This window comes from Heptranchias perlo, chromosome 16, assembly GCF_035084215.1.
Source record: "Heptranchias perlo isolate sHepPer1 chromosome 16, sHepPer1.hap1, whole genome shotgun sequence".
Classification (NCBI taxonomy): domain Eukaryota; kingdom Metazoa; phylum Chordata; class Chondrichthyes; order Hexanchiformes; family Hexanchidae; genus Heptranchias; species Heptranchias perlo.
Window position 1 is genome coordinate 16,044,648 of NC_090340.1, and position 126,044 is coordinate 16,170,691.

Consider the following 126,044-nt stretch of genomic DNA (forward strand, 5'->3'; position numbering starts at 1 on the left):
CACGTTTAATGTAACGTCTCTACTTTTCAATTCTATCCCTCTATAAATGAAACCCAGTGCTTGATTTGCCTTTTTTATGGCCTTATTAACCTTATAGTGATTTGTGTATCTGTACCTCGAGATCCCTCTGCTCCTCTACCTCATTTGGACTCTTGTTATCCAAGCAATGTGTGGCCTCCTTATTCTTCCTACCAACATGCACCGCCTCACACTGAAATTCATTTGCCAATTACACACCCGTTCTGCAAGTTTATTAATGTCTTCTTGCATTTTGCGTTAAATTTTGAAATTGTACTTCCGATTCTCGAGTCCAAGCCGTTAATGTAAATTGTGAACAGTGGTCCCAGCACCGATCCCTATGGAACACTGTTTCCCACCTTTTGCCAATCTGAGTAGCTATCCTTAATCCCTACTCTCTATTTTCTGTTTTGTAGCCAGGTTGCTATCCATGCTGCTCCCTGTCCCCTGACTCCACGTCCTTTAACCTTAGTCAAGAGTCTACAATGTGGTACCTTATTGAAGGCCTTTTGAAAATCCAAATATATTACATCTATTGCATTATCCTTGTCTACTCTTTCTGTTACTTCTTCAAAGAATTCATAAGGTTGGTCAAGCATGACTTTCCCTTCTGAAATCTGTGCTGACTATTATTATATTTTCATTTTCTAGATGTTTTTCTATTACATCTTTGAGTAAAGATTCCATTATCTTTCCTACCACCGATGTTAAGCTAACTGGTCTATAGCTCCATGGACTTTTTCCATCTCCCTTTTTAAATATAGGAATCACATTAGCTGTTCACCAGTCCTCTGGCACTATTCCCTTTTCTAATGAATTTTTATATATATGGAAGAGTGCCTCTGCTATCTCTTCCCTAACTTCTTTTAATATGCGCGGATGCAATTCATCCAGACCAGGGGTCTTATCCTTTCCAATTTTGATTAATTTATCAATTTTCTCCCCTTTCCTATCTTAAATGTCTTTATATCTTTTTTGATCTCTTCTTCTGATGTCATGCCCGCCTTGTCAGTTTCCCTGGTAAATCCTGAGGCAAAGTAATCATTCAATATTTCTGCCATTTCACTATCATTACCTGTGAGTTTATCTTGTGCACCCCTTAGTGGCCCGATCCCTATCCTGATTTTTCTTTTGCTATTTATATGTCTGTAGAATACTTTAATTTTTTTTTATATGCCTTGATAATTTAATTTAGTAGTTCCTCTTTGCTTTCCCCAATGTTTTTTTGACTTCTTTCCTAACCTCTTCGAATTCCCTTTTGTCATCCTCTCCTTTATTGTCTATGTACTTTGTGTATGCCTTTTTCTTTAGTTTCAATTTTACCCTTATCTCTTTATTCATCCATGGTGTTTCATAATCAGCTAATTTGTTCTTGTTTTTCTAGAGGAATATATTTCTCCTAAACTCTATTAATCACTGTTTTAAATATTTTCCACTGCTGTTCTATCTCTTTGCCTGAGAACATTTTTTTCCAGTTTACCTCCCCAAGTTCCATTCTCATCCCCATAAAATTAGCTTTTTTCCGATCTATTACTTTGGTCTTTGTCTTACTTATGTCTTTCTCAATCATTATTTTAAACCTTATTATGTTATGGTCGCTATTGCCTAGATGTTCCCCAACGTTTACTTCTCTTATCTGTTCTGGTTCATTCCCCATTACTAGATCCAGCAGCGATTCCTCTCTTGCTGGGCTTCTCACCCACTGGGCAAGAAAGGAATCCCGTACAAACTGTAAAAACTCCATTCCATTTTCTCCTTTCCCTACCTCCTCTTGCCAGTTTATTTGGGGGTAATTGAAATCTCCCATGATTATTATTTGAAGTTTTTTTTACATATTTCATGGATTTGCCGACATATTTCTTCCTCCACTTCCCTTCCACTATTGGGTGGTCTGTAAAATATACCTATTGATGTGATCAATCCCTTCTTATCATTTGTCTCAATCCATATCGATTCGGTTTCTACCTTAATATTACTTACGTCCCTTTTTTCTATTGCCATTATGTTGTCTCTAATTAGTACAGCTGCCCCACCGCCCATCATCCTTCCTTGTCCTTTCTAAATACGTTATATCCTGTAATATTTAACTGCCAGCCATGTTTCAGTTATCGCTACTACATCGGGCTCCTCACCACGGATTTTTGCCTCCAGTTCCCCCGTTTTGTTTCAGGTGCTGTGCACATTGCTGTACTTCATTCCTGTGCACAACCAGGAACTGTTGATTTAATTTTCCTTAGTACAGCATGTTAAAATGTTTAATTAAAGTCTCTGTTTGGTTTCTAAATTGGGGCACTTTCATTACCCCCATTTTCAATTCATTCTGAGTCCACAAGGGCAGCAGGCACATGGAAACACCACCACCTGCACGTTCCCCTCCAAGTCACACAACGTCCCAACTTGGAAATATATCGCCGTTCCTTCATTGTCTCTAGGTCAAAATCCTGGAACTCCCTTCCTAACAGCACTGTGGGAGAACCTTCACCACACGGACTGCAGCGGTTCAAGAGGGCGGCTCACCACCATCTTCTCAAGGGCAATTAGGGATGGGCAATAAATGCTGGCCTTGCCAGCGATGCCCGCATCCCATAAACAAATAAAAAAAATTTTTAGAAGAAATTATTCAATAATCAACTAGTTTCAGGCTTAACTAAGCAAAGCTGGAGAAGATGAAGGAAATCAGCAAGCCGATCACTTCCCCACTGACAGTGATGCTTCTCTTCCTGCAGAACGGCTGGATGTTAATTGGAAAACCCATGAGTTCTACTCAGGCCATCTTTTGTTCCAGACCTGACTGATTCAGATAATTGCAAAGTGTTATGCAATAAGCTGCCACAGGCCAATCCAAATAAACCAAAGCCTATTAACTGTTGAAGAGCTGACAGGAGCCAAGCATTTGGTGCCGTGCAACAAATCACTGATCATCAATGGAGGGACTGTGGAAATCTATTCAAAATTCTAAGATAGTCCAGTTGGATTTTCAGAGGCCCTTATTGAGGCGACAGGCACTAAACGAAGTCCTTTTTTTGTTACAGAGCCATACAAGGTGTTCAACCCTAGTTTCACTGCAGTGCATAGATTCTAAGAGACTGTAAGAATTCCTCCTTGAAGGGGGCACTTTTGCTGTTGCCTCCAAATAAATAGTCTTTTATAAAAAGATATAATTGGAGACAATATGTACATGCATTAGTCTCTCTGTATCACCCTTTGCTATTATTTATGTTGAACCTTTATAAAACACTGGTTCGGCCACAACTGGAGTAGTGTGTCCAATTCTGGGCACCACACTTTAGGAAGGATGTAAAGGCCTTAGAGAGGGTGCAGAAAAGATTTACTAGAATGGTTCCACGGATGAGGGACTTCAGTTACGTGAGTAAACTGGAGAAGCTGGGGTTGTTCTCCTTAAGAGCAGAGAAGGTTGAGGGGAGATTTGATAGAAGTGTTCAAGATTACGAAGGGTTGAAATAAAGTAAATAAAGTGAAACCATTCCCACTGGTGGAAGGGTCGAGAACCAGAGGACACAGATTTAAAGTAATTGGCAAAAGAATCAAAGGCGACATGAGGAAAAATTTTTAATGCAGCAAGTAGTTATGATCTGGAACGCGCTGCCTGAAAGGGCAGTGGAAGCAGATGCAATCGTGGCTTTCAAAAAGGAATTGGATAAATACTTAAAGGGAAAAAATTTGCAGGGCTACAGGGAAAGAGCAGGGTAATGGGACTAACTGGATTGCTCTTACAAAGAGCCAGCACGGGCTCAATGAGCTGAATGGCCTCTTTCTGTGCTGTAACCATTCTATGATTCTATGAGTTGCCATTTTTTAAAAATGTTGGCATTCAAGTAAGTTTTTTCTTTTTGCATTTTGATCCTCATTCTTGGTCTGCCTAGCCTAACACCTGGAGCCAATAGGGCAGGTGTGCATTCTGCTCCCAATATCCCCTATAACCAGGCACCGGATACAGCTCAGATTGAAAGCAAAGTGAGACTTGAAACTACAGCTGTTCCCACTACGTTTGATGTTGAAAACTTTATGTTTGAAATCTCCAAGATATTTTGGAATTCCCTCTGATATACCCATTGTCACTACTCTAACTAATTGGAATGCTAACCAAAACCATATTCCTTTAGGCAAGAAGTGTCTCCCTCCTAGACAAAAATTGTTCAATACCTCTAAAGAAGATAAGCTGCAACTAAGTGCCTCATCATATTATAACTGAGATCATACAAGGAGGGTGGATATAACATTAACAGGTATCGTCACATCCAGGATGGTGTGCCTGGAATACTTGGTGCACTGCTATATAGCTTTTTTTTCTACTGTACTGCTTGCTCCAGGTGGCCATGCCATCTGGCCTGCTCTATGCAACTATGCTCTTTCATTTTCCACTTATTCTACCTCATCAAGCCTACTTAATACACATGAACTTTAGTTCCTCAGTCCACCCAGTTGTTTGAGTGTTTGCATTCAATGATCAATGTCTCATATTTTCAGTGAGAGAAAGGAAAGGAACGTTAAGTTTTAGAGCTATCCCAGCCTCCATTGCATGAGTGAAACAGCTCTGTAAGTTAGTACATGTCACTCCACTTTTTAAGAATGGAGAGAGAGGGAAACCGGGGAATTATAGACCAGTTAGCCTAACATCTGTTGTGGGGAAAATGCTGGAGTCTATAATTAAGGATAGGGTGACTGAACACCTCGAGAATTTTCAGTTAATCAGAGAGAGCCAGCATGGATTTGTGAAAGGTAGGTCGTGCCTGACAAACCTGATGGAATTTTTTGAAGATGTGACTAAAGTAGTGGACAGGGGAATGTCAATGGATGTTATTTATATGGGCTTCCAGAAGGCATTTGATAAGGTCCCACATAAGAGACTGCTAGCTAAGATAGAAGTCCATGGAATCGAGGGAAAAGTACGGACTTGGTTAGGAAGTTGGCTGAGCGAAAGGTGACAGAGAGTAGGGATAATGGGAAGGTACTCACATTGGCAGGATGTGACTAGTGGAGTCCCGCAGGGATCTGTCTTGGGGCCTCAATTATTCACAATATTTATTAACGACTTAGATGAAGGCATAGAAAGTCTCATATCTAAGTTTGCCAATGACACAAAGATTGGTGGCATTGTAAGCAGTGTAGATGAAAACATAAAATTACAAAGGGATATTGATAGATTAGGTGAATGGGCAAAACTGTGGCAAATGGAATTCAATGTAGACAAATGTGAGGTCATCCACTTTGGATCAAAAAAGGATAGAACAGGGTACTTTCTAAATGGTAAAAAGTTAAAAACAGTGGATGTCCAAAGGGACTTAGGGGTTCAGGTACATAGATCATTGAAGTGTCATGAACAGGTGCAGAAAATAATCAAGAAGGCTAATGGAATGCTGGCCTTTATATCTAGAGGACTGGAGTACAAGGGGGCAGAAGTTATGCTGCAGCAATACAAAACACTGGTTAGACCGCACCTGGAGTACTGTGAGCAGTTCTGGGCACCGCACCTTCGGAAGGACATATTGGCCTTGGAGGGAGTGCAGCGTAGGTTTACTAGAATGATACCCGTTCTTCAAGGGTTAAGTTACGAGGAGAGATTACACAAATTGGGGTTGTATTCTCTAGAGTTTCGAAGGTTAAGGGGTGATCTGATCAAAGTTTATAAGATATTAAGGGGAACAGATAGGGTGGATAGAGAGAAACTATTTCCGCTGGTTGGGGATTTTGGGAGTAGGGGGCACAGTCTAAAAATTAGAGCCAGACCTTTCAGGAGCGAGATTAGAAAACATTTCTACACACAAAGGGTTGTAGAAGTTTGGAACTCTCTTCCGCAAACGGCAATTGATACTAGCTCAATTGCTAAATTTAAATGTGAGATAGATAGCTTTTTGGCAACCAAAGGTATTAAGGGATATGGGCCAAAGGCAGGTATATGGAGTTAGATCACAGATCAGCCGTGATCTTATCAAATGGCGGTGCAGGCACAAGGGGCTGAATGGCCTACTCCTGTTCCTATATGGCTAGAATAGCCCCACAGAAATTTTGGAAAACCACATATGAATGTGAACATGAACAGATTTTAATCGCTCCTCCATCGGTGGCCGTGCCTTCAGCTGCCTACGCCCTTAGCTCTGGAATTCCCTCCCTAAACCTTTCCACCTCTCTCTAAGATGCTCCTTAAAACTCATCTCTTTGACCAAGCTTTTGGTCACCTGTTCTCACATCTCCTTATGTGGCTCGGTGTCAAATTTTGTTTGATGACACTTCTGTGAAGCGCCTTGGGATGTTTTACTACTTTAAGGGCGCCATATAAATGTAAGTTGTTGTACGTTGGATGCCCCCACTGGGGAGTTCTGCAAAAGGAAATTATTTGGACCCTAATGTCCCAACATAAAGTGAAAACCAATTTTATTATTGATGGGTTGTAATTGAGGAATTGAAAATCAGGTTAGTCAGAAAATCAAAAATGTTGAATATTTGAATTGCCCTGGAGACAAAGTGGCCTCTGCTTGGAAAGAAATCATGTGATCAAAGTCAATTTTCTGCATTAAGGACAAAGAACATGTCAAAGCTAATTAATTTGTGGTAGAAGTAAATGTTTCTGCCCCTCACAGTGAGAACAAACTGCTCCATCTAAACTCTAGAATATGTAAATCCCAAATCAGAAGAGAAAATAGTTCATCATCACTAAGGTGAGAGAGAGAGAAAGGTGGGGAGATGGAGACAAAAAGCAACACTGGAAGAGAGAGAAATGGAGAGACAAAGAACAGAAATAAAGAGGGGGGAACAAAAACAGAGAGCAGGGTGAGGGAAATAGAAATACAAGAGACAAATCAAAATAGATTAAGCAGGAGAGAAATCACAAGGGGAAGAGAAGCAGACAGAGATGAAGATACATAGGAACAGATGTTATAAATTGGATAGCCAGGTGGTGAAGGATAGAATATTAGAGCCTGGTCTTCAGTTGTTTCCAAGTCTTTATTCACAGAGCTCCAGATTACACCCACCCCACACCCTAGATCAGCTCTCTCATAAATGGATACAAGAGCATTCCCAATTGATACGCACCACCTGAATACAATTAACACGAATTGATATAAATCACAGATACAATTAACAACAGAGGGATATAAAAAGGAAAATTGAAAAAACAGACAGGATAAGAGATGGGAGAGAAAAAAAAGATAGTGACAGAGGCACAGAAAGGAAATATCCCAGTAAGGTTCAATATAGCCCTTTCACTTGCGTGGTGGATGCTGGAAAAGTTTCCCGACATTCATTCAGCTTCTCTCATTGGGCAGCAAGGAAACCGTGCTGAATCCCAGCTCTAGTTTGGTGGGCTACGAATAGAGGCCCAAAGTCACGGAGCAGCAGCTCTTCAGCGGGGGGACAGATGAAGGGGAGATGGACCACAAAAGGTCCCCATATCGTAATATGAGTACAGCTGTCACAGGTGAAAAGGTAATGCTAGAAAAAAAAAGCAACGTCAAACCAGAAGGTGTAAAGTATCATGTGGCTGGTACCATAGCAACACCAAGTAATTTATGTACTTGCAGCTAATAGATAACAGCATATGTTATATAATTTAAGTGGGGCTCTATATTACTGGTTTTAACAACATTCAGTTATCAAATAACCTTTGATCCTCATTATAACGGCTCTTTAATCAAGCAGGTTCCAGGTCACTGTCCCTGCCGACTTATCGCAGCATGAAAAGTGGCCAAGAATGAAGTTAAAAGGGCATGGTCAAAAGAAAAATAAATGTTTGGGAAGCAGTGCAAAGCAGTGACTTGAAACACAGTGTTGCGCTGTAGCATCACTACATTGCTCGCTAGTGACGAGGTTCAACCTCTAATCAGCCAGTGATGAAGCAGAAACTCTCGGAACAGCTGATGATGGTTACTGTGAATGTTGGGTATTTCAGTTAATTACTGACCATCTTATCAGTTTGCTTGAATTTCAGGCATTGCAACTTTAAAAAAAAAACATGGGAGTCAGTTGCTGGAGACAGGGAGGGAATGTAGTTCCCTCGCCTAACACTAGACAGGCTGACCAAGGAGTAACTTTTCTCGAAGTTTTTTTGCTCATCAAATTGAAGAATGTTAACTTTGGGAAATGGAGTACTTTCTATTTTAAACACCTTGGCCTAGATTTTCTGCTCGAGTTAAACCAGCATAACTCAAATTATGGCATGGGGTGGAAAATGTCTTCGGCAGCAGCTTTGGACGAGAGAAACAGAAATACAAGCTGGACTTTCCTGGCATCCAGCGTTGCTATGGCAGCGCAAGTGGGTATTTAAAAAGGGCCGCACGAACTGTTAATCTAGTGTTTTAAAAACATCAGATAATGACCAGCTCCAAGGCCTCCAGCCTGCACAGCCACACTCTGGTGGTTCCCATAGACTCCCGGGGAGTCCGCCCAAAATACACAAAGTTCCCCGATGTAGGGAAAACTGCCTAGAGCCAGGGAGCACCATTGTGGCAGGTGGAACTCTCGCCATAATTAACATGCATTGGGAGAAGCAGAATATCCTGGTTCATGTGTTAACAAACACTACCAGTTCGGGTATAAGAATTAGGTGAAGAGAAAAGCTCCTTCATTGTGCCTCAACAATAGGCCTTGGTCCAATCTCAGATGTACGCCCTTTAGAACACTATTGTAACTTCTTCCCCGCTCACCCTCCCCATTTGTCACACCCGCCATTCTGTGGCCTCGAGTGAGATTTCAATTTTGTGCTATGGGCCTATAACCACTAGGAACTGGGCTAAGGTCGGCCAAACACCTATGACCCTTACAGTCCAGAGGGGACTTCCATCTCATTGATTTAAACCCAGTTCGCTATGGTCAAGGACTAGTGTCTAACCCATTTCAGCACGCAGTCCCCGAGGAGTGTTTTGAACAGGAATCTATGGAGAGATCTACAATACAATCTGATGCTGCCAAGGACTGTGTGGGTGCAGAGCTGTGTAGCAAAAGAACCATATGGGAGATGAGGAGAATTTTTTTAACACAGCGAATTATGATGATCTGGAATGCACTGCCTGAAAGGACGATAGAGGCACATTCAATAGTAACTTTCAAAAGGGAATTGTATATGTACTTGAAAAGGACAAAATTGGGGAAACAGCAGGGGAGTGGGACTAATTGTTTAGCTCTTTCAAAGAGCGGGCACAGGCATGATGGGCTCCTTTTGTGCTGTATCATTCTATGATTCCATTGCAGAGTAAAGACCAGGAGAGGAAAAATACAAAAATGAAGTAGGTCACGTGTCTCTCTTGGTGCTGATCCAGAACCAGAGATCAATCTGCACTCAACACTGTTGATCTGAACAGCCAATTCAATCTAACACATAAGGCATCTGGAAAACAATTTATTTAATTGACGTCACAGAAAACAGTCCAGCTCCTCAGTGAACCCGTCCTCAGTCACAAACAGAACTGCAAACTATATAACAGAGGAGCTGGAAATGCACAAGTTGTATGTAAAAAAGTGCAGAAACTCTCTGAATGGGTCACAGTGTTCACTTAATAACTTCCTTTCCATTGCCAGAGTTTAAAATACAATTTAAGAAACACACAAAATATATTTACACACTAAGGGGAGGGGGGGGGGGGGTGTCAGTAAATTATGTAATGAAACAATCATCAGATGAGAGAATTAGAACCCAGGCTGGCATCATAGCTGCAGTATATGCTACCTTCCCATCACAGAGTAGCATTCAAAACCACTGGTGTGATCACCAGGCTCACTTAATGCATTGGAACCAATATGCTTCAACGTGCGATGTGCTTCTTCTGTGATAGGCTTAATTCATCACCTTGCATTATACTGCAATTCCCACCAGTGACAGACCTGTATCCACCAATAATTCACATTGCTCTTAAACAATTCAACATACTCTCCCCTGACACAAAACAAGTTTAAATCTATGACTGCACTGATGGGCATTTTCTCCACAGTTCAAGTGAACATAGCATGAAACTTTCACACCCCATTAATAAGAACATAAGAAATAGGAGCAGGAGCAGGCCAATCGGCCCCTCGAGCCTGCTCCGCCATTCAATAAGATCATGGCTGATCTGATCCTAACCTCAAATTTAAATTCATGTCCAATTTCCTGCCCGCTCCCCGTAACCCCTAATTCCCTTTACTTCTAGGAAACTGTCTATTTCTATTTTAAATTTATTTAATGATTAAGTGACATTTTGTACAAAATACTCCAAATATATTTTTAAAAAACACATGCACAGAAATGGCTTCCGATACTAAATCTAATTAGAATTAAAATGAATAGAATTTTAAAAATTCAGTTAAAAAACAAAATCAAAAAATTAACAGATTGCAAGTAAATACATTAAAAGCTTGGTATATTTTAGGCAGCAGAGGGCCACGCAATCAAAATTTTAATACAAGCTTTGACGTCAGACTACATTCAGCTTTGGTTCTTTAGGTCATCAGAAGCCCTTGATCTCATTGCAACATGCTCACATCCTTCAGTGTGAAAGCAGTTAATATTGGTGAGAAGTTAAGGCCTTTAGACCGTGCAGTTTACCTTCCCCTCGCTATTAGCACAGTCTGCACTCACAAACCCAAGGGGCATATTGAACCAGTCTATGGAACAAATCTGTTTAAAAAAGAGCCTGCGGATTAACTGCTCATCTAGAATTTATATTTCCAGTGACCTACATTGTTAACATTACCAGAACGTGACTCGACCATACTATGAGCTGCATCTCTGCTGCCCTCACTAGTAACAGGAGGGATACTACACAGCCTTCAGAAGGAATGTATTTTAGTTTGCCAAGTTCAAGTAGTCTGCACCTCAGATATAAGCCGTGGCACAGGTTACGGAGAGTCAAGGAGCCAGTGATGACAGGAAGGAATATTTTAGGCATCAACTTGAACACTAAAGGGCATCAGCAACCAAAATAAAGGCTTAACATAACAAAACAGAACTACACTGGAGCCATGAGTGACACCATGCCAGCCACCTGTCTCCTCCTCAAATGAAGAATGATCTGTCCAAACAAGGATCAAGAGAGGGGAGCACAGGTCAAGTTCAAACATCGGAGGAACCTGGAATTGAAGCTTTTGACACTCAGAGTCCACAGCTCTACCACCTTGTCTGAGGATGGCACAAAATTTGTCAGATTGTGGTTAGCCAAAGCAGAAAAACAATTAAATCATTCAATATTAGCATGGCTTTCAATAAAGATCTAAACAAGAACAAAAGCACAATACACATGGTTATCACGCATCATTCTACACCGGGAGAACTCTCCTCTCTCTGGCTTTAAATGGAAAGACAGATAATCAGTTTGGGAAGGAAAACAGAGCATTAAAAATAATCTTAAGAGTTTGGTCTTTATCTAGCATCCTTTTCTGGGCAGTTCAAGCAGGCGCAGCTGGCAATTCCACTTTCTTACAAAGCAGATGCTGCAGGGGTCCCATATTGGATATCAGCAGGTCTTAAAATTAAGGCAGATGGACCTGTGACATAAGGCACTGGTTCAAACCCTAAAGAAACTAAACATTTACTCACTGCATCAATATTTGGCTTGCAAAACACCTTCACAAGTAGCTTTGTGTGTGCAGGAGGAGGGTGGTGAGCAGGATGGCCTAGAATCACTCCCAATCCATCTGAGCAATTCTGCCTCACGGTGACTGGGTTGCAGTTGAACACAATGCCGGTTTAATTTTGATCCCAGTGTGAATGTGCTGTTCAAATAACTCAGTCGGAATTTCTGCAGAATTGTTTTCACCTTAGAGGAAATCCAATTATACATTTATGTGAATCTCCAGTATTAGCTATCTGCCTTAGCATCTCTCTGGCCAGCTCTTGTGTTCCATTTCAGGCCTCCATATCTGCAAACTTCCGTTTGCCATAACTCTGAACCAGGTTGGAGGTGGTGATCTGGATGGCCTGCCCCTTCTCCCACTTCTGAAACTCGTTCAATCCTTTTTGACCAGCCCGGAACAGCTCCCGCTCCAGCTCGTCCAGATGAGCCACCAGCAATGATGTGTCCTCGTTGTACGTGTTCTGGGAGGAATCCATGATCCGACGGAAACGATTCACAAACGTCTGCGCCAAGAACAATCTTAGTCAAAAATACTGCACAGAAACAGTAGATTTAAAACGGTTGCATATAGTGACAAAAGTCCCAGCCACAGTGGAGATGATGAGGGAATTCCCCCATCAATCGTGCCTGGAGACGCACTGCTGTAAGTGACTGGGATTGATTTTACGTACATAATTTATATTATTTAAATATCCTCCACTCACTGCATTTTGCTGGAGAAATAATCTTGCTTTTATCGGGAGACTGCCATAGTTTCGGTCGTGAGATCTGTTTGCTGTAGTTTGTTTAAATAGACACTACTTGCTGTAAGTCCTGCCGTAAGTCCCGCTCCTCCAACTTATTAGCTGACACAGTGGTGTCAATACTCCGTTTTTAAAAAAGGGCAGTAGGTCCTGTCTTCCAGCGGTAACACTCCTCACTGATTTTAATAGTTATTTGAGTTTTGCTGTAGGACAACTCAGAGCAGCAATTACAATATCATAAAATAACTACCTGTAGACACAAATCACTCCTGTGCTCAGTCCTGTACTAGAGCTGGAGACTGTAGTGCCTCAACATTTTTATAACAGATTGGTACAAGATTTCACTGCACTTGGGCAGCACAATAACAGCACAGTCCAGGCACCAAAATATAGCACCAAAGGAGCATGGTGGGAAATCACAAATTCAACTGTTACTGTGGAAAAATACCTCACAGATGCCAACTGCTTCCTTACTGTGAAGTGGAAAGAGGCAGGGAAAAGAGCAGAAAGACACATACATAGCGGAAAAGCCCTTGGCTACTCAAATATACCTCCTGCTAACCAGTTTCAGACTACCACAGGCAGAGGGCCTAGGAAGGAATCACTGCCTTTATTAATGGTAAACAATTTTACAACACCAAGTTATAGTCCAGCAATTTTATTTTAAATTCACAAGCTTTCGGAGGCTTCCTCCTTCCTCAGGTGAATGTTGTGGAAATGTTATTAATGGTGCATTCTTGTTTATTTGTTCCTATTCTGTCTTTATTAAATGTGGTCTTTAGGGTATTGGATAGGGTGTATTACCAAGTCAGATTATCAGGAGATATACATACACATTTAAATATCAGCTTGCTCAGTTGGTATTGTTCTCATTTCTGAGTCAGAAGGTCGTGGTTCAAGATCCCTTCAGGACTTCAGCACATAATCTAGGCTGATATTTCAGTGCAGTACTGAGGGAGTGCTGCATTGTCAGAGATGCTGTCTTTCAGATGAAATGTTAAACTTACTTCCCACCTGCCTGTTCTGGTGATTCAAGTGTACTTTAAAAGATCTCATGGCACTATTCAAAGAACAGGGAAGTTTCCCAGTGTCCTGGTCAACAAGTTGCCCCAAGCCACCAAAAACCAGCTGTGTCCAAAATGTTTGCTGAGGTCACCTAGATAGTAATTGACTGCTCTTCAAAGTACATACGAACATACGAATTAAGAGCAGGAGTAGGCCATTCGGCCCCTCGAGCCTGATCTGCCATTTGATAAGATCATGGCTGATCTGATTGCGACCTCAACCATACTTTCCCGTCTACCTTTGACTCCCTTGTTAATCAGGAATCTATCTAACTCAGCCTTAAAAATATTCAATGAGCCTGCCTCCACCGCTGTCTGGGGAAGGGAGCTCCACAGACTCACGACCCTCAGAAAGAATTTCTCCTCATCTCCGTCTTAAATGGGAGACCCCTTATTTTTAAACTGTGTCTCCTTGTTCTAGTCTCTCCCACAAGGGGAAACATCCTCTCAGCATCTACCCCTTCTAGTCCCCTCAGGATCTTATATGTTTCAATAAGATCATCTCTCATTCTTCTAAACTCCAGTGTATACAGGCCCAACTTATCCAACCTTTCCTCATAAAATAACCCCCTCATCCCAGGAATCAGTCAAGTGAACCTTCTCTGAACCGCCTCCAAAGCAATTATGTCCTTTCTTAAATAAGGAGACCAAAACTGCACACGGTATTCTAGATGTGGTCTCACCAATGCCTTGTACAAATGTAGCAAAAGATCTCTACTTTTATATGCCATTCCCCTTGCAATAAATGACAACATTCCATTTGCCTTCCTAATCACTTGCTGTACCTGCATACTAACTTTTTGTGATTCATGTACTAGGACACCCAGATCCCTCTGTACCTCAGAGTTCTGCAATCTCTCTCTATTTAAATAATATACTGCTTTTCTATTCCTCCTGCCAAAGTAGACAAGTTCACATTTTCCCACATTATACTCCATCTGCCAAATATTTACCCACTCATTTAACCTATTTATATCCCTTTGCAGACTCCTTCACAACTTACTTTCCTATCTATCTTTGTGTCATCAGCAAATTTAGCAACCATACATTCAGTCCCTTCATCCAAGTCATTGATATAGATTGTAAATAGTTGAGGCCCCAGCACTGATCCCCGTGGCACTCCACTCGTTACATCTTGCCAACCTGAAAATGACCCATTTATGCCTACCCTCTGTTTCCTGTTAGCTAACCAATCCTTTATCCATGCTAATATGTTACCCCCTACACCATGAGCTCTTATTTTGTGTAGCAGCCTTTGATGTGCCACTTTGTCAAAAGGCTTCTGGAAATCCAAGTACACCACATCCACAGGATCCCCTTTATCCACATTGCTTATTACTTCCTCAGAGAACGCTAATAATTAGTCAAACACAATTTCCCTTTCACAAAGCCATGGTGACTCTGCCTGACTGCAGTGAGATTTTCTAAATGCCCTGCTATAACCTCCTTAATAATAGATTCTAGCATTTTCCCTGTGACAGATGTTAGGCTAACTGACCTGTTGTTTCCTGCTTTCTGTCTCCCTCCTTTCTTGAATAGAGGAGTTACATTCCCTATTTTCCAATCTGATGGGACCCTTCCAGAATCTAGGGAATTTTGGAAAATTAATACCAATACATCTACTATCTCTGCAGCCACTTCTTTTAAGCCCCTAGGATGAAGTCTGTCAGAACCTGGGGACTTGGCAGCTTTTAGTTCTAATATTTTTTTCAAAACCCTTTCCCTGGTGATTGTAAATGTTTTAAGTTGCTCCCTCCCTTTCACCTCTTGATTCACAATTATTTCTGGCATGTTATTTGTATCCTCTACAGTGAAGATGGATGCAAAATATCTGTTCAATTCATCCGCCATTTCCTTTTTCTCCATTATTAATTCCCCAGACTCACTCTCTAGAGGACCAACGCTCACTTTACTTACTCTTTTCCTTTTTAAATACCCGTAGAAACTCTTACTATCTGTTTTTATATTTCTAGCTAGCTTTCTCTCTTACTCTAATTTCTCCCTCATTATTCTTTTAGTCATTCTTTGCTGTTTTTTATATTCTGTCCAATCTTCTGACCTGCCAATAATCTTCGAGGAATTGTATGTTTTTCTTTTCATTTGATACTATCTTTAACTTCCTTAGTTAGCCACGGATTGTACATCCATTACCTAGATTCTTTCTTTCTCACTGGAATGTATCTTTGCTGAGTGTTATGAAATATCTCATTAAATGTCTGCCACTGCATCTCTACTGACATATCCCTTAACCTAAGTTCCCAGTTCACTTTAGCCAGCTGTCTTCATGCCCTCATAATTGCCCTTATTTAAGTTTAAAACACTAGTCTTAGACTTACTCTTCTCTACCTCAAACTGAATGCGAAATTCAATCATATTGTGATCACTGCTACCTAGAGGCTCCTTTACAATGAGGTCATTAATTAATCCTGTCTCATTACACATTACCAGATCTAAAATAGCCTACTCTCTAAAAAAAAATACTTTATTGTATGTGAATAACTTTGGGACGTTGAGAGATGTTGATAAGATGCTACATAAATGCAACTTTTTTTCTTTCTTTCACACAACTAACATGATCTACTGGTGCTGCGGCAGTGTGCCGCTGACTTCATTGCTTCCGGTGCTAAATCACCTCCTTCACACTGGGTTGTTACACCCACAAAGAGCTGCGGGACAGCAGGTCAAGGCACACTTGGCTCAGAAATACAAGTCGCATCAACAGAACGGCAATCCCATCCCAGAACACTCATAACCAAATAATTTTTAATAAATGGCACCCTGAAGTGCAGTAGACTGGGACACTCACCTGTAGGATGGTCTGAGCAATCTCGGTGTTCTCTGGATTATTGAAATGCAGCAGCTGTGTTCCAAACCCATAATAATACGGCCCCATTTTGTGCAGGTCCACTACTTTTGCGTCAGCATTGAAAATAGTCCGCCAGCCGTCCTTATACACCTTTGGAGTGCTGGCAGAGACAATGCGACGTTTGGGGTCACACAGCCCTTTGGCCATCCAAAGAGGCAGTTCCATCTTTGTACCCTTTCGGAACAAAAAAGTGCAAATTAATTCAGCAAACAATAAGGCACAACAGTTAGTCAATTAGAAACTGAGTGCAGCTGGCAATTCTCAGCCAGGTAGGAGTCTGGGTTTCCCATCATTTGCTAAAACCAAACAGACGCAATAAGGAAGAAAGGAAAAACTTGCATTTATACAGCACCTTTCATGTCTAGGATGTCCCAAAGCACTTCAATACAAGAATAACTGTACATGCAGATATTTTGATGTCACAATTTGTGACAGTGGATCTGTCCACTGCACCTTGCCCATTTGTTAAAAGCACGTCCAGGACAATTCCGTCACCATTTTGCCGATCTGCTCTGGTAGGCTGAGCTGCTCGGTCCACTGTCAGCTACAACACAAGTTTTCCTCCACCTTTAAACTCAGTTTATGGTGGCATGCACAACTTCTGAAAGTGGCAGTACTGCCTCATATATACTGTTGGTTCACCAGTGACAGTGAAGCAATGTCAATGCAGCACTGGATATTTCCAGACAGGTGGCAATAGAAAGGAATCACCAGCTTCAGTGGTTTCACCTTTTCAGGGGCTCAAAGTTGCACTTTAAAGATCCAAAACCATTTGTTTAATTGTGACAAGATTTAGCTTGCCGTTTTGGACCATCTTTAAATATTACAAGGCTCTAAACAGAAGTATCTCCCCAAAAAACTGTTGAGGCTAGGTCAATTGAAAATTTCAAAACTGAGATTTTTGTTAGGCAAGGATAGATGGAGTTAAGATACAGATCAGCCATGATCTAATTGAATGGCAGTACAGGCTTGAGGGGTTGAATGGCCTCCTCTTGTTCTTATCAGTGGAAACAGACACCAAGCTATAGAGGAGTTTCGGGAGATGACAGAGGGCAGGGTTTTAAAAGTGGGGAAGAGAAGAAGCCATGCAGATGGGCTTAGAGAGAGTTCCAGAATGCAGCACCCAAACTATTGAAGGATCTGCACTGATGGTGGATGGAGAGTGGGGATACAAAAGAAGCAAAAGGAGGGTGCAGGGGTTATACAAGGATTTGTACACAAGGACAAATGTGAGCCTAGCTTAGTGGTAAACTCTCACCTCTGAGTCAGAAGTTTATGGGTTCAAACCCTCGTCCAAGACTTGAGTGTACCATGTGTACTGACACTTCAGTACAGTACAGTACCGAAAGAGTGCAGCATTATTGCAGGTACCGTCTTTCAGATGTGATGTTACATCAAGGCCCTGTCCATCTGTTCAGGTGGATGTAAAAGATCCCACGGAACTATTTGAAATGTCACGGTGCACATTTAATCCTCAACCATCACCACCAAAACAAATTAACTGGTCATTTATCTCACTGCTATTTGTGTGCAAATTGAACTTCCACGTTTGCCTATATAACAACTTACAAAAGTAATTAATTGGCTGTGAAGCGCTTTGTGACATCTTGAGGACATGAAAGGTACTATAAAATTGTGTTGTTTCTTTGAAGTCAAGACAGAAAGCCAATAGAAATCAATGCGGACAATGATAATGGGAGCAGGATAAGATGCAGGTGGCAGATATTTAGATGAGTTGGGATTGTGCTATAATAAGACTCGTAATCCAGGGGACACGTAGCAGCCTGCATATTGCTCCAACTTCAGTGTTCGCCTTCTCACCTACCCCTATCACCCTCCTGCATAGGAACATGAGTAGGCCATTCAGCCCCTCGTGCCTGCTCTGACATTTGATAAGATCATGGCTGATCTGTGATCTAACTCCATATACCTGCCTTTGGCCCATATCCCTTAATACTTTTGGTTCCCAAAAAGCTATCTATCTCACATTTAAATTTAGCAATTGAGCTGGTATCAATTGCCATTTGCGGAAGAGAGTTCCAAACTTCTACAACCCTTTGTGTGTAGAAATGTTTTCTAATCTCGCTCCTGAAAGGTCTGGCTCTAATTTTTAGACTGTGCCCCCTACTCCTAAAATCCCCAACCAGCGGAAATAGTTTCTCTCTATCCACCCTATCTGTTCCCCTTAATATCTTATCCATGGCTGAGGTGGAAGAAGGAGACATGAAAATTCAGTTCTTACAAACTACCATTTGGATAAATACTTGAAGGGAAAAAAGTTACATGGCTATGGGGAAAGAGCAAGGGAGTGGGACTAATTGGATAGCTCTACCAAAGAGCCGGCACAGGCACAATGAGCTGAATGGCCTCCTTCTGTGCTGTATCATACTACGATACTATGACTACTCAGTTATTATACAAGGCTTCACTGCAGCTAAAGCGTGAAAAGCTCATTTCTGAGTTGTCATGCAGCTCATATACTGAAATAATATCAGCGTTTTAAGATCTTTATAATCATTCAATGTCTTTTACTCGTGTTACCTATCACTTATCATTGTCAACTATTTTATATTATCTATTGCAAACATCTATATCTATTTCCACCATGTACTAGTTATCTACTAAATGTAGGGACCACAAACCGAACCTTTGCATGGGGTCCCCGCAAGACTTCCTTCATTTGTCTATCTTCTGTTGCCACTCAAGCACTTTACAGGTCATTCCATTTCTTAGTTTGTGCGTTTCCCCCCTCCCCCTCCCGTTTGTCCTGTTCCTTTTCAAACACTGTTCATTTTTAATATTTTACAGTTCTGATGAAGGATCCTCACCTGAAATATAAACCTGTCTGTTTCTGTCCACAGATGCCTATTTTAATTGATGTAAGGAATCTTACACCACCAGGTTATAGTCCAACTGTTTTATTTGAAAATCACAAGCTTTCGGAGGCTTTCGTCTTCAACCTGGTGTTGTAAGATTCCTTACATTTGTCAACCCCAGTCCATCACCGGCATCTCCACATCATATTTTAATTGACCAGTAGGAGTGACACTGTGTCGCCCCAGTGTCAGAAACAGGAAACAGATCTAGAAGTGTTCTCTGGTGAGGAGGCGCAACTAATATAATAATCCAAACATAAAGTCTAATCTAAACAAAAATAAAATTTATAAGCCCCTAAATTATATTATTATTTGTGTCTACCAGACACTCTGTTCCTTGCGGCGCCCACAAGTCGCGGAAGTTGATCTGCTGTGTGTTTCCAGCAGTGTTGGTTTTATTCCATATTTCTGGTGCTGGACTCTAATTAAAACACTGCTTTCCTTCGGTTAGTTGACATGGCCTTTCGGAAGTTAACACGGGGAGTCCCGGGAGCGGCCAGTATTTATATTTATTCGAAGCGATCCATTCCTCCTTCCCGATGTACACGCACCTTACAGCGGCGAGCCCGCTCTCTTACCTCGGGGATGAGGTCGGCCTCACTGCTCTTGTCCAGGAAGCCAAGGCGCGGCAGCACCATCTCGGTCCGACACGGGATCTTCTCCTGGGTCATCAGGATGTCGTCCAGGCTGAAGAAATTTTCCTCCAGCCCTCCCGGGGGCACCAGCATATAGGATTCGGACCGCGGCATCGGGAGCCGATTAGCCCGAGGAGGGAAAGCTCGAGCTACCGGAAACGGGCCGGCGGTTCAAACTTCCCGCCCAGGCTGGCAGGCAGAATCAGCCGAGCACCGATACCGCGCGCGGCAGCAAGCAGCGCGGAGAGATCGATTTGGTTGACGTCATAGCTCCCGTGGCGTCATTGAAAACGCAGATTTGATAAATGTTTCGGGAGATGAGCTTGCCATATGTCTGCGAAAAAACACATCGGAGGTTATTATTAATAAATCATTGTGGCGCTTAACACACACACACACCCTCTCTCACACATGTAATACAGGGACACGGTGGGGGTTGATGACGTAATGTGGATGACGTCAGTGGAAACGCGCGCCTTCCAGCTGCGTCGCGCGGCAGGTGGCCGGTTGGGTTTTGAAAAGAAGCAGCGAGCGGGGGAAGGCGAAGGGCCGCAAAGGACGGGCACTGGACGATACCAACAAGAGAATGGCCAGCCAGTTGGAGAATCCTGACATGTCACCAAAGTTGAGGAAGAGTACGCCGAGATTCTCAAACATCCACGCCAGGCCTCAAACTGCGGAGCGGTCTAAGTTCTACGAGGACCTGGTGGAGGAGATGCGCAAGAAGATGTGGTGAGTGCAAAAAAGGGCAGCGTTCGCACCTCGGGCAAGGCCCGATCGCGCACGCGCAGTTTCAGCGCTACCGTACAACCAAGCAGTGGCAGTCAACCATTGAAATTTGGATCAATGTCACTGCTGTAAACAGTGCTTAGGCTACTGCTACTTATACGGAAAAGTTATATTTTCAATAGAATAACGCATTGGGAAACAGCACTACAAACCTGGCTGAAAAATTGCACAAAGAATAAATCATTAAACCTTTTTCCTTAGGATATTTGCTGCAATTGTAACAACTGATCAACAGTATGATGATAGTCAGTGAGAATATTTATCTTATCGCACTGCCAACTGTGACATGTCCACTCTGAAACACAAATAAGAGGTTAACTATAGTCCTGGTTGACTGCACAGCAGTGCCCACTTGGTACTGAAGACTTCGAAATCAGATGCCTCTTGATTGGCATCCAACAACAAAACAACAAGAACTAGCTATTATATTCCAGGTATTGAAAGAATTCTGATCTGAGTTTTTAGCTTTCTGTTGGGCCCAATGATTGACGTAGTTGAGTTCTTCCCCACCCTTGGTTGAATCTGGAGGGGAGGAAAAATAGGTATGGGATATGTCTATATAACATATTCTTACTTAGGTTGTATGCTATGTAAACATTCCCTAAGGGCATTCCCATGTTAAGGTGTCCATGTAGCTCCCTGTCACACCACATGGTGCTGTACCACTAGGATGAAGCTGTAAAGCCTCTCCATCTCCCCAGCACAGGTTCAAACCCTTGTCTTCTCTGCCTAGGAACTGTGTCAAAGGCTGCAGTCAGGTCGAGAAGGATGAGGAGGGATCGTACACTTCTGTCACCGTCGCACAGGATGTCGTTTGTGACTTTAATTTGGGCCGTTTTAGTGCTGTGGCTGGAGCTTGCTTGCAGAGGTTCAAACATGGAGTTGCGTCAAAGAGCATAGATTTAGGAGGCGACAACACATTCAAGGGCTTTTGAGAGGAAAGAGAGGTTGGAGATGGGCGGTAGTTTGCAAGGACAGAGGGGTCAAGAGTGGATTTTTTGAGGAGGGGCATGATGATGGCCAATTTGAATGGGAGGGGGACAGTACCTGAGGAGAGGGAACCCTTTACAATATCAGCTAGCATTGGGGCCTGAAAGGTAAATTGGGTGGTCAGCAGTTTAGTGAGAATAGGGTTGAGGGAGCAGGAGTTGGGTCTCAGGAACAAGATAAGCTTGAAGAGGGCACGAGGGGAGATAGGAGAAACTAGAGAAAGATGCAAGTTCGGGTCTAGGGCAGGGGGGAAATTTGGGGGAAGCTTGGCTTGGTGGGCAAGGGGAAAGAAGGAATGCGGAAAGGCAGCAATCTTATCTCAATCTTCGTGACAAAGAAGTCCACGAGCTGTTCGCACTTGTTGAGGGTGATTGGGGAAGGAGAGAGACAGTTGGTAGTGGAGAAAAGAAGCCAGAGGTTAACTTTGCATTCCGGATGATCCTGTAGTAGTGAGCTGTTTTGACAGAGGAGAGCAGTGATTGATGTGGTCCAGCCAGATCTGGCAATTAATGGCTAAACCAGTTTCCTCCCTATATACATTCAAGTCTGCATCCCTTGGACATAAGGGAGCAAAAATGGCAGCCATACCAGGGGGAGCGACCATGGTGGGAGAGAGTAAGGGTTTTACTGGGGACAAGGGCATCACAGGTGGAGGTGAGGGTGTGGTTGAACAGATTGATAGCTGCAGAAGTATCGTGGTGAACAGAGAGCCAAAGAGTTTCAAAGTGCCATCGTAAGTGACTTGGGGGAGAGTTTATTCCGGGGTGGATGCAGAAGGAGTTGGGGTTGGAAAGGGGATGGGGGATGTGAGTGGTGAGGGATACAAGGAAGTGATCAGAGATGGCCTTATCATGATTGAATGGGAATGGAGAGGCCATGTGAGATGTCAAGGCGGACAGGGTGGCTGTGAATATGGGTAGGAGAGTTTTGATATCGAAGGAGAAGTTAAAGGAGGGCAGGAGGGCAGTGAACTCAGAGGAGAGTGGGCGAAATGAGTGGAGATGGAGGTTAATATCACCGACTGAGGGGGGTGTAGTTAATAAAAAGGAAGAATGCTTCAAAATGCAAGAGGACATTAATAAACTTGCAGAATGGGCGGATAATTGGCAAATGAATTTCAATATAGATAAGTTGAGGTGGTGCATTTTGGTAGGAAGAATAAGGAGGCCGCATACTGCTTGGATTATAGGAGTCTAAATGGGATAGAGGAGCAAAGGGATCTAGGGGTACCAGATACACAAATCACTAAAATTAGCGACGCAGGTTATTAAGGCCATTAAAAAGGCAAATCAAGCTCTAGGGTTCATTTCTAGAGGGATAGAATTGAAAAGCAAAGAAGTTACCTTAAATTTATATCGAACCCTGGTTAGACCACACTTGGTGTATTGTGCACAGTTCTGGTCTCCATGTTATAGAAAGGATATCGAGGCATTGGAGAGGGTGCAAAAAGGATTCACAAGGATGATACCAGAACTGAGAAAATATCCTTATCAGGAAAGGCTGAACAGCCTGGGGCTTTTTCCTCTAGAAAAGAGAAGGCTGAGGGGTGACCTGATAGAGGTCGTTAAGATAATGATAAGGTTTGATAGGGTAGACGTAGAGAAAATGTTTCCACTTGTGGGGGAGTCCAAAATTAGTGGTCATAAATATAAAATAGTCCCTAATAAATCCAATAGAGAATTCAGGAGAAACTTCTTTACCCAAAGTGAGGTAAGAATGTGGAACCTGCTACCACAAGGAGTAGTTAGAATTATAGAATCATAGAATGGTTACAGCACAGAAGGAGGCCAGTGAAATGGACATTTTCAGGTTTTTCACCATTTCTCTATTGGTTCAACTGATCTGCCAAAGTTACAGCGGGAGACTAGGTAAACCCCTGTTGAAATTCAGGGCCAAATTATTTACCCAGTCATTCCCGCTATCCGAAGAAATGTTTTCTAGACGCACGTAGAGTTGAGTACTCTTGTTCAATGATCACCTAATAAGAGGTTCAGCCTCCCTATAAAAGATTCTCATACTAACTGTTAAATTTTATTTGAACTGTTTAACAGAGCCTTGGTCAGACTCCATCTGGAGTACTGTGTTCAGTTTTGGGCACTGAACCTCAGGAAGCATATATTGGCCTTGGGAAGGGTACAGCGCAGATTCACCATAATAATACCAGGGCTTAAAGGATTAAATTATGAGGACAGGTTACATAAAATTAGCTTATATTCTCTTACTTTTAGAAGATTGGGGGTGATTTAATCAAGATGTTTAAATGATAAAGGGATTCAATAGGGTAGACACAGAGAAATAGTTTCCTCTGGTGGGGGAGTCCAGAACATGTGGGTATAACCTTAAAATTAGAGTCAGGCCATTTAGGAGTGAAGTCAGGATGCACTTTTTACACAAAGGGTAGTGGAAATCTGGAACTCTATCCCCCCAAAAGGCAGTGTTGCTAGGTCAATTGATTGTCTGCCAAAGAGTAACAGCTATGATGATGTTTTGAATTTCTCTAGCAAAGAGTCGGGACTGATACAGTGGGCCGAATAGCCTCCTTCTCTGCTGTAAATTTCTATGTTTCTGTGGGTAACGTGATGCTGACTCAGTTGCCCTGAAATTCTGCGGAGTTACCACTCGTCTCGCTGTAATTTTGGTGGGAGACAATTGGAAGTCCCAGAGAAATTATGTAAGTAGCTGAACATAGCCCTTTACATCACCAAAGTTATGGCAGGAGATCGATGGTAGCCCCACAGAATTTCAGTGCCAGTAATTTTATCATATAAGAATAAATGACAAATAAAAGTTTATGCCTCCTTGTGGGAGATAAAATTGATTTTTTATTTTTTTTTAAATTCATAAAAGTCCTGCAAATAGATTTTTATTGTGTGTAAAATGGCTGAGCATGTACATAGAAAAAGTACTTTCCTTGATTTTCCTTCTCCTTATAGCTGGCAGTTATTTAAGTCTATATTTATTAGAAATTGCAGTGTTTCCATTTGGTTAAGAATTTAAAGGAGAAAGAAAGAATTAGCATTTATAAAGTGCCTTTCATGACCTCAGGACATCCCAAAGTGCTTTACCGCCAACTAAGTACTTTTGTAGTGTAGTCACTGTTGTAATGTAAGGAAACACAGCAGCTCATTTTTGCACAGCAAGAGTTTACAAACAGCAACGAGATAAGTGACCAGATAATCTTTTTTTTTGGTGATGTTGGTTGAGCACTAAATGTTGGTCAGAAGGCCGGGACAAATCCCCTGCTTTACTTCAAATAGAGGACAGATTTAATGTCTCATCTGAAAGACGGAACTTCCGAAGGTGTAGCATTACCTCAGGACTGCACGGAAATGTCAGCCTGGATTTTGTGCACAAGTCTCTGGAGTGGGGTTTGAACCCATGACTTTCTGACTCAGAGGTGAGAGTACCACCACTGAGCCATGGCTAACACCATTTACCCCTCCCCCATATAACAGTGTAAATTCTCTTTAACACTCATAAGTCAGAAAATCATCTCAAATATTTCTTAGTTCCAACTTTAGAAAAGCATCCTCTGTCAAACCAGTATGAATTTTTAATGGGGTAATTTTTTGACTTTGTGCTTCTGGCTGGGAGCCTTGTCTGTCAGGAACACACATCAAAACCATTGGATGTACAGAGCCTACAATTTTTCAACCATTTAAAATAATATTAAGAAAATCATTTGAAGCATACACCCAAATGTTTGATATGTACTCTCAGCAGACAAGCCTCTCCACTGGCAGCGCAACATTAGAAAATTACCACTAATTTCCTATGCCAGTCATATTTGTGGATTGTCTGAGTAAAATTGCAAATCAGCGTCAAAATAGAGGTAATTTTCTACTGAGTCTATTCTCCACTTGGAACTCAATTGAGACCGTTTTGTAATTTATATATACTGTAGGACTGAAGAAGACAGCATTACCTGTTTTGTCTCGGTCATATGCTACACATGTGATGTACATGCTGAAGGATAATAATTGACATAATTATCAGGAGTTTACTGACTGATCATAATTGACCACCAGTAAATAATAGCATATATAATTAGATAAGAGATTGCTATTAAGATAATTTCAGTTAGATCGGATTCTGAGCCAATGTTTTTCTTACAGTTGCCACAAAACCCGAGAATCTCTGCTTAGCTCCTCCAGTGGATTTCTTAACTACCGTGGGATTTTGAATTGGGCTATGGTTATGCTGGTAGGTACTGTGCCTGGGTCTTATCTGAGAAAACAATAGCAAGACCATATAACATAGGTTTATAATGTGTTTCAATTGGATTAACACAGTGGACCTATTTACAAATGTCATATCTAGCTCTGTTGTATGTTTTAGTACTATTTCTGCAGTTGCTGGTCTTGGCAATATTTTCATGTGTCAGTATTTTTTGCTTGCTTTCTTAATAACGAAACGAACAATTGCTGCAAGTTAATTGGTATGTGTGAAATGAACGAGTTTCTCTGAGAAAAGTCATAACACCTCCCTAGTTGTTGCTTAATAAAGTGTAAAGAAGGAAATGCCTAACTACTGCACTTTTCAAACAGAGACAATCCACTGTCCTAAATTGCACATCCAGTTGCTAAGTACTTAAAGCATGGAGCAAGAAATGACATATGGCTCATGATGAAAAATGGCCTAAAAATGGCTTAAACACACTTTTTTCTACAGACTATACAAAATCTGTACAATACATATCACTTAACTATCAACATAAATTCAAACTCCAACACTGTTTATTTTGTAGTTTTTTTTAATGATGTGACTGGATACGGGATCTTTGGCTTTATAAATAGAGGCATAGAGTACAAAAGCATGGAAGTTATGGTAAACCTTTATAAATCACTGGTTAGGCCTCAGTTAGAGTATTGTGTTCAATTCGGGACACCACACTTTAGAAGGATGTCAAAGCCTTGACGAGGTCGCAGTGGAGATTAACCAGAATGATACCAGGGATGAGAGTCTTCAGTTATGTGGCGAGACTAGAGAAGTTGGGATTGTTCTCCTTACAGAAGAGAAGGTTAAGGGGAGCTGTAATAGAGGTGTTCAAAATTAAAAGGGGTTTTGATAGAGTAGATAGGGAGAAACTGCTTCCATTGGCAGGAGAGTCGGCAACCAGAGGACACAGATTTAAGATAATTGTCAAAAAACCCAGGGGGAAATGAGGAGAATTTTTTTAATGCAACAATCTGTGTTACGATCTGGAATGCACAACCTGAAAAGGTGGTGGAAGCAGATTCATGAGTAACCTTGAAAAGAGAATTGAACGTATACTTGAAAAGGAGAAATTTGCAGGGCTGTGGGGAAAGAGTAGGGGAGTGGGACTAATTGGAAAGCTCTTTCAAAGAGCCTGCACAGACATGATGGGCCGAATGGCCTCCGATGCTATGTGACTCTATGACTGAAGCGCACATGTACCTTGGATTTTACAGGAATTCACCCAGTAAGGATTTTTTAATGTTATCTCATTTTAATTTGGAGGTGATCTTCAGACTTGTGGTTGTTATGGTAGGATACACATTACACGGAGGTAAATTAGGATAGTTTACAAATTACGTGGAGGTAAATCATCTTAGTGGTGTCTGCACTGCTCACAGAGTGAATTCATGCAGTATATTGGCTGTGTTTGCCAGCAGAAGTAATTGTATTATGTGGACAAATTATCTCATTTATGCCTTACTGATCATTGGAAAAAAACAAATTGATTCATATTGCTGAGCAAAACTCTCAAAATTTGCGAAAAGAACAAGTGCCTTTAATAAAAGGTGACTTTTACACTTGCGATATTAAAAAATATATAATTTGAAGCCAGTGGGATCAGTTTTCAACTCTGTGACACCCTGAAAATGGGAGTAAATGGGGCATAAGAGATCGCTAAATTCAGCTGAGATCAGTTGTTCCTGATCTCCAAAAATTATTTTCCTATAGGATTTCCCAGATAGCATTGAAGTTATATTCAGAGCTCCCCTGTGAAACATACAAGAGCTTCATTAACATATTTAAATGAGGACAGGAGCCTCCTTCATGTAATATCCCGGTATGTGGGTGTAAGGATGTCAGGAAACAAGGTGTCCAGAGTTTCTAAGGATCGACAGATAAAGAGGGAGTTCACATAGATGGCACAGAATGAAAAGATAGGTATATTTATGCCATTTCCAGGCCATTTTCATCAGTTTGTCTGCGAGCACTTAGGTTCTCGCAGCTCTTCATGCCAGTTTTTTGTAGTTTTTTTTCCCCCCCAAGCACCATTGCTAGCACCAATTGGTTTCCCAATGGGAATCCTCCAAACTGATATGTTTGGAAGAAGAGGGTGATTTTCAGCAGGATGCTGGGCAGGTCATATTCTGTGCCCTCACACGAACACCCACACACCCATATCTGCAGAGAAAGGTGAAATTACCTCACGTTGCTGGTGGAGCCTTCTCTTAAGGGAGCTGCGATAGCACACCTTAAGATATGTGAATGCTGAACAAATCATTCTACCCGATGGTTCTTCAGATGCACCAAACTCATAGCATATAATGCCTTATGTCTTACTGCCTGAAACCCGGCAGCTAAAGGGAGGCAGGAGCTGACGGATCCAGCAGGCAAGTACTTTTCCAGCAACTCTTGTGGGCCAGGACGAGCAGGAGTGCATTCCCTGGCCCCTCAAGCAAATCTTCTTCCGTGAACTTCAGATCCCCCCATGATCTTCAGACCCTCCGATGATCTTCAACTATTTCCCGCCGCGTGGTCGCCTGACCCCCCCCTCCCCCGCCGCGTGGTCGCCTGACCCCCCCTCCCCCGCCGCGTGGTCGCCTGACCCCCCCCCTCCCCCGCCGCGTGGTCGCCTGACCCCCCCCTCCCCCGCCGCGTGGTCGCCTGACCCCCCCCCTCCCCTGCCGCGTGGTCGCCTGACCCCCCCCCTCCCCCGCCGCGTGGTCGCCTGACCCCCCCCTCCCCCGCCGCGTGGTCGCCTGACCCCCCCCTCCCCCGCCGCGTGGTCGCCTGACCCCCCCCCCCCTCCCCCGCCGCGTGGTCGCCTGACCCCCCCCTCCCCCGCCGCGTGGTCGCCTGACCCCCCCTCCCCCGCCGCGTGGTCGCCTGACCGCCCCCTCCCCCGCCGCGTGGTCGCCTGACCGCCCCCTCCCCCGCCGCGTGGTCGCCTGACCGCCCCCTCCCCCGCCGCGTGGTCGCCTGACCGCCCCCTCCCCCGCCGCGTGGTCGCCTGACCGCCCCCTCCCCCGCCGCGTGGTCGCCTGACCGCCCCCTCCCCCGCCGCGTGGTCGCCTGACCGCCCCCTCCCCCGCCGCGTGGTCGCCTGACCGCCCCCTCCCCCGCCGCGTGGTCGCCTGACCGCCCCCTCCCCCGCCGCGTGGTCGCCTGACCGCCCCCTCCCCCGCCGCGTGGTCGCCTGACCGCCCCCTCCCCCGCCGCGTGGTCGCCTGACCGCCCCCTCCCCCGCCGCGTGGTCGCCTGACCGCCCCCTCCCCCGCCGCGTGGTCGCCTGACCGCCCCCTCCCCCGCCGCGTGGTCGCCTGACCGCCCCCTCCCCCGCCGCGTGGTCGCCTGACCGCCCCCTCCCCCGCCGCGTGGTCGCCTGACCGCCCCCTCCCCCGCCGCGTGGTCGCCTGACCGCCCCCTCCCCCGCCGCGTGGTCGCCTGACCGCCCCCTCCCCCGCCGCGTGGTCGCCTGACCGCCCCCTCCCCCGCCGCGTGGTCGCCTGACCGCCCCCTCCCCCGCCGCGTGGTCGCCTGACCGCCCCCTCCCCCGCCGCGTGGTCGCCTGACCGCCCCCTCCCCCGCCGCGTGGTCGCCTGACCGCCCCCTCCCCCGCCGCGTGGTCGCCTGACCGCCCCCTCCCCCGCCGCGTGGTCGCCTGACCGCCCCCTCCCCCGCCGCGTGGTCGCCTGACCGCCCCCTCCCCCGCCGCGTGGTCGCCTGACCGCCCCCTCCCCCGCCGCGTGGTCGCCTGACCGCCCCCTCCCCCGCCGCGTGGTCGCCTGACCGCCCCCTCCCCCGCCGCGTGGTCGCCTGACCGCCCCCTCCCCCGCCGCGTGGTCGCCTGACCGCCCCCTCCCCCGCCGCGTGGTCGCCTGACCGCCCCCTCCCCCGCCGCGTGGTCGCCTGACCGCCCCCTCCCCCGCCGCGTGGTCGCCTGACCGCCCCCTCCCCCGCCGCGTGGTCGCCTGACCGCCCCCTCCCCCGCCGCGTGGTCGCCTGACCGCCCCCTCCCCCGCCGCGTGGTCGCCTGACCGCCCCCTCCCCCGCCGCGTGGTCGCCTGACCGCCCCCTCCCCCGCCGCGTGGTCGCCTGACCGCCCCCTCCCCCGCCGCGTGGTCGCCTGACCGCCCCCTCCCCCGCCGCGTGGTCGCCTGACCGCCCCCTCCCCCGCCGCGTGGTCGCCTGACCGCCCCCTCCCCCGCCGCGTGGTCGCCTGACCGCCCCCTCCCCCGCCGCGTGGTCGCCTGACCGCCCCCTCCCCCGCCGCGTGGTCGCCTGACCGCCCCCTCCCCCGCCGCGTGGTCGCCTGACCGCCCCCTCCCCCGCCGCGTGGTCGCCTGACCGCCCCCTCCCCCGCCGCGTGGTCGCCTGACCGCCCCCTCCCCCCCCCCCCCCCCGGCGCGATCTTTCCTTTCCTCCTTGCTGCCGGTTTCCGAGTCACCCACTCCCCCACCACCACCATGCCCCAACTTCTTCGATTGCCAGGAACCCTCCCCACCGGTTCCTGGTTGCAGACTAATGCACCCATTAAATTTGGCAGGGCCACCATGTTCCCGGCATTTCCAGATGTCCCGGCCTCAGACACACGTCCCCGTTTCCTCCCCGCGTCCCTGTAAACATCAGGGCCTATGTGTGTGATTTTAAGAAAAACGAGGACAACTTTCATTTCAAAATAAATAAGGCGATGCATGTTTGCAAACTCATGATTGCACCTAGAGTTCACTTTCCCTTTATTTTTACCTGTTATTTATTAATTCCCTGCTCCTTCAGCCTGGTTAAAGTCTGCTAATGCTAATGCCTTTTGAAGCATTGAAGTGGAAAATCTGGCTGAGATCCATATAGTCAGATCTGCAATATTTTGCCACTGAGCACCTTCTCGGCTAGCTGAAAATTGGCCTCACCAAAAAAGAGCAGTAGCTTCAGTTAAATATTAGAATACACTTTAATGAAGCCTAGGATGAGATTGTGCAGGGTGCTCGTTTTGCCCATCTGGAGTGTAGCAGGGCATATTTTCTGGTTGCTAAAGTCAGTGGCACAGGAGCGGTCAGTATTTTTAATTAAATCATGTGTATGTGCTTTTATGAAGTACTGATCGAGGAAATTTTTATGAACGCATTTACGATGTTGCTACCCTTAGAGTCCAAAACAATTCTTTGCCATCGGTCTGCAACTCAGGTTTGTGCTCGAGCCTCCTCTAGGATACTTTCCCAGGGTGATAGTCCTGTTCTATCATATTAGAACCTTTACAGTTTGCGTGTTTATCATCTGTAGTTCAAACAGAAATTGCGAACACCATCAATTGTTTTAAAATGAAAGTTGACCTCATTTTTCTTGAAGTCACATGCTGCACCATAGAGCAGTGGAATATCTCCTGTCAGCTGGCTTCCGAGTGGCATTGGCGGAATCCTGGGAGCAGGTTACCTACCTTCTTTCCCTGTTGAGAATGAGCCACGATGCAAGAAGACCCATGCAAAATGATGGGATGAAAATATGTTAAAATCAGAAAATCACTCTTGGAAAAATAACTATACCACTGCTTTCTAGGCCACATGTGGTATATTAGCTAATGTGGAGAGCATGCTTCTGTTGCAATAAACGCATCAGAATATTGAAAGTTTAGTAAGAAAATGTTACACCTTTTTACTTTGCTTAAAATTTGACCTTTTTTATGTAATGTCTTACAAAATTACTGGATTATTTTTGTGTTTTTATATGTATCATTCTTCAGCTTTCAATTTCCTACCTGATGGAAAACAGGTGAAGATTTTACTAACACCTGCATGATTCTACAGTACTTGTTTAATATAAATAGAAAATATGTGGTGGGAGCTGTTGAATGGAATATATAATCAAAATTTCTCCAGCAGCATATTCCACCTGTTGTGACGGTTGTGGCGCCAAGATACTGAATATTCATGTTATGCATTTGCGGATATTCGTGGTATGCGTTTGCGGATATTCGTGGTATGCATTGCCTCCAGCCACATATTTTGATGACACCACGAAAGTGACTTCAAATGATGTTGTTTTAGTTTGCTACAAAACCTCCCCAGAAATATGGTTAGACAGGTGCAGTTGCTGTGGAATTAAGTTCAAAATGGTACTCAGCGATTGAAATTAACCGGGTCTTTGATGCCATTTTCATGGTACAGTATGGCATATTCTTTAGGAGTAAATTATATTTTTACTATGCAGTGGAGTAGTAATTCAGCTGATTGAACAAATAAAAATTATAACATCTATGAGAGATACACTTGTGCTGCTAACTTGTTGCCTTACTGTATGTTTTGTTGTTAGATATAGTAGAATTATTACAAGATACAACTTACATTTTAAAAAATAAATATATTTATATTAGTTTCCTTGTTCTTTCCCAGATTTTGACTCATGCACATATGGTTTGGGAAAACTTGATCACGTACGTATTGTACCTACAATTGTTAACCATTTCTGCTTTAAATATTTCAGTAAACTTTTTTTATTAGCATTCTTCGTGACTGGATAACATTTTGTCTTGTTCTGTACATGAAGGTGGGTCCAGGTAGATTGCTTTGTGCTGAAGTAGATGCCTAACTGGCAAATCCTGATATCGGATGTTATCTGAAATTAGTACTTCTGGCTCCAAATATGCTGTTACAATAACAGAGTTCATGACCAGTGTGATTAAAACTAACTAACCTAACTATTAATATACATTCTAACTCAAATGGGCAGATTTTCCAGTTATTGTGCCTGGGTGCATTGGATAATGTGGATGCAATGCATAGAAGAAAATCAGATGGGGAGGACCGCGTGCCCATAAGGGAGCCAGGCAATTTTCTGTCTATTAACTTAAATGGATGGAAAATCGGTCGGGCTTTGTTACCAATATGCAGTTCTCCCTGCCCAAATTTCCTCAATGCATTGTGCCCAATCAATCCGGTCTGTAACAGGAAAATCTGCAGCAACAATGAGCAGAAAATTTAATACCTGTCAGCAGTGCCATGGCCTGGACATGAGCAAACGCCACTGGGTAAATGGCTGTACTAGCTTAATTGTCAAGAAGTCATGTATAAAATATGAATTTGACATAACAATACTGAAATTTCACAGGGCTAACACTGATCTCGCAATGTAACTTCGGCAGGCGACTGGGGGGATTCCCAGAGAAACAGCGTAAATGGCTGAAAATGGGCATTAATCTGGGGTTTCCACCAATCTTCCGCAGGAGTCACGATCAGAGACCGGTGGTGGCCCACTGCAATTTCAGGACCAATGTATTTTTAAAAATTATTAAAAGTTTTTTTTACATATTATCCACTTTAGTACATTGTACTTCACTTCCCTCAGTACATTAATCAAGATTGTTCCATATCTATCCACACTCCAGAATAATTTTCCCCATCATTTCTCTACTGTTATTAAACAATTAATTGTGGATTCTCAGAACAAAATTGTGATCTCTCATCAGTAACATTGTATCACTTCATAGTGTAAAAGTCTGAGAATTCACAAGATTAGTTTTCTGCAGGTTGAAAAGTCATACAGCCAAACACCTTGCCTTCCACATTCTGCGCAGTGGATGCAGGGTTACACTGTACACATTCTCTGGTTTGCATCTCCACGGTTACCCTACAAGGAATTTTTGTTCCATGGAATCATAGAATCATAGAATGAAATAGCACAGAAGGAGGCCATTCAGTCCATCGTGCCTATGCTGGCTCTTTGGAAGAGCTAGCCAATTAGTCCCACACCCCTGCTCTTTCCCTATATCCCTGCAGTGTTTCCCCTTCAAGTATTTATCTAATTCCCTTTTGGAAGTTGCTATTGAATCTGCTTCTACCACCCTTTCAGGCACTGCTTTCCAGATCATTACAACTCACTGCGTAAAAAAATTTTTCCTCACTGGTTCTTTTTTAAATTACCGTAAATCTGGGCCCTCTGGTTACCGACCCTTCTGCCACTGCAAACCGTTTCTCCTTATTTACTCTATCAAAATTGTTCATGACTTTGAACACCTCTATCAAATCTCCTCTTAACCTTCTCTGCTTTAAGGAGAACAAGCCCAGCTTCTCCAGTCTCTCCATGTAACTGAAGTCCCTCATCCCTCGTACCATTCTAGTAAATCTCTACTTCACTCTTTTTCTAAGGCCTTGTGATCTCTCCGAAAGGCCTTAACCAATCCTCAGTCTATTAGCATGGATTGAGGATTGATTAACAGGCAGAAAACAGAGAGTAGGAATAAAGGGGTCATTTTCGGGTTGGCAGGTTGTAACTAATGGGGTGCCACAAGGATCAGTGCTCGGGCCTCAGCTGTTTACAATAAATGTCAATGGCTTAGATGAGGGGACCGAGCGTAATGTATAAAAGTTTGCTGATGATACAAAGCTAGGTGGGAAAGTAAGCCGTGAGGAGGATGCAAAGAGGCTGCAAAGGGATATAGACAGGTTAAGTGAGTGGGTGAGAAGGTGGCAGATAGAGTATAACATGGGGAAATGTGAAATTATCCATTTTGATAAGAAGAATAGAAAAGCAGAATTTTTTTTATGAGGTGAGAGACTAAGAAATGTCGGTAGAGGCATTTTGGGTGTCCTTGTACATGAATCGCAGAAAGTTAACATGCTGGACAGCAAGCAATTAGGAAGGCAAATGGTATGTTAGCCTTTATTGCAAGAGGGTTGGAGTATAAGAGTAAAGAGGTCTTGTTGCAATTATATAGGGCTCTGGTGAGACCACACCTGGAGTACTGTGTACAGTTTTGGTCTCCTTACCTAAGGAAGGATATACTTGCCTTAGAGGGGGTGCAATGAAGGTTCACTAGATTGACTCCTGGGATGAGAGGGTTGTCCTGTGAGGAGAGATTGAGTAAAATGGGCCTACATTCTTTGGAGTTTAGAAGAATGAGAGGTGATCTCACTGAAACATATAAAATTCTTAGAAGGCTTGACAGGGTAGATGCTAAGAGGCTATTTCCCCTGGCTGGAGAATCTAGACCTAGGGGTCATAGTCTCAAGATAAGAGGTCAGCCATTTAGGACCGAGATGAGGAAATATTTCTTCACTCAGAGAGTTGTGAATCTTTGGAATCCTCTACCCCAGAGGGCTGTGGATGCTCAGTCGTTGATTATATTCAAGATTGAGATCGATAGATTTTTGGGCATTAAGGGAATCGAGGGATATGGGGGTAGAGCAGGAAAGTGGAGTTGAGGTAGAAGATCAGCCATGATATTACTGAATGGCAGAACAGGCTCGAAGGGCCGAATGGCCTACTCCTTCTCCTATTTCTTATGTTCTTAAAGTGTGGTGCCCAGAATTCTTTCCCCACGGAATTTATTTCTTCCTCTATCTCAGACTCTTTTTTTTTCTCTCTCGTCCAGTCTCTTCCGACCTACATCCACGACTCTTCTGAAGCCCTCTGTCACTTTAACAGTTTCCAGTTTCCTGGCCCTAACCGTCATCTATTCACCATGGACGTCAATTCCCTCTACATCTCCATCCCCCACTAGGACGGCCCACGGGCCCTCCCCGGCCCAACCAGTCCCCATCCACCACCACCCTCCTCTGCCTGGCTGAACTTGTTCTTACCTTGAACAACTTCTCCTATGACTCCACTCACTTCCTCCAAATAAAAGGTGTCACTATGGGAACGCGTATGGGCCCTAGCTATGCCTGCCTTGTGGAATACATGGAACATTCCCTGTTCCAGTCCTACTCGGGTCCTCTCCCTCACCTCTTTTTCCGGTTCATTGGTGACTGTATTGGTGCCGTTTACTGCTCTCTGTCCGAACTGGAAAATTTCATCAACTTTGCTTCCAATTTGCACCCTTCCCTCACCTTCACATGGTCCATCCCCGACTCTTCACTTCATCGACTTCTCTATCTCCATTTCTGGGGATAGGCTGTCAACCAGTGTCTATTATAAGCTCACTGACTCCCACAGCTACCTTGATTTCACTTCCTCCCACCCCGCTTACTGTAAGGGCTCTATTCCATTCTCCCAGTTTCTCCGTCTCGTCGCATCTGTTCTGTCGATGCTACCTTCCATTCCAGTACTTCTGATATGTCTTCCTTTTTCCTCAACCGAGGATTCCTCTCCACTGTAATTGACAGAGCCTTCGACTGTGTCCATCCCATTTCCCGCACTTCTGTCCTCACCCCTTCCCCTCCCTCCCAGAATCACGATAGGGTTCCCCTTGTCCTTACCTTCCACCTCACCAGCCTCCACATTCAACGTAACATCCTCTGTCATTTCTGCCACCTCCAACGCCTTGCCACCACCAAGTACATCTTCCCCTCCCCTCCCCTCCCAGTATTCCAAAGGGACCGGCCCCTCCGCGACACTCTGGTCCACTCTTCTATCTCCCTCAACAACCGCTCCCCTTCCCACAGCACCTTCCCGTGTTAGCGCAGGAGATGCAACACCTGCTCTTTCATCTCCTCCTTTCCCACCGTCCAGGGCCCCAAACATTCCTTCCAGGTCAAACAGCGGTTTACTTGTACACTTGTACTTCTTTCAATTTAGTGTACTGTATTCGCTGCTCACGATGCAGTCTCCTCTGCTGAGCACCTCCACTCAGTCTGCAAGCGTGACCCTGACCTTACGGTCGTTAGCCATTTTTATTTTCCATCCTACTCCCACTCTGACTTCTCTGTCCTCAGTCTCCTACACTGTTCCAATGAAGCTCAACAGAAGCTCGAGGAACAGCACCTCACCTTTTGATTAGGCACTTTACAACTTTCTGGATTCAACATTGACTTCAATAACTTCAGATCATAACGACCGCTCCCATTTTTTTGGGACAGCAGGTGCTGGTAATGGTTCTGCTGTTGCCATTTACAGCTCCTCTAGACCCATCTTTTGTTTCTCCACTTGTCCCATTACACCCTCCTTGCCTTGCACCATCATCTCATTTAACCACTCCTGCTCTCCACCCTATCACAGACCTTCTCTTTTGTTCTTTCCTCCCCTCCCCCTCCCCTTCCTCTCCCCCCTCCCCTATAGTACACACAGTTTTGGGGAAAAAAGGACTGCAATTCAAATTCTTGTACCAAGCTTGTATCGGTACAATTTTGCAACAGGAAAGCTAAAGAAAAGCTGGATGGAAAGTCAGCACTCAACTCCTGTTGCATATTGTCGCCTCCATTCCCTCAGAGATTTTCAAACTGTCTCATTCCTTTCTCCCAGAGATTTTCAAGCTGACTTCTCAATTCAAATAGGATCATGTCTTTTACATCCCAGAAAAGTGTTACTGGGACTTCTGGATTTTGAATACCTGACCACACAAATTTGAAAGATGTGAGTCATATGCAAACTGAACCAATCACACAGTACTGTTTTATTTTGAAGTATTCCTCTCTCCAGTCTGTAACTGATGACATTTGCAAAATTGTATCGATACAAGCTTGGTACAAGAATTTGAATTGCAGTCCTTTTTTCCCCCAAAACTGTTTGTGTACTATGACTAGATTTAAAGGAACAGGCATCAAATCAAAAATAGAGAACACCTCATTTTGTCACACAAATCGCCTTCCCTCTTTGCTGCTTTTGGTATACAACCAAGGGAAAGTAAAAAGAGAGCCAAAGTAGAGTGGGTACTATCACCAAATAACAAATTGTGGTTATAGAATGAGGATTTTCTGTTTCTCCATGGTACACTTATGATAGTGTTATATCCCAACTTTGTCTTTAGGTATATTGTTTAGTTTGTAGGTTCAGGTGCAATATTACTGTATTCTAAAATATCTATACAGGTACGGAATCCTCGTGGATCCTGTTCAGATAATTGCGTTTGCCTTGAGTGACCCCAACATTTGGCCAGGTTCATATATGATTTTTGGTGAGTGACAGCACCTAAATTAAAATGGAAGGCTGCTGGTACCAAATGAGATTTTATTTTCATCGGATTTGCATATCATCAGCTTTTATATTTTATCCTTTTAAATGGATCTCAATTTTGTTTTGAAAATTAATGAAAATTAGTGATATTTTTCTAAAATAAATTGTGCAGTTTTAAACTTGTGGCTATTTTTCAGCCAATAGAACAGCAAAATTAAATTCTCAGAAAAATATTCTTAGTGGATAGGCAAAAGAATGCAGTGCAGTTGATGTTTGGACTTTCAAAAATTGTTTGATAAATGCCACATAAGAGACCTGGGGGGGAAAAATTGGATTGGGCCGTTTGTGGGCACCAGTAGCATGATGCTCAATTACCCAGTGCCCAATGACCCCTGCGCAGGCAGGATGCAAGTTTCGGCAGCCCTGAGGATTCACCTGCAATGAGTGTTCCATTCCGGGCCTTGCACATTGAATCAATGCAATTCACACTTTCCACCACCGAGGGAGCTCAATTTCTTAAAGGGAGGATGTTTCTTAGAAATCTCTTAAAGGTAGCTTGGTACCTGTTATTTGCTGAAAATAACAGTCTACTGCCTGCACGGAGTCTGAACGGAGATCAGACATCGCACACGTAAAACACAGCTGCAGGTCCCATCCCTATGTTTACACACTGATGAGTTATGTTAAAACATTGAATAAAGGTTGAGCACTGCTAAATCCCACATCCTCCAATCTGCACACCAGACCTCACCAATCTGCCGATCTGAGTTGGTACCAGGTCTGCAAGAGTGTGTGCACCAAGGTTCTCTGCTGATGCACTAGAGACCTTGGGTGCAAGAGGTGGACAGAAGGAGGGACATCCTATATCTGCAGGAGGGAGGGGGGGGGTGGCAAGAGGCCCTCCAGACATACACTCAAAAGTCAGTGGGAGGCAGCGGGGACGAAGTCAATGCCAGGCGCACAGCATCATGAGCATGGATGCAGTGCAGGAAGAAGTTCAATGCTTTGACATGAGTGGTCAAGGTGAGTGACCTCGACTGTCAAGTGGCGTCTCCTACCAACTGCACCACGCACTACACCCCCCATCCCCCACATACCAATAAACTCTTTCTATCAGTACTCAACTCTTCCAACCAGATGCTTCCTCTCACCCTTAAACATTACCACTGTTTCAAGCCACTCACCCACAACTTACAGGCCGCACACACAGGCAGCTATTCAACCATGACAGGCACATCACCCAGACACAGGTCCCGCTTCGTGCAGGAGAAGGTGGCACATATCAAGAAGCAGCAAGTGGCAGAGGCTTTTAGCCCCTCGAGCCTGTTCCACCATTCAATGAGATCATGGTGGACCTGTGACCTAACTCCATATACCCGCCTTAGCCCCATATCCCTTAATACCCTTGGTTCACAGAAATCTCAGATTTAACATTCACAATTGAGCTAGCATCAACTGCCATCTGCAGAAGAGCGTTCCAAATGTCTCCCACCCTTTGCATGTAGAAGCATTTCCTAATTTCACTCCTGCACATCCTGGCTCTAAATGTTAGGCTATGTCCCCACGTCCTAGAATTGAAATCTAGGAGACCTCCAAAAACAGTTACAAATGTCACGGCAGCCAGAAGCAATAATCCAGCCACTAACCTGTAAATCCTGCATGGTGCCTTTAGATAGCGCTGGTGGAGGGTCCTCCAGGCATTCTGAGGCACGTTCAGATGGTCGGGGTTAAGACTGTGCATTGAGTTGAATGTTAAGTCCCAAAATGGTGTCTTTCACTTTAAATCAGCGTTGCACACTGATTGAAGCCATTTTCTCCCTACTTTACATGATTCCAGCATTCGTTATCTGCGCCTGAGCTAACTCCTACACCAAGATGGCGTCTGGCACATGTCACCAGGAAACGTGCATGCGCATCCAAGACGCTATCTTGGATGTCGGAGAGGCCGAGTAGCGCCGAAACAACGGTTGCTACATAGCCCAATTTAGCGCCCTTGTTTCGAAGATTAAGGTCCATGCATTAAAGTTAAAATGGTGGCATAGATAGGATAAAAGCAGAGAGTAGGAGTGAATGGATGTTTCTCAGATTGGCATGATGTAGATTTTAGTGTTCCCAGGGATCTATGTTGGGACTTCTCTTTCTCTATTATACATAAAATATTTGGGTATGGACATAGAGTGAATAATATCAAAATTTGCAGATGATACAAATAAGAGGAATAGCAACTATGAGGAAGAATGCAGGGGAGTATAGGAAGTCATGGTCAGATGAAGGGAGGGGGCAGATATGTGGCAAATGCAGTTCAACAATGATAAATACGAATTGATACATTTTGGAAAAATATACTAGAGAATACAAATATACCGTTAATATTAGAACTATCGGGGAGTGGAGGAACAGCAATGTAGAGATGGAAATCCACAGCTCTTTAAAAGCAGGATTGCAGATGTAAAAAACTATAAAAGGACAAATCGGATTCTGGGTTTTATATATAGGGGCAAAAAGTCCAAATATATCAAATCCACTGCATTCTTTTGCCTATCCAGTAAGTAATTTCCTTGAATTCTATTAAATTAGTCAAATGTGGCCTGTCCTTTACTTTTTTGTTTTTGTACATGGATTTGTAATCATGAATCTGTACAAAGCATTGGTTAGGCCACAGTTGGAGTACTGTGTGCCATTTTGGGACATCTAATAAAGGAGGTTATCAAAGCCACAGAATTCATCAAAATAATACTAGGGAATTATAATAATAAAAGGGAACTGGATAAATACTTGAAGGGGAGAAAATTGCAGGGCTGTGGGGAAAAAGCAGGGGGGTGGGATTAATTGGAGAGCTCTTTCAAAGAGCCAGCATTGGCACGATGGGCCGAATGGCCTCCTTCTGTGCCATATGATTCTATGAGAAAATGTAGCTATAATGAAAAACTAAGATTGTGCTCATTGAAACAGGGAAAATCTAACAGAAGTGTTCAAAGTTATGAAAGCGTTTGAGAGGGTAAATATAGTGAAAGATTATTTCTACTGATCAGTGAATTAGTAACAATGGGGCTTTATAGGGTTATGTGTTGAAGCATATTACCATAAAATATAGCACAAACAAATGAACTAACAGGACAAAATAACCCAAAATAGAAATTGTTTAAAAAGGATCTCTTTAGTCTTGAACAATGAAAGAGAAATACACCATTTAGCTTTTGGGATGAATTTATGAACACCACCATTTAGTGAGTGTAAGTGTGAGACAGTCATCCTGGTTAGAGAATAGAGTTTTTATTAATCCAAATCTTAAATCGAATCAGAAACGTGACCCAATTTTCTCTCTTTCAGTATCAAATATATTTGTCCTTGCTGCTCTTCACTTGGAACGATCTCTGTCAGCAGTAAGTATCCCTACTACTAAAATTTAGATTTATTTTATAAAAATGTTTTGTTCTACGAACCAGAAACTAGGAAGTGAGTTTTATATTTTCCTATTTATAATAATTAGCAATCCTTTACTGACCAATATGGGACCACAGATAAATCTCCCTGTAGGCAATTATGCATAGAGGGTGTTATTGACAAGCCTGCCCCTCTCCTTTCCTGACATTCACATACATACACTTTCCTAGCACAAATCACTCGATAGTAATCAGAAATGGCAACTCTGGGTGATTTTGCATCTTCTTAGACCAGAAAAAGCTGAGGCCAAAAATAGTTACATTTACCTCGTGGCTGAGATCAGTTAACTCAATACTGACCAAGGAATGAACCTGGGACCTTCCTGCTCTATGTGGCTCAGTATTACACAGCAGATAAGCCACACTGAAAATAATTTATAATTTTGACTTTCATGAGGATGTTGATGTGATGGGTCCTACAGCAAATCTAGTTTCAATTCAAAAGAAGTGCTATAGTCATGAAATTTTGTTTGGGTTCTCCCAGTCGTCTTCTGGAGTTACAGTGGGAGACTGGAAGGACCCTGCAGAATTTCAGGGCCTATATTTTTATTTTAAAATTTGGCTAATAAAACTAGGCAAATTTAAGTTGGTTTCTTTAAACTGCTAGCCAAAAGTGGTTTGGCTCTGTATGTGTATAAATGCTTATGCTCTGTCTGAGGCCATCACAATGTTAAATTGCTTCCTGAATTCAATCCTAGCTGTGAAAACTTTTGCTTGCCTCAGTAATTGTTGAACTCTGCCAATCAGATTATGGATACTTTATAGTGTCAATTTGCAGTTTCCTATCAGATGCATAGGGTTGCTTAGGACCAAGATATTTGTATTGGTTAACAAATGTTAGAAGATGCAAAACTCACGCAGGTGATAAAAACAATTAATATGGATCACTGGGTTGTCAATTGCCCATACTTATCGGTAGTTGAAATGCAACGAACTATATCAAGCTTACAGGTCTATAGTGCCCTGCTTTATCCTTCCATCCATTTTTATAAATTGGCATCACATTTGCCTCTCCACAGTTCCTTGGCATAACTCCTGTATTTAGTGATTCCCTTAAGATATGTGTCAAGATATGACAGATTTTATTCACTGCCTTCTTTGACAGTCTGTTTTGAAGTGCCTCGCTTTTAGTGTCCTTACTTGAGAAAACCAGTCCTCGGATTCACTCGTAAATAATGACAGAAAGAAATCATTAAGGACATCTGAAGGAATGAACTGATGTTTCTTGGGCCCTGCTTATATACAGTATGGGTGTGGGAAGGTTACATACTTAATATTCCCAATATCATCCCATCAAAGAAAAGTCGTCCCTTGTAATTTCTCCTACAGAATGACACTGGTGTTTGTCCACTCGAGGAGTAAGTAGAGGATGCATATGACTTGAAGACCCCAACATGTCTTCTTTCTGTTTTAACCTAAAATAGTAAATCAAATCTTGGTAAAAATCACTGACATAGATTTTAGAATACTTTAAATGTGTGCACTAGATTGGAATTCAATGTAAAACATTAATCAAGTCTTTCATTGCAATGAACTGCCTCAGCTGTAATTTTGTTTTGCAAAAGCTGTTGGTGTTTAATTTTTTGGAGAGTGGAATTTATGCTGATGTACAACAGTGATCTCACAGCTGCATTTGTATGGAGAATATAATTGAAAATTCCAATGTCCAGGTAGTCAGTGATTGTAGTGTTTTTCAAAATAACCAACTTGTTTGTACCCAGCACAATACATTATTGGCTATAAATTCTTCCATGCATTACATTTATCCCATGGGCAGTTATAGTGGCTACATGACTTTCCTATTGGGGTAAGTATAATGCAGTATGGAATTTCTAGCCTTATGTATACATGGACTGTTGGAATTTAGGAGGATTTTTTTCCAATTTGCTTTGTCATTTACTTGTGACAGTGAAGCAACTACAGTTAGCAGGGTGGGAAAGGTTAGTAAATGTGGTTAAACTAAACAGGTTTTGTTTACATATTACAGCTCTCAATAAGTGAAAAATCAGGGTATGCTATGCAGATGGTCAATCTTGGAGCAATTCTATTTTTTCCGCTGTTTGTGCTTAACATATTGACGTCATCTACTGCAGGTTAGGAATTATATTCTGTCTTTCACATTTTGTTCCTTTGTTTCCTACATTTAAAATTCACCAATAGTCTCACCTCTCTCTCACTACACCTCGCTGCACATTTTGTGTCTACTGCATTCATTTCCAGAACTAATCTTAGATCAGAGGGGTGTGCATCATTACATGCCCAATCCATGCCATCTTAATCACAGCATGAGTACTTACATGAGAGGCTGGCAAGCTCAGTAATGGAAGCAAATATTGGTCCAGCTTTCAGATCTGAAGGCAACAAAAGTGTCTCATTGCCGTAAAATATCCTTTCTCCTGACTTCAGGGAAAAGTTTTGAAGTATTAACATGAACTACGAGGGCTCCTGATTAATGTCCAACAGGTGCAGGCCCTGATACATGATCTTGGGGAAACCCAGGAAATCCTAGGCAGCATAGCGGGGGAGAAAATCTGACTTTATAGGTCACTGCCTTCATTTCCTCTTCCCTGCCCAGGTGCAAGTGAAGAAGAAAATCTACCCTGGAAAAATCTTACTTCCCCACAGGATAGTTGATATGTGGAACAAACTCTGGAGCAAGTATCTGATTTGGGGTCAATTTGGCACCTTGAAAAAGTTGTTGGTTCAATATCTGTTGAGAATTGGGATTGAGGATTAAAGAGATATTTACAACACTACTTGATAATTTTTTTCAGGGGAGGTTTGGGAAGGAAATCAGGAGATCAACATGTGTGAGAGGGAATCCATTATAGAATAATCATGTGTGGAGAAAATATTATGGGCTGGTTGGCCTTTTATCACTCCGGCTTTTCTTATGTTCTACAATCACTTGGCCCATCAAAGCTCGTCTCTGATACAATGGCCTGGAAAGTCACCCACATCAATTTTTGGGCGTGCGCGAGGCGTAGGGAAAAATGATATTGGGCCTCGGGCCTCCGTTCCATCCAGCCGGCGAGCTGTGGAGAGTAGCAGGCGAAACATGATTGAAGATCGGGTCACTGCTGCCATCGAGGCGGCCCTCAGATAAGTGAGGTAAGGTGGAAACGTGGAAAGGGGTGGGGGCGACCGGATTGGGGGAGGGGAGGGAGCCAGAGCGATTGGGGGATGATCGAGGGGCAGCGATCGGGAGAGAGAATGGCTGAGCGGCTCGCGTTCCTTTAATGTGGGGTCGGGAGGAGCACTCCAGACTCCACATTCAGGTAAATATATTTTTAAAACTTACCTTGTTGGTTGTGCCAGCTGTCTCAGGACAAACCAATCTTGTAGGGTGGCCTCAATAAGGGATTAGACCTCTTATTTGTATATGCAAAGAGCCTAATGCCTGCTTGTGGCATAGGCACTGCACGCAGAATTTTGAGGAATTTACCAATATGGCGGGTGGCGCACTTTCAGCTCGTAATGAGCGTGCACTTGCTGCCCGCCATTTTGGATGCTGTTTAGCACCCAAAAAATGGACAGTCATTCCAGACTACAATAATCACTTTAGCAACATTAGTCAATCGGTTGTGCATATCTGCATCAATGCACACATTGTAGAGCCAGTGACTTTACCTCCTTCCCAATAGAGCAAGAAGACAGGGCTCTGGGCTTTGCCAGAATTGCAGGCTTGCCCCCAAGTCAAGGGCATCATCAACTGCACACCCATAGCCTTGTGTGCTCCAACACAGGACCTTGAAGTATACATCAATAGGAAGGCTATGTTGCCTACCCGATGCCAGGGTTAAGGACATCTCCTCCAGGCTGGAGAAGAACTTGGAGTGGGAGGGGGAGGTTCCAGTTGTTGTGGTCCACCTAGGTACCAATGACCTAGGTGGAACTAAGAAAAAGATTCTGCTGAGAGAGTTTGAGCAGCTAGGGACTAAATTAAAAAGCAGAATCACAAAGGTAATAATCTCTGGATTATTGCCTGAGCCACGAGGAAATTGGCATAGGGTCAATAGAATCAGGGAGATGAATGCGTGGCTCAAATATTGGTGTGGAAGAAGTAGGTTTCGATTTGTGGGGCACTGGCACCAGTACTGGGGAAAGAGAGAGCTGTTTTGTTGGGACGGTCTACACCTGAACCATGCTGGGACCAGAGTTCTAGCGAATCGAATAACTAGGGAGGTAGATAGGGCTTTAAACTAAATAAGTGGGGGGGGTGGGGGGAGGGTCCCAGACAAGAGAATCTAGAACGCTAAAGAGAAAAGACAAGGAAGCAGTGCAGGAAAGTGATTGGGGTAAGGATAACCAGATTGTGTCAGGAAGGGACAGAGCGTACAAACAAAAGAGTGCACTAACAAATGGATCCGGGTAAGCAAAAATGGAAATCAGAAAAATAGTACAAAAAAATGTTAAGATGTCTAAAAATGTTAAAAAGACAAATCTAAAGGCACTGTATCTGAATGCACGAAGCATTCGTAATAAGGTAGATAAATTAAGAGCGCAAATAGAAGTAAACAGGATATAATTGCAATTACAGAGAAATGGCTGCAGGGTGACCTGCAAGGCTGGGAGCTGAATATCCAAGGATTTCGATATTTAGGAAGGACAGGCAAAAATGAAAAGGAGGTGGGGTGGCGTTGTTAGTAAAGGATGAAATCAGAGCAATAGTGAGAAAGGATATTGGCTCAGAAAATCAAGATGTAGAATCAGTCTGGGTGGAGTTAAGAAGCACCAAGGGGCAGAAAATACTGGTGGGAGGTGTCTATAGGCCTCCAAACAGTAGTGGGAATGTAGGGGATGCGATTAAACAGGAAATTAGAGATGTATGTAACAAGGGTACTACAGTAATCATGTATGACTTTAATCTACATATAAACTGGCCAAACCAAATTAGCAATAATACTGTGGAGGATGAATTCCTGGAGTGTGTACGAGATGGTTTTTAGACCAGTACGTTGAGGAGCCAACCAGGGAACAAGCTATCCTAGATTGGGTATTGTACAATGAGAAGGGGTTAATTAATAATCTTGTTATGCGGGCTCCTTTAGGGAAGAGTGACCATAACATGATAGAATTCTTCATTAAGATGGAAAGTGAAGTAGTCCAATCCGAAACTAGGGTCCTAAATCTAAACAAAAGAAACTACGAAGGTATGAGGAGTGAGTTGGCTATGATAGATTGGGAAGCTTCATTAAAAGGCATGACGGTAGATAGGCAATGGCTAACATTTAAGGAACGAATGCATGAATTGTAACAGTTGTACATTCCTTTCTGGCGCAAAAACACAAAAGGAAAAGCGGCCCAACCATGGCTAACAAAATAAATTAAGGATAGTAGTAGATCCAAAGAGGAGTCATACAAAGTTGCCAGAAAAAGTAGTAAGCCTGAGGATTGGGAGCAGTTTAGAATTCAGCAAAAAAAAACAAGAGATTGATTAAGAGGGGAAAAATAGAGTATGAGTGTAAACTTGCAAGGAACATAAAAGTGGACTGTAAAAGCTTCTACAAGTTTGTAAAAAGAAAAGGATTAGCGAAGACAAATGTAGGTCCCTTACAATCAGAAACGGGAGAATTTATAATGGGGAACAAGGAAATGGCAGAGCAATTAAACAAATACTTTAGTTCTGTCTTCACGGAAGAGGATACAAATAACTTCCCAGAAATGCTAGTGAGAAGGAGGAATTAAAGCAAATAAGTATTAATTAAAAAAAAGTGCTGCAGAAATTAATTGGACTGAAAGCCGATAAATCCCCAGGACCTGATAATCTGCATCCCAGAGTACTAAAAGAGGTAGCCATGGAAATAGTGGATGCATTAGTTGTCATCTTCCAAAATTCTATAGATTATGGAACAGCTCCTTCAGATTGGAGGGTGGCAAATGTAACCCCACTATTTATTTAAAAAAGGAGGGATAGAGAAAACAGGGAACTACAGACCGGTTCGCCTAACATCAGTAGTAGGGAAAATGCTAGAGTCTATTCTAAAGAATGTGATAACAGGACACTTAGAAAATATCAACGGGATTAGATAAAGTCAGCATGGATTTATGAAAAGGAAATTGTGTTTGACAAACCTCCTGGAGTTTTTTGAGGAAGTAACCAGTAGAATTAGATAAGGGAGAACCAGTGGATGTGGTGTATTTGGATTTTCAGAAGGCCTTTGATAAAGTCCCACATAAGAGGTTAGTGTGCAAAATTAAAGCATATGGGATTGGTGGTAATATACTGGCATGGATTCAAAATTGGTTAACAGACAGGAAACAGAGAGTAGGAATAAATGGTTCTTTTTCAAGGTGGCAGGCTGTGACTAGTGGGGTACCGCAGGGATCAATGCTTGGGCCCCAGGTATTCACAATATATATCAATGATTTGGATGAGGGAAGCAAATGTAATTTTTCCAAGTTTGCTGACGACACAAAACTAGGTGGGATCATGAGTTGTGAGGAGGATGAAAAGAGGCTTCAAGACAATTTAGACAAGTTGAGTGAGTGGGCAAATACATGGCAGATGCAGTATAATGTGGATAAATGTGAAATTATCCACTTCGGAAGGAAAAACAGAAAGGCAGAGTATTATTTAAATGGTGATGTACAAAGGGACCTGGGTGTCCTTGTACAGCAGTCACTGAAAGCATACATGTAGGTGCAGCGAGCAGTTGGGAAGGCAAATGGTATGTTGGCCTTCATTGCAAGAGGATTTGAGTACAGGAGCAAGGATGTCTTACTGCAGTTATACAGGGCCTTGGTGAGACCACACCTGGAGTATTGTGTGCATTTTTGGTCTCCTTACCTAAGAAAGGATATACTTGCCATAGAGGGAGTGCAGCGAAGGTTCACCAGACTGATTCCTGTGATGGCAGGACTGTCATATGAGGAGAGATTGGGTCGACCTGGCCTGTATTCACTCGAGTTTAGAAGAATGAGAGGGGATCTCATTGAAACATATAAAATTCTGACAGGGCTAGACAGACTGGATGCAGGGAGGATGTTTCCCCTGGCTGGGGGGTCCAGAACGAGGGGTCACAGTCTCAGGATACGGGGTAGGACATTTAGGACTGAGATGAGGAGAAATTTCTTCACTTAGAGGGTGGTGAACCTGTGGAATTCTCTACCACAGAAGGCTGTGGAGGCCAAGTCACTGAATAAATTTAAGAAGGAGCTAGATAAATTTCTAGACACAAAAGGCATCAAGGGGTATGGGGAGAGAGCAGGAATATGGTATTGAGATAGAGGATCGGCCATGATCACATTGAATGGCGGAGCAGGCTCGAAGGGCCGAATGGCCTACTCCTGCTCCTATTTTCTATGTTCTATGTTTCTATGGAAGGGCTTCCACTTGCTGAACGTGCAGCTGGTGTGCCACAACATGCAGCGCATCATGTAGGTGTGTGCCAAGTATCCTGGCAGTTGTAATGATGCCTTTATCCTGCACCAGTCCTCAATTCCTCCTTTCTTTCACCTAGTCAGAGTCAGAGGCTGACTACTTGGACACAACGTCTATCCTCTGCATGCGTAGCTCATGACATCTGTCAGGAACGCATGCACAAACGCAAAGATGAGATATAATCAAAGCCATGCCTCTACCAGAGCCCCGATAGAGCAAACCATCGGCATCCTCAAGCAATGCTTCCACTGACTGGATAGGTCTGACGGTGTCCTGCCATACTGTCACCAGAGAGTATCTAGAATCACTGCCATCTGCAGCATGCTCCACAACTGTGCAGTACAGAGGATCCAACCCATCAAGTCACCTGCAGAGGAAAAAGTGGAGGCAAAAGCGTATGAAGAACAGGAAGACACAGTATGACAAGCAACAGCAAGGCCCACCTATCCTGCCTGCTGCAAGAGCTCCAATAGCAGGTCATCAAGGAGCGCTTTGCCTAACTACTTCCTATTCCCCTGCGCCAAAAGCCCTTTCCTAACATTAGTCCCAGTCCTTTCTCCATCCTCAGAACCGCTCTCAACCCAAACACAAGCATTGGTCTTTCAGTCAAATTACATTGGCTGGTCAACAAATACAAAACAAACTGCACACCACAAAATGAAATAGTCATTGAAAGACTAATTGGCAATGAGCATTAACATACCCATCAACTAATGATCATCCTGATGCAAGACCCTAGTGCCTGATTTTAGTGTTTACCTACACATTCTGGTGTTCATGATGTGGAGATGCCGGTGATGGACTGGGGTTGACAATTGTAAACAATTTTACAACACCAAGTTATAGTTCAGCAATTTTATTTTAAATTCACAAGCTTTCGGAGGCTTCCTCCTTCGTCAGGTGAACTATAACTTGGTGTTGTAAAATTGTTTACAATTCTGGTGTTCCTACAAGGTACTATCCCAGTGGCTTAGGCATGGCAGGTGGAAGGCTGCTGAACCTCCGATGAGGGCCTTTGAGATGGCCATGGGCGACGAACTTGAGAAGCTTGGACCTGAGACTGCTCGGCTACTGCCAGGGCAGTCTAGCCCAGCTGTCTTTCCAGCAACAGGATGTGCATTGGTTCAGGGGTTGGTGGGGGAGCAGGTGTGCTGTCATCCTGAGAGGACAGCATGTGCCTCTCCCATGGTACCACTGCTACTCACATGGGGCTGTGCCTCAGCACTTGGAGGGGTCTGCGGTAAAGCAAACTCCAGGACAGTGTGATAGCACTGAAGTCCCTATCATGCTTTCACACCCACTGTGGAAGCCCATAGAGACAATGGAACCCAAAACTTGAATGGCAGCAATGTGAACTTCCATCGAAGCTGTTAGAGCTGTCACCACTGGCTCGTATACTGAGGGCCCCACTGCAGCGACACAGAGCTGAACACATGCTCCATAGCTGACTGTATTGCCTCGATGCCACGCGTTGTGGAAGAGGACTGCTCCACACTGTCCAATATGGTGAATAATCTCCTGGTAGGCCATCCAACGCACCGAACAAATGCTGGTGCACACCTGTCAGACTTCTTTTAAAGGCTGGGCCCTGGAAGTCGTCATTTGTGCCCACTATAGCAAAGCTGGGATGTTAGCTTGCCCTCCAGAAAGCTGTGTCCTATACCATCCTTTCACACTGTCCTTACCCCTGCTCACCTTTGTGCGGTGAATCACCCTGCAACTCACTTCCTAAATTATGCAGTGTGCCAACGTCTGAGCTAGTGCATCCAAGGGTCAGAATGAGTGATGGCACTTCTTTAGGAGGGCTGCCCTCCCCTTCCTCTGCTGCAGATGGTCCCGGGACTTGCAAAGGACCTGCAATGAGAAGATGTATGGCCACTCTAGAGACCACCAGGATGTCATTCGGAGTGTATGAAGGAGAAAGTTCAGTCTCAAGACAAAAGGAGAGGAAGGTGGCCAAGCATCCTGTGGGAAATTTCCTCCATCCTTGCTATCTGCCAAAATTTGAACTCTCCCATTTCCCATGACATTGATTGCCTCCTCCTCCATTGGCATGAGCTCCTACATTGATGGTGCCCTCCTCCAGATCTGGAGAGTTCCTTCTTATTGTGCACCAGCTTGTCCTGCAAGAAGAGTGGGAGCGTGTTGGTTGTAGCCTTTTGAGGGGATGTGAAGATGTCTGTGGCAGCTTAGCATAGGTAACATGGTGAGAGAAAGAGGTACCAGGTGTGGGGAAGGAGGCCTAGTAATTGTGAGGGAAATAACAGATGCAGAGTGTGCCAGTGAAGCAGAAGGAGGTACATTAATCTATGTTGCTGTGATTGGAGGAGAGAGATGGAAAGCGTGGGTGGTAAGGCTTGCTACTACTGCGACTACAGTAGAGTTGTGTACGGCTGTGCAGATTATAAGAAAGCTGTGAATGGGAGTCTTACCTTAGCAGCTCTAGTTGAGTTATTGAATTTCTTTGTACATAACTGTTAGGTCCATGGTGTCAGACTCCTGGCATTCACATGCTCTGCTACCTCTGTCCACCGTTGCTGGGCTATGTGGCAGAGCACTCAGTGCCCATCTGCGGGGAACAACACCTCCTTCATCCTGGTCACCGCCTCCACTGCACTGTCTGAGAAATGGAATGAAAGGGGGGGTGGCTCTGGCAGCAGACATTTTACTTGCAGCAACAGCTCTGATATCATTGACTAAAGGCTCCTCCCCTTTAAAAGGTACAGGCTGCCTTTAAATCGCAGATTTCCCGTCTTCCGAATGGGCAAGCTGCCAATTACAAATATGAGTAGCGCTGACAGCTTGCGCTCATAATGGAAATGAGGCACGCACCTCAAAATGGTACGTGTCTCCCGTCAGCTGGTTCAGGCGGGTGTAGCAGAAGCCCCGACCCATTTTGGAAGCTAATTAAAAATCATCTCCCATAACGCATGATCATGAAGGCAAATGGTCTGTGTAGTCTGCTGTAAATAGGTGGTTTGTTCCTATGTTAACCACCAATTCTCATTGTTCATTTTATTTATACCACATTCCATGCTTTCTGTTTGCCTTTTTGAGTTATTTTCTTGCCACTCGTTGAAGTAAAATTGAATGTTCCAGCTCCCCTGATAGCTCAGAAGATTTATCCAATGTGTAGCCAAGCCATATAGACCAGAAGGTCTCAGACTTAATCCCTAGTCTGTACTGGGTTACCTAATCTCAGTTAAGGTGGTAGCAAGGGTGTTACAATTACTTTGTGTAACACTGGGTGTGGGAGGGGATAATCAACTGGGTGTTCCACTCCTGATTGCCATTCAGTGATCTTTGTTGGAAATGCACATATGTGCATGTCGAGTGAGGATAGTATTGGGATCTGCTGTGATGGCCCCACTTCAAATAGCTTGCCAACTCTCACTTTCGAGGCTCACACATAAAGAATGGCCATGCCAGCAAGACAGCTGAGGGCTCCCTGTACTTATGGAACTGTAGTCCAGCAAGGAGTCCATGCTTTCTGGAGAGGGACAAAGTTGGCAGATTAGTTCTTAAAAATTGAGATCTCAGTTCATTTTCCCTTATTCCCATTAAATATTTCTGAATTCAGTTTATACGGCTTTAACAGGAGGTAGTACACACAAAGAAAGGTTTAAATTCCCTGGTTTCAAGCTCAATATAAAATGCACTGGGATCTTCTCAGCAACTGAAAGCCATCCAAAATGCCTCTCTTCAAAGCATAGTCTTGTGATGTTTGCACGTTGTTTTTGATAAAGAAATGTTGAGACTGTTTAAGTATCCTCCACATATCAGAACCCATGCATTCATCCTCTACTAGCCTTTGTACCATGTGATTGTGATACAGAGAACACTTTAAGTATAATACTTGGTAATCCTAGCTTTCAATCATGTTTGAACTCTAATGGAAATACTGTACTGTCATGTGGGAGTGAGCAATAGAAATCAAAATGTTAAATCTTAGCAACAGAAGACAGAAATACCAACTTAATATGAAATTGTTCATTATATATTATATATACTGTACAATTGCATAAAATAAAAGTTTGATCTTTGCCATCTTGATTTGTGCTGCAACTTTGAAAACCCTCCCTGCCAACTAAGTATACTTACGTTAGTGGACTGGTTGGCTGTTGTGCAAGTACTTATCATTCTTGTCTTTCCTTTTTCCCTTTGCATTATTCCTGCATGCAGTTGGATCAGCAATGGCCTTAGTAGTGTATACCATCATATTCATGAAGCTGTACTCGTACCACGAGGTGAATAGGTGGCTTCGTGAAGAATGGGCACCTTTAGGTCTAAAATCAGCCATGAAGCAACCAGGTATGTCCATGTTAAATATTCCCAAGTACTGGTACATAATTGTTTCCTTTCAGCACTTTTTGTTACGGTATGATATTAATTTAACGTTAATGTAATTACAGGTATTACATCATGTGTGGTTGGATATGATGAAAACAACTCTGATAGGAACAATGTACTGCAAATGATCAATTATCCAGACAACCTGACAGTAAAAGGTATAGATTTTATCCTTTGTTCTGGTTTGCAGGTGATAATATAATATAACTGTATTTATTTGGTTACTGTGGAGAAGAGCAGTGGTGGCTTAGTTAATGTAACAAAACACAATTTCAATTTATATTGATCCAGATTTTCTTTTTAGTAGTAAGTGGGAGTTTTAGCTAAAGAATGAAGCTGTTTTCCACTGGTATAATCTATGACACAGCCAGGGATAAGGTGGTAGAATTACCCTTCCATCTTAACGCTAAATTGTACTGTCATTTATTTTCAAGCACTCGCTCCTCTCAAATACGTATGGTATTCTGTGCATAGTGGGAGTAGGCCCTGTCATATATTCAAATAGCATGTTTTTGGGGAAGTGGCATTCTTTTCTACAACATTATGTGATCACATCTATATTTTGATGAAAATTGTAAATCAGTGACCTTGATTATTACTCTGTTTGTTTAGGTATGTAGTGAATTTTATGCTTACCTTTTGTTAAGGTCTACAGTCCAGAGGAAGGTGGAAGGGAAGCTGCTTTATGATGCAGGTAGAAGCACTGAAGGGTGCAATGTAATTTAAGTGTGTTGAGAGGGTGGCCTACTGGTATTGGAGTACTGAAAGGGTGGTGGTAGGGATGAGAAGAGCAGAGGAATGTTGGGGTGTGGGAGTATAAGGGAAGGGGTCTTTAGGTATTGGAGTAATGGGAAGGGATTTTGTAGTATTGGGATAGGGTGCTGGGAATGTGCAAATAGTGGTCTTATGGAGTGGGAGCATTGAAATAGTGGTGTTGAGACGTTGGAACATTGGGGGAAGGGGTTGTTGGTGTGGGAGTAGTGGAGAGCAGGAACATTGGGTGGGGCCTATGGGATGCTGCTGAGAATTACACCCACAGCCGTGACCGGTAAATTGGGTATAAATTCTTTAAAGCACTGTAAAGAATTTAGAGTCGGTTCCCAGATCATGGTCTTGAACGCAGTGATGGTTTTTCTTGTCTGTGGTGGAAGGAGAATAAGATGAAAAGCATGAGTGTTTGGGTTGCTGTGGGAGTGGCAAGAGGAAACAGCAGTGAGTGACGAGAGGAAGGAATGGGCACTCAGGACGGGAGATCTCGAGTGGCACTGGATGGTAGGAAGGCATGGGTTAGGAGGAAGGTATGGGTATTTGGGACTGGGGTGGTAGGAGAGATGGGGAAGGCACTCGGGGTGGATCAGCGTGAGATTGGGGAATGGATGAATGAGAATAAAGATTCTGCTCTTTCTTTCTGCTAGGTTTAAAGAAGGAAATTTAATTGGGAATGCCCTTGTTATTTAAAGAGATGTATGTAGTTATTTTACCCCACAGTTTTAAAGGTCCCTGTGAAACTCAGGGAAACAAAAGTCCTTAAACTGCTGTTTATGCCATTTCTCTGGGGTTTCCCCTGAAGTTAGAGCAGGAGGTTCGAGAACCCCTGTGGAAGTTCTATCCCTGAGATCGGACTGCAGTGGGATTTATGCCTGTCACTTTGCCGGAATGCCGATAACATGGGATTTCCAACACATTTTAAATTTTTTTTTATTTGTTCATGGGATGTGGGCGTTGCTGACTAGGCCGGCATTTATTGCCCATCCCTAATTGACCTTGAGAAGGTGGTGGTGAGCCGCCTTCTTGAACCGCTGCAGTCAGTGTGTTGAAGGTTCTCCCACAGTGCTGTTAGGAAGGGAGTTCCAGGATTTTGACCCAGCGACGATGAAGGAACGGCGATATATTTCCAAGTCGGGATGGTGTGTGACTTGGAGGGGAACGTGCAGGTGGTGTTGTTCCCATGTGCCTGCTGCTCTTGTCCTTCTAGGTGGTAGAGGTCGCGAGTTTGGGAGGTGCTAACGAAGAAGCCTTGGCGAGTTGCAGCAGTGCATCCTGTGGATGGTACACACTGCAGCCACTGTGCGCCGGTGGTGAAGGGAGTGAATGTTTAGGGTGGTGGATGGGGTGCCAATCAAGTAGGCTGCTTTGTCCTGGATGGTGTCGAGCTTCTTGAGTGTTGTTGGAGCTGCACTCATCCAGGCAAGTGGAGAGTATTCCATCACACTCCTGACTTGTGCCTTGTAGATGATGGAAAGGCTTTGGGGAGTCAGGAGGTGAGTCACTCGTCGCAGAATACCCAGCCTCTGACCTGCTCTCGTAGCCACAGTATTTATGTGGCTGGTCCAGTTAAGTTTCTGGTCAATGGTGACCCCCAGGATGTTGATGGTGGGGGATTCGGTGATGATAATGCCGTTGAATATCAAGGGGAGGTGGTTAGACTCTCTCTTGTTGGAGATGGTCATTGCCTGACACTTGTCCGGCGCGAATGTTACTTGCCATTTATCAGCCCAAGCCTGGATGTTGTCCAGGTCTTGCTGCATGCGGGCTCGGTCTGCTTCATTGTTTATGGGGTTACGAATGGAACTGAACACTGTACAATCATCAGCGAACATCCCCATTCTGACCTTATGATGGAGGGAAGGTCATTGATGAAGCAGTTGAAGATGGTTGGGCCAAGGACACTGCCCTGAGGAACTCCTGCAGCAATGCCCTGGGGCTGAGATGATTGGCCTCCAACAACCACTACTGTCTTCCTTTTGAGCTAGGTATGACTCCAGCCACTGGAGAGTTTTCCCCCTGATTCCCATTGACTTCAATTTTACTAAGACTCCTTGGTGCCACACTCGGTCAAATGCTGCCTTGATGTCAAGGGCAGTCACTCTCACCTCACCTCTGGAATTCAGCTCTTTTGTCCATGTTTGGACCAAGGCTGTAATGAGGTCTGGCGCCAAGTGGTCCTGGCAGAACCCAAACTGAGCATCGGTGAGCAGGTTATTGGTGAGTAAGTGCCGCTTGATAGCACTGCCGACGACACTTTCCATCACTTTGCTGATGATTGCGAGAAGACTGATGGGGCGGTAATTGGCCGGATTGGATTTGTTCTGCTTTTTGTGGACAGGACATACCTGGGCAATTTTCCACATTGTCGGGTGGATGCCAGTGTTGTAGCTGTACTGGAACAGCTTGGCTAGAGGCGCAGCTAGTTCTGGAGCACAAGTCTTCAGCACTACAGCCGGGATGTTGTTGGGGCCCATAGCCTTTGCTGTATCCAGTGCACTCAGCCATCTCTTGATGTCACGTGGAGTGAATCGAATTGGCTGAAGACTGGCTTCTGTGATGGTGGGTATATCGGGAGGAGGCCGAGATGGATTATCCACTCGGCACTTCTGGCTGAAGATGGTTGCAAACGCTTCAGCCTTGTCTTTTGCACTCATGTGCTGGACTCCACCATCATTGAGGATGGGGATGTTTACAGAGCCTCCTCCTCCCGTTAGTTGTTTAATTGTCCACCACTATTCACGACTGGATGTGGCAGGACTGCAGAGCTTTGATCTGATCCGTTGATTGTGGAACCGCTTAGCTCTGTCTATAGCATGTTGCTTCCGCTGTTTAGCATGCATGTAGTCCTGAGTTGTAGCTTCACCAGGTTGGCATCTCATTTTTAGGTACACCTGGTACTGCTCCTGGCATGCTCTTCTACACTCCTCATTGAACCAGGGTTGATCTCCTGGCTTGTTGGTAATGGTAGAGTGAGGAATATGCCGGGTCATGAGGTTACAGATTGTACTGGAATACAATTCTGCTGCTGCTGATGGCCCACAGCGCCTCATGGATGCCCAGTTTTGAGCTGCTAGATCTGTTCTGAATCTATCCCATTTAGCACGGTGGTAGTGCCACACAACACGTTGGATGGTGTCCTCAGTGAGAAGACTGGACTTCGTCTCCACGAGGACTGTGCGGTGGTCATTCCTACCAATACTGTCATGGACAGATGCATTTGCGACAGGTAGATTGGTGAGGACAAGGTCAAGTAAGATTTTACCTCATGTTGGTTCGCTCACCACCTGCCGTAGGTGAGCTCTCAGCCCATAAGGAGACTGGTATGGGTGCTCACCATGAAATAAGCTTAAAGGAATGGGGAGTGGGGTGGGGGGGAGATTTTATTAGCTTTTAAAAAGGTTATTAGCTTTTAAAAAGGTTATTAGCTTTTAAAAAGGTTGTAAATATTTTGAATGCATATTTCAGCCTTTCCAAAAGCTGTTTGGGATAAGAAAGTGGCTAGCTAACCCAGTGGCTGACACAATAGTGTGAAGGCAGGAAACAGAGGCTGTTACCTAGTGATGTAGTAGTGTATGGCTGGAGGTGCTGCTGCATGACGAGGATTACCCTGTTTGTAGTCCAGAGCACCCTCCCCAGAAGACAGTAGGGCAGAATGCCTAGCAATAAGTGGCAGCCAGGCTCACTATACTACTATAAACTAGTAAGCTGCCAAGTTAAGCCTAATAAAAAGTTTGCCAGGTACCTGATATACATATGCAATGCCACAGGCAGGTAGGCAGCCTGTTGCATGTTTACTGCTGGCTCCAACCAAACCCTGACACAGCCATACAGCTCTTTCAGTGCAGACTATACTCATATGGCACACATTACAGCTGTAAATTACAGTTGAAAGCCTTGGCACACTCACATCTTCAAAGGGCTTCAAGCATAAAAACATTATTTCACAATCTGATGTATGGTCGCTTAATGACACACAGATTATGCTGCAGCTTTGGCACATGTCTGTTACAATGGTATGTACTGCTTCAACTTAATATCTTCCTGCTTGCTCAACAAGTCAGCACCTAATACTTGGAAAAAACCTTAACTGGAGGAGAGCTCAAAAATTACCAGCTTTTGACTACTTTCAAGGAGGCCACCTTGAGCACCTTTGTTTATAAGAGCATTGAGGGAGCAAGAGAAGGTGAAGCTACAGGTGTCCTGAAAGCAATGACCAGTGTCATCCAGTTCTTATATCTTGCCCCCCCCCCCTTCTCACTCACCCCCACACAGCCATACATAGTGTACAGGGGAATGGATGTTGTTTATATAGACTTCCAGAAGGCATTCGATAAAGTCCCTCGTAACAGACTGTTAGCTAAAGTTGAAGCTCATGGAATTGAGGGCAAGTTATTGACCTGATTAGGAAATTGGCTGAGCGGCAGGAGACAGAGTAGGAATAATGGGCAGGTATTCAAATTGGCAGGATGTGACTAGTGATGTCCCACAGGGATCTGTGTTAGGGCCTCAGCTATTCACTGTATTTATTAACGACTTAGATGACGGATAGAGAGCCACATATCCAAGTTTGCCAATGACACAAAGATAGGCAGCATTGTAAGCAGTGTAGAAGAAGCATAAAATTACAGTGTGCAGATCGGCCAATTAATAAGTGAATGGGCAAAACTTTGGTAAATAGATTTCAAAGTAGGCAAGCGTGAGGTCATCTACTTAGACCCTAAAAAGGACAGAACAGAGTACTTTTTAAACAGTGAGAATCTTGAAACAGTGGCGGTCCAAAGAGACTTAGGGGTCCATGTACATAGATCATTAAAATGTCATGGACCCCTAAGTCTCTTTGGACCCCTAATGTCATAAAAAATAATCAAAAAGGCTAGTGGAATGCTGGCCTTCATAGCTGGAGGACTAGAATAAAAGGGGCTAGAAGTTATGCTACAGCTATACAAAGCCCTGGTTAGACCACACCTGGAGTACTGTGTTCAGTTCTGGGCACCGCACCTTAGGAAGGATATATTGGCCTTGGAGGGAACGCAGCGTAGATTTACTAGAATGATACCTGGACTCCAAGGACTAAATTACGAGGAGCGATTACACAAGCTAGGGTTGTAGTCCCTGGAATTTAGAAGATTAAGGGGTGATTTGATCGATGTTTTCAAGATAGTAAGGGAAATTGATAGGGTAGATAGAAAGAAACAATTCCCGCTGGTTGGGGAGTCTAGGACTAGGAGTCTTAGCCTAAAAATTAGAGCCAGGACTTTCAAGAGTGAAGTTAGGAAACACTTCTACACGCAAGGGGTGGGAAAAGTTTGGAACTTCCTTCCGCAAACGGCAGTTGATGCGAGCTCAATTGTTAATTTTAAATCGAAGATTGATAATACCTTTGGTTAACAAAAATCTAAGGGATATTGGGCTAAGGCGGATACATGGAGATCAACCATGATCTCATTGAATGGCGGAACAGGCTCGAGGGGCTAAATGGCGTGCTCCTGTTCCTATGTTCCTACGTTCACAGCAACAGAAACTAGCACTTAGTATAAAATGCACTAAATATCAATGCTACTACAAAACAAAATCACAAGTTTTGTAGCAACATTTCCAACTTAATACCAGCTTTAAGAATCCAACTTCTGCAGGCCTGTGAATTAGCCATTCATCCATTTTATATTAGTGCGGTCAGTGTCATGGGTGGAGCTTCTTCAAAGGATGTGAAATTCAAAATGGGACCTGATTTGTATCACTTTACTACTGAATTGAGACTGGCGTTGGCCAGCAGATTCCAATTGTTTCTCGTTCTTTGAATAGTGCCATGGAATCTTTTACACCTACCTAAATGGGCAGACAAGTCTTGATTTAATGTCTCATGTAAAAGGCAGCTCTGAAATGTCAGCCTAGATTCTGTGCTCTAGTTCTGGAGTAGGGCACCACAACAGAGATTGAGTCTGCAGTCTTTAATTGCAGAATATGGTGATTTTTTTTTTTAAGAATTTTTTTTTCCCCATAGAATAGAAGCCGATTGAAAGTACTGTTGCAAACATCTAAATTAATCAGCTTACTAATATCAATTTATAACTGCATTAATTTACATGAAGTCACTTATCCATATTCTTCAGCTCATTTGAACTGTATAATTTATGTTCTGCCTCTCATCAGTCCTGTGCTTCCAATGCATATTCACTTCAAAGTAACAGAACAATGCCCAGCTCATATCCATGAATGAATTGTCTATATTCAGTTCTACTATTCCTCTCCCTGAGGCTGTGACCATCGTCGAGAACTGTCGAGGCAAAAGAGAATTCTGAATCCTTGGGTGAGGGGACACCAACTGCAGCCTCCAAAGAAGTGACACTCAGGGATCAGAGTCCACTCTATACTGTCGAGCAGTGGGAATACTTTTCACCTGTTGTCCACATCCTTCACAGTAGCTTCTGTAGAATCCACTAGACAAGCTGGGAGTTTGTGCATCAGCAGAGCAGGGGATATTTCAGCCATATGAGACAGCTCCTCCCACATTCCCATGGCTTGCTGAGGAGGGTATGCTCCTGCTTTATCAGGCCATTGAAAGAGGGGGCAAAATTCCTCTGCTGTTCTGGCTGATTCCTGGCACAACTATAGCAAGAGTCTGCTGGAAAGGCTGCAAACTCTGCCGGGATCTGGATATACTGGGTCCTGGCCTTAAGTTGGAGTACCTGGATTGGTCATGTCGGGGCAGAGCCTGCTCCTACTAGGCCATCAAAGTAATGGGGCAGGGCTGGAGGTGGGAGCTTCCTAAATTGGGAGTTCCTGCAGCCCCGTATGAACCTGGAATCACGTCTGCGCAAACACGCTTCATCTCACCAGGCATATCTCACCAACATAACAACAGAAGTAAAGCCCACCTGGGGGTCCTAGCTAGGATTGAGCTCTGGACCCCCGAAGATCAGGGCCATAAAAATGTTTTTCCTGAATTTTGAAGCAGCCCCCTGATGGACAGGCACAGCATCCTTACCTTTCCAGTGGTAGACGCACCTGCCCATCCGGCAAGCTTTGGCTGGTATTTCTGGCCTCTTCAAGAGTGGGGAAACAGCAAATGCACCCCCCCCCCACAACTGTCAATGGCCTGATCCTCTTGGCCCAGCTTCGTGGCTCTGAATTTTGATAGGGTCAGTGGTGGATCTTAACTCCTGGGATTGAGACTTTGAGGAATTTCCAGGCAATGTGTCATTGTGTAGACTGGTAAGGCACAGATGCACACTGTTATTGTCACCTTGCTTAATATTGTACAAATGAGCTAGGTACAGTTTGAAGAATATACTGTATATCCAGTCAATGTGCTCATAATACTGATGTGAAACTAGCAACCCTCCTCCACATTATTCTGGAGTGTTACATTCAAAGTTTTGTGGAATCCTCTGGAGATCTTCAGGGGGTGGTGGGTGGGAAGGCCTGCTGCCAACATCTGGTTCTGTGGCTGAAATTGACCCGATCCAGAGTACTACACAGTAGAGGATCGTTTGAGTGCAGGGTTCTCCCAAAGCTAGGTATCCACCACTATGTTCAGAATAATGGACATAATTTTAATACACAGATCGTACTGGAAGATCATACGTTGATAATACTGTTTTTATTGTTACATATATTCTATCAGTGAACAGAATTACTGCAGAACTGCATGTAAAAAGTTGAATATTTTGTTACAGTATTTCCTTCTATTTACATTTACTACCTAAGGTTGTAGTCATGTTAACTACACTGATATGTTCATTGGTTTGAAAATATAGGTGGACATTTACTGTATTTGTAATTTTTTCTTCTTGAAACAAAGGATACTTATTCTTTCACTTCTGTATCCATTGCAGTTTCTTCCATCCATGCCAGTTTATAAACCCATTTCATATTTAAGAGAAAATTACAGTCATGAAGAAAGGCTCAAAAAATTGGAACATTTTCCCTGGAACAGAAAAGATTAAGTAGGGAATCTGGTGGCCTCAGGGATTTTTGATTGACATGGTTACTTTTTCCTGTCTCATGACCTTTTTAAATCACATATTGCCTTTCAGAATCAGCAGAAGGGCTCAGAGTGGCCAGCTTGTACCTGAAAGGCAATTCAATCTCAACAGTGTCAAACCTAGATTCTTTCAGACATAGAGAGATCTTTTGGTTCACATTGGTGCAGAAACTCACATCTACTGCTAGGTACAAAAAGGAATCGGATGAAAGAAAGGAGTGATTTCCAAGGCCTTTCTTTTAGAAATGTATCAGCAGAGTTATGCTGTGTATTAGCTCACCAAGCCAGCAGGAGCGCATCCAGGTCTCATTTGTTTGGCATTGGTTACTCATCGGCCTGCCTACAGGCTGGGATTGTGGTCTTGTATCAAGAGAAATTAGTCGATTCAGGTGATCACAATGTCCTAGTCACCATCTTGCTCTTGGGAGGGGGAGATAGTTTCAACACTTTTTTTTAAATTGACCTGTAATGCAGATGGCCATCAAGATTGAAAACAGTATTATAGAAGATGAAGTAGAATTAAGTGACACCAAGCCTTTAGGTTGTAGAAAGAATATTATATGTTTAGGACTTCACTAGATAGTTCTCTAGTGCACAGCACCAAAGTCCACTCCAGTAAGTGAACCCTCGCTCCTTGTGAACTAGAGTCTTCAGATTTGTGACTTAGGTTATCAACTACATATCAAGTTAATAGTGAAAAGTGGACAGTGGCAGATAATTAATACAGCAGATTTCACTTGACTACAGAACTTTCAACTTGCACCTCCTCAGATATACAAGGTGCAACATTTCACCAACTCTTCTAGTAATACTTATCTGGATCCAACATTTATAATGTAAACTTGTGAGGTGTTGTGTAACTATCACGGAGTTACTTCAAGTCCACCTCCACACAGGCTACAATAGAGTGGCACAATAAGAAATGAAGGACTGGTAAAAGGCTATCACATTTATCCACGGAATTAGCTGCCCTGGCTACAGATCTGTTCATCAGTTGGACTTCCAAGGAACAGGGCCCTCTCCTCAGAGAAAAATTTCAAGTCTTTCATCTATTCCCAGGACAAAGCAAAACTGTGACAGCCTTGGTACTAGAACCCCCAATGTGACACTCACAACTGATTTAGCTCTGTCTCCTGAACCAGGAAAACAATATTAAGAGATTCTATCACCAATATCAACCTGGAAAATAACCCCTGTTCAGTTATCTATTTAGACAGCGGTCATCATATGCCTTTGAAGTGATATTTCCCTCTCAGCATGCAATAATCAAATTTGTAGTGACCAATTCATAAGTAGATATTAAAAATAAATAGACTTTCTTGTGATTTGAAATGTGACAGAACCTCTATTCATCACAGGGAGCTCTGCAGTTTTGAGGTCCTGGGAGAAAATGAATTTGAGTTGGAGACAATGTGACTTGATTTCAATACAGGGAAGAGGAAGCAGGATTAAAACAGTTAATTTGCAGCGAAAAAAGTTCCAAATAACACATCACAATAGTGCTGATAAAATGGGGAGAGAGAGACAAAAAACAATGAGACAGAGAGAGGAGCTAGATGTGAAAGAAGGATCTCCTTTTTAAAAAAAACAGCTTTTCCTGTAACCTGTCTGGGAGTGTGAAATTGCCATTACTACCATCTCCAAAGCTGCATTGATACAGGACCAGTGTGTACTTCACCCATCTCAGGAGGCCTAATGCATCTACAGTCAGTTGAGACTAGTGATCTGTTTGCTGGGCTGCAACTAGTTGTCCCCAAGCTTGAACACAAGAACGAGAAAGATGAAAGAGAGGAGGAAGACAACATAGATAACTCATTTCCTTCTTATCATCTACTGATGTCTCAGGATCCTGGACATGGTATGGCTAGATGAAACATTTAATGAGTTTTAACACCAGGATTCCTTACCAGCAGGGGCTTTAACCGTGCATACTCTGACAGTGAAGAGGATGCTGACTTGATCGAGATTGCTGTTGAGTACCTACTTGTAGAATTTAATCTGTTCGCTTTCATGCAGCTGGTAGCATTGGTTGGCTGGGAAAGTTTGCTCCAGCTGATAGCAGTACTGTCCACATGAGAGAAGCTCTGCTGTCTGCCTGAGGTTTCTGAATCACTCAACTATTTGCCAACTTGCTGGTGGTTTTCCAAGGTGCAGACTTTACGTGCCTTGTGCAAAAAAAAAGCTCCTGTCCCTCCAGTAAGGGAATTAAAACAACTGGAAATGAACCAAGAAACTATTGTAAGGGTGTATACTGATTCCTAAGGCTTTCTCCAGGCATGCAGAGTTAAATGTGCACATAAATGGTCAGCTCAATTTGAGTTACATTTTTCCCACATTCCTTCCTTGGATAGGAATACTGTTTAGTTGCTTGTGGACAGTTTTAGGCAGATCTCAAAGCTTCTTCAGCAGTTGGCCATGGTTGTTCTGGAGAAAGGTGTCAGAATGACTGCCCAAGTTATAGTGTTATACTATATGCATTTTACATAGCGGGGAATCTCAACTACACAGAAGCAGCATTAAACCATGCCTTCTAGTGTCAAAAGCAGCAGTCCTTTTGCTTCAATGGTGGCCTCACCTCCAGCATTATCCCATGCCAATATAAACAGCAAGGAATTTAGGAAGAAGAAGCCCTTTGCATCAACTTTTGCTTCACCTACACAATGACTCCCTGCTGTGGTACCTTTCCTTAAAAGAAGTATTTAGTTTTTTTCAACTATTTTAATTCGTCACCCGTTTTCCTCCTGCCACACACCATTCCCAGCCGAGAGAGTGTGCAGGTAAGTTACTTGTACACTATTGGTCATGCCACTGTATAGCCAGCCACAGAGTCATTAAAGAAAGTTGCCCAAAATGCACTTTCTCTGATTCTCCTTCCCTCTTAGTGGGAAAGCATTTAATCTCCATTTAATTCTTCCTCATGATAGCACATATGAGATCAGTATGGAGGTATTTGTATAACATTTAATATTGTTATTCTAGCAGACTTAGTCACTATTTCTTCAGCTTTTTGCTTTCATACTTTCAACTGCACAAAAATTTACTTTTTATACTTAATAGGCTGAAATTGCATTTTGTCATATTAGCATTTGGGTTAACACCTTTATTAAAATAGCAAACAAAGGAACTCCTTACAAAAGTACTGGCGGGTTCATATGCTGATATCACAGCATAAATTTACTCCATTAATTGTATGTTTCTGAATTTTTCATTCAGTGCTATAGTATTCATAGGGAGGATTATGAAGGAAAATTAAATCTAACTTTAGTGTAACTTTAATTGTTATCATTAGTCAATGAAATGTAATTTCTTGTGAATCTTCTTTTTAGATCTTTACTATTTTTTGTTTGCACCAACACTCTGTTACCAGATGAATTTCCCAAGATCCACAAAAATACGGATACGTTTCCTTCTGAGACGACTCTTCGAAATGGTGAGAGGCAGAATGCACTGCTCTAGACCAAAAAATGTAGACACCTCTTCCCTTTCTCTTTTACAAGTCTCCCTGCACAGTGTTCCATCTGTGGCTGAGAGGGTGGGAGGGTGATCTACTTGCAGGCTTTTGTGCATGATGTACCATGGCCGGCTGCTAGAAGGTGCAAGAGCAACCAGCGGTGAATCTCCCTTCAGTTTTATCTCCTGCCCATAAGAATGCACCTGGCTCCACAATCTGCTTTTTCTCAGGCCACTGTAGCTTAGCATGATAACTCACTGGGGCCGATAATTTGGTCTCTGCACAGTGCCATTGGGACAACTGTTCTTTAGGCATCTTCATGCAAATAAGCTGACTTTGCATGTTAATGTCATTTAAATACTTCATTGGCACTCCCAATGCTTAGTGTGTGACTCGGTGGGTATGCCACATGAGCCGCTGACTGGAATATTTAGCAGCAGCGGCAACGAAAGGTCAACTGGCTGCTTGTATTGTGCTGTAATTTTTCCTGCAATAAGGCACAATGACCACTTTGACCTCTAATAGTCATTTAGTTAAAGAGAAGTGGTAGACAGAAGAGTGGCCCGATTGGAAAGAAAGGATTATTCTCCTGGCAAAAAAAATCCTTTTTAGTGCAGGCTTTCCTCTAAAGCACCCATTCCAAATAGGTGCTGTGTGTCAAAAGCACTTCGGCCACGATATGGGGCGGACTCCTCATTTGCATAAAACCCAGGGTCCTAATGAACCTAGTGTATGGGCAGTGGGCTGTCTGTGAGCGTCACAGACAGTTCGGGGCGTTATAATGTGGAGTGTTGGCATCCAATGTGCATCAGCCTCTCTGGAGAAGCGCAGCCTTCTTATGCGCTGCTTCTCAGTAAACTGGAGTTAGGTGACTCTGATCCTATAGACTCTATGGGCAGGAAAAGGACACCTGTGAGCAGCGCTCCTTCTTTGTGGACTCCTAATAGCTCCCTGAGGTTCCCCCACCTACTGCTGTTCCTCTTCCTCCAACCAGAATGGAGTGAGCAAGATAACTCCCATGTTCAGTATCCAGTTCTTCCCTGAGCTTCTTGGAGCCTTTGAAGCAAATTCTAGTAAAAATTCAGCGATGTCCAAGCAAAGTCTGTGTAAATCAAGCAAGGTTTTTTCCCAATAGATTCCAATGATCTGAGTACTTGCAGGTGAATGCTCATTTAAAAAGTGCTTGAAATGACTCCAGCTTGTACCACTCAGTACTACTGGGCGGGTCCAGCACTCCATGTTCCTTTGACTACTTCACATGAAAATGGCATTGGGGTCGTATTGACATTAGAAGATCCCAATCTGAATACTGAAATGAGGCTCCTGCCTGCTTCAGACAGGCACCTGGACTGCCCTTCTCAAGGCCCCTAACAAAATGGCAATGCCTGGAGTGGCAGCGGGAAATCGAGGCTCAGCGTAAGTGCTGCACCACGATTTTCAGAGTGCTACTGCCCCGTTTCCGCCTGGTGGAGGCAATGAAAATTGGAAAGGGCTACCACTTCATGATTATCCACCTGGTCTGTGACTACAGGAATAGAATTATGCACATAAATGCTTGTTACCTTGACAGTTCCCATGACTTCTTCATCCTATGACAATCAGTAGTGCCAAAATTATTTGATGGGCCATGGATACTGCAGGCTGTTGGGAACCAAGGATTTACACTGCAGCCATGGCTTATGGAACCACTGTGTAACACAAAACCTGAGGAATTACTTAGAAATTACAACACGGAAACAGACTATTCATCCCAACCAGTCCCTATTGATATTTATCCTCCACATGAGCAGCAGTTCTAATCCCCTGTGCCCATCCTGCTCCCATATATCTTTATTCCTCTTTCCTTCAACCACCTATCTACCCTATTTTAAATGTTGACATGGGCTCTGGTTCGTTAACTTATGGTGATGTATTCCAGTGCCTCACAACCTTCTGTGTAAAAAATGTTTCTCCTGCTCTCTGTCCTAAATCCCTTGCATTTAAAGATCCAATGTGATATACACTTCCACCGGGGTTTTAATCAAGCACACCATGGCAATCATGAAGCAATGATTCAGATGCCTGCACTGATCTGGGAGAGTGCTGCAGTGCCGCCATGCAAGATCTCCAAGGTTATTGTAATCTGTTGTGTCCTGTATAACTTTGCCATAGATCAGACTGAAGAGGAACGGCAGCAGCAAGCAGAAGAAGAAGACAGTCATGAACATGAAACAGAAGACTTGCCCGGGCAAAGAACAGCCCAGTCAGCAAGAGTCAACAGGCAGGGTCTAATAGATCAAGCAGTTACTTAAATGCCTTAATACTTCCAATGCACAACTGTCATCTTCATATGTGCCCATTCCCTTGCCAAATAAAGCATTGCATTTATAAGGCTCAGGCATACAACACAAGACTCATGAATACCACATAATTTCTCCCCAACTACCTTAATCTGCGTCATACCAAAAGAACCATCATGACTCATTCCCACATCAATCAACCCAATGGTGGGTGATGCAGATTTGTTCAGTGTATTTGATCCTGTTGCTGCCCCATAGTGAAAGTGTTTGGTGTGTATCTTCTACTTCCTAATCGTGCTTATAAATGTTTCCCAAAGGGAGGTGGGTAGCTGCTTTGTGTCAGTGTGTGCCTTTAGGGGTAGAGATGCTCCAGTATCTACTTGTGCCAGTTCAGTAGATGCCCCCTCAAAGGCACCCTGGGAATTGCTTTGTTGACTGCTTGGACTTGTAGGCTTAGGAAAACATCTGGAGTCATCTGAGCGGGATAGATGGATGGAGTGGATGTAGTGCACCCTGAGACACATCTCCATCATTTGTATCGGCTTCTGCCATTGCTGAAATGCTAAGCACTCCCTCCGCATGGTGAGAGAACTCTGAGAACAGACAACTGGATAGCAGTGAGGTTGCTGAAGTACTGCATTCAGCTGGTTCTTCAATTCCACTTGTACTTGTTCCTTCTCACTTGTGCTCTGTGCTTCACCAAGTATTCTGTTCTGCAACTCACTAATTGAACCTCCCCCATGCAGTGCACATACTTTTAATGATGCTTACCATTGTAGGAGTAGATTGGATATGGTGCTGTGAGGAGCTCAGTTGAGGTTGTACATAGGGATCTGCATCTCCTCTTCTTGGACACCTAGAGGACTGGAAGAAGAACATATTTTAAAATGATCAAACACCCTAGAAACATAGATTATGTGGGAAGACATTGCAGTGTGTTACATTAAACTACTGCAATATTTGCCTTGTGTGTGAGGAAGTGAATGAGTGAGTCCATGAATAAAGAGATAAGGCATGTAAAGCAAAGGATGCTAGTTATAAATTCAGGGAAGCCTCCAACCTCCCTCTCCTCCACACTCTCTATTGCCTGAACATCCAGAATCTCCCTTCATAAGGATTCAAGGGTCACAACTTTAGTGAACTCTGTCCTGTTTGTATATGCTGTCCCTTGTTGAGCCACCAATAGCCTTCACCTGCAAGCAAATAGAAAAGTGACACATGTTGCAAAGAGGAATCTGAGGCGATGTGTGCCACCCAACTGCCCGAGCCACCAGGTACCTTCTGGCAGTGTATGAACATGCACCATTCAGGTACCTTGTGCTGGCAGTGCATTTGGTGCTTGCCACTTGCTATACTTATTAGATCACAGGATCAACATATTGATAAATCAAAATTTTGACCGGGAAGAACAAAAGTATTCCTGCGCATTTAGGAAGATTAACATTTGGCAAAGTGCAGTGTGTTCTCTGCAAAGGTGCACCAAGTTTAGAGTAAAGTGTCGTTCAAATGCATTGTAAAGCAGCATTGTAAAAGCAAGCCACATTGTAATCACCGTGGCAACCTTGCATAGTCCGGCAAATTTCTTCCTCACCTGCTCTCAGGTTCATGCCTCAGCTGAAACAGCATTTATCATCTCCACCCATGCTGTTTTGGTGTTGTTCTTTTTGCAGTATCCCTCCCCTCCAACAAGAGCCAATGACCACTGTACGACGTCCAAAATTATGGGGGTTAAAATCGAAAAGGCCGGATACCGGGAGCAGGAGTCGTGGTGCGCGATTAATCAGCACCTGGTGTTACCGATGTAGGCAGCATGCGCGATTCATGCTGCATCCTCAATACCATGATTCCCATGTGTAGCCAGCGCTACCCGCACCGTTGAGTGGCTGCATGCACCAGCAGGAGTCCCGATATGGGGCGTGACCAGCATTAAGTAAAGGCAGCCTGCACTTCTTAAAGGGGAGGTGCACTGTCAATGGAAGCAGTGCAGGATGACAGGCAGAATGGCTGGAGCGGCAAGAGAGCGCGCCCTGAGGTTCTCTGAAAGCGTGCTGAAGGCCTTCGTGGAGGGAGTGCAGGAACCCTCAGGGTGGCAGGAGACCCTCCAGACACCAGCTGTGGAGGCAGTGGGAGTAAGTGGCCCTGGAGGTGAATGGCAGGAGTATAGCACCACGCACATGGGTTCAGTGCCGGAAAAAGTTCATTGATTTGACACGAGTGGTCAAGATGAATGAATGCAAGTGTCGAGTGGCACATCCTATCAACTGCAGCACTGCTCCAGGCACGACACTCCCCCCACCCTCATCCACCCATCAACAAACGATGCCCATCCATACGCAATGCTGCACTTCGGATGCTGCATCTCACCCTCATATAGTAGCACACTTGCAATCCACACACCCACCACTCACAGGTCACACACATTGGCAGCTATTCTACTGTGGCAGGCACATCACCCAAACACATTGTAAGACTCTCACAGACACACTTCCCTCTGTCTTGCAGGAGAAGGTGGCGCATAACAGCTGGCAGACCAAAAGACCCGAGGGAGGACAGGCACGCCTACACATCTTCACCCCCTTGGAGGAGACCATGCTACGCATCATTGGGCGGGACATCGCTGCGGCCATGGGCACTGGTGGCGCTGGAGGTCCCGACGAAGGTTGGGGGGTGGGGGTCTCTGCATACCTAGTCCTCCTTCTTACCCCCACAACTCCCTCATCCCACAATCTTTCTGACGCATGTGCTGCAGATGGTGTCAGCATGCACGCCTTACTCACTCCTATCCCTGTTCCGCAACTTAACCCATCTCCCTTTGGCATTGCAGATACCCAAGAACTAGAGCCAGCACCGTCCGAGGGGGAGGAGGTGGAGGAGGAGTGGGACACTGATAACGAAGCCACACCATCACTTGATCTGACACTCGCATCCACCAGCTCAGATACTGACACTGTGTGCGACCTTTAGAGGCTAGGTTAGAGGAGGGATCTGCATGTGGTGACACCGGGCACAAGTGCACAGGAGCCGGGGCAGGAGGAACAGATAACACAGGTGCCAGTTCGCCGGAGGGCAAGGTCGCACAATGGTTCTGCTGCCGAGGGGTCAGACGATGACTTTGATAGGCCAGGCTACAGAAGATGGTGGAGGAGCGTAAGCCACCAAATTTATGGTGCACTGGAAAGCCTGCCAGAAAGCCTGCACACAATATCAAGGCGCACGGAGGATTCCACCTCGAACTTGGCACAGAGCTTGGAGCCCATCCTTACCCACATTGAACGGGTGGTCACTTCCATCAGCACACCTGTGGAACCCACCATGATGCAGTGTCTGATGACCGATGTCACGGCTTCCATTACAGCACAAACCAATGTCATCAAAGGTCTGCATGCTGCAATTGAAGCTCAGGCTGTTGCTATGGAAGCGCAGACTGCTGCTATTGTGGCTTTGGGTACCACTTTGGAACGGGGCTTCCAGGGCGTCACAGCACTCCAGCAATCCGTTCTCCAGCTGATACCAGGAATGCTGAGACGCCGCCCCGTGCAAGTGGCAGTGGCGCCATGGCAGTCAAACCTGCTGTCCTCTCTCCACATACCAGCATTCCTGCTCCCACCCCTGCCACTCTGCCAGTGCCCTTGCTGTTGCCTGTCAGCCAGCTAGACCAGCCAGCTGCAGCCCATGCCGAGATGGTGCAGTCTGTAGCTGGGCCCCCCCAGCCTAGAGCTGCTCGAGGTCGTCCTCCACGGCCATCTGCATCCTCATTTGAAGGCCAGCAGCCTTCCACTACCCATGCTGCAGCCACTGGGGAAGCACCTCATAGGACCATTAGGAAAGGCAAAGGCACACAAGCGACAGGCACTGAAGATGAATAGTCTAATGTTTGACACTTGAGTAAATGTTTTATGTTATAAATTTGGATTTCAAGTCGCAGTTGGTGGTTTTTATTTATGCGATGAGCTACGGAAGGAAGCAATGTGTAATCATGTGGAGGGCGATTTGATGGTCGTGAGGGAGAGGACAGGTGGGGAGTGTAGGACTGTTGTTGACTTAAGAGATGTCGTTGAGGTTAGTGATATCGCTCACAAATAAGGTAAGCATGCAGAGACCTGGCAGACAGGGCCTGTGCACCTTGTTGCCTCCTTGCGTCTTCCTCCACTTCCTCCTCTGTCTCCTCCCCCTCCTCCTCAGCCTCTTCCTCCTCCTCAGCTTCCTCCTTCTCTGCCTTTTCTTCCTCCACCTCCTCCTCCTCAGCCTCTTCCTCCTTGTCCTCCTTTTCCTCTGCCTCTGGCTCAGGGTCTTGCCGGATAGGCAGTGGCAAGGACTGTTCCCACATAAGGGTGAGGTTGTACAGCATGCAGCATACCATGACAAATCTTGACACCCGCTCAGCGGAGTACTGCAGGGCTCCACCAAAACGGTCCAGGCAGTGGAAGCGTTGCTTTAGGAGGCCTACGGTGTGCTCCACGACATTCCGTGTGACTACATGGCTCTCGTTGTAGGCCTGCTCTGCACGTGTGTGTGCATGCCTGACCGGAGTGATGAGCCACCTCATGAGGGGATAGCCCTTGTCACCCAGTAGCCAGCCTTTGACTTGCTGAGCCGGTGCAAAGATAGTTGGGACGTTGGACTGCCGCATAATGAAGGTCAATGCCTGCTGCCGGGGTAGCGGGCATTGATCTGCAAGATGCGCCGCATGTGGCCGCACACCAGCTGTAAATTGAGGGAGTGGAACCCCTTTCTGTTCATAAAGATGATGGAGTTGAGATGTGGAGCACGCATGGCTATATGCATGTAGTCGGTGGCGCCCTGCACCATGGGGAAGCCTGCAATGTGAGCAAACCCTCGTGCTCGCTCGTTCTGCTTCTCTCTGTCAAGAGGGATAATGATGAACATGTTGCGCAGCTCGTACAGTGCCTCCGTGACCTCCCTTATGCAGCATTGCACTGCATACTGCGAGATGTTACACATATCGCCAGCAGAGGTCTGAAAGGATCCAGAGCCATAAAAGTTCAGCGCCACAGTTACCTTGACAGCCATAGGCTGTGCTGTCCTTGCTGTGCTCTGAGGCTGCAGTTGTAGCTGCAGCAGTTGACATATCTCCATCACAATCTCTGGTGAACAGCAGCTGTCGGATATACTGATCCTTGCTAATGTTGAGGTAAGAATATTGTTCCCATGAAGGCCCTCATGGGATATGGCCTCCTGCTCAGTGCCCTGTGCTGCCTCCTCCTCCTCCTTCCTCTCCTCGCAGTGTGACCTGCTCTGTGTGGCCTCTCTGTATGCTCCCAGTCATGTTCTATGCCCAGCGGGATCCCTAGCAGGCCACCCGTGGTTGCCAGGAATCTTGTCCAGCACACTGTTGTAAACGACACCAACAGTAATGCAGGACCTGCCAAACCACTCTTTATATATCTATAGCAGCTCTATCCAAGTATAGGAAGCTTCAACAAACACATACAGCAGCCAGAACCTGCCACTAACCTGCAACACATGCATGATCCCCTTAAATAGCGCTGGTGGGGGGTCCTCCAGGCTGTCTAAGACATGTTCAGCTGTTCATGGTTAAGAATGTTGGCTGGAGCATTAAGTGCCAAAATGGTGTCTATCCCTTTAAATCAGCATTGCACACTGATCTAACGCATATTTTCCTTGCTTTATGTGATGCCGGCATTTGTTATCTGCGCATGCGCAAATGCCCTTACCAAAATGGCGTCTGGCGCACATCACGCTTATTCTGGATGCCATTTTGGGACCTTGGGAGGCCGCATAGCAGCTGAAAAACTGTCGCTACACGGCCAAATTTCTAACCCTGTGTCTCTAAATGTGGCAATTATTGACCCATGTCTACTAACAGCTATTTTTCCCTTCAGTTGCAGGACAGCTTTAAACGCAACCAACAATCCTTCAAGAGCTGCTGGTGCTCCATAATATGCCCTTGACCCCATTGTGCTCTCAGCATATGGTGCGCTGAGCATTGAATAATTATTAGAATAAGTTGACCTCACAATATAACAGGAGGTCAGCTTCTTGCTCCACGAGCCCTGACACACTGTGGGCCGAGCACTACTGCACAGGGATCCCACTAATTGCCCCATCGCATTTTCTAGCTAATAAAATGGAAACTGCTGAATTGAATTTAAAGTTGCTTTTCATTTCTGTGCAGTTTACACTCCACCTTACTAAATCATGATGCTGTTACTCTGCATCAGGGGTGTTAAACCAAGACCCCCAAGCCCTGGCAATCTGGTCCCCACAGCCCATGCAACTCTGTCTTATTTGTGCTATATTGCTTATTCACTGGTTTGTTCTATTTGAATTCTGTACGCCTAGAGGTTTAGTAAAGGGCTGTTAGCGCCTTTGCTTCAGTGGTGGATAAATCCCAAATAAGAAAATGTCAAATCAGCAACTTGAGATATATGCAAATTAATGGGAATAGGAGTTTTAACATTATACATGGCCTCTAAGGCTCCATAATATGCAGCTGTGCAACCCATGAAGAGAAAAATCTTGAACACCCACACTCTACATGGTGGGCGAATGGGAATGAACGTCCCTCCTGAGTACAGATCACACATTCTGGATTTCTTCTGTAATTTCTATGGGTGGGGTTGTGCAACTTTGGTTGGAAATTACTGTTCTGAAGAAAAGGAAAAATAGTACTGGAAGGTTTAACAATGATCTTTTTATCAAAACAAAAAATATAAAGGGAAAGCAGCTTTAAGAATGTTTTCTGAGAAATGAGGATTGATATTAAGTCATATGAATGAAAGAAAGAAAGACTTGCATTTATATTGCGCCTTTCACATCCTCAGGATGTCCTAAAGCGCTTTACAACCGATGAGGTACTTTTGAAGTGCAGCCACTGTTCTAATCACCATTCACATGTGTGGCAGTTAGTTGATTTCTCCGGGAGTGTTAAAAGACTGGCTTGAGTTACTACTCTACCTCTCTACATAAAGTACTATGCTGAGTGACATTGAACCAAAAAAATCACTTTGGCTCTGTAAACTCACGACTGTACGACATTCTGTTTTGGGACAAGACAGCCCTATAAATTTCATCCTTCATCCCTATAGAGTTTGATATTCAAGATTATTGTCAAAAAGTTGCTGAAGGAGGTGATTTTCTTTTCCCCTGCCTGTGAGTCTTTTGTTTATTTCCTTAGAGACAAGACTAATTTGGATTGAAAAGCTCACATGGTTAATTGGATTAATGTAATTAATGTGTTAATTGCAGGTAATAATAATCATGATGTTATCTGTGGGTTTAAAGGCCACAAAAGTAATATAAGAAAATATTATTCTTTGTCCACACGTAACATTCCCATTTATCTTCCCTTGCAGTGGCTTGGGAAATGTAGCTTAACAATCCACATTTGTTTACAACAAATATCTTATCACATTGTTAATATATAGGGTTCTCCCAACATTACCCAAAGTGGGTGCTGCACTACTATAAATTCTTAACTACTACTTTGAACAGAAAGCACATACTTGTGGAAATAGCTAAGTACCCTGTTTAATTTTAGCAACCTGAACTTTAGTGCACCATACCTGTTTGGAAATATTCTGAGGGAGGCTTTTGTTTGCATATATTACTTTACTGAACTCAGGATAATTGTTTTCTTTTTTTCTTTTAAAAAAAAGTGGTTCTTCACAAGCAGTCATTCAGAGTGGCAAGGTGATAGTGAAAAGCAGTAAGATTGGCGAGGTGAACCGGTGCAATGTTACCACTACCTTCAAACTTTTCTACTCTTCCTCTTAAAAAATTGTATTAATTTGAAAATCTGTTAATGGTTTGGATTTGAATTTTTATTCTGTTGGAATGCTTAAAACTCTCTCCTATGTTCCAGTTTTTTTTGACTCAGCTTTTTGTTGGACTGATTCAGCAGGTAAGATTGAAATCTTACAAACAGTGTATTTTGTATAAATACATCTGCTACAAGCATAAAAGTCTGGTGTTTTGTTATTCTTGTTCTCAATATAGAGAAGTTCTTATATAGATATAATGGGGTGGATTTTCAACTTGCCACCTGGGCATTAAACTGGCATTGCAGATCGGCCCCCCTTTATAGGAACTGCCCGATTTTATTTCTGTTGATTTCAGTTTTTATGCCTGGACAGCAAGTTGAAAATCTACCCAATATTTCTCAACCAAATTATTATGCATTCTACAGGAGTAAGTTTTCTCTCATGAAAACAGTCCTTCTGGGGGATTGTTGGCTAAACATCTGTACAGGAGTCACATTGGAGCATGAATTGCACCCAACCCTCTGCATGAGTGTAATGTTTATCCCTATTGGATCACAAATGTCATTGTGAAGTAACTCATAAGACATTTTGGGAGAATAGTCTGCCTAACTAATTTGAACTTCTACTTTAATGCCATGTGGATAATGTCCATGCATGCAGTTATGTGGTAATAACAATGTAAGTTTGTATTTCACAGCTTAGGTTTAATAGGATGGTTAACATTTTAATGCCAGTGGCTTTAGACCAGCAATGAAGCTAATTAATGTGGGGTGGATCCAAATCATTTTAGCCAGGCAGAAATCCTTGGATTACAATGTGGTATGCACATCTAGATTTTTTAGTCATGCTCAAAGCAGATCTTAACTTAATAATGGCCATTGGGATGAGAATTGCATTTTAATATTGTGTACAATCACAGTAATGAAAGCAGCTAACACTGGTATTCCAATGCATGGGAAGGCATCCTGCATCCAGACAGATGAATGAGGAACACATTGGTGAATATTGCTGTGTTTTCTACAAACCTCTTTGCATTGTATTAATGATCATGCTGTCTCTGAATACACACATATGGATACATGCTCAATGTAGACAGAGGACAAAATTGCACTTTCATCAAGCTGACTTCAAGGTCCACAGGAAAAATGAGTATCAAATTGGACTGAACATTCCAGAAGTTCTTATCGTCCACCCGGAATGTGAGTAGCACCATGCTGAAGGGTTCAACCCAAATATGAACTGAGTTTGAAAGTGACTTAGAGGTGGAACCAAAGACACTGAAGATATAAGTGAGCAGAATAAACAGCTCTTGCTGTAGAAAAATATAGGTAAATATTACTCTGCAGAAAAATATAATTATAATTATCATCATCAGAGTCTGAGGTAGTTAGTACAGCTGACTAGATGATATGTATCACAAATTGCAGTGCAATATCCATCATTACATTGTGTTTCCAAGCATAAATATTGTAAAACAGTGCTACTGAAATAGTAATAACCCCACATTTGTTTTTCAGATATATATCTATCCCTAAGAAAAAGACACGGCTTCTCTTTTGTATTTTTCAGATTTACCACTACTGGATTATGCAAGGATTTTTTCATCAAAGGATTTTCCAAAGGGTGTTCACCTCAGTCCTAAGGCGATGCCTCTTACCTCCCTCCCTTTCACCATCCCCTCCCCCCCTTCCCTCCCTTGCAGGAAAAATCTTATGATGTCTTTATGGAGCTGTGAAAGGCTACATTCTGGAGCAGTGTGAGGAGGATTGCTGGACATGTACCAGTATAGTAGAGAACCTTTCTGCTCCTGTAACTGCCTGGTCCAACTATATAACATGCAAGTTAACCATGTTGGTGTGCATCTGGTCACACTTCAAACATTGCATACTCTTCTTAAGGCTCTGAAATGTTGTGAGGGTGATGTGGAAGTGTAACAAGGTCAGTATCTGCCTTTTGGTTGACATGTCCCTTTATCTACCATTGCAGAACTTCCCAACAGTTTGAAATACCTCCAGGCAGGTCCTTGTGGAGGATCTGGTGACAGTTAATCGGATCTCCCACCACTTGGCAGCAGATTATAGGCTTCCTTTTGTGGGTTGATACTTTTCTATGGCTGAAAGCAAAAACTCCTTTTTGCCATTGGTTTCCAAGCCCCCTGGTGCCTTTTCACTGTCCTCAGAAATGGTGATGGCCTCGGCAACAGATAGAATGGATCTAGAAGACTAATCTGAGGAGACAAAATACTGGTTTCATGCACAGTTGTAGAACTGGAGATAAACAGCTGCAGATATTATTTAAAAGAGACACAAAAAGTAAGTGAAATGCAACTATGAACCATTGTTCACAGAATAGTTGACATGTATGTTAGAGACTTTAAAGATAATTTTTGGCATTCTGCATAAATTACATCTGTCCACTATTTTATTGTATAGGGAGATTGCAGTGAGGGATAGAGTGCAATATTAGCTATTGCATTGAGGAAGAGATTGTAACATTAACTTAATTGTAACATTAACACTTGGAACTCTGGGATAGATATGCTCACTGACCTACATTGGCAACGACTCAATTTTAAAATTCTCATCCTTGTTTTCCAATCCCTCTCTGGCCTTACCCCTCCCTCTCTAACCTCCTCCAGCCCTACAAACCTCCAAGAATTCTGTGCTCCTCCAATTCTGGCCTCTTGCGCTTCTCTGATTTTCTTTTCTCCACTATTGGCTGTGCCTTCAGCTGCCTAGGCCCTAAGTTCTGGAATTCCCTTAGGAAACCTCTCCGCCTCTCTACTTCTCTCTCCTCCTTTGACGCTCCTCAAAACCTACCTCTTTGACCACGCATTTGGTCACCTGTCATAATATCTCCTTATGTGGCTCGGTGTCAAATTTTGTTTGACAGTCGCTCCTGTGAAGCACCTTGGGATGTTTTGCAACATTAAAGGCGCTATATAAATGCAAATTGTTGTTGTTTTTACTTCAAGTATAATGTTTAAGATGTTGTGTGATCTGCTACTTTGGCCATGTTAGAATTTTGTTTACTGGTCTAAATATTAATGCGATATCGCTCAGTGTCCATGCTGTGTTTGTGACACAAGAAATGCCTCATCCATGAAGTGTTCACTTTAGTTGTTAATGCTTTTCAGCATCAGATCAATTAAAGGAAGAATGAGACTTTGGAAGAGCAGAATTATTTTTTCCAGAGAATTTATAGATCAGTAACTTGGTCTTGACAGAGCAGTAGTGCTTCTGTTGCTTCCATCAAAACAGAGGTGTGCTCCCTGATATCTGTCATTTACCGTGTGCCTTTCAGGAATTATAGTCCCCGACAGTGACTGCACTGCCTGCCACAGTCATGGTAATTTCAACTGTGTTTCCACACTCGGGGCTCCATTAAGCCACTATCAAAATTACACAGGTATCACTCATCCCACAACATTCAGTTGCACTCATGGAGCCCTGGACACAGCAGTCTTAGGGTCATCTAGATTCATCCATGCTTCTAAACAATTGAAGACTTTCCATGAGTTTTGAGATTCTTGAATTGAACTGAAATATAGGTGTCTAGCCACAGTGTGATGATATATGTTAACCAGAAAGAGTAACACTCAAATGGGCAGCTTGTAAGCAGTGCCCAAAATCTTATTGTTCGGTTGACAGAAAACTCCCCTGAATCTATACATCACTTTTCCATTTTGAATTCATCTATAGCGCCTCACTTGTTTGAAAGATGTGACTGACTACGTGCTTGGCTGTGGATGACAGGAAGCAGAGAGTTGGGATAAATGGTTCATTCTCAGACTGGCAACCAGTAGCCAGTGGTGTTCCGCAGGGGTCGGTGCTGGGTCCCCAACTCTTTACAATCTATATTAACGATTTGGAGGAGGGGACTGAGTGTAACATATCAAAGTTTGCAGATGATACAAAGGTGGGAGGGAAAGTGGAGAGTGAGGAGGACATAAAAAACCTACAAGGGGATATAGACAGGCTGGGTGAGTGGGCGGAGATTTGGCAGATGCAATACAATATTGGAAAATGTGAGGTTATGCACTTTGGCAGGAAAAATCAGAGAGCAAGTTATTATCTTAATGGCGAGAAACTGGAAAGTACTGCAGTACAAAGGGATCTGGGGGTCCTAGTGCAAGAAAATCAAAAAGTTAGTATGCAGGTGCAGCAGGTGATCAAGAAGGCCAACGGAATGTTGGCTTTTATTGCTCGGGGGATAGAATATAAAAACAGGGAGGTATTGCTGCAGTTATATAAGGTATTGGTGAGACCGCACCTGGAATACTGCATACAGTTTTGGTGTCCATACTTAAGAAAAGACATACTTGCTCTCGAGGCAGTACAAAGAAGGTTCACTGGGTTAATCCCAGGGCTGAGGGGGCGGACATATGAGGAGAGGTTGAGTAGATTGGGACTCTACTCATTGGAGTGCAGAAGAATGAGAGGCGATCTTATTGAAACATTTCAGATTGTGAAGGGGCTTGATCGGGTGGATGCAGTAAGGATGTTCCCAAGGATGGGTGAAACTAGAACTAGGGGGCATAATCTTAGAATAAGGGGCTGCTCTTTCAAAACTGAGATGGGAGAAACTTCTTCACTCAGAGGGTAGTAGGTCTGTGGAATTTGCTGCCCCAGGAAGCTGTGGAAGCTACATCATTAAATAAATTTAAAACAGAAATAGACAGTTTCCTAGAAGTAAAGGGAATTAGGGGTTACGGGGAGCGGGCAGGAAATTGGACATGAATTTAGATTTGAGGTTAGGATCAGATCAGCCATGATCTTATTGAATGGCGGAGCAGGCTCGAGGGGCCGATTGGCCTACTCCTGCTCCTATTTCTTATGTTCTTATGACCAAGCTTATGGCCTGCACCCTTAAAACACTTAAAGCTGCAAAATGAACCTTCAGCTTGTTCAAAATTGTTTTGGGCACTTGTACCAATCAGTCCCCTTCAATATGCATCAAAGTTGGAATGTAAAATCTTTTTAATATCCTGCATACTATGTTATATGGGATGCAGAGGAGCATTAGTCTTGGTATTTCTGAGCAGATGTAAGCCACAACTATGGAAGGAAGCCTGCAGAAGGAGATGGTGGTGGCCATAAAGATACATACTTTTCTAATACAGGGACATTTTATTTGGTAAGTAAAAAGAGTTCATCCAGTGATCCCTGCTGAAAAGTGCATATGCCTGGACATTGGGTGAGTACAGCACTGAGCTTGGCTGTGATATCTCTTCATTAGCGATAGCCTGCCAGCATTCACTTGTCGACACACACACCTAAAAATGGTCATTTGGGTAAGGGACTGCTGACACCTGTGGAACCAGCACAAGTCAGGGCCGTCAGAAGAACAGGAGAAATTGGAGGAGAAATTATAGTTCTAACACCATAAATAATAAATATTTTTCTGAATCTTATCCTTAAACTATTTTGAAAAACCTTGGTGCATTTATAATATTGTAGGACACTGTTGGTAGGACTCTAGTTATGCAGGGACTAGTTGGTTCTAGTTATTTTAAATGGGTTAATGCCTCTGTAAAATAGCGGACGAAAGAGTGTCATATGAGTGCATTAAGTACTTGGCTGCTATTATAACTACGGTAATTTCTAACTTATATATTCCAAAAGTATTAACTACAATACACTGATAATATTAACAAATTTATGTGGATTAAGTAGCATTTAAACCCTTTAAAAAAGAAAATGGTTCAATTGATGTGGATAGAAATTCTAATGTGGCTGTGAAAAACAACCAAACAACTTGGAATTGCATTTGAGTTGACAGGGTTGGTGAAGTAATTGACCAGAGAACTTGTCAGCAGTTTGTGGTCACTAATGGAATATATCTGCCAGCGAGTTCATTGTTGCTTATCAAGTAATAGTAGTATTTTATTTGGCTGCTAGTACCTGATGGTGATTGTGTGGAGTTTCCTATTTAACAACGTACAACCATTTAATTCTGTACCTATTTATATTGCTAAATTTTACTTGTATACACTGTTCATACTATGCTTTCTTTGATTATGATGTCAGACAGAATAACAAAAAGTAATCATTATTTCTTCATCCAGTGGGTTTTGCCAGTGACTCGAAACTCAATGCAGCCTTTTGTGGTAAGTAAGCTGTTCTTTTCAAAATTTGCTGGCAGAACTAAGATTTTATAAACCAGTAGTTGGTGTTGATTAACTTTGTCTTTATTTAAACTAATTTTAGGAAATGAAGCTGACTATAATGATTCATCAGCTGCTGCTGTTAGCGGTGGGTAATATCATTCTTCATCAATCATACTTTAATTGTGAACAGAGGCAAGCCTAATGTAAATAAGAGACATGAGACTGCCAATCACTCCAAGGATCAACACATCATGATAGGCAGCTAAACAGATATGATTGTAACAACCTCTGCCTAGCTTGTAATCTCTCTGTCTCTTTCATCTCACTATTGACCTCAGTGCATCCATTGATGATCATGGAATCTGCATTTTTGGGCTGACTGTAAAATCAGTCAATTGGACTGTTTGGTAACATCGTGCATGTTCAGACATGGAGAAAGCCATGGCACTGGTCCTTTAAGCACACTCCTGATTAAAGTTAACATGCCAGTGAACCTGGGAAATACATGTGCAGCTTGTTACAGCTACCAAACGATATATATTTATTCATTTTGGGCATAGCACACATGTGGCTTCATCACTCATACAGTATACAGTTAGGTTCATACCTCGTTCAAGTGCAATATCGTAAGAACATTAGAAAATCAAGGATGAGAAAAGGGCATTTGACTCATTAAAGGTCATCCCTCTAGTAATATTTCCCAGTTCAACTGTGTCCTGAATGCTGCGAATGTCTAGATCTCTACTATCCTCCCTGGCAGATTATTCCATCCCTTTTGCATTAAGCAATTTGTCTGGTATGACTGGTTTCTACTATTCTGTTATATTTTAAAATAACATTTAGGTTTTACTTTCTCTAAGCCATTTAATATTTTATATACTTCAATCCCTTAACCTTCTTTTGTCAAAACTGTGGAGAGGGAGGTATTTAAACCTTTCCTCATAGGCCATTCCCCTATTACTCTTCTCTGAACCTATCTAATGCTTGCAATTTATTTGATAGCGTTGCAACCAAAACTGTACATAGTGTCACAGCAGGACCCATGTACTATCCTGTATATTTAATATTTATAAATGGTTTTGTTTAATTTTATTTTATGAGCATTATAACAGCTTAAAAACACATTTATGAGGGGACTGGTTAGAGCAGTGGGTTAGAATACAATTCTGATACTTGTAGAATCTGTGAATGAATGCAGTGCCCATAACTGGCATGATTTCAGTTAGAGGGTGTCATGTTTTTGTATTTTCAATCTTTTTTTTTCACAGAAAGGATTTTGGAATTGAGTTATGTTCACGTGTTGTGTTTAAAAACAAAGTGAATTTGCACAAATTTTTAAAAAGGCCACAGACTGCAGGTATTGAAGATATGTATTAAAGCCAGATGACACCGTTTCGGAATATCACAGCTCACAGTCCATTTCAGTGTAATGTCCATTACTCAGAACGACCCATTTCAGTGTAATGTCCATTACTCAGAACGACCAGGATGTTCAGCAATTCATTATCTCAACTACTCCTTGTGGTAACGAGTTCCACATTCTAACCACTCGGTAAAGAAGTTTCTCTTGAATTCCCTATTGGATTTATTAGTGACCAGCTTGTATTTATGGCCCCTAGTTCTGGTCTCATCTGAAAGTGGAAACATCTTCTCTACATCTATCTATCAAACCCTTTCATAATCTTAAAGACTTCTATCAGGTCACCCTTCAGTCTTCTCTTTTGAACCCCAGCCTGTTCAATCTTTCCTGATAGGTATTACCTTTCAGTTCTGGTATCATCCTAGTAAATCTTTTATGCACCTTCTCCAGTGCCTTTATATCCTTTTTATAATATGGAGACCAGAACTGTGCACAATACTCCAAGTGTGGTTTAACCAAGGTTTAATACAAGTTTAACATAACTTCTCTGCTTTTCAATTCTATCCCTCTAGAAATGACCCCCAGTGCTTGGTTTGCTTTTTTTATGGCCTTATTAATCTGCATCATTACTTTTAGTGATTTGTGTACCTTTACCCCCAGATCACTCTGCTCCTCTACCCCATTTAGACTCTTATTTTTCAAAGAATATGTGACCTCCTTATTCCTCCTACCAAAATGTAGTACCTCACACTTATCTATATTGAAATTCATTTTCTAATTACACACCAATTCTGCAAGTTTATTAATAATAGATGAGGGCTGTGCAGTAGACGTGGTCTACATGGAGTTTAGCAAAGCCTTTGACAAGGTACCGCATGGTAGGTTGTTACATAAGGTTAAATCTCACGGGATCCAAGGTGAGGTAGCCAATTGAATACAAAATTGGATTGATGACAGAAGACAGAGGGTGGTTGTAGAGGGTTGTTTTTCAAACTGGAAGCCTGTGACCAGCGGTGTGCCTCAGGGATCGGTGCTGGGTCCGCTGTTATTTGTTATTTATATTAATGATTTGGATGAGAATTTTGGAGGCATGGTTAGTAAGTTTGCAGATGACACCAAGATTGGTGGCATTGTGGACAGTGAAGAAGGTTATCTAGGATTGCAACGGGATCTTGATAAATTGGGCCAGTGGGCCAATGAATGGCAGATGGAGTTTAATTTAGATAAATGTGAGGTGATGCATTTTGGTAGATCGAATCGGGCCAGGACCTACTCCGTTAATGGTAGGGCGTTGGGGAGAGTTATAGAACAAAGAGATCTAGGAGTACAGGTTCATAGCTCCTTGAAAGTGGAGTAACAGGTGGATAGGGTGGTGAAGAAGGCATTCAGCATGCTTGGTTTCATTGGTCAGAATATTGAATACAGGAGTTGGGATGTCTTGTTGAAGTTGTACAAGACATTGGTAAGGCCACACTTGGAATACTGTGTACAGTTCTGGTCACCCTATTATAGAAAGGATATTATTAAACTAGAAAGAGTGCAGAAAAGATTTACTAGGATGCTACCGGGACTTGATGGTTTGACTTATAGGGAGAGGTTGGATAGACTGAGACTTTTTTCCCTGGAGAGTAGGAAGTTTAGGGGTGATCTTATAGAAGTCTATAAAATAATGAGGGGCATAGATAAGGTCGATAGTCAAATCTTTTCCCAAAGGTAGGGGAGTCTATAACGAGGGGGCATAGATTTAAGGTGAGAGGGGAGAGATACAAAAGTGTCCAGAGGGGCAATTTTTTCACTCAAAGGGTGGTGAGTGTCTGGAACGAGCTGCCAGAGGCAGTAGTGGAGGTGGGTACAATTTTGTCTTTTAAAAAGCATTTGGACAGTTACATGGGTAAGATGGGTATAGAGGGATATGGGCCAAGTGCAGGCAATTGGGATTAGCTTAGTGGTATAAACTGGGCGACATGGACATGTTGGGCCGAAGGGCCTGTTTCCATGTTGTAAACTTCTATGATTCTATAATGTCTTTTTGTATATTGTCGCAGTCCTCAGTATTAACTGTACCCCCCAATTTGGTGTCGTCTGCAAATTTTGAAATTCTACTTCCGATTTCCTAGTCCAAATCGTTTATGTAAATGGTGAACAACAGTGGTCCCAGCACCATTCCTTGTGGAACACCACTTCCCACCTTTTGCCAGTCTGAGTAACTACCTTTAACCCCTACTTTCTGTTTTCTGTTTTGTAGCCAGCTTGCTATCCATTCTGCTACTTGTCCCCGACTTCACATTCTCTAGCCTTAGTCATAAGTCTACTATGTGGTACCTTATCGAAGGCCATTTGAAAATCCAAATATATAGCATTTATTACATTACCTTTGTCTACTCTTTCTGTTACGTCTTCAAAGAATTCAATAAGGTTGGTCAAGCACGACCTCTTTTGAAATCCGTGCTGACAATTCTTTATCATATTTTCTGTTTCTAGATGTTTTTCTGTTTCATCTTTGAGTAGAGATTCCATTATCTTTCCTACCACCGATGTTAAGCTAACTGGTCTATAGTTCCCTGGACTGGTTCTATCTCCCTTTTTTAATATAGGAATCACATTAGCTGTCCGCTAATCCTCTGGCACTGTTCCCTTTTTAATGAATTTTTATATATATGTAATAGTGCCTCTGCTATCACTTTCCTAACTTCTTTTAATAAGCACGGATGCAATCCATCCAGACCAGGGGTCTTATCCTCTCTAAGTTTGATTAAATTATCAATTATCTCTCCTCTTTCTATCTTAAAAGTCTTTATATCTTTTTGATCTCTTCTTCTAATGTACTGCCCATCTTATTAGTCTCCCTAGTAAATACTTAGGCAAAGCAATTGTTTTATATTTCTGCCATTTTGCTGTCATTACCTGTGAGTTTATCATGTGTATTCCTAGTGATCCTATCCCTATCCTGATTTTTCTTTTGTTATTTATGTGTCTGTAGAATACATTACTATTTTTATTTATATTCCTTGATAATTTAATGTTGCAGTTTCTCTTTTGCCTTCCTAATTGTTTTTTTGACTTTTTTCCTAACCTTTTCTTATTCCCTTTTGTCATCCTCTCATTTGTTGTCTATGTACTTAGTGTATGTCTTTTTCTTTAGTTTTAATTTTGCCCTTATTTCTTTATTCATCCATGGTGTGTCATTACTGGTCAGTTTGTTGTTGCTTTTTAGCGGGATATATTTCTCCTGGACTCTACTGATCACCGTTTTAAATGTTCTGTTTCTTTGTTTGTCAGTATATTTTTTCAGTTTATGTTCCCTACTTCCATTCTCATACCCTTAAAATCAGTTTCTTTCCAATTTATTACTTTGGACTTTGTCTTACTTATGTCCTTATCAATCTTTATTGTAAACCTTATTATGTTGTGATCACACTATTGCCTAGATGTTCCCTTGCACTTACTTCTCTTATCTGTTCTGGTTCATTTCCCATTACCCGATCCAGCGGTGCTTCCTCTCTTGTTGGGCTTTTTGCATACTGGGTAAGAAAGGAGTCCTGCACACACTGTAAAAACTCCATTCCCTGTACCCCTTTACCTACCTCTTTTTGCCAGTTTATTTGGGAGTAATGAAAATCTCCCATGATTATTATTCTATGTCCTTTACTCATTTCACATATTTGCTTACATATTTCTTCCTCCACCTCCTTTCCACTATTAGGTGGTCTGTAGTATACCCCTATTAGCATGATTGATCCCTTATCTTTTATTTCAATCCATATGTATTCTGTTTCTATCCTCCTGTTAGTTATATACCTTTTTTCTACTGCCATTATGTTATCTCTAATTAGTACAGCCACTCCACCCACCAGCTTCTTCCTTCTCTATCCTTTCTGATTATATTATAACCTGCAATATTTAGTTGCCAGTCCTGTTCTTTATGTAGCCATGTTTCAGTTATTCCTACTACATCTGATTCCTCACTAGGGATTATTGCTTCCAGTTCCCCCGTTTTATTTTGAATGCTGAGTACATTGCTGTACAGGTAGTTTAATTCATCTTTAATAGTTGCTTTTACTTTATTTTTAACTTTTATACTTCTGTTTTATAACTGTATTTGTTCCTTGACCGTTTATGTTATCTTTATTCCATACCCTGGTCTGACCTTTACACTCATCTCCTGTTTCTTTTATCTTTAGGCTTTTGTTATTGCTACCAGATCCTTCCCCCCATCTTGCTAGTTTAAAGCCTTATTCACTGCCCTATTTATCCTTTCTGCTAGGACTCTGGTCCCATTCTGGTTCAAGTGGAGCCCATCCCAGCGGTACAGCTCCTTCCTGTCCCAGTACTGATGCCAGTGCCCCATGAAATGGAACCCCTCCTTCCCACACCAGTCTTTCAGCCACGCGTTCACCTTTCTGATCTGCCTATTCCTATGCCAATTAGCACGTGGCTCGTGTTGTAATACTAAGATTGCTATTGGATAATTAAATATTTAGCAATATGGACATACTCCTGAACATAAGGCACTCAGAATGCTTCCAAGAGTGACCAGCATTGCTATACCTGAGAGAAATTTATAACAGGGGTCCTAAAGGAAATATGTTTGTATGGCTTTATAAACAATTTCACATGGACACAAGCCCACAGCAAAAACTGACAATATAATTCACAGGTCACAGTTTGTGTGCTGTCCTTTTGTGTATGCCAAGTGAGGGGTGAATTTTAACTATTTGGTGGCTGAGCGGCAGTGTGCTTTGGCCCTCCACCCAATGCCTCTGGTGGAAGATAAGAGCCATTTCAAGGCCCAAGTCTCATTAACTTGCTGGCAGCAAGTTGCATATCCTGAACGAGCATCCGGCTAGAGCTTGCTGGCTTCAGGACGACGCAATATCAGGTGGCTTGGAAGCCATGCCAACCAACAGAAAGGCAGGTCCTGGGGGGGGGGGGAGGTGCAATCACTGCAGGGGTGAAGCCCAGGTTGGCATTGACCCACATTATTCTTGTGGAGCCTGGAGGAGTACTCCTGCTCCTCCACTCCCCACACAAAAAATATTTTAGACTTTTTTGGGGACTCCTCCTCTTGACCATCAGGTTTTACCGAGCTTAGCGTCGACAGTGCACACTCTGCCCAGTGGGCCATCTAAACTGCATCGGGGTCCTGTGTGCATCATAGGACCCCTATTTGCATAGATTAATGAAGCTCTTGCTTGATTCAGGCGGGCGCTTGGGCCGCCCAGTGGAAGACCTGAGTTAAAATGGCAGCAGAGTAGGAATGGTATGTTGACCACCTTGATTTTAATTCCGCTACCACCTCGTTTCTGCCAGGTGGAGGGAGTTAGAATCAACCATATAGAGTGAAAAATACACTATTGGCAATTAAATAATGTTCATTGATAATTGGTTCCTCCTACAGATTCCTAATCACTTCATGTGGCTCATATTTTTCCATGGGTTCTTCCATTCAACCTTGAATTTTATTGCTGAGCTGATGCGTTTTGGAGATCGGAGGTTTTATCGAGATTGGTGGTAGGTGCCTTGCTGCACAATACACCCTGCATAGGAGACAAGAGTTTTTTTCCAAAAATTATTTGCGTTGAAAGCAAAAATAGCTAACCTTTGTTGTTATTATGGAATGTGGTTACAACCTTTAGTGAATACATTATGGTGAATATTATCTATAATGACCTCTATTGGGACTTTTTTCAGATTGTGTTTAAAGAGACTGGTCTCCAAATGCAGGGTCTTTTTTACTTCAGCTGATGTCTCCATCCATCCATGCTTTAAAAGGTACTCACTAGGGGCCTCGAAGGTTCAATTGGTTACAGTAGAGTAGCTAAACCATACAGACCAAGAAGTCCAACATTTGATCCCTGATCTATTCTGGTTTAGCTGACTTCAGCCTGCAGGATTGGTAAGGAGGCATAATTGGCATCACAACCGTGGGTTTGGAAGGGAAAAATCGGGGATCCTGCTTCAGATCACTATTGTCGCAGACACTTTTCTGAAAGTCTGCGACGGTCACATGAGGTCTGGCTGCGATGGTCCCAACAATTGAACATTCTACTGAAACTCACTATCTAGGCTCACACATGAAGAATGGCCACCTTGGACAGGGTACGAGAGGGGCACATAGTCCCCTTAAAATCATTTTAGACTTACCTTTTTGGGGACTCTTCCTCTTGACCATCAGATCTTAGTGAGCTTAGCATCAACAGTGCACGCGCTGCCCAGTGGGTCCTCTAAACTGCATCGGGGTCCTGTATACATTATAGGACCCCTATTTGCATAGATTAATGAGGCTCCTGCAATAGAACTGTACTGCAGCAAGAAGTCAGTGGGATAGATTTTCACTTTGTGCAATAATGTAAAACTGGTGATAGCGAATTGACAGCCATTTTACATCTCTCCCAATTTTTATTTTCATTGAAGTCAATGGAAGTAAAAATCAGGAGAGATGTAAACCGGGCTGCCGATTCGCTATCACCTGTCTTACACTATCATACAAAGTCAAAATCTACCCCAATGACTTTAGGAGAGAAAGGGGAGGGGAAAAATTGGTGGGAAAAGAAGGTGGAAATAAATAAATAAAAGTTAGTCACTGATTGATAAATAATATCTATTTTTTAAAAATTGCCTAAGTTTACTTTTCACCATCTAAGGACTGTGTTGAATTTTAATCAGATGAACATCTTGAAAAATAAGAAAATGTACCTTCTGATACAGAAAGCAGTTAGTCAGCAGGGTAAAGTTACTGCAGGACACTGTGGATTAGATGAAACAATGAAGAAATGGAGATGAAGAGATTAACACACTGATATAACTATTAGAGACAACTGCAAATGCTGGAAATCTGAAATAAAAACAGAATGTGCTGGAAATACACAGCACATCAGTTAGCATCTGCGGAGAGAAAAGATTGGGGGGGGTAAAATTGGTTAACCCCCGAATCCAGGCATGGGCATCGCAGGAAACGATTAACCTGGTGCTTCCGATGCAGGCAGCACATGAGAATCGTGCTGCTTCCTCAATTACCTGATTGCAGATAGGCCTGGCTGCTGCGCTACAATGTTTTTACCAGCTTTGCACTTATTTTTTTTATTCGTTCACGGGATGTGGGCGTCGCTGGCGAGGCCAGCATTTATTGCCCATCCCTAATTGCCCTCGAGAAGGTGGTGGTGAGCCGCCTTCTTGAACCGCTGCAGTCCGTGTGGTGACGGTTCTCCCACAGTGCTGTTAGGAAGGGAGTTCCAGGATTTTGACCCAGCGACAATGAAGGAACGGCGATATATTTCCAAGTCGGGATGGTGTGTGACTTGGAGGGAAACGTGCAGGTGGTGTTGTTCCCATGCGCCTGCTGCTCTTGTCCTTCTAGGTGGTAGAGGTCGCGGGTTTGGGAGGTGCTGTCAAAGAAGCCTTGGCGAGTTGCTGCAGTGCATCCTGTGGATGGTGCACACTGCAGCCACAGTGCGCCGGTGGTGAAGGGAGTGAATGTTTAGGGTGGTGGATGGGGTGCCAATCAAGCGGGCTGCTTTATCTTGGATGGTGTCGAGCTTCTTGAGTGTTGTTGGAGCTGCACTCATCGAGGCAAGTGGAGAGTATTCCATCACACTCCTGACTTGTGCCTTGTAGATGGTGGAAAGGCTTTGGGGAGTCAGGAGGTGAGTCACTCGCTGCAGAATACCCAGCCCCTGACCTGCTCTCGTAGCCACAGTATTTATATGGCTGGTCCAGTTAAGTTTCTGGTCAATGGTGACCCCCAGGATGTTGATGGTGGGGGATTCGGCGATGGTAATGCCGTTGAATGTCAAGGGGAGGTGGTTAGACTCTCTCTTGTTGGAGATGGTCATTGCCTGGCACTTATCTGGCGCGAATGTTACTTGCCACTTATGAGCCCAAGCCTGGATGTTGTCCAGGTCTTGCTGCATGCGGGCTCGAACTGCTTCATTATCTGAGGGGTTGCGAATGGAACTGAACACTGTGCAGTCATCAGCGAACATCCCCATTTCTGACCTTATGATGGAGGGAAGGTCATTGATGAAGCAGCTGAAGATGGTTGGGCCTAGGACACTGCCCTGAGGAACTCCTGCAGCAATGCCCTGGGGCTGAGATGATTGGCCTCCAACAACCACTACCATCTTCCTTTGTGCTAGGTATGACTCCAGCCACTGGAGAGTTTTCCCCCTGATTCCCATGGACTTCAATTTTACTAGGGCTCCTTGGTGCCACACTCGGTCAAATGCTGCCTTGATGTCAAGGGCAGTCACTCTCACCTCACCTCTGGAATTCAGCTCTTTCGTCCATGTTTGGACCAAGGCTGTAATGAGGTCTGGAGCCGAGTGGTCCTGGCGGAACCCAAACTGAGCATCGGTGAGCAGGTTATTGGTGAGTAAGTGCCGCTTGATAGCACTGTCGATGACACCTTCCATCACTTTGCTGATGATTGAGAGTAGACTGATGGGGCGGTAATTGGCCGGATTGGATTTGTCCTGCTTTTTGTGGACAGGACATACCTGGGCAATTTTCCACATTGTCGGGTGGATGCCAGTGTTGTAGCTGTACTGGAACAGCTTGGCTAGAGGCGCAGCTAGTTCTGGAGCACAAGTCTTCAGCACTACAGCTGGGATGTTGTCGGGGCCCATAGCCTTTGCTGTATCCAGTGCACTCAGCCGTTTCTTGATATCACGTGGAGTGAATCGAATTGGCCGAAGACTGGCTTCCGTGATGGTGGGGATATCGGGAGGAGGCTGAGATGGATCATCCACTCGGCACTTCTGGCTGAAGATGGTTGCAAACGCTTCAGCCTTGTCTTTTGCCTCGCGTGCTGGACTCCGCCATCATTGAGAATGGGGATGTTTGCAGAGCCTCCTCCTCCCGTTAGTTGTTTAATTGTCCACCACCATTCACGACTGGATGTGGCAGGACTGCAGAGCTTTGATCTGATCCGTTGGTTGTGGAATCGCTTAGCTCTGTCTATAGCATGTTGCTTCCGCTGTTTAGCATGCATGTAGTCCTGAGTTGTAGCTTCACCAGGTTGGCACCTCATTTTTAGGTACGCCTGGTGCTTCTCACCAGCAGTGGGCTCAGATATCGCGTGAGTTGCTCATACCTCTTAAAGGTAGCCTGCACCTCTTACGAGCAAAATATAAGATACGGATCCGCACGGAGTCTGAATGGAGATCAGATATCACACATGTAAGATATCACACAGATGCAGCTTCCATCCCTGTGTTTACAAACTGTTGAGTTATGTTAAAACATTGAATAAAGGTTGCGCACTACTAAATCCCACATCCTCCAATCTGCACGCCAGACCTCACCAATCTGCCGATCTAAGTTTGTACCAGGCCTGCGAGACAGCGTACACCAAGCTGATGCACTAGAGGCCTTGGTGCAACAGGTGGACAGAAGAAGAGGCATCATATCCTCGGTGGGGTGGGGGTGGGGGCAAGAGGCCCTCCAGACATATGCTCAAAAGGCAGTGGGAGACAGTAGAGGACGAAGTCATAGAGTCATAGAGTTATACAGCACGGATAGAGGCCCTTCGGCCCATCGTGTCCGCGCCGGCCATCAAGCCCAGTCTAATCTAATCCCATATTCCAGCATTTGGTCCGTCAATGCCAAGCTCATAGCACCACGAATATGGATGCAGTGCAGGAAGAAGTTCAGTGCTTTAACACGAGTGGTCAAGGTGAGTGAGGTCAATTGTCAAGTGGCATTTCCTTTCAACTGCACCACTAGCTGCATCCACTGCTCCAACAATACACCCCCCATCACTCTTTCCATCAGTACTCAATTCTTCCAATTAGATGCTTCCTCTCACCCTCGCACATTACCACTGTTGCAAGCCGCCCACCCACAACTCACAGGTATTCAACCATGACAGGCGCATCACCCAGACATCCTGCAGGACACTCACCGACTCATGTCCCGCTTCCTCGCAGGAGAAGGTGGCGCATAACAGGAGGCAGCAAATGGCAGTGGCATTTAGCTCCTCGAGCCTGTTCCACAATTCAATGAGATCATGGTTGATCCATGACTTAACTCCGTATACCCGCCTTAGCCCCATATCCCTTAACAGAATCCCTTGGTTAACAGAAATCTATCAATCTCCAATTTAAAATTAACAATTGAGGTAGCATCAACTGCCTTTTGCAGAATAGCGTTCCAAACTTCCACCACCCTTTGCGTATAGAAGCGTTTCCTAACTTCTGCATGTCCTGGCTCTAAATGTTAGGCAATGTCCAATAGTCCTAGTATTCAAGTATAAGAGACCTCCAAAAACAGGTGCAAATGCATCAGCAGCCAGAAGCAATAATCCAGCAACTAACCTGTAAATCCTGCATGGTCCCTTTAAATAGCGCTGGTGGCAGGGTCTTCCAGGCTGTCTGAAATGTTCAGCTGGTCATGGTTAAGACAGCACGTTGGCTGGAGCATTGAGTGCCAAAATGGTATCTATCCCTTTAAATCAGCTTTGCAAACTGATCTAACATATATTCTCCCTACTTTACATGCTGCCGTCGTTCTTTATCTGCGCAAACCCCTTTACCAAGATGGCATCCGGCGCATGTCACGCTAGAAGCGTGCGCATGCATTCTGGACGCTATTTTGGGACCTCAGGTGGCCACATAGCGCCTGAAAAACGGGTGCTACACTGCCAAATTTCTAGCCCTTGATACTGTTTCAGCTGGAAACCCTTCATGAGAACAGTGGATCGTTAATCTGTTTTATCCTATTGATGAATCAAATAAACTGGTGAACTGCTTTTTCAGCCTGCCAACACTGGAAATTAATTTGCCTCTAGTTAAGGAATTTCTCAGTCTTACCCAGCAATTTGGAATATTCTGTTCCCTGTAAAATCTTGATGCAAGTGACAGTCTCCTATGCAGTCATCATGTAGAAGCATCCATCTCCCAGAATTAGCTGTCCAGTTTTATTTCTCAATTTGAATGGTAGTGCCCCTGCATTGAAATTCTATATACTTCAATAACTTTTTGCAGTGTTAAGGATGGTCTCGCTTCAGCTGAAATCATTTTCTACTTAACTATTGTTTACTAAAAGTTTTTTTTGTTTACTGGATCCGTGTTCTTTCTTTTAACAAATTACTTGACATTGGTGGTTGCTTCATTTATTTTCTTTACGTAAGTTAAAATACGCATTACAGTGGGTTTATGTGCTGTACAAAATGCTGGCCCAAATTTGATAAGTTCAACTGACAAGTGTTCTTCCTCTGAGGCTCTGCAGTGTTCTCCCTTCCAGATAATCTCTGGTGGTAATCCCCTTTGATATTCCATAAGTCTTTGGGCGTTGTTTGGCACAGACATAATGGCCTCGATGTTAACCCCCATGATGGACCAGGGGGATAAAGTCTTAAATATGGGAAATGCATCCGCCACCTTAAAAATGATGACGGATATCATGGCATCCGAGGCGGGACACTTCTTTAACACATTAATATAACAATGTAAGTGCTTGTTTCAGCATTCCTTGTGGGCCAGGAGGAACAGGAGTGCGCCCCCCAGCCCCTCAAGGAAGCCTTAAGCCTCCCCCCTGCTGAACACGACCTCTCTCTTCCCCCTGCTGCGTTTGCTGATCCCCCCCCACCCCGCCCTGATGGCCTCTCTCTCCTCCCTGCTGTGATTGCCAGTCCCCCCACCCCGATTGCTGACCTCCCTCCTGATTGCCAGGGACTGTCCCCGAGGGGCCCCGGGTGTGGCCTCCTGCCACTGGTTTTCCCTCCCAGCCGCCGGCCAGGCTGTCAATGGACAGGACACGGAACAAAAAAATGATAATGAGCCCCCGCCGTTAAGTTCAGCAGGACCTCTGCGTCCTCGGCCTTGCCAGGGTCTTCAGCTGTTTTTGGCCTCCTCCGCACCCTCCCGGTAAATATCGGGGCCAATGTATCTCCTCCAAATTGTCAATTTTTGGAATAAGTAATTAACTTCTCAGCACCAATAAATTTCACAAATTCAGTACCAGCTGCACTGAGAGTTTAGACACTAATGTTCTTGGTGCTGATGCCCTATAGTTTCTTGATGCAGTATGTTAGTGCAACACAGTCAGCTGGAGCAGCCCAACTGCCAGCTGATTTATATGGGACTGTTTTTTCCCAGTCATTCCTACCTCGATTGTGCTTTTCTACAAATGCACCAGCTGCAGCCACAATAAGCAACAGCAAAGCCTTTATTGCACCTGAGCCTACCCATTTTCTACAGCACTAGACCAAACAGCTACCCCATCCACAGGGAATCAGGGATAGCTCAGAGGCATATTAATTACTTTCCAGTTTGGTATCCGGAAAAACAAGGTAGAGACAAAAGGGGAAAAAAACACTACAAATACAGAAAATATGAAGTAAACCAGAAATACACAGCAGATCCATCAGCATCTGAAAAGAGAAAATTTAGGTTAATGTTTCAGGTGTAGACCTTACATTAGAACATACGTATTTCCAGTATTTTCTGAAAAAACAAAAACAAGTCGCCAGGTTGCAAGTAACATTGGTATACTTTTCATTATGTGTCTGATCCTTTGGGTATGATTTTTACCTGGAGCCGGGAAGAGAGCGGCTGGGTAGATTTTCACGCGGGAAACCCAGAGGTGAAGTGAACATGTCAGAATCTGTGATCGCAACTTAATTGAAGCCAATTATTTTTGCTTCTGTGTTTCGCTTCTCCAAGCTGCGCAGCGGGCGTACTGCACACCAGCATGATGCAATCTGAAGTCCACTATTTAAAGGGCCAATGCAAAAATAGATTTTGGAGGAGAATGGAGGAAAAGCACCAATGGATTCAAAGAGAGCAAGGGCAGCACCCAGGTTCACGATGCTTCGCTTGAAGTACTGCTGGGTGCAGTGAGAACCAGGAGGGAGATAATTTACCGAAGCAATGGGAGGAAAAAATCTGGTTCTGCTACCAAGAAAGCGTGGCTGAAGAGGTGAGCAGCAGGAGCATGGTGTCCAGGTCTTGTTTGCAGTGCAGGAAGCGCTTTAATGACCTAACCAGGTCAGGAAAAGTGAGCACAGTTGCTGATTCACCCACATCCTGTGGTGTACAACATCCCCCTCTCACTCTGGCTTGCCAAGCCATTACTCCTCACACCCACTTAAGGTTCAGCAGCAACCATCCTTCACTTTCTATGCACTTCCTTACCTCCCCATTTATCCACCCACCACTTACCCCAATCTTTATGAAATGTGATCCATATGTCTCATAGTCAGCCTCACTCAATGCACTGCATTCATCAGGTAAATACGTCACCTTCAGTCATTCACAGGTCTGTTCTTTCGCCCCTTGTAGGAGAAGAGAGCGCAAAACGCAAGGGAGTGGGAGAGGACTGGAGGTGGCCCTCCACAATTAGTCCAGCTGACAGAGGCAGAGGAGAAGGCCATGGAGATAAGTGGCACATCTGCATCCCAGATGGAGAAACTGGGAACAAAGAGACGCCCGGTGACAGAACTTAAAACATCTTTCATACACATGATGACTTTATTTCATCAATGACTGAACTATGAGAAACCTGAGTATGGTGATTGGCAAGATTGTTACTTTGCCATGACTAATTCATATCGCTTTCTTTTGTCTTTCAGGGCCTTCACATGTAGAGCAACAGTCTGTGGACATGCCTTTTTTTTATTCGTTCATGGCATGTGGGTGTCGCTGGCAAGGCCGGCATTTATTGCCCATCCCTAATTGCCCTTGAGAAGGTGGTGGTGAGCCGCCTTCTTGAACTGCTGCAGTCCGTGTGGTGAAGGTTCTCCCACAGTGCTGTTAGGAAGGGAGTTCCAGGATTTTGACCCAGCGACGATGAAGGAACGGCGATATATTTCCAATTCGGGATGGTGTGTGACTTGGTGGGGAACGTGCAGGTGGTGTTGTTCCCATGTACCTGCTGCTCTTGTCCTTCTAGGTGGTAAAGGTCGCGGGTCCTCAGAGGATCTCATTCCTTCTGAGGGTGCACCGTTACAGGACATCCAGCCACGCACCAGCACAGATACTGGCATTTCAGTGGGTCCTGTTAGCCAGTTAATTGGGTTGTCACCTGGTGATTCACAACTCACAAGTGAGCACGAGCAGACACTGATGGCAGGGACAGCTGTGGAGAGTCCGCATTGGAGGGCGCACTACTCGCCCAGCTCTGTTCAGCTTGACACAGATGCTGAACCCTGGGGGCCATCGTTGAAATTGAGAATGATTGAGGTACAGCTGCATCTTTGCACGGTATTGGCAAAACGTGCCACGCAGACTTTCCACAATAGCAGAGAGGATGGAGGAGTCCAACTCCAACACTAGTGGATTGTTGTCCCAGGTAATTGTGAGAATGTCTGCCATGGAGAGAGTGGCTGCCTCCGTGCAGCTTCAAGCACAGCTCTCAAATGAGTTTGCAGGCCATGACTACGGCCGTGCAGGAGATGTTTGCCGCCTTCAACAGAATGACAGATACCTTATCCATGGCCTTACAACGGGTCACGGATCTGCACCAAGCTGCTGTCCAGCAGAGTGGTAGGAATGATGTGGCCCTGGCCCGGAAGAGGGAAGATGGTGAAAGGGGACGCGGAAGTGGGAAAGCCAATCAAAGCGCTCCCAAGTCTCACTCCATTCCCCCTCCCCCACACACTCAACCACCCGAAATGCTGCCTCCTCTCCCGATGGCCCCTGCACAGGTGGAGGTGGATCATTCTATGGCAGGGCTCTCACAGGCTCCAAAACCCAGAGGTCATAGGCCAAAAGCATCTTAGCAGTCAGGGCAGGGATCTGAGCAGCTTGCCACTACCTCTACTGAAGCCACAGGGGATGCACCATGTAGAAGCAGTAGGAAGCGTATGTTCAAGCAATTTTAATTCACCAAGTGTACGTACATGGGTGTTTGAAGAAATATTATGCTGTGAAGTTTCCTTTTTTTAATATTGGCACATAAAATTTATTGATTAGTACCACTTCCACGTCTTGGCCATTATTGCATCCCGAGTGTTAAGTCGGCCTTTCATTTGCTTCATAATGAATGCCAATACATGACGATACCCATTGGGCAGATGTGCAGTGGGTGTATGCGTGGTTGAAGGACTGTTTTGTGCAAAGGGGGCGGGGGTGCAGTTGGTGGTGGTTGTAGCAGCCGGCCTGAGTATTTCAATATCTCTTTTTTGCCACTGTTACCAAGACAACCTGTGAGAGATGAGGGCGTCCCAGGCAGCAGTGTGTGTGGCTGATCTGGCGATGGGTGCCCCATCTTCATATTACTTCTCCTCCTCGTTCTCCTCCTATTCCTCTTCTTCAATGTTGTCACCATCAAAGGATGATTGACGAGAGCCTTCATCCTCCTCCACATGTAAACCTCTCTGCTGCGCTATGTTGTGCAGGATACAACACACCATGACTCTTCTGGAGACCCTAAACTTATCCAGGCACCTGAAGTGCATCTTCAACTGGCTTGCTCAATGACACCCCTGGTGGTCATGTGGCTCTGGTTGTATCGCTTTTGTGCCACATTGGTGGAGTTCCTCACAGGTGTCATGAGCCAAGTTTGCAGGGGGTACCCCTTGCCTCCAACAAGCCAGCCCTTAAGTCTGCCTTCTGTTTGGGAGAGGTCTGGAATGTTGCACTGGTGCAGAATGAACGCATCACAACACCTGCCAGGGACCCTGGCGCATACCTGCATAAATCTTTTCTTGTTGCACACTACTGATGGAGTGAAATCCCATTCGGTTGATGAAAATTCCTGGTTCATGGTGGTCCTCGGATTGCCATGTCTGTGCGATTGCACCTTGCACCTGTGGGAAGCCAGCCAGAGAGGCAAAACCGACTGCCCATTCATTCTGGTTATTGTTGTCGCGGGATAAGTTCACTTAAGTCGACACCCTGGCAACAACCCATCCGTCACCTGCCTTATACTTATGTGCAGCTGACTGACACACACTTGAGATGTCACAGGAGATGCCTTGGAAGGATCCAGAGGCAAAGCAATTGAGGGCAGTGGTGACTTTTACTGTGACAGGCAATGCGTGGCCAACAGGTCCAGCTGCAGATGTCTGTGACCACCGGCCGACTCAATCTGAGCCTGCATAGGCATTGCTCCTCAACCGCGTTTTGTCCTCCAAATCCACAACCTCTACCACCTAGAACGACAAGGGCAGCAGGCACATGGGAACAACACCACCTGCATATTCCCCTCCAAGTCACACACCATCCCAACTTGGAAATATATCGTCGTTCCTTCATCGTTGCTGGGTCAAAGTCCTGGAACTCCCTACCTAACAGCACTGTGGGAGAACCTTCACCACACGGACTGCAGCGGTTCAAGAAGGTAGCTCACCACCACCTTCTCAAGGGCAATTAGGGATGGGGAATAAATGCTGGCCTTACCAGCATCGCCCACATCCCGTGAACGAATATAAAAAAAGGTCCAGGAAGCTCAGATTCTACCTGTATACCCTCTCACGTGGGTAGTGTGACCTGCGACCTTGGCCCCTCTGTTGCTCCCCTCTCTGCTATTCTCCACTCAGCTCTTCTCTCTGCTGTTCTCCAGATCTTTGTTGTGCACCTCTGCCTTGTCCCAACATAGTATGACAATGGTCATTTTCCTCCTCAGATGTTCTCTCAAATACATCCATTGCGCCCACCCCCCCCCCCCCGCCCCTCGCATCCTGATCATGTTTGTTTGAAAGGCTCCAAAGTTTTGCTAAAGCTGTCTCAACACACAAACTCTCAGCCAAGTGTTTGCCTGAGAGAACCGAGAGACCAGCTGCAATAATGGATCTTTTATTCAGATGGGGCAATCACAGGTTTAAAAACCCAAATTAACTGCGGCTGAATCACAACACGTCTCATTGGCAAGTTTCAGAAACCCCAGGAAACCTGTGATGGAGACATTAAATTGGAATTTGTGTCAGACTCAATTAAAAAAAACCTACCTCAACTCTCTCAAGGACGTTAATTGCCCCACCAATGACCCGCCTGCCGGCACTTATTGGGGACGCGACCTCGGCAGTTTGGCTCCGTGCACGCATCCATGTTAATCCTGGGCACGTTGTAGTCGTGATCGAAAAAACTACTATTTTCACCCCCCCACCCGATTCCAACACACCCAATCTTGGGGGTTAAAATTCCCCAGTTTGTGTCTGTTGCAACTCTTCCTTACCCCATTTGTTTAGATATGAAAAACATATGAGGGGCCACATGGAGATAAGCAGTGAGGATTGAGGTCCAACGCTGCTCCTTTTTATATTTGAGTGAATATTATGAGAATTGAATGCCAGCAAATGAAAGAGATAATGGGGTAAATTTTAACTTTGAGTGCGGGGGGGGGGGACTATTTTCGGGTGTGAAACCTGGAAGGTAAGTGGGCAGATTGCGACCTTAATGAGGCCAATCAATTGTTCTTCCGGGTTTCACACGCAGCAGCCAGCCTGATTGACAGCCATTAAGAAACCTAATTTATATTATCACTTGCATTTTACTCAAAACTAAGAATAGTTATTTAAATTGCATTCAAACCTCAAGTTCTTTTAACCCTTACTTTGTGAAAAATAACAACATTGCTGCTAGACCAGTAGGGGCATAATGTCAAAGAACATGGCTGTTGGACAGGAAGGCCTGATGCAACCGGGGGGCCGGGGAAGAAGATCGGAGGTCGCTGGAGGTCGGGTGAATAGTCGGAGGTACATGGGGGTCCACCATGGGAGGGGAGTGGTGTTCTCCATCGGAGTGGGGTGGTGGGTCAGCTAATCACGGGGTTCCTGTCAGCCAGGTGAACTTGTTGGGCCTGGATGTAGCACTCCTGCTCCTCCGGGCCCACAAGCAGTGCAATAAAGGCACTTACCTCATGGATCTGGCCCTTCCCGCCTGCTTTCACCTGACGTGATTCGGAAGCGATGGGAAACTCGAACGGGTAAGATTAAATTAATTTTAATTGTCCAATACACAAAATATTAAGTACTCAAGTATTGCAATGAGGTACATTGCCCTTTTAAATATCGGCCTGCTGACTTTAAGTGGTGGCAGGACTTCCTGGTGTCTGCTATCCACACGCATACAAACCTGCCTGGGATAAACCCAGAAGTGGCCGAGCTGGAGCCGGGATGTGGTCCTGCTCCAAAAACCTGTTATTTTAACATCCCACCCATCCCCAACCCTTCCGTTCTTGGGAGTTAAAATTTACCCCAATGAATCAGATAATGCAGAAAAGCAGATAACAGAAAAAATTAAAAAAAGAAATGGCTCACACAATTGGAAAATTCCTATTTATGTTACAAGAAAGGTTTGCATTTTGTTCTTTCTTCTCTGTCCCTCTGATCTGCATTGCTTTGCATCATGTTCTCTCTTGTTCCGCTCTTCCGTGCGTCTCTGCATCATGCTATTTCATGCTTTCTTCTACTTACCTGGCTTTTGTAATGGCTACTTTGCATCAATTGTCCACCATATATCTTAAGACAAATACATGTTGTATATGTAAAATTGACAATGTAAAGGATCATTGATCTTTTGGAAAATCACCTGAAGTGTTTATCGCAGTGTGGTCCAGGCTCACTGTAGTTTATTTTGGGTAAGCCATTATTTTAAGTTGTATATCCTATGTGTAACCAGTTAAACAGATGATTTTCTTAATGAAACAACAGTTAAATGTACTGCTACCTCACTGTCTAGCCTCTATTTCTGCTATTGTAAATAGTAACAAGAACTGATAGTTCAGGGAAATATTGAAGGTTTCAAAACTTTTATATTCTGTTCAGGAACTCAGAGACTCTCACTTACTTCTGGTCAAACTCGAATATTATTCTTCACAAGTGGTGCATGAGGTAAGATTAAAAACTCTGGATTTTGCAGGTACACCTAGTAACACTTGCATTTAAAGAAACCTGAACGTTACTGTTGGTATCAGCTCTAACACCTGCACTATTGAAGGGTTACAGAGCATTCATTTTGAGAAAGCCATTGTAAAAGAAAGAACTTTCATTTATAAAGCATCTTATCACATCCTCAGGATGTCCCAAAGTTTTTCACATCCAGTGAATTACATTTGAAGTGCAGTCACAGTTAAAGGCCCTTCAAGCAGAAAATGAGTTAAACAGTTAAACTGTTTTGGGTGGTGTTGGTTGAAGGTGGAACATTAACCAGGACACCAGGAGAACTTCCTTTTCTTCTTCAAATAGTGCCATATAAATGCATCCACCCAAACAGACAGACAGAGACTCGGTTTAATAGTTCCTTTGAATGGATGGCACTTCCGACAATGCAATACTCCCTCAGAACTGCATTAAAATGTCAGCCTAGATTATGTGCTCACATCCTGGAGTAGAGCTTAGAAAGTACAAATGTATAACTCAAAGGGCATTAGTGGTACCACTGAACCAAGTTGGAGTGATCACGTCCCTCCTATTTCTCACATGCTGCCAAATTACAGTTTAGTGGAAATGGCTTCTGTGCTCTGCAGTAGTAAAGACATGCATTAGGGTAAATAATCATGTTACTGATGGCACAATAAGTAGGCATAATAAGTGGGAAATGCACCATATTCCAACACCAGTGCATTGCACATGCAATGCATTGCTAGCTCTCATTAAACCATTATTGCTGCAGAGACTGGAGTCTCTTTATTTGACTATGAACTGAAAGATAAGTTGCTGTGTACTTGTGCTGAAAGCTACACTTTTTTAGATTCAGTGTTCCACTAGCACTGGATTTGGCAGAGGGGCAACAATGAGAATGAAAAGCTTAGATGGGTATGAGGAAAGGGCAAAGGAATGGGACAAAGTGGATAGCTGTCTCAGAGAGCTGGCACAAGCACGATGTGTGGACATCTTCAGTGTCAGTCAATTTACTGTCCACTTACGTATCGAGAAGATCACAGATCACCTTCAGCGGGGCCAACAATTCCATCACTTTCTCCACTGAGCAGCACGATAGACTGGTTTTCCCCTAGTCCAATGTGTCATCAGTTACACCCATGTTGCAGTTCTGGTTCCTGTGTACAAAGTTGTGCCCTATGTGGACCATGAGGGATTTTATTCTATCAATGTTCAGCTGATATGTGACCACCAGCATAGAATAATGCAGATATATACGTGCTTCCCTAGGAATTCACCACATGCCTTAATTTTACTACTACAACTTGCATTTATATGGTGCCTTTAAGGTAGAAAAAACATTGCAAGGTGCTTCACAGAGGAAAAAATGGACACCCAGTCAAAGAAGGAGATATTAAGAGGGTTGGTCAAAAGCTTGGTTGAAAAGGTGGTTCTTAAAGGAGTAGAGGGAGGTGGAAGTTTAGGGAGTGAATTTCAGGGAGTGGGGCTAGGCAGCAGACGGCATGGCAACCAATGATGGGTTGAAGAAGGGTTTGCACAAGAGGCAAAAGTCAGAAGAATGGAGAGTTTGGGGGGGTGGGAGGGAGTTCTAGGGCTGAAATAGGCTACAGAGATAGGGAGGGGCAAGGCAATGAAGAGATTTATACACAAGGATGAAAAATTTGATGTATGTAGGCCAGCGAGGACAGAGGTGACAGGTGAGCGGGACAGGATACAGGAGCAGAATTTTGGATGAACTGAAGTTTATGGAGGATGGAAGACCAGTCAGGAGAACATTGGGATGTGTCTGGGGGTGACAGTGTCATGGATGGAAATGTGAAGAGGGCATTATTGATCCGCTGGCAGAATCCAAAGGGGTAGTGGTGGGTGGGGTGAGCAGGATGGGAAGGAGATTGGCAAGATTAGGCCACAGCAGACGTGCTAGATGGGAAGGTCGTGAAAGCAATCAAATCCCTTATTTGGAGGGGAAAGAAAAGTTGAAAAATGTATCCTGAGAGACCAGCACTATCTTGTGTATCCATGGCTCATCAAACTCTTGCACCAACCATGGAAGGAAGCAGAGGACAAGTACAATGAAGTTAATTCTACAACCAAAATCAATAGCAGATGTCCAAGCAGTGCTTCACATGCCTCAACTAATTGGGGACAGTGGGTGGGGAATGTTCTCATGGATAATTTCCATCTGCTGCATGCACCATGACTTCGTCCTGCAAGGAGGACACATCATGCAGATCAAAAACAGAATGGTGAAGCTACAGCGGAAAAAGAGGGTAATAACTAGTAATTACCTGCAGTATCAGCAATGTAGCAAGGAAGACTGGTGTACCAGGCATTAATTCAAGATTCCTTCCACTGGAAAAGAGCAGGTCAAGGGTGAGAAATAATGGAGATTTTCAAAATTAGGCAAGCTTTTGAGAGGGTAAACAATGAAAGATTGTTTCCACTGGTTAACAAATCAGTAACAAGGGAGTAAGGATTATCAATAGAAGAAAAGGGGAAGTTATAGTTTAGCTGATTCTGAATTAACAAGCAAGCTAAAGATTAATTTTGCTTGTGTTATATGACCTTGTAAACCAATATGCAAGGGGGGAGGGGTTTCTATGGACCTTTATGTCCAAGACAGCTATATGGAGTAGTTTATATATTTTTTCTTGCTGCCTGAGCTCAAGACAATAGAGCTTCTGTGGTCTAAACTGGCCATAAAATGAAATCCTAGGGTTATCTACCTCTGCTATTTTACTACTTCGCATGTGGAAGATAAAGAACAGCAACAACTTGTATTTATATTGTGCCCTTAGCGTAGTAAAACATCTCAAGGCGCTTCACAGGAGCATAATCAGACAAAAATTGACACCGAGTCAAAGAAGAAGATATTAGGACGGGTGACTAAAAGCTTGGTCAAAGAGGTAGGTTTTAAGAAGCATCTTAAAGGAGAGAGAGGTGGTGAGATTTAGGGAGGGAATTCCATAGCTTAAGTCCTAGACGACTGAAGGCACGGCCGCCAATGGTGGGGCAAAGGATGTGGGGGATACCAAGAGGCCAGAGTTGGAGGAGTGCAGAGTTCCCAAAGGCTTGTAGGGCTGGAGGAGGTAGGGAAAGGGGAGGCCATGGAGGGGTTTGAACAAGGTGTTAAGAAGAAAGTTAGATACCTGTTTTGTGAATGATCTTCCTCACTGTTAGAATGTAGCTTATCTCCATAGAGGATGCGCCTTTCTTCCTACCACCCCTCTGCCTGACTCTGTCCTGGAACTCTTGGAGATTTATCACTTCTTGTGTATGTCTTTGCCTCTATATCTGCTCGACTTTGTCTACTAATGTCCCCTTCCACTGCAGGCTAACATTCATCTTGTGGCTTGTGAGGCTAACTCAAGCACAAAAACCGTAAAGGGATAATGTGCATAATTGTTCTTTTTTTAGCTTAATCATCTGTATGTGAGGGATAAACTACATTCGGAGAATGAGGAAGATTATAACATAGATAGGCAATCAAATATTTTTAATCCCTCCTTCAGACTGATGAGTTTGAGTTGGGTGATCATCATCATGCTACCTTTATGACAATTAAGAATTGGAATAGTGCTAGACAATAAGTATGCAATCTTACCTCTTGTGGGTGTGGAAAGCCCATTTCCAGTGAAAGTGAAATACTATGTTGAGTACAGTGGACTAATAGCAGAGCAGGTAAATAACAAGTTTATTTAATATATGTTTTATCTTTTAGTAGAAAGATAGCTGGATAGATAGAGCAATAATTAGTTTGGATGCTACAACAATGATTATTCTTTTAATTATGCAACAGACATGTTTACAGGCCACTTATTGAGAAGGGTTATTCAAAATGGGAAGGACAAGCCTCAGTGTTCATATTATCAGCATTATACCACGAGGTAGGTGAGAACAGAGGTATTAAAGGAAATTGTTAAAGGGGGATTTAAGCTCCAGGTTTCCCTATTGTCATGATGACATTATGTGTATGACAGAATTATGTTTTTAAAGTGGCATTCCATTTTTAAAATTTGAAAATGATATCATGCAGTGTGTGTTTATAAACTGGTGCAAAAAACTTGCCTAACAGTTAGACAGGAATGCTGGTGCACCTGTAACATATGTTACATTAAATCCCTTCTGCCCACCAGGTGAAATATATGGCATCTCATACAGTTGGAGAAGCAGCACAAAGTTTGGGTCTTCTTTCTGCCGGTCCACCCTTGGCTTCCAAACAACTGCCCTCCCAGCTTCCCCACAGCCCAGTGGATCACAAGATTAGCAGATGACTTGTGAGACTCCATCTCCCCATTGCCAACATCAACATTCACGGAAGTACACGCTGCTCAAACAACACCCGGCCACTTTCAGTGTCTAGTGAACCTCAGATCCACTTCCTCATGAAACTTAAACCCTTTGCTACCAAGAAAGGACTCTAGTCCTATTACCCCTCAATAAATAGTGCTACCAAAATGTGCATAACTCTGTAAGATCCTTGTTACAAGTTTTAGGATATGCCTTAGATATGTTCTCAGGTACAGTGGTGCTGGTCACTCCTGTAAACAGTGTGAGCATCTTATGTTTTATGGGTGTGCCTGTACTGCCCAATATCTAACTATACAATAGCATAGCCTGGGGTGTAACAATACCAACCCCTTGTGATCTGAACTGCATATTATGTCTTTCGCTCGTGCCCTCACATGCACTTCTCCAATTTTTCCACGGTGGACTGAAACACTTGGTGAGACAAGACCAGATATAAATCATTACGCTGTTTTATTTCACAGACAATAAGTGAACAGTCAACAAAAATTCCATTGAACTCAATCTCACTTCTCTTCTCGAAAACATGGGATAAAATAACAAACCAAGCACCCTGTTCCTTGGCTGACTTACTTGTTTTTGACATGACCTTTCTTTCAGATTACTTCTCACTGCAAAAGCTGATCTCTTGCATTTTTAACTTCCAGGTTCAGGCCAAGGGCTATAACTCACAGATCTTTGTTCAAAACTTCCCTATCCCTTGTTAAAAGGACAGGGATTCGCCAGCAGGCTTGTCAACCAAACTGCCTATTCCCTATCCCAGGAGTATATTTGCCGCAGACACTATGCTATGCCTACATGAATAGAATTGTCCTCACCACAATGGGTGTGAATATTTGTTTGGCCACCTGAGCCAAGGTAATAAATTGTTTAATGCCCCTGGCCATCCTGGCTTATCTGACTTTAATACACATTCTTCAATGCCTGTAGTGCTTGGCCTTTTGGAAACCTGTTTGAATTCACATTGTTTTAAAACATAACCCTTACAACAACATCAACAACTTGTATTTATACAGTGTCTTTAACGTAGTAAAACGTCCCAAGGCATGTCACAGGATCGTTATCAAACAAAATTTGACACCGAGCGACAGGAGATATTAGGACAGGTGACCAAAAACTTGGTTAAAGAGGTAGATTTTAAGTAGTGTCTTAAAATGAGAGAGGTTGAGAGGTTTAGGGAGGGAATTCCAGAGCTTAGGGTCCAGGCAGCTGAAGGCATGGCTGCCAGTGGTGGAGCAATTAAAATCGGAGCTGCACAAGAGGCAAGAATTGGAGGAGCGTAGAGATCTCAGAGGGTTGTAGGGCTGGATGAAGTTACAGAGATAGGGAGGGGCGAGGCCATGGAGGGATTTGAAAACAAGGATGAAAATGTTAAAATTGAGTTGCTGCCAAACCAGGAGCCAATGTAGGTCAGCGAGCACAGGGATGATGGGTGAACGGGACTTGCTGCGAGTTAGGATACGGGCTGGAGTTTTGAATGAGCTCAAGTTTATGGGGGGTGGAAGATGGAAGGCCAGCCAGGAGAGCATTGGAATAGTCGAGTCTAGAGGTAACAAGGGCACGGATGTCGGTTTTAGCTGCAGATGAGCTGAGGCAGGGGTGGAGACGAGCAATGTTATGGAGGTGGAAGTAGGCAGTCTTAGTGATGGAGCAGATATGGGGTCGGAAGCTCATCTCAGAGTCAAATAGGACACCAAGGTTGCAGACGGACTGGTTCAGACGCAGGCAGTGGCCAGGGGGAGGAGGATGGAGCCGGTGGCTAGGAAACGGAGTTTGTGGCATAACTCAATCCCATAATCCTTTCTGTGAAGAAAAATATGATCAGGAATCCCGAAACGCAGCAATCTACAATGTATTTATCTGCAAGTATCACTAAATGTGAGAACCCAAGAAAATGTGTAAATCTTTTTCTAAAAAAGCCCTTGGTTGAAATGCGACTGCAGTTGGACAAAATAAAGGGAGTTAAATTCAATAACCCCCGAATCCAGGCACGGGGGTTGCGGTGTGCGATTAACCATCACCTAGTGCTTCCGATGCAGGCAGCACATGAGATTCGTGCTACCTGGTCACTTACCTGATTCCAGCAGGAGCAGCCAGGCCTACCTGCGTTATTCAGTAACTTCTCACCAGCAGGGGGGCACAATATTGCGTGAGTGGCTCGCTCCTCTTAAAGGCAGCCTGCACCTCTTAAAGGCAGCCCGCATCCCTTATGTGCAAAATATAAGATACGGGTCCGCACGGAGTCTGAACAGAGATCAAACATCATACATGTAAAACACAGATGCAGGTCCCGTCCCTATGTTTACAAACTGTTGAGTTATGTTAAAACATTGAATAAAGGTTACGCATTACTAAATCCCACATCCTCCAATCTGCACACCAGACCTCACCAATCTGCCGATCTGAGTTTGTACCAGGCCTGCAAGACAGCATGTACCAAGGTTCTCTGATGATGCACTAGAGACCTTGGTGCAAGACAGTAAGAGGGGCATCCTATATCCACAGGGGGGCAAGAGGCCCCCCCAGACATATGCTCAAGAGGCAGTGGGAGACAGTAGGGAACGAAGTCAATGCCAGGCACATAGCACCATGAACATAGATGCAGTACAGGAAGAAGTTCAATGCTTTGATACAAATGTAAACAATTTTACAACACCAAGTTATAGTCCAGCAATTTTATTTTAAATTCACAAGCTTTCGGAGGCTACCTCCTTCCTCAGGTGAACGATGTGGAAAGGAGGAAGGAGGTAGCCTCCGAAAGCTTGTGAATTTAAAATAAAATTGCTGGACTATAACTTGGTGTTGTAAAATTGTTTACAATTGTCAACCCCAGTCCATCACCGGCATCGCCACATCATTGATACAAATGGTCAAGGTGTGTGAGGTCAACTGTCAAGTGGCATCTCCTACCAACTGCACCACTAGCCACATTCACTGCTCCACACACTACACCCCCCATCACCCACCTACCAATAAACTCTTTCAATCAGTACTCAACTCTTCCAATCAGATGCTTCCTCTCACCCTCACACATTACCACTGTTGCAAGCCACACACCCACAACTCACAGGTCACACACACTGACAGCTATTTAGCCATGACAGGCACATCACCCAAACATCCTGCAGGACACTCACCGACACAAATCCCACTTTCTTACAGGAGATGATGGCGCGTAACAGGAAGCAGCAAGTGGCAGTGGCAGCAGGCATTTGGCCCCTCAAGCCTGTTCCGCCATTCATTGAGATCATGGTTGATCTGTGTCCTAACTCCATATACTCTTTTTGGACCCATATCCCTTAATACTTCCGGATAACAAAAATCTATCCATTTCAGATTTTAAATTAACAATTGAGCTAGCATCAACTGCTGTTGCAGAAGAGTGTTCCATATTTCTACCTCCCTTTGCGTGTAGAAGCATTTCCTAACTTCAATCCTGCGAGTCCTGGCTCTAAACTTTAGGCTATGTCCCCTAGTCCTAGTATTCAAGTATAAGAGACCTACAAAAAGAGGTACAAATGCATCAGCAGCCAGAAGCAATAATCCAGCAACTAATCCTGCATGGTCCCTTTGAGTAGTGCTGGTGGGGGGTCCTCCAGGCCATCTATGACATGTTCAGCTGTTCGTGGTCAAGACAGTGCGTTGGCTAGAGTGTTGAGTACAAAAATGGTATCCTTTTAAATGAGTGTTGCTCACTGATCTAATTCATATTCTCCTTACTTTACATGGTACTGGTGATCGTTATCTGCGCAAGCTCAAACGGCTTTACCAAGATGGCATCCAGACGCCATTTTGGGCCCTTTAGGAGGTTGCTTAGTGCCTAAAAAACGGGCGCTACACGGCCCAATTTATAGCCCAACGCCTGTTACTTATGGCATTGCTGAGCTTGTAGAATTTGGTATTTCCAATGTTGCCACTTACAGGTACTGCACTCCTAGTGTAACTTTTTTGAGACCATGTAATCAATGAAGGACATAACAAGGAGTGTTGTCTCTTTAAAGGAACAGTAATATTAATGATAAACCTTTGCAGGGATGTCCTTCAATTTGGTCATTAGTACAAGCTAACAAATGTGATCAGTAAACTTATTAAAATATGTATTAGTGATTCTACCAGTAAGAACTAGTTTACAGTTAGTATAAAAAGACTTTTCTAATTGTCTATGTTTTTTGGACTGAATGAAATACAAATCATTTCTTTCTTTCCTTATGCAGTAAGTAAATATAACATTTACACATTTCTCTTGATGCAGTATCTGCTCGCAGCACCACTTCATATGTTCCGCCTGTGGCTGTTTGTAGGGATGATGTTGCAGGTAAGGCTGCATAATCTGTGTCCTTGGGGGTGATTTTAAGCCCCAAGAACAGGTGGGTTGGGGACGGGTGGGAGTTGAAAATAGTTGTTTTTTTGGTTCGCAATCGCAAATTTTTTGGACTTGGCATTCCCAGTGGGAAGCCTGTACTTTTACGCGCCAACGTTAAACCCGGAAATAAAGCCGGGTTGCGGTCGTGACCCAAAAAACAACTATTTTCAACTCCCCCCCCACCCCAACCCACCCGTTCTTGGGGGTTAAAATCACCCCCTTTGTGTTTACTATCAATATATGTTACACACTATTTTAGCAAAGGTCAGTAATTTCCTATCGGAAATTAATGTTTTATAAATAAATAGGAGGCGACTAGTCTGGTTTCATTCCAGGAGAATCTTGAGGGGGGTGGGGATGGTGGGTGTTGCCCACCAGTAACAGAACTTGCTGGATTATTCTTCCATTGAACTAAATGGAACGAAAATCCAGTGGGTTTGCTGAGGGCATTGAACCTCCCCGCCAGATTGTCCTTTCTGTGCTCTGCCAAGCGATGCTTAACATCCACGCGGTAAAGACAAAAATCTACCTCTAAAAGTCTATTTTTGTCAAATGAAAGATCGGGGGTATGGTGGTGTAGTGGTTATGTTACTAGACTAGTAATTAAGAGGCCAGACTAATAATCCAGATGAATGTGAGGTCAAATCCCACTCTTGAGAATTTGATTCAAATAAAATAAAAAGTTGCTATCAGTAATAGTTACCATGAAACTATCAATTCTCATAAAAACCCAGCTGGTTCACTAATGTCCTTGAGGGAAGGCAACCTGCTGTCATTACCTGGTCTGGCCTATATGTGACTCCATCTCCACATGAAGTGTTGTTGAGTCTTAACTGCCCTCTGAAGTGGCCTAGCAAGCCACTTAGTTGTATCAGAATTGCTATCAAGAACTATTAGGGATGGGCAATAAATGACAGCCTTACCAGTGATGCCCACATCCCAAGAATTAATATTTTTTTTAAAATCTTCTTTGTCTCAGAATGTGGAGGGATTTATTATTGAGGTTAAGATTTTTGATGATTTTTTATCATGAGCAAAACAAATCTCAGAATTGAAGCCATAATCTCAACATCTGAACCACCCATGTCCAGTCTTAGATGTAGGATACGGTGACAACCCCAGTTCAAACCAACAAAATTTACACTTAAAGGTGGAACCTTGAAGGAAAAGTCCCAAATATGCCTAATGAACAGCATCTACACTTCCTCCTGTAACAGTTGCCACCAGAAATTACAGCACCAAGGTGCTTCTCTTCTTCTGCGATACTGTGTTGGTTACTAATTTGGGGAAGGGCAGTCATGACTGCTGAGATTTTAAATCTTAGCTCACTGGTATCTTTTATTTTATATTAGAAATGTTCTGCATGCATTACAAAATTTTGAAAACACTGTACAAGGTAAAGAAGTGTTGTCCTATGCTGAATTTCGCTGATGCACCATACTTTCTGGTGTTTTAGATTTATTTGGTAGTATGAAGTTCCAATAAATAGATATTAATCAGACAGTTTCCAGTCACTGACATTGAGCACCATCCTCAATCTTCTCCACTCTACTAGTGCTGCTTTATGATTGGACACTAGGAAGTGTGGAATAGCAGCCGGGTGATTCGTGTTCCCTACTTTTTGGGAAGTGTTGGAACTCCATGTAGAGCTCCCCATGATAGCATAATGGAGACTGGAAAACTCATGTGGAAATTATGGGTCAATAAATTTGGGTCATACAACTAGTATTTGCAACAAAGCAAAAGCATCTTTCAAGTAACACAAACTTAATAGAACTTAGTCTTGTATGTGGTATCCAGTTAAAATGGCATGGGTGCATCATAATATTTTGACCCTTGGGATGCCCAGGCCAATTTAAGTATCTCAATGCGATCCTACAAATTTATTTTCAGCAAGCACTCATTATAGCTTCACGGCTTCTTTATTTAGTTTGCAGTTTATTTTAAATGAATGTACTTTGTGCTTATCAAGGTGAGGAATGCTGAACACTTTTGAAAACTGTCAGCCCACTTTGAGGAATGTTTCATTTGTGTTTATGTACAAACTGCATCACTACATCCTTAGTTCGGCTTGCCAATTAATGGTAATGCATCAACACTAGACTATTTAAATGAAAATGAAATACATTTGCATTAAAAAGATGAAAAGAGAAAATTAGAAAAGATATTGCAAAGGATTAAAAAGAGGTTTTATCATTATATTTGTAATGGGCAATGTTTTTAAGAATAAGTGGAATCACTTAAAGAGAGATGGGATAGTGGGAGAGGAAACACATGTCAGAAACCTCACATTGCATTTATTGGTGAATTATTTTGTCCATCAAAGTGAGGTGTATTCGTCCAGTTTTGTCACCCAGTATCAGCATCAAGCAATCACAGTTTAAGTATAGAAGCATGGGTTAGGTGCAGAGCTTCAACAATGTGTCGTGACCCCATTCTCAGAGGAGCATTGAGATAGTTTCATTTCCTACACTAGATATTGTTTTTGCCTCTGTGAATGAGATTATCCAATTAGTGCCAATTTGTGCTCATTTGGAGGTTTTGTGTGTGGACCCGGAACCACTTAGAAGTAAGGCAAGACTGCCAAAACATATCAAACATATAGGCCCCTTACAGGTAGTAGAGAGAGCAAAAAGAATAAAATTCAGAGAGACTTACTATATGGGGGGATGAATTATAAGTGATGCTGACAAATGTATTGGAATACATTTCAGGTTACATATTATAACTAAAAATGGTAAATTTGACTTCAAAATGAAAGTCGCATTAAAAGGACTATGGAATGTGGAGTATATCCTCATTCAGATTATATTTCACATGCCAGTAATGAGTGATCTATCTTTTTAAAGTATATATCCATACAAACTTTATTTGTTGGTGGACTGGGTGGCGCAGTAAGTTAGACACTGGGACCTGGGTTCAAATTTAGCCCAGCCTGATGCAATAAAAGTCTTTCTTGTCTGCTGTCTGTAAGGGCCCTACGTGAAATTAATTTGGGCAGTTTCTTAGCAGCATGGCCCCACAGTGCAAAACTGCTCTCACTTGGTGCTATTGCCACTAAAGTGATAATCTCACTCAAAGGTTGCAGGGTAACTCATATGGGAAATTGAAAATGTCGCAATGTTTCAGTAAGAGTTGCTTTTCGGGGGTTGGGCACATTGATGGGGCAGAGTTGAGAGATTTTTTTAAAATGTCTTCACGGGCTGTGGCCGATGCTGGCAAGACCATCCATAGTTGCTCTGAGATGATGGTGGTGGTCTTCTTGAACCACTGAAGTTCTTGTGGCAATGGTGCTCCTATCATTGTGTTAGGTAGGAAATTCCAGGATTTTGACCCAGCGACAAAGAAGGAATGGTGGTAAATGTCCAAGTCAGGATGGTGTGTGATATAGAGGAGAACGTGGAGGTGATGTTGTTCCCATGATATTGCTGTTCTTGTTCTTCTCGGTGGTAGAGGTTGCAGGGGAGGGAGGTGCTGTCAAAGCTCGGTGAGGTGCTGCAGTGCATCCTGTAGAGAGCACATGCTGCAGCCACATGAGTAGTGGTGGAGGGGGTTGATATTGAGTCCAGTGGCAAGGGAGCTGATCGAGCAATCTGCTTTGTCCTGGATGGTGTCGAGTTTCTTAAGTGTTATTACGGCTGCACCCCTATAGGTAAGTGGTGAGTATTCCATCATACTTCTAACTTGTAAACAATTTTACAACACCAAGTTATAGTCCAGCAATTTTATTTTAAATTCACAAGCTTTCGGAGATTTTCTCCTTCCTCAGGTAAATGTTTCAAGATCTCCTTGAAGCCTACGCATTTATACATATTGAATAATACATGGTGTTTACAGACTGCCCCTGCAACTGCCCGTTGCCAAGGCAATCACCGTGTTCAGACAGAGAGGTGTCATCTGCAGAACCCCCGAATACACATTCAACAAAAAAACAAACAGGGAAAAAAAACAGAGAAAAAAAACACAGAGAGAGGCAGAAACATCCGGAAGGCAGAGAGAGCCAGCAAATGACCCATTATATTAAAAACAGATAACATTTGTTCGCTGGTGGGGTAACGTGTAGCAAGGAATCACTAAAGAGACTACACGATAACATCAACAAGTTCCATCCCACCATCAAGCTCACCATGGACTACTCCTCAGAATCAGTTTCTTTCTTGGACACACGAATCTCCATCAAAGACGGGCACCTCAGCACCTCACTCTACCGCAAGCCCACGGACAACCTCACGATGCTCCACTTTTCCAGCTTCCACCCTAACCACGTCAAAGAGGCCATCCCCTATGGACAGGCCCTGCGAATACACAGGGTCTGCTCAGACGAGGAGGAACGCGATGGACACCTACAGACGCTGAAAAACGCCCTCGTAAGAAAGAGATATGACGCTCGACTCGTCGATCGACAGTTCCGACAGTCCACAGCGAAAAATCGCATAGACCTCCTCAGGAGACTAACACGGGACGCAACCAACAGAGTACCCTTTGTCGTCCAGTACTTCCCCGGAGCGGAGAAACTACGCCATGTTCTCCGCAGCCTTCAACATGTCATCAATGAGGACAAACACCTCGCTATGGCCATCCCCACACCTCCACTACTCGCCTTTAAACAGCCACCCAACCTCAAACAGACCATCGTTCGCAGCAAACTACCCAGCTTTCAAGAGAACAGCGTCCACGACGCCACACAACCCTGCCACGGTAACCTCTGCAAGACATGCCAGATCATCGACACAGATACCACCATCACACGAGATGACACCACCCACCAGGTGCATGGTTCATACTCCTGTGACTCGGCCAACGTTGTCTACCTCATACGTTGCAGGAAAGGATGCCCCAGAGCATGGTACATTGGCGAGACCATGCAGACGCTGCGACAACGGATGAACGGACACCGCGCAACAATCGCCAAACAGGAGGGTTCCCTCCCAGTCGGGGAACACTTCAGCAGTCATGGACATTCATCCACCGACCTTCGGGTAAGCGTACTCCAAGGCGGCCTTCGAGACACACGACAACGCAAAATCGTCGAGCAGAAATTGATAGCCAAGTTCCGCACCCATGAGGACGGCCTCAACCGGGATCTTGGGTTCATGTCACGCTACACGTTACCCCACCAGCGAACAAATGTTATCTGTTTTTAATATAATGGGTCATTTGCTGGCTCTCTCTGCCTTCCGGATGTTTCTGCCTCTCTCTGTGTTTTTTTTCTCTGTTTTTTTTCCCTGTTTGTTTTTTTGTTGAATGTGTATTCGGGGGTTCTGCAGATGACACCTCTCTGTCTGAACACGGTGATTGCCTTGGCAACGGGCAGTTGCAGGGGCAGTCTGTAAACACCATGTATTATTCAATATGTATAAATGCGTAGGCTTCAAGGAGATCTTGAAACATTTACCTGAGGAAGGAGAAAATCTCCGAAAGCTTGTGAATTTAAAATAAAATTGCTGGACTATAACTTGGTGTTGTAAAATTGTTTACAATTGTCAACCCCAGTCCATCACCGGCATCTCCACATCATGACTTCTAACTTGAGCCTTGTAGATGTATCTAGACCTGCCACACTTGACCTCTGTGCGGCTGAGTTTAATTCACCAGTGCTACACTTTTGTAGCACAAAATACACAACATTAGAAGATTTTTTTTTAAAACCTTATCTGTAAAACTGAGCAAAGAAAATGTTATCTAAATGGCAATCTATGTTGTGATTGTCTGTGGCTATAGACTTTAACCTCCATAGGTTACTGCAGTTGTGATACTGGCTGCTTTTAAGGGATCTTAGGGGAAAAATTCGATAAGGGTCCGTTTTGGGCGGTGGTAATGCGATGCGCTACCACCCTGTGCCCGACGGACCCTGCGTAGGCAGGAAGCAAGTTTGGACTGACCAGAGCACTTACCTGCAATCAGTGTTCCTTTCCAGGCCTTGCATGTGGAATCAATGCAATTTGCAGTTTCCACCACCAGAGGGAGCGCAATCTCTTAAAGGGAGGATGGTTCTTAGAAATCTCTTAAAGGTAGCTGGTACCTGTTAGTTGCTGAAAATAACAGTCTACTGTCTGCATGGCATCTGAACAGAGATAAGACATCACAAATGTAAAACACAGATGCAGATCCCATCCCTATGTTTACACACTGATGAGTTATGTTAAAACATTGAATGAAGTGTTGACCGGAGGTCACCGGTTACGGTTATTGGCTTAGTACAAAGAGGAAAAGAGTCAATTCTCTCTTAACTCTCAATTCACTTTATTCACGCTGTTAGATCATATACATATAGCTTATACGTCTGGTTAGATATAGACATGCAGTTTGCACTAGGCTATACAGTTTTATACCCAAACTAGGATCTAAATGCACACCCACTAGGTTTCTCTGACACTCCCTGAGTGGTCACAGAATATAAAGGATAATACCCGAAAAGGAGATCTGACGCTGGCCAGGCGTTCCGTTCTCTCTCTCTCTCGACGTCGTCTCTACGTCCCTGACGTAGGTTCTTCCACTTCCACGATGGTTGGTCTCCGGAGTCTTCGCTCTGGCTCCACGCCCCAGATTCCTCATTCTTATTCCGAATCTTATCTCTTCAAGCTGTGCTGTCTCTCTCTCCCGTTGGTTTAGGCTTGCTCGCCTAGTCTGTGTCTTCTCCTCATTGGCTCTGTCCCAAGGACTTAGGTAGCATTACCTCATTACTCCTTTTCTAAATAAGGACTTGTGTCTTATCACATCTCCTTTGTCTTTCACAAAACTTAGCTAATTCAAACCGGTTCCAGCCAGCTCAGGCCAGCGACTGAACTCAGGTTACTTCAGTTCAAAGTTGCTTTTGCCTGTGTGTCGGCAGCTGGGGATCTCAGGTTACTTTCTGCAGCCCCTGGCCATCAAAAGGTTGCGCACTACTAAATCCCACATCCTCCAATCTGCACACCAGACCTCACCAGGTACCAGGCCTGCGAGAGTGCATACACCAACGTTCTCTGCTGATGCACTAGAGACCTTGGGTGCAAGAGGTGGACAGAAGGAGGGACATCCTTTATCCACCGGGGGGGGGGGGGCAGGGGGGGGGGGGCAAGAGGCCCTCCAGACATACACTCCAAAGGCAGTGGGAGGCAGCGGGGACGAAGTCAATGCCAGGCGCACAGCATCATGAACATGGATGCAGTGCAGGAAGAAGTTCAGTGCTTTGACATGAGTGGTCAAAGTGAGTGAGGTCAACTGTCAAGTAGCGTCTCCGACCAACTGCACCACGCACTACACCCCCCATCCCCACATACCAATAAATTCTTTACATCAGTACTCAACTCTTCCAATCAGATGCTTCCTCTCACCCTTACACATTACCACTGTTTCAAGCTGCCCACCCACAACTCACAGGCCACACACACTGGCAGCTATTCAACCATGACAGGCACATTACCCAGGCACACATCCTGCTTTCTTGCAGGAGAAGGTGGTGCATATCAAAAGGCAGTAAGTGATTGTGGCATTTAGCCCCGCGAGTATGTTCCACCATTTAATGAGATCATGATGGACCTGTGACCTAACTCCATTTACCCGCCTTAGCCCCATATCCCTTAATACCTTTGGTTCACAGAAATCTATCAGTCTCTAATTTAACATTCACAAGTGAGCTAGCATCAACTGCCGTCGGCAGAAGAGCGTTCCAAACATCTCCCACCCTTTGCGTGTAGAAGCATTTCCTAACTTCACTCCTGCACGTCCTGGCTCTAAATGTTAGGTTATATCCCCGCGTCCTAGTATTGAGGTCTAGGAGACCTCCAAAAACAGTTACAAATGTCTCGGCAGCCAGAGGCAATAATCCAGCCACTAACCTGTAAATCCTGCATGGTCCCTTTAAATAGCTCTGGTGGGGGGTCCTCCAGGCACTCTAAGACAGGTTCAGATGGTCGGGGTTAAGACTGTGCATTGAGTTGAGTGTTAAGTCCCAAAGTGGTGTCTATCACTTTAAATCAGGGTTGCGCACTGATTGAAGCCATCTTCTCCTTACTTTACATGATTCCAGCATTCGTTATCTGCGCCTGCACAAACTCCTATACCAAGATGGCGTCTGGCGCACGTCACGCAGGAAACGTTCATGCGCATCCAAGACGCCATCTTGGATGTCGGAGAGGCCGCGTAGCACCGAAACAACGGGCGCTACACGGCCCAATTTAGCGCCCCTTGTTTCTAGTTGAGGACCTTCCAAACTTCTTTGCTAATGTTTAATTTGTTTTCTCCCCCAGGTTCCCACTGCATGGATCCTAAGTAGACATTTAAGAGGATTCTATGGAAATGCGATTATGTGGATTTGCATTATTTTAGGCCCTCCTTTGATAGTGCATATGTATATCCATGATTACTATGTGTTTCAAGACCTTAAAGAAAACAGACAGGATTAAATATTAAACAAAAATGTAATCTTATTTTTGGATTTTTTTTTTCCGTTTTATTTTCTTCCCCATGCAAACTTTTCCCAACGCGCATCCACCTCCAGTTGGCAGATTGGGGTAGCTTGATTTTGTCCATCTTGTGTCGATGACTCTTGCTGATGGTGTTAAGGTGCATGGTTTAAGTGGGGAGAGTTGGACTATGTCAGTCAACACCCCAACCCTTTACTTACTCCGAGTGAGATAGGATGCTCCTTCTGTGTGGAATTGCATCCATAGCCCAGCTGACAATTCCAGGTAAATTTGAACTGCACACCACCCTGGGATTGTTATGCATTCTGACATGACTTTTCTGGCCACCCCCAAGAAATTATAATTTAATTTTCTTATTAATTGGTCATGTTTATACCTAAAGACTGTCAATATCTTTTATTTATTTTCCTCTCTACTTATAATGTAACTTACCCAACCTATTTTAAATTGAGTGTACAAATCACATAACGTTCTTGAAGATATGCTTAACATTTTTTCTACTGTGATTCTTGAGAATTTTTCTGAAAGCCTTGTTTGTAATTATAATTTATTAGTACATGAAACATAATACGATTCTAATTGTACCCATTAATTTCAGTAGTTCTCCGGCCAGTAAAAGTTTTCTGATTTTTACTGCTTCTCCTCCTCCAATATTTTAACAAACCAAATAGAATAAACAGATAAATTAATTCTGCTTTCAAAAGTGTTTTGAAATAATGTCTGTCTTGAGGTTTGGCAGTAGTAGTGGCTCAGGAAGAGTAACCGGCCACACCAGGTATTCTAGCAGAAGTCATTTAACTGGTGCAAGTGAGAAAGCCACACAGACTATATAGATACATAGGAGAGTAACAATGAATGGGAGCCTGAGTAAGAGAGAAGAGAAAATAGCAAAGAAGGGAAGAGTAATAAAAAAGATGAACAGAGAAGTGGGGGGTGGTGGAGAGAAAGACACACACACACAACTCACCCACAACTCCCAAGATGTAAGAAAGCCTTCCGCAACTTGTTAAAATTGATCAGTGAGGTACATGGACATTATCTATATAATTGGGAACCCCTGGCCTACACAGTGAATGTTGCCAGGCAAAGAGGGGGAGGAATTTTTGAAGTGCGTTGAGGAGAACTTTCTTGACCAGTATGTTTCCAGCCCAACGAGGAAGGAGGCATTGCTGGATTTGGTTCTGGGGAATGAGGTGGACCAAGTGGAGCAAGTGTCAGTGGGGGAACATTTGGGGAACAGCGATCATAGTATCATAACGTTTAGAATAGCTATGGAAAAGGACATGGACCACTCTAAAGTAAAAATACTCAATTCGAGGTGGGATGAGAACGGATCTGGCCCGGGTAAATTGGAATCAGAGATTGGCAGGCAAAACTGTAATTGAACAATGGGCGGCCTTTAAAGAGGAGATGGTTCGGGTACAGTATAGGTACATTCCCACGAGGGAGAAAGGTAGGGCAACTAAAGCCAGAGCTCTCTGGATGACAAAAGGAATAGAGAGTATGATGAAGTAGAAAAAAGGGGCGTATGACAGATGTCAGGTTCAATACACAAATGAGAACCAGGCTGAATATAGAAAGTTCAGAGGGGAAGTGAGAAAGGAAACAAGAGGGGCAAAGAGAGAGTATGAGAATAGACTGGCAGCCAACATAAAAGGGAATCCAAAAGTCTTCTATAGGCACGTAAACAGTAAACGGATAGTAAGAGGAGGGGTGGGGCTAATTAGGGACCAAAAAGGAGATCTACTTATGGAGGTAGAGGGCATGGCCGAGGTACTAAATCAGTACTTTGCATCTGTCTTTACCGAGGAAGAAGATGCTGCCAGAGTCTCCATAAAGGAAGATGCAGTTGAGATACTGGATGGGCTAAAAATTGATAAAGAGGAGGTACTGGAAAGGCTGGCTGTACTAAAAGTCAATAAATCACCTGGTCCAGATGGGATGCATCCTTGGTTGCTGAGGGAAGTAAGGGTGGAAATTGCGGAAGTATTGGCCAAAATCTTCCAAACGTCCATAGATACAGGGGTGGTGCCAGAGCACTGGAGAATTGCAAATGTTACACCCTTGTTCAAAAAAGGATAAACCCAGCAACTATAGGCCAGTCAGTTTAACCTCAGTGGTGGGGAATGTTTTAGAAACGATAATCCGGGACAGAATTATCAGTCACTTGGTCAAGTGTGGATTGATTAGGGAAAGCCAGAATGGATTTTTAAAGGCAAATCATGTTTAACTAACTTGTTAGAGTTTTTTGATGAGGTAACAGAGAGGGTAGATGAGGGAAATGCAGTTGATCCAGTGTATATGGACTTTCAAAAGGCGTTTGATAAAATGCCGCACAATAGGCTTGTCATCAAGTTTGAAGTCCATGGAATAAAAGGGGCAGTAGCAGCATGGATACCGAATTAGCTAATTAACAGGAAACTGAGAGTAGTGGTGAACGGTTGTTTTTTGGACTGGAGGGAGGTGTACAGTGGTGTTCCCCAGAGGTAGGTGCTGGGACCACTGCTTTTCTTGATATATATTAATGACTTGGACTTGGGTGCACAGGGCACAATTTCCAAATTTGCAGATGACACAAAACTTGGAAGTGTAGTGAACAGTAAGGAGGATAGTGATAGACTTCAAGAGGACATAGACTGGCTGGTGGCTTGGGCGGACACGTGGCAGATGAATTTTAATGCAGAAAAATGCAAGGTGATAACATTTCGGTAGGAAGAATGAGGAGAGGCAATATAAATTAAAGGGCACAATTCTAAAAGGGGTACAGGAACAGAGAGATCTGGGGGTATCTGTAGACAAATCGCTGAAAGTTGAGAAAGTGGTTGAAAAAGCATACGGGATCCTGGGCTTGATAAATAGAGGCATAGAGTACAAAAGCAAGGAAGTCATGATGAACCTTTATAAAACACTGGTTCGGCCACAGCTGGAGTATTGTGTCCAGATCTGGGCATTGCACTTTAGGAAAGATGTGAAGGCCTTAGAGAGGGTGCAGAAGAGATATACTAGAATGATTCCAGGGTTCAGGGACTTTAGTTATGTGGATAGACTGGAGAAGTTGGGGTTGTTCTCCTTGGAGCAGAGAAGATTGCAAGGAGATTTGATAGAGATATTCAAAATCATGAAGGGTCCAGACAAAGTAGATAGAGAGAAACTGTTCCCATTGGCGGAAGGGTCAAGAACCAGAGGACATAGGTTTAAGGTGATTGGCAAAAGAACCAAAGATGACATGAGGAAAAACTTTTTTTACACAGCGAGTGGTTATGTTCTGCCAGAGTGGGTGGTGGAGGTAGATTCAATCATGACCTCCAAAAGGGAACTAGATAAGAACTTGAAAGGAAAAAAATTGCAGGGCTAAGGGAATAAGGCGGGGGAGTGGGACTAGCATATGCTCTTGCATAGAGCCGGCGTGGACTTGATGGGCCGAATGGCCTCCTTCCGTGCTGTAACCTTTCTATGATATATAAGATACAAAATGTGAAAAGGAAACCTGATATTTTACAAAGATTGTGAAACATCAAAATGTACCCCAGTAAACTGGGATAGATGAGAGGCTTCTTTAAAATGGAGAATAGTTGCAAAAAACAGATTGAGCTGGGGGAAAGCAGCTTTTAATGGAAACAGACCAAGGGAATTCAACAAGAGCAGCTTCTGATGGAGTCATGGACTGAGAGAATTCTTTGAGAGCAGATGGAAAGTCAAAAGTTGTAAATGAAAGTTGCGATATATGTTGGTAAAACATTCACTGTCTCTCTCTGATTAAGGAGTAAGGAGAGGAGTTGGATTTATGTTTCTTGAATCGGAAAAATGGTATTTGAAGTAATGTTTCTAATTTCAGGCTAATTGTACTTGGTGGTAGATAAAATCTTGCTTCCTTTGTTTGCCAAAAAGCTATCTATCTCACATTTAAATTTAGCAATTAAGCTAGTATCAATTGCCATTTGCGGAAGAGAGTTCCAAACTTCTACCACCCTTTGTGTGTAGAAATGTTTTCTAATCTTGCTCCTGAAAGGTCTGGCTCTAATTTTTAGACTGTGCCCCCTACTCCTAGAATCACCAACCAGCGGAAATAGTTTCTCTCTATCCACCCTATCCGTTCCCCTTAATATCTAATAAACTTCGATCAGATCACCCCTTAACCTTTGAAACTCCAGAGAATACAACCCCAATTTGTGTAATCTCTCCTCGTAACTTAACCCTTGAAGTCCGGGTATCATTCTAGTAAACCTACGCAGCACTCCCTCCAAAGCCAATAGTTCCAGTGGTGTGGCTCTGTGCCACTGCTGGTATGTTAGCGCTGAAAGGCTGTGTTACATAGAATTACATAAAATGTACAGCACAGAAACAGGCCATTCGGCCCAACTGCTGCATGCTGATGTTTATGCTCCACATGAGCCTCCTCCCACCCTTCTTCATCTAACCCTATCAGCATGACCTTCTATTGCTTTCTCCCTCATGTATTTATCCTTTAAATGCATCTATGCTATTTGCCTCAACTACTCCTTGTGGTAGTGAATTCCACATTCTAACTACTCTCTGGGTAAAGAAGTTTCTCCTGAATTCCCTATTAGATTTATTAGTGATCATCTTATATTTATGGCCCCTAGTTTTGGTCTCCTCCACAAGTGGAAACATCTTCTCTATGTCTACCCTATCAAACCCTTTCATAATCTTAAAGACCTCTATCAGATCACCCCTCAGCCTTCTTTTCTCTAGAGAAAATTGCCCCAGCCTGTTCAATCTTTCTTAATAGGTATAAATCTCAGTTCTGGTATCATCCTTGTAAAACTTTTTTGCACCTTCACCAGTGCCTTTTTATAATATAGAGACCAAAACTGTGCACAGTACTGCAAATTATACAGTAGATTCAGTCTGTTTTTAATGTTTTGTTCATTTGGTTGTCTGCGCACTATTTGCAGGGTTGTGTATGTTCTGGAGACATTATAGAGGCATTACTTTTACTGATTGGTAGCCATTTGAGAGAAATTTCAATTGCTACATTTAAACAGAATGCTTAGTAATAAAGCTCTATATCATTCTTAAATTTAAAGTGTTCTTAAACACAGCCCTTATTTTTTTCTCCATCAATCGTATTTTGCTGTCATTAAGAGCAGACACTAAAAATATTCTCAGATTGGTTAGCGGTTATTTCAGTAGCTTAATTGGTCCACTGTCCTTTCACTTCTGGAATGTGGGTTTGAATCCAACTCAGGCTGATGAGGTGAAAGTCTCTTCCATCTGCTGACTCTACATGAAACGAGTTTGGACAGTCAGACCTCTCAATAGTTCTGCTGACCCACACCTTTTATTTGAGGTAGATCTTCAGTTCCCTTTCTCTGCCCAGTAACAGGTACTTTATCTGGTGCTGGACAATAAATGGGTAATGTGTTGATTGATGTGCATTTTGTTGATCCTAGGGCCAGTTTCCAGGTAATTCGGTAATTACTGATAGTGGAGACTTACCGTAGATTTTTGTCAATTTTAAATGTTTGGGCCGGTCTAGTCACAAACATTTGGGTGAATTTTAACCCCCAGGAGGGGCGGAGGAGGGTTTAAATTCTTAAAAATCTGAAACCCAACCCCAACCCACTGTGAATGAGCCTACTTCCAGTTTAACCGGGGCGGGATGGGGGGTCAGGAATGTAACCTGCTCTTGAGGTGGATCTGTAATTTAAATATGTTAATGAGGTCCTTTGCCTCAAATTTTAGCAGCCTTTTAGATTTAATGGCTGCAGGCCGGGTTTCCTCGGGCTCGGGAAACCCGGCAGCATAAGGGAGGTGAGAATGACTGGAACCAGCAGGTAAGTGCCTTTTGTAATACTGCTTGTGGGCCAGGAGGAGCAGGAGTGCTTCCCCCCGGCCTCCCAAACTAACCTGCTTCCCTCCCTGTGATCTGCCAACCCGTTCCCCACGAACTCCAGGCCGCCACCCCCCATCACCCCCATCTGCGATCTCGCCCCCCCCCCTCCCCCAAGCCGAACTGCCATCTCTTCCCCTGTGATTTCTTTACCCCCCCACCCCCCATGGTCTCTCCCTCCCTCCCTCCTCTCCAGTCCCCGGCTGTGGCTTTGTGCCGCAGGCCTTCCCGTCCAACAGCCAGCCAGCCTCTCAATCTTACTGGCTGCCAGCCAGGAAACGAAGAAACAAAATTCAAGTAAGGTCCTGCCATTAAATTCGGCTGGACTTTCGCGTTCCCCATATTTCCGGGTTTCCCAGTCGTTACAAGTCCAGCTCGCTCCTTCCCCGTCTCCCCGTAAATATCGGAGCCATTGTTTCAGACCAATTAGGTGCTTAGAGTGTCCCTGACCTAGAGTTGTATTTTAAAAAAAATTTTAGTACAATTTTAGGAAGAGGCAGGCAGTGCCGGAATCTTCTGGTTGTGTGGCATTCTCAAACCGGCATTCGGCATTGAATACCAGGTAGGGTGACGACACCTCGAAGGAGTGCAGTTCTGAGCATGGCACCATAGGGCAAAAGACTACACAGGGGAACACAGTGAGCTGTAGAAATGCAGCAGTCATAGGGGATTCGATAGGCAGGGGGACAGTCAGGCGTTTCTGTGACCATCGTGTGAGTCCCGCATGGTGTATTGCCTCCCTGGTGCCAGGGTAAAGGACATCATGGAGAGGATTTAGAACATTCTGCAGGGGGAAGGGGAACAGCTAGAAGACGTGGTTCATGTGGGAACCAACAACATAGGAAAGAAAAGGGATGAGGTCCTGCGGTCAGAGTTTCAGGAGCTAGGGAGGAAATTAAAAAGCAGGACCTCAAAGGTAGGATTCACTGGATTACTCCTAGTGCCACGTAGTGAGATCAGAAATAGGAAGATAAGGCAGGTTAATGCGTGGCTAGAGACATGGTGCAAGGGGGAGGGCATTGGGACCAGTTCTGGGGCAGGACAGACCTGTTCAAGACAGGCGGGTCGCACCTCAACAGAGCTGGGACTAATGTCCTCGCGGGGAGGTTCACTAGTGCTGTGCGGGGTTGGGGGGAAGTGGGATTTAAACTAATTTGGCTGGGGAATGGGCACCAGGATGTAGCATTAGAAAGGAGAAAAAAAGGGGCTCAAAGGATTGGGAGAGACAGATAGCACTAGGGTAAGAAATAGTACAGTATTAGGTGGGATTAGACTAAGAGAGAATATGGGAAGGTCTATGATAGGTTTAGAGTGCATGTGTATAAACACACGAAGTGTGGTAAATAAGGTTGGTGAGCTGCAGGCGCAAATAGCCACATGGGAATATGATGTAGTGATGATAACAGAGATCTGGCTTAAAAAAGGGCAGGATTGCAGGATTGGTATTAAATATTCCTGGACACAAGGTGTTCAGGAAAGATAGGGAAGGAAAAAAAGGAGGGGTGGCAGTATTGATTAAGGAGAATATCACAGTGCTGGAGGACAGAATCTATTTGGTTAGAGTTAAGAAAGAATGGAGGCGCCATTACATACTAGGTGTTTTCTATAGGCCACCAACTAGTGGGAAGGATATAGAGGATCAAATTTGCTGGGAAATTACAGAGAGGTGCAAGAACTTTAGAGTAGTGATAATGGGGGATTTCAACTATCCTAATGTAGTCTAATATATAGACTATAGTGTAAAGGGCAAAGAGGGGGAGGAATTTCTGAAGTGTGTTCAGGAGAACTTTCTTGATCAAAATATTTCCGGCCCAACGAGGAAGATAGCATTGTTGGATCTGGTTCTGGGGAATGAGGCGGGTCATGTGGAACAAGTGTCAGTGGGGGAACATTTA

At 43.9% G+C, this 126,044-nt stretch overlaps 2 protein-coding genes across 2 annotated transcripts; one reads left to right on the forward strand and one right to left on the reverse strand.

Moving 5' to 3' along the window:
• Positions 1 to 9,340: 9,340 nt before the first annotated feature.
• Positions 9,341 to 20,477, reverse strand: gins3 (GINS complex subunit 3). Its single transcript, XM_067997688.1, has 3 exons — positions 19,710 to 20,477; positions 16,196 to 16,429; positions 9,341 to 12,085 (listed from the first exon to the last, which is right to left on the reverse strand). The coding sequence occupies exons 1-3, from the start codon at positions 19,878 to 19,880 to the stop codon at positions 11,855 to 11,857; spliced, it is 636 nt and encodes a 211-aa protein (XP_067853789.1). The 5' UTR covers positions 19,881 to 20,477; the 3' UTR covers positions 9,341 to 11,854.
• On the forward strand, positions 20,171 to 118,953 carry LOC137333506 (diacylglycerol O-acyltransferase 1-like). The gene is made up of 17 exons (XM_067997687.1): positions 20,171 to 20,498; positions 25,661 to 25,748; positions 32,126 to 32,166; positions 37,478 to 37,563; positions 40,893 to 40,945; positions 42,993 to 43,098; positions 52,572 to 52,700; positions 52,802 to 52,897; positions 64,818 to 64,921; positions 75,068 to 75,106; positions 81,034 to 81,075; positions 81,176 to 81,220; positions 87,834 to 87,946; positions 101,142 to 101,207; positions 105,016 to 105,103; positions 109,777 to 109,839; positions 118,119 to 118,953. Exons 1-17 carry the CDS (start codon positions 20,353 to 20,355, stop codon positions 118,272 to 118,274), a joined length of 1,461 nt encoding a protein of 486 aa, XP_067853788.1. The 5' UTR covers positions 20,171 to 20,352; the 3' UTR covers positions 118,275 to 118,953.
• Positions 118,954 to 126,044: the final 7,091 nt, after the last annotated feature.

Coding starts and splice junctions, on each gene's coding strand:
- gins3 (XM_067997688.1), bottom strand. CDS start 19,880: ATGCCGCGGTCCGAATCCTATATGCTGGTGCCCCCGGGAGGGCTGGAG. Junction 16,430..19,709: donor AGGCCGACCTCATCCCCGAG/GTAAGAGAGCGG, acceptor TTGTTCCGAAAG/GGTACAAAGATGGAACTGCC. Junction 12,086..16,195: donor TTGCTCAGACCATCCTACAG/GTGAGTGTCCCA, acceptor TTCTTGGCGCAG/ACGTTTGTGAATCGTTTCCG.
- LOC137333506 (XM_067997687.1), top strand. CDS start 20,353: ATGGCCAGCCAGTTGGAGAATCCTGACATGTCACCAAAGTTGAGGAAG. Junction 75,107..81,033: donor TTGTTGGACTGATTCAGCAG/GTAAGATTGAAA, acceptor TTCTTCATCCAG/TGGGTTTTGCCAGTGACTCG. Junction 81,221..87,833: donor ATCAGCTGCTGCTGTTAGCG/GTGGGTAATATC, acceptor TTCCTCCTACAG/ATTCCTAATCACTTCATGTG.